The sequence below is a fragment of the Vigna unguiculata genome, chromosome 3 (genome assembly GCF_004118075.2).
Source record: "Vigna unguiculata cultivar IT97K-499-35 chromosome 3, ASM411807v1, whole genome shotgun sequence".
Classification (NCBI taxonomy): Eukaryota; Viridiplantae; Streptophyta; class Magnoliopsida; order Fabales; family Fabaceae; genus Vigna; species Vigna unguiculata.
The window spans coordinates 54,904,063-55,048,241 of record NC_040281.1 but is presented as its reverse complement, the minus strand read 5'-3'; the positions used below and the strand labels follow the sequence as shown (position 1 = coordinate 55,048,241).

The following is a 144,179-nucleotide window of genomic DNA, read 5'->3' as shown; positions in this document are numbered from 1 at the left end:
TCCATGGCATTGCACCCATTTTTACGATGCAAATGGCACAAAGCGCCATATGCTCTATTTTGTCTATTTGCATGTTTATTATTTTTAAATTATTTGTAGTTGGTTACTAAGCATATTTATTGGCTTTGTTATGATTTGAGCTGAAAATGTTTTGGTGGATATATTAAATGATCAATTGGTATGGAATGATGTGTGATAATGTGAAGTTATGATGTTTAAAGAATTTTAAGGAAAATTCTTTGTGATGATATTGTTAGTATATGTCTTAATATAAGAGATGTCTGGAAGGAGGTATCTTAAACTCTAAGAATCATTCACACTCAAATAGAGTATAATGAGTTATATGTTGAGAGTAGTAGAAAATCATAACCTTTGGACTTGTTTTTTTGGTCGTATGCATGAAGGGTATTAACCTTGTGTGGTTGGGTGATAACCCTTGTGCCTTTGAACTATGCAGAGTATAGAGACCATTACAAGTACACACCTCCATTGAATCATATATCAATAACATGTATCCAGATAATTGATTTTAGTGTCAACTGTTATGTGTGTATACGTATTGTATTTGTATTGATGCTAAAGTGATGTGACTTATTTTCTTTTGTATAAATTTCTTTGTATGCTAGTTTATCCTGTGATTTTGTTGTTGTTTGATTTTCTTTTGCAATAATCACTTAATTGTGTGAATAGAGGAGAACACATGTGATGATGCTCCTCATTCAGTGAAGCTGTCTAATAAAGTTATTTGTCTCGATGATGTTTATAAATAGTTTTCTTTTTTGAAACAACTCTTAGAAGATTATGGTATAGTTATATATATATATATATATATATATATATATATATATATATATAAATTTTTATAGTTATTTTGTTTGAATAACTGTATTAATATTTTATATAGTCTTAATTATTTGTTGTGCTTTTTACACTATTAAATGAGATATGTTATGTAAATTTAATTATTTTATAGATTATAATAAGTATTTTATATTTTATTTTTTGATAGTTGTTTTATTTAAATTTAAATAATTATTTATAACTAAAAATTATACAAATTATTTATTTTTATAATTATTTTTAATAGGAATTATTTTATAGCTTAATAAATTTTTATTAGAATTGAAAAAAGATAGATGCCTGTTTGGGATTAAAATATAGATAAAAATAATCATCAAACTAAAATATTTAGAGAAAAGCGAAAGGAAACCCAGGTATCTTTCATCTTTTTTAAAACAAAATATCTGCATATTTTGTTTTATTTTTAATACCTGTTACCGGATTTATAGTCCTTATTTACTATTTTTAAAGTGATAAATAATTGTATTTGTAATTAAATTAATTTATTAGTTCTATATATATTGATTAATAATTAAAATTATCATTAGCATGTATATATCAATTCAAAAGAAATTTATGAATACGATGTATGATTTCCTTACATAAACACTATGTGTTAACATCTTAAAGGTCTCCTTTCAAATAAAAAATGTTAACGTCTCTAGTTCTATAAACGTACTCTTTTTGTTTCTCATCTTAATGATACGATACAATTTTCCGCTTTGACTTCACTATAAAATATGTCTTCTTAATTATTTTTTCTTCTCATTTAATTTAACGTGACAACATAATTTTCCTTTTTAATTTTTCAGAAATATAGAAACTAGTTATTCTTCAATAATTAGTAGTTATCATTATGGTGAAAAAATGTAACAAGAAAGATGATCCATTAGCAGATTTTGAAAACTAAGAAATAGGACTATATAATAAAAAAAATTATGTTAGTCTAAATATTTTTTTCTTATAAACTCGAGAGACTTTTAGTGACATATAAAACTGTTAATATAATTTAATTAAAAGTATTTAGATGGTCTTATGAATATATTATTATCACCAGATTATTTTGCAATATATAAATATATAATATATATAATACACAACTTGAGACTTGGAAAGATTTAATTTTTAAATTCGACGACTTGCTTAATTTCCAGTTTTAATATTAATAAAAAAAATTATAAATTTGTGTAATTTTAGTTGTATTTCTAATATTTGTTATCGAATATTTAATTTTTTTTTATCTTGTCTGTCATTTTTTTTTCTTTAGTTGAGTGATATATTGTTACACTGTGATTTTTTATTGATATTGTAATTAATATAACATGCAGCTTTTATTATTTTTATTAAAATTGTGTTGAATAATAAAATAGTCTTATCAATGGTGTTGACAGTTAGTTCCTTAATCATTATATGTAAATCATAGATAATATCGTGAAAGGCTTTACCAAGTATTAAACATGCTTTCCACAAGAATAATAAAAATTACTCGTTTTCGCATTAGTCATGATATATCTTTATATTAACCGTATAACTTGACATATCTTAAAATGTAAAAACAACTAAATAAAATAACAAATTAATATTAACAATCACTTTCAAATCTTAAAAAGAAAAATAGAAAAAATATACATTTATTTATATACTTGATAAAAAAACATTAATACTAACTCAATTAAAAATATATCAATGAATAACTTAAATCTTAATCAAGTCTAAAAAATATTTTAACAATTTAACATTTATTTTGGTTGACCTCAACCACTATCTTCCTGTAAATATCTCTTCTACAATGTTTTTCCCACCAAAACATGCTCAAACTGTTTTTGGGCACCACTAGACACTAGTTTTACTAGTTTTCTTCATTATTCGTGTTTATATAGGTTCATAAAAGGAATATATTTAATTAAAATAAAAAATTCTAAAATAATATGTATATATTAAAAGTATAGTTTTAAGAAGTTATAAAAAATGAAAATATAATCAATTCCACTCATTGATAAAGAAAAAAAAAATGGGAAGATGGGAATAAAATGAAAGAAAAGAGGGAGAGCTGATATTTTGGTAGAAAAGACACATTTTCAATATTTGTTGAACCAGATAATTAAAATTGAATTATAGATTCTAATATTAAATTAGTCATTATCTTAGAACCAATTGATATTAAGTGACTAATTTATCTTAAATTAATCATTATCAAGTTTCAATTAATATATAAGTCCCACTTCAAGATTTGAGACTTTTCAACAACCACCAATATAAATTAATAAATGGTAACAAAAAATAAAAATTATAGTATTTATTTAATTTTGACTAAATTAACTAAACGAGAAGTTGACAACAAAATACACTGTGTGTGAAGATAAGTCTGAGTAAAAAGGATGAGTTATTGGTGTGATAATGGATATGATGTTACATCCATCGTTGATGATGATGATGACGAGTACAATGAGTTAGTAAATTCTACAGTTAACAAATTGGTACATTGAGAGATAGATATTTAAAAATCTTTCTAACATAAGGTATTGGTAACTTATGTAAAAAACTATAATTTTACGTGAATCATCCTTTGAAGGATGTAAAATGTTAATTTCTAGATCTAGATTAATTGTTAAACACTTAAAGTAAAAATCTGATTAAACATTATAAATTCGTGACACCACCACTAACACGTTGGTTATGTAAAACTTTAGTTCAAATGGAACAAGGTATTTTGATATCGATGTCATTTAGTACCCACAACATTAATTAGGTTTATGCATGCATGATACCGTTAAATGACAAAAAATCAAATTTAAATATCCGTTAAGAATGTTTATCGTCTTACTGTATAGAAGCATGGTTTTGGAAGAAAAACATATATTAGGCAATATTCCTGTTTAAGATTTTCGTTGCTTACGTTTGTTTCCGTCAGAGTGCAAATAATTGAGAATCTAGGACTATAGATTGACGTAGATATGGTTTTAATATAAAAAAAAAGAAAATTACCCACTTTACTCACATATGACGGATATATGTCAAAATCATACACGTTTGCTTACACGTGCTTAAGAAAGAGATACAATTGACTCAATTACACAAACAATTTTAACACCCAAACTATTATAGTCAAAGTAAAACCAAAACCAAAACCAGAGAAATTGCTACATTGCAAAACCTATTTTAAAATATATACTAGATATTACTTCATTGACCAATCCAAAAAAAGAACCAAAACTTATAAACATGTCTCATAAGTCTCACTCCAAAATTAATCTTAACATTAGTTATCCGAAAAATGTTATGATTGATGGCATCATATTTAGTGTGTACCTAATAACAAATCTGCTTAGTTTATAAATTAATTTTTGTAAGTGGTTGGAATAACCTAACACGCGATTTATAATGTTTATTATGTAGTACCAACATTAAAAGCTTGAAAGGTTAGAGCTCAATTATTTTTAATTATCTCACTGTAATTTAATTTAGAATTTACAAATATTGAAAAGAATCTAACTTAATGCTCATCCTTTTCGCTTTTTCTATGATTTTGTTTTTTTGAATTCTTTGATTGATTTTCATAAAACTAGTAGCTGGTAAATTTTATTTTATATTTTAAATTTAAAATTATAAAACCAAGCAGATATAGTTTTTTTTTTCACAATAGTTATATTTTCGTGGTGGCTAATGATTTGAGTGGAGTGTGAAATGGAATAAACCTTACCTAATTTTTCCTTTGTATATAATATTTAGTTTGGTTTGCTTGGGTGGATATCTTACCCTAATTTGTACATCTAAATATTATTAGCTGTCACACGCAGACAATAAAATAGAATAAAAGGGACATAATAAATGAATAATAAAGCAATATAAAAATAGGTTTGTTCTTGAAAGTTGTACATAACTTGACAAATCAACTTTTCTTCCCCATTACTAAACTAGACAAAACTTTGATGGTGGTGAGAGGCACGCACGTTGTAGAAGCATAGCCCATGAATTTGTGGACAAAATTGAAGACACCTCCACCATTAATGAAATACAGTTGAGAGAATGAGAAAAACCATGGCCACGTAACAAAAGAGAGAGAGAGAGACACTAAATGAAATTAAATTACCATAATAATAATATCCAAGAAAATTGAGTCAAAAACATTAATTATCCTTTTATTCAAAGACATTGATTTTGGTTTGTTTCTTATGGGGCTCCATATAGGGTAGGTTAGTTTGTTGAACCGTATGTAGAGGAAATTATGGAGCCCTTTACGTAGAGTATGTGATGAAAACTACTGTTTCACATATTTTTCGTTTGATTTGACTTTACTTTTATGTGGGTATTCTTGAGGACCATTATCGTGCATGCATGGTATTTTTATGGGATATTGTTAGTGAGAATAATTTAAGTGTGAGTCAAAAGTCATTATATGAGAAAATAACTCATCAGTGGTATGAGAGTCGATGATTCGGAGTGACTGACCGCATAACCATAACAAAAAAGGATTACCGAAAGTGACTGACCATATAACCACAATCAAAAAAGGAGTCATCATATACCTAAAGAGAAATATACTATATGAAAAAACACTCTTGAGGGGAGATTGTTGGGAATAATCTAGATGTAAGTCAAAAGTCTCACATTTAATAGAATAGACAAAGTTAAACACTATATAAAATTAAATACCCATAACGCCATTGTCTTAAGATTCTAGGGTAAAAGTGGTGTCAAATGTCTTGTAGTATGTATAAGATCAATGTCATATACATAAAATCAAAATCTTTCAATGACTATAACCAAAATATATATATATATATATATATATATATATATATATATAACACTGGTATAATACGATAAATGAAATTTACGTACACAGCTATAAACCGATTAACCCCCAACTAACTGCTGCTCTAAATCAATTGTTGAGAGCTAACCGTTTTTGTTTCTTTTGATTTCGACCCTTTTTGGAGCTACGTGCATGTTCAGCGTATGAACCTATAAATCTCATGTATGCTTTTTTTAATTTTAATAAATATTAAAATTAATTGGATCTATATGTTCTAGTATATATATATGGCTCTTAGGAAAATGCTAACATGTGTATGGGGACACAAGTTGAATATTGAATTTTTTATTAATTAAATTACTTAAAAATACGTTTGTCTTTTTGTTAGGAATTCAAGTATGAGTCTAAGTCCTACATTGACCAGAAATGAGAAAGTAGAGCACTATATAAGAATAAAGACTCATAAACTCATTGCCTTAAGGTTGTGGGTTGAGAGTGGTGTTAATGTCTTATGTAGTTAGACTCAGATTTTATTCTTATGATTTTTAATTAATACGTATTTATTCGAACGATTTTTTTAATGGAAATATATGTTTTAAATCTCTCCAACCTAATCGACTTGTCGTATACTGCATGCATTTCATCTAGAAAAAAGTGGTCTCATTAATTTGCGAAAGTGATATATATAATATAAGATATTCACTTTTCTCTATTTTTTTTTTTGTCGTTACCGGCAATTGATTCAGGACATTTACACATATATACAGATGACGATTCTTAAATGCGCTTCTAAAGAAAATAGTAAGTTTTTCGTACAATTCTTTTTATGTAAAATAATGTACTCTTCAATAAAAGTTCACACCTACAAATATTTAACCATTTTTTTGTTTGTACAGCATAATATACGTTGACTGTGATTTATTTCAGTTTAAAAAATACTTTTTTTTAAATAAATGTAGGATTAAATAACAATGCAAGTATTTCGATAGATGTTCAATGTGACAAAATTGTTTTGAATCATTGAGATACAAGTGATGATTTATGTAATCTTGAATATAAGTAATTCATAAGTAATTTTTTTAATATTGTTTAGAATGAAAATATGCATGTGATTTATATGATATGGGATGGTTTGTTAATTGTTTTTAATTATTAACTCACTCCTATATACATAATAAAATTATTATAATAATACTTTATATACGGGAGTTATGCTAAAAAAATTAATATTTGTGAATGTTAAAATTATATAATAATTAAAAATTCTCAAAGAAAAAAATTGATAATTAGAATAATGGTTAAAAGTGTACATAGTTTAAGCTCCATTTCTTTTCAGCTCTTACGAGTTTGGGTCTGGCCTTTTCGCAGGCCCAAGGCCAGTCCATGGAAAGGACCCCAACCCCTGCCTAGCTCTCACACTCTCACTTTTCACCTTTTCAGAAAAATCAGTTCCTCTTCCATCTCTCTCTGCTGAGACTTGAGAACTCTGCTAGGGCACACTGGACTTTCTCCTTGAGCTAGCTGGAATCCTTTCGTTTTCAAGTAAGTAATTCTTAGGGTCTCCTAGCATTTCCCTCTTATTCCTCACTGTTTGGATACATGGGTTGGCGTAGGGTTTAACTTTATGCCATGTGTTGTCCCAGTTTTTGTGCTGCAACTCGCTACTGTAGTTCCTGAAGCTGTAGTCCTCCTTAGTTGTGGGCTTGTTTCTTTTAGCGTCCAAAAAGGTAAGGGAAGCTAAGGTTTTGTTTCTTTTTAGTATTTTTGCTTATTTCTGGACTGTATTGTGCCGGTAAGGCTTGAATGTTGTTGTTGAGTGTATGGAAATGATTTGTGCGTGTTTATGTTTGGTTGAGCGAGATGTGCATGTGCCAACAGGTGAGAAACCTATTAATCTCGCCCAAGCGAATGACTCTCGCCTAAGCGAGAGTAGCAGGGTCTCGCCCTGGATTTCATTTCGAGTTGCCGCTTAGACGACCTGTGTTATTTTTGAGCGAGACGCTGTCGCCTGAGCGAGAACTCGCATGAAATCCTACAGTGGCCATTGTTGAACTCTCGCCTAGGCGAGAAGGGGTCGCCTGAGCGAGAGTAACCCTTACGCCTGGGCGAGGACCTTCAGTTTGGGCAAGAATTCGTGACAGGGGCTGTTGTGTTGGCTGATGTGACTCCATACTGTGTTAATTATTTTCTTTGCTCATAGTATGTGGCCATGCTTAGTATGTATGCTTGAATGGGACTGGAATGAAAGTGTTGTTGTGTAATAAGCTATGATTTCATTTGATCGAACATTGGGATGCATGTGATAAGTATGTAATGTGAAACATGATATGCTTGCTGGTGAAATTTCATGAGAATTGGGTGATGGATAGGCATGTGAAATGTATTGGTGAGGGAGTTTCATGGGAAACCCCTAGTGATATGTATGCCTTGATATAGGACCATCAAATGCAGTTACTATGACTCGATATCCGGATCATACACTTGATATAGAATTCTAAAGGAAGTATGCGCCTGTGCTGGTTTCTAAACTCTGCAGAGTCTAGACGCAGGGGTTATCACCCAACCACACACAAGGTTAATCCTCTATTGTATACCTTGATATAGGAGATGTCTAGATAAAGGAGGGTATCCTGAACTCTAATAAGCATTCACGCTCACGTAGAGCAGAATGGGTTATGTGGTGAGAGTGGCAGGAGGTCCTTGTCTTGGGACAGTTTGGGCCCGAGACAATAGAGGATTAATCCTGTGTGTGGTTGGGTGATAACCCCCTGCATCTAGACTTTGCAGAGTTTAGAAACCAGCACAGGCGCATACTTCCTTTAGAATTCTATATCAAGTGTATGATCCGGATATCGGGTTATAGTAACTGCATTTGATGTCCTCACATGATTCAGAGTGTTTCCTAGTTACATGTTAATAGTTTGCTTTGCTTTGCCTTGTATATGCTCTATAAATTGTTAAAGAATATTTTCACTCTAGCTTACCCTTTTATTTTGTTTATGTTCTTGTTTCTTTTTCTCTTTGCGATGATCACCCTGTTAGTGGGAGCAGATGGGAAGCACGTTGAAGGTGGACCTGATGGTAACAGTGGTGCAGCGTAGAGGGTCCTGTCACCTCTGGCTCTTGGGGAGCATTTTTATGGCATCAGTGCCTATTGTTTTTCCTAGCTCTAGAGGTTTTGTTTTGTGTACTGCTGAACCCCTGTGGTGCATGTTTTGTTAGAGGCATGTGTGATAGATATGCCTCATTTTCTTTAAGTACTTCTTGGATGACTGTAATGGTAAATCCTTATGTATACTGTTTCATCTGATAACTCTTCTATTCCATAAATTATGCGATGATGTTTTATTTAGTAGATTATTCTATTTAAATGGGATGTCACACATAGGAAAGAAAAAAACCTAACCGCTAATATTGTTGTTGAAAAAGAAAAACAAAATAATTAACGATCGAAAACTAATAGAAAATTTACTCTTATTTTTTTTATTTTATGATATTTTATAATATTTTAATAATTAAAAGTTATTAGAAAAATATATTATATTTTATTATTATTTAACAGTTATTGAAGATTTAAAACTGTTAAAAGGTGTTTAACTTTTTAAAAATAAAATAAAATTCCAAAAAGTGTTTATTTATTATTTTTTATTTTATAACCAATACTTTAATTATTAGTTTTATTTCAATTTATTTTCAAAGATAATAACAATAATATTAGTAATTTTATCATATTTAAAAAATTAATATTCTATCTGTATTATACATTAATTTTAAAAAATTAATACTATAATTGTATTATATAAGAAATAATTATCTTAAACATGTTTTTGCTTGTCTCATCTAATAATGTGAACCATAAAGCCTTGACACGATTTCACTCATTCAAACTTAAATTAAGCTTATATTTCTTGCACTGACCATGAATCTTGTTGCTAGAAAAACCCACCTCAAATTTAATTCTCCCTTCTGTTATAAACAAATCATGTCTCTTCACAACCACACATACTATATTATTCAAGGAGAATCCTAACCACTCAAGGATAATTAATTTACGTCCATTTCTTACTTTTATATTAAAAAAATAATTAAATATATTAATTAAGATAGCATAAATATATATAACAAAATTTATAAAGATAAAAATATTTTTTTTAAATTTTAGACAACATATTAATATAAAAAAATGACTTTAAAATTTTTAAAATCTTTATTAAAATATTTTACATAGTTGTTTTTTTCTTATAATTTTTTATATATTAACAACATTAAAATATAATTATTTTATTATTTAATTATTTTTTAACTTTTATATTTGAACATTAAATAAAATATAAAATACACATACATAATAATTATGAATATTTAAATAAAATAAAATTATATTAATAATGATTAAGTCAGATTTAATTTAATATCATGTTTATTTATGTATCTTTTATAAGATTTACTACAAATTAATTATCTTAATCAGTGTCTTTAGAGTACTGATTAACAAAATATATATATATATATATATATATATATATATATATATATATATAATCAAAATACCCTATTCATAAATGTCACAAATATATGTAAAATTAATCTATTGAAATATGTTAAACATATGTCACTTACACATTAGTTCAAAACAATAGCTCTTTAATTATGTGTTTAATTGGTGGGTTTTATGGTTACATTAATGTCCCCACAACCCTAGGGTACCTAGTAAGAAGGAGCTCCACGTAAGTCCCCACACATTAAAGTTATTACATCAAGGACATTTCAGCTTTTCTTTTCTTCTAATCTGTGTGGCTTAAAACACTTATAGAATAAAATATTTTTTTTAAAAGAATAGTAGAAATTACGCCATAAATTTTATTATTTTTCTATTTAATTGAGTTTTAAAACTGTGATAAATTTAAGTAAGTTAAATTGAATAGGTAATAAATTTTTGTGATATATTAAATATTAAAAATTTCATTCTTTTTAGATAATTTTATTGTTTATTTTTTTTAATATAATTATCATCTTGTATGTTAACTTACCTAATTTTTAATAAATATTATTTTATAATTTTATAATTTTATTATAATTTATATGACAAATTTCTATTATCAATTTTAACTACTATATTCTTTTCTTATCAATACGATAAATTATTGATCTCTTTACTAAAAAAATCTCAACCTCCACTCCATTGATAGAAAATTAATAAGGAATTTTACACAAAAAGAATGTCTAAACTTTGAAAGTATATTGTTAAAAAATATTATTTGGAGAAGTCTAGAAAATATAAAAAAGCATAAATTATTAGAGATTTTTCTAGTATAGAGATCGCACAAGAGGTTAAAGATTTTTCATAACGAAATTAAAAAATAAAAATTATAATAATTGAAATCGATGATAAAATTATAAAATAAATTATTAAAATTTAATATATATATATATATATATATATATATATATATATATATATATATATATAAAAGAACAAAGATGATAGTCACCTTACCAATTAAAAAAAGAGTTAAACTGTAGAGAACTCGTTAAAAAATATAAAATTATTGAATTCTTAATATATACTGCCAAAATTTAATAGAAGATAGTATAATTTTATTTGAATAGAAAGATGATGAAAAAATGTAAAAAAGTAAATAAATGAGAACAAATATTTTTATTATCATATTATTTTATAAAATGGCATAAACTATGACTCGTCATAATGGATGATGTGACATTTCTAATCAAACATGATATATGGTAAAAAAAGAAAAATTTAATGATTATGTCGGGAACCCAATTAATTATGTTTTACCATATTTTTTTCTTGGAAAAGAACAGATTGCTTTTCTTTTTTTCCCTTCTTTGCATCTCCATTCTTTTAATGCAAACAAGAATATAAACAATAATATTTTAAAAATTAGATTTTCACAACTTCTTTTTCATAATCTGAGATAAAAAAATTTATGGTGTATTAAAATTAAAAAAATATTCAAAAGATATCATTTCAAATTATAAAAAATTATCAAAATTTCATTGTTAAAAAATTATTTTTTTTAAATTAAAAATAATACTTATTTAATTTTTTAAAAATTACATTACCACTCTCCATGTGTAATTCTCTATAATAACCAGAATAAGGCTAGTTTTTATTTAATACAACATACATTTGCTTGGAGACCTTTAGGTTCCAATGAAAGCTAAGATAGAAATTCATCTTAATTTATATTCTACCTAATTTGTATTCTACTTGATTTAGATGATAACTAAAGAAATATAAAATATAAAATAAAAGTAAAAGAGAAAAAAAAGTAATAATAACAGGTAGTTTAACTGCATGAAATGGATAGTAAGGAGAAATGGTGGTTTGTTTGGATGGATAAAAAGCAACAATAAATAAATAAATACTGATTAAAAACAATTTCTACTTGACATAAAATTATTCATTATATACATATATTTATCTTTTAATGAAAGAAATAACGAATAAAACAAATGTGCACTAATTTCATGAAAGCTTAGGAGAAAAAATTGTATGCATGAAACTCCAAGGTTTCAACTTTTTTTTATTTTTTTCAACCCTAAAAATTTAATACTTTCATCTTATCTCAAGAAAAGCATGATTCCTGATGCATTTTATTTGACAATAATGTCGCGTTGACTAGGTTATTGACCGTTTATTGAGAATTTAATATGAACATGGTTGTCATTATATCGAAACTCTAATATTAGGTATTATGTAAACAATTTAATATGTATGTGATGTACTGAGAGTATCAAAATGTCAACACTATCTTACAATACATTTTTTAATTATGAATTCAAATTCAGCAATCACTCCTAAAAAAAAAACAAATTTATACTAATGCTTTATATCCAATTATAATTATATGGATCAATTGTATGATATGTAAAGAGAAAAATAGATTAGTGTGCACATAAATTTAAAGGTTCTTGAAAGATATAAGTTGTATACAACAAAGAATATTCGATTTTTGAAAGCATGTTTATTAAAAATAAATAAATCATATTTTAAAATTATTTAAAGAACATAAATATTAAATGTCTCTCTTTGATATTGTGCAGGTTAGATTACAAAGTTGGTTGGAATTGTCACTAGGGATGGCAACGGGGCGGGGCGGGTACAGGTATCATGATCCCATAATAAAAATTCATCCCCATCCCCATCCCCATCCCCAAACCCAACGGGTATACAACTTTTGACCCATCCCCATTCCCACCGGGTAATGGGTATTTTCTTATACCCATACCCATTTTTTTATTGTTCCATATATCAATTAAATATTTTTTATAAAAAAATTTAAAAATCACACCAACGGAATCATGATACTATCAAAATATTCAATATTAAAATAACATACTCTTTTTGATTTTCATGATGTCAAATATTAAGAAAAATATTATAATAGTATAAATCTCAAATTAAAGTATCAAATAACAACTAAATAAAATTCAAATAATTATATAAAAGCTAAAAAATTACACATTACTAAAATTTTATAATAACCAAAATATTTATTAATTTTACAAATGATCAGTGGTTTCATTTGCATTCGATCCACCTACACATAGAAAAAAAATGAAAAATTAGATATGATATAATAATTGAAATTGAAAATTTTAATTACTAGAATATAATGTACCTTCTTCATCAGATTCATTTTTACTCATGAGAACATCTTTTCCTTTTAATTTTTTAACACCTACAAACACCAAATGTAGAATATTAGATGAGAATTCACAAAAAATACTAACAAAAAATATTAATAAATTTGAGTAACTTACCTAGATGGTTTGAGTTCCATATCCAACTTCTTGTACACATCAAAGCCTCTATAGTAATATGATGAAGTCGACTACGGTGAGAAGTTAATATCTGACCACCAGTATTAAAAGCAGATTCAGAAGCTACAGTTGTTATTGGAATAGCTAAAACATCCCTTGCAATTGCTTGAAGGGTTGGAAACTTTAACCCATTTGTTTTCCACCATGATAGGATATCAAATTCTTGTGTAACCGGCAAATTATCTTCTTCCAAGTAATAATCCAACTCTGTTTTCATAACTGTAGTTCTAGATTTTTTCTTTTTTGCCATAAACTCTAAAAATTCATTCGCATCATTATCAACATCCTTTCCCAACTCTAATGATGTAGCTCTATAAGAAGAAGTTTCATTCTTTTTGATTGATATTCCAAAACCAAATCATAGCACATTTGACGAATCCTACTAAGTTTCAGATCAAAATCATTACCATACAATTTATAAAAATAATATTCTAACATGTCCATCTTGTACCTTGGATCTAAAACTGAAGCAATTGCCAATATATCATGAATAACACTCCAGTAACTTTCAAATTTCTTTAACATTTGTATTGCCATATTTTGAATGGTTATCTCAGGAGATTTAACCCAATCATTTATTGCAATCTTGATCTCACAAATCTTTGGGAAAAAGATGTTGGCAGTTGGGTATTTGGAGCCAGAAATGATTTCTGTGATGTCATTAAATAATTTTAACCTTCGACAAACATCCTTTGCAAATTCCCACTGCATATCAGTTGGCAAAGAAGTGTATTGAGCTTCACGTTGCTTTAACCTAAAAAACACATCCTTATAACATATGGCAATATCAAGCATCTTGTAAGTAGAATTCCATCTAGTTGGGCAATCCAAACTTAACTTTTTAGTGAAAGAAATTCGCAATTGTCTAGCTATTTCCTCAAATTTTTCCATTCTTTTAGGAGTTGCTGTCAAATATGCTACACTTTCTCGAATTTTTTCCACCCCTTCTTTTAGGACGGCTAACCCTTCTATCAAATTAAGGATATGTGCTGAACAACGCATATGAAGCAAAGACCCTTTCTTAATGAGTGTGTCCAACTTCAACTTATCCTTAATTTTTTCAATCATGCTATCATTTGTGCTGCAGTTGTCTAAAGTGATAGTAGACAATTTTGTATCAATATTCCAATCGAATAAACAATCAACTAATACATTGCAAAGTCGATCAACTGTGTGAGGTGCGAGAACATAAATGAACCTATAAATTAAGCAATATTTTGTAAGACATATAATCTTTCTAGAGGTGCATAAAAAAAATTACTGGAAAATTTATAAATTAAAAAAGGTGTACCTCAAAATTATATTTTGCAATGTCCAATTGTCATCAATATAGTGAGCTGTGATAGACATATACCCTTTCTTTTGATTGCTTGCAGTCCACATATCCGATGTAATTGCTATTCTTCCTTTATTTGTATCTATCAACTTCATAACAACTTGTTTTTCATGTTCATAGATGCCGAGTATCTCTTTCTTTATCGTATTTCGTGAAGGAAGTTGAAATAATGGTTGAATTGTTGTCACGAATCTAATAAAACCAATATGGTCCACTATTGACAATGGATATTCATGCAATATAATCATTGTTGCAAGTTCCCTCTTGGCATTTTCTTCATTATAAGCTCCACAAGTCAATTCCTTTTTGCCACTTGAAATCTTAGAAAAAAGTGTTTTTTGTCCCCCTTTTCCTTTTGCTAAAGCCTTCTTTTGAATACATATGTTTGTATGATGGTGCAAGTGCTTTGTTCCATTCTTTGTTTCTCCACCAAGCAGTTTCTTGCAATAGTTACATTTAGCTTTGTATTTTCCATCAACTTTTATCTTTTCAAAGTGTTCCCACACAACACTTTTCAATTTCCCTTTCTCAGGCTCTACTTGTGTTGTTGAATGTATTTCATCATGAACTTCTGAAGGTGTTTGCGTAGATGGATTCAATGGAGATTGACTGTCATTATTGGAACTTTGAAAGGGAGTTGGTTGTTGTGAACACTGTGGTGGACTTGGTACCTGCAAATCTTGATCTCCTGTGCTCATTTTCTCTAGAAACTAACATACGTAACAAAAAAAAATCAAACAAAGTAAAAATGTTAATTTCTTTTTTAACAAAATATAAAAGGAAAACCAATAATCAAGTTTAAAAATATTTCAAATATTTTTTATACTATTAAAAATTTATATTATACCACTTAAACGAAATAGCACAAATATTAAATTAATAATAATTCAAATTTAAACATAGATTCTTCATCTTTTGATCTTGAATTAAATTAAGGATTTATGCAATTAAGCACTTAAAATTGAGAATTAAACATTATCATGAAACAAAAAATAAATAATAAATAAAATTATCATAAAGGAGTAAAGATAATTAAATGTGTGACCCAAATTTGAGAATATCCATTTGAACATAACATAACGGAAAAAAAAATGTATAATTAAAATTATGATAAAAGGAAAAGTACCTTGAAGATCTGCTTAAACCTTAAAGAACAAGCCAAACAATTAAAAGAGAGTAAAAAAGTGTATAACCAAAGTAACAAAAAGAAGAGCTACAAAATAAGAGTCAAACATTTTCATGAAAATAAATAAATAAATAAAGATAATCAAATGTGTAACCTAAAAATTATTTCATAGAATGAGATTGAGGAACACCTATTTGAACATAACCATGTACAGAGAGTAAAAATTATGTAATAAGAAGAAGAAAAATTACCTTCAAAATTAAATCTTGAAAAACAAACCAGACAATTGAGAGAGTAAACAAAGTGTATAACAAAAAACAAAGAGAATGAGAAATATGTTATATATATATATATATATATATATATATATATTATATTATATTATATTATATTATATATTATATTACTATGTATATATATATTATATGTGTGGATATCTTATGTTTATATATATATATATATATATATATATATATATATAATTATTTATATATATTATATTATATTATTATTACTATGTATATATATTATATATGTGGATATCTTATGTTTATATATATATATATATATATATATATATTTTATATAGATATATATTTATTTTAAGTATATATTATATTATATTATATAATAATATAAATATAATAATATATATTATATTATTATGTATATATATTATATGTATATGCGTAGATATTTTATGCTTTTATATATATATATATATATATATATATATATATATATATATATTTCTTTTAAATTTTTATAAATTTGTAATGTTATAAATTTGTTTATAAAAGATCTCACTAGTTAAATGATTAATTTGTTTTATACGTATATATTATATATATTATATTATATTATTATGTATATATATTATATATATTATTATATTATATTATATTATATTACATGTATATGTGTAAATATATATATATATATATATATATATATATATATATATATATATATATAAAAGTATATTTTATTTATATGTATATATACTATATTATATTATATTATATTATATTATATTATATTATATTATATTTTATGTGTAAATATATTATTTATTTATATATATTTTTAGATTATTTAATAAATTATAATAGTTTAGTAATTTAAACGGGGACGGGTATTTGGGCGGGTATATATATATCCCCATCCCCATCCCCATCCCCAGTTGAAAATTTCGGGTATTACCCATACCCATACCCATACCCAGTCAAAGCGGGGATTCCCCGTCAAAACGGGGACGGGTTCGGGTGATACCCACGGGCACGGGTTTATTTGCCATCTCTAATTGTCATTCTGAATTTCGCAGTTATCTTCAAACATTTCTACTATTCTTTACTCTGTCTTATATTTTTTACATATTTTATTTAACTAATAATACATAAACACTTAATTTAATATCTAAACCCTAAATCCTAAAACTATTAAATTATTATTAAGTTTTTGAAAGGTGTAGAAAAATTAAAAGATATATAAATAAACTTTTCCTTTTATTTAGAAGTGTGAAAAGAGGCTGTAAATAATGTGTGATTTATAGATTTGGTTTAATTTTGAAATATTTAACTTTAAAGTTATATTAATATTTTTTATTATTAGTATTAGTATTTAAAAACTATATAAATAAGAAGGAAAATGCCTCAATCCATCATAGCTAAATGGAGGCTAAAAACTCACATTTCACTTTTATAATTTGTAACGTAATTACTTAATTATATTCCAGAATATAAGCAATTAAGCAGCATTTTAAAATTTATGTTCTCGTTCATCTCGTGTTTTCTTGAAACAAATATTTGTGATCTCACTTACCTTTTTACTTACGTATAAGAAAAATGATATAATTTTACATTAACTAAAAATATTAATTAAATTTATTTATCGAAAACTACATTCTCTAAATTATTCTCTGTTATATATAAGAAGCAGTGTTTTAATTTAACCATAAAAACACTTTTAAAAAATAAATTTGAGAAAATTATAATATATATATATATATATATATATATATATATATATATATATATATATATATATATATTAACATTACTGCTTTTTTCTTAATATAAGTAATCTGTTTTAACTTCATCATATTTTAACAATCATGATTAAAGTTAAAAAAAGACAATGTTATTATTTCTTTAATCGACAATTTGTTGGAGGGAGATGGATAAATTTGAATAGATTAAATGATGAAATTTGTATTGTTATTTTCAAGAGATTTGAGAGTGAAAGTAAAAAGATTTAAATGTATAATTTTTGTTTATAAATGTTTCTGAGTGATTTAGTTCATGTGATAGATTAAGTTTAATTAAAAGAAAAACAAAATTATCAAATTGTCATTATATTTGGATGAATTAGATTTATTTTATAAAAAATACTTAAATGAATAATTAAAAAATATTTTAATAAAAAATAATAAAAATACAATATATTGACATATTTTTTTATAAAAATTTTAAAATTTTTGGATATCAATTATTGTTATAAGCGTAATTTAAAAATAAATGATGAAAAAAATACAAAATGCACTTATAAATAAGAAATAGAAATGAGTTGACGGTATAATGATATTTTACCATTAATCATCACCAAATTAATCTATGTGAAGAGAAATAGAAAAATAAAAGAATCTCTCATAATATACTTGTTACCCTCAAATCATACTTTCCTAATTTCTTTTAACAATAAATTTTCATGAATGTAAGAAATTTAACTAAAATGAGTAAATTTAAAGATAAAATATGTGGATAATTTTGTCCACATTATTAAATTAATATTATATATATATATATATATATATATTATTTAATCAATAAGGGAAATAAAGCATATTAAAACAAAACAATAATTTATTATATTTTTGAAGAATTTGGAAGTAAAAATAAACGAATTTGAAAGGTATTTGTAAAAGTTCCCGAGTGATTTTCCGAGTGATTTTCCTGTTACAATAAATAAAATTAAAAAAATAAAATTTACTATTTTACTCACATAATTAAAAATAATTATATTCACGCAAATGCACTCCTTCAAATCCTTTTAGTTTCTAGCAATATGGAATCTATATTTGTTTTTCTTACAAAATACACTTCCTATAAAACAAAATCCTAGAATTTGCCCGGTTAAAAAGATGTTAAACTATGTGAAGACAAAAATTATCATCTCACACGCACCTTTTTCTTTTACTTCCATTATAACTCTTCTAATAATAAAATATTATTTAACTAATAAAAGAAATTATAAAGAAAATTAGAAAAAAAAATATGATTGTTAGATAGAAGTATAAGAAAACAGTAGTGTCAAATTATGATGAAGTTATATTCGGAATGGTAACGGTGGCAACTCCATTTCTTGCTCCTCATTTTGAGATTGAAGTGAAATATTCTGCAACACTATGATCGGATTTCATCATAATATCAGCGCTTCATATTCCAGTCACGTGAGGGAATTTATATAATCAAGTTTATAATATCTAGGTGGATAAGCTTCATCATACCAAACTTATTTTCTAAGTTTAGTTAAGTTTAAATTTTATTTTCTAAAAATAATTTGAAATAAATTTAAAAAGAAAAATTATATATTATTATTGCAATCGAAATCACGATGAAACACAAAAATATTTAGAACAAAATAAAGAAATTGCCTGAATAATTTATAATGAAAAATTATGAAAAAATTTTAAATTTTGAAATTCAATTTGGATCGGAAATCAATTACGGAAAGATATTAACATCCTACCAGGTTGATCTTAAATAAGATGTATATTTGGATAATTTTTTTATAAAAATATATAGAAAAGAAAAAAATTAAAAATTAAAATAATTATATACAAGTTAAAAGTAAAATATTTAAAGATATTATGTAAGAGAATCTCTGCAACTTATTTTATATATAAATTAATTTTAATTTATGGAGAAATTTATTTTCTTTTTCATATTTTTTTAATTCTAAAAATCCCAATCAAGAAATTTCTTGAACATACACCTTATTAGATACTATCTTGAAAGAGAACTTGTTTTATTAATTTTCAACTAGGTCCAAATTCTTGAAAGAAGCACTTAACTATTTAGGAATAAGAAGGTGAAGTGGTTTTCTGTTTACAGCCTAACATGTTATGGAATGTTAACTTAGATTTATTCAAGACTTCCTCTAAAGTTAGAAAAAGAAATAGAGCACAATTAAAATTATTTATAAACTAATATGGATCACTGTGCTTTAAGTATTAGATATGCGTTATTTAGTATAATAGTTGGATCATAAAAAATAAAGCGTTTAGTATAATAGTTCATTAAAAGAAAGAAAGAACTTTTTGTTTGTTTTGTTACTTCACTATTCTTTGTTCTGTTCCCTCACATCACAGCATCCCATCCTGCTCTCTCATGGCAACAGATGTTGAAACCGATACACCGATAACCGAATGATTTGCTGTCGTTTAAGATTATTCGGCCAACTTTATCATTTTGTACCTCTTTCATTTCAGGTCTGATCCAATCAGAGATGTTTGCGCCACTTACTTGACGTATTCTCTAACGTTCCAGCTGGTTCCAACCAAGTTTTATATATAAGGGCAAACATAATTGTTCTGACATGCCCTAATTCATAAGCTACACAAATATTACAATAAATCAATAATTAGCGCACATTATTAATCTACTTCAACATAAATTCAGTTATTTTAATAAAAAAATCATTGATTCAAACTTAGCATTCTTAACGCTTAGTAAAAGGAGTTCAGCTTTGCTCTGGCATCTTCAGATTTACCAACCACAATAAAAGTTTCACGAAATGCGAAAAATCACCTCACTATTTTGCAGTAAAATAGTAAATACATAATCCAATTTACAAGGATATAAGGGAGGCCTCAAAACAAACGAATACTCTAGAGAAAATTGCACATGCTTCCTAGTTACTAACCCAGGAGCAAGTATATAAAAAAACTGTACAGTGTACTATACAGGTGAGTTACAAGTATAGGCTCCGTCAAGTAAAAATGTCTTACTGTTCTACTATAGAAACTGATCCTGCTTTCCGTTGAAGTCAGCAGAGGATAACGGAGGAGTTCTGGAAGTAGTGGATGGTGGTGGTGCGGTAAGGGCATAGGTGAGTCTCGACGATGATGAATTTTCAATGAGACCAGCAATGCCAGCAGCTGCAGATTGAGCATTTGAAGGGAGGAATAGGTCATGCTTCTGGTCTTTGTAAGCACTCCAAACCTGGAAAGCAGGAGGGAAAATGATTATACAAGGTAAAAACTAATGCATGGATGGTAGCATACTTGCAACAGGAATCACCAAAATGCAGAAACAATGTTATATTGCTACTAAAAAATGTGGAGACTTACATCGGAATTATTCAATAGTTCTCGCACTTTAGTGCAATGAGCCCCTTCAGTAGCAAAGGCATGCAAGACCTGATTAAGGAGATAAGTAACTTATCAAAAACAATTGTTGAACCATCAACTGAATATTGGGACAAATTAATAACACAATATTTTCTCTAGAAACAACCACAACTTGAAGAAACAGTGTATATGATCCAACCTCATGGATTTGAGGCCTCAGACAAATCTCTGGTCTGCAGACATAATAAAGCATTTATGGCCTAAAACAAGCACCTAAACAGTGGTTTGACCAATTCACCACAAATCTTTTGGAGCTTGGTTTCCGTTCCAGTAAATGTGATCCTTCACTATTTACCTATCAGCATGACTCTCATATGTTCACCTATTGGTACATGTTGATGACATCATTCTCGCTGGCACCTCTGTATCTATTATTCAGCAGCTCACTAGAAATTGCACTCCAGTTTTTCTCTCAAGCAGCTGGATCATCTTGACTACTTTCTAGGTATTGCAATCAACTATCTTCCAACAAGACTATTGTGATAACTCAAGCAAATATATTAGAGACCCTTTGCATAAAACAAAGATGACAAAAGCTCAACCTATATCATCTGCTATGCACTCATTCTGCAAATTAGTCGTTTTTAATCCTACTCTGTACAGATTAGTAGTTGGAATTTTGCCAAATGCTACTCTTACAAGACATGATATCAATTATGTTGCAATTCTCAAATTCTCTGGACACTCATTGGACAGCTGTTAAAAGAATCCCAAGACAACTTAAAGGCACTCTTTCTCATGGTTTTCACATACAACCAGCCTATGTAAGTCAACCTTTTTCAAGCACAGCCTTGTGTGATGCTTACTGGGCATCTTATATTGATGATAGAAAGTCTGGTTCTGGATCTGCAATATTTTTGGGACCTAATCTTGTTTCTTGGTGGTCCCGTAAGCGTGTCATTGCTCGATCGAGCACTGAAGTTGAATCTCACAGCTTAGCTCAATCTTTAGAAGAAATTATTTGGATTCAAGCTCTCCAGAAGAACTATATATTTCTTCTTCCACCTGTCATTCTGTGTGACAATAAAAGTGTAGTTGCTATAGCACAAAACCCTATTTTTCACTCTTGAGCAAAGCACATTTCTATGTTTATGAACAAGTGTTATCCAAACAACTTGAAGTTTATTATTTTCCTATGGATATTTTTTCCAAGCCTTTTTCTTCTAACTGTTTTGAACTTCCTAGGGAGCAAACTCAATGTGCAGGACTTTGTCCATAAAAACCCTTCCCCACGAGTTTGATGGGGCTATTGAAATGTAAATAATGTAAACATTCAGTTATTCAACTGGATGTTAGTTAGTTATCTGTTTTTCGTCTATTATTAGTTTGTTACTGTTGTAACCTCTTGTTGAGCCTATATATGCTCAAGCTTGTATCTTCTTTCTCATTCAGTGCAACAATAATCCATTCTCTTTCTATAATATTTTCCCTGTTTTCTCTCATACCTAAAACTCTGATACTGGGGTAAGTAGACTGGAGCATAAAGGAAGACATTTTTTTTCAAGTTAAAGAAAGTACTTGTAAAGAAAAAAAAAATGCGAGAGAGCCTCAAACAAAAGAGGAAGAATAAAATTGATTCAGATTCCAACCTCAATTGCAAGCACCCTGCCAATAGATGCTTCAGATTCATTCCACTTCATCTGAGAACAAAAGCCATTCCTTCCACCAGCCCTCCAATCAAGAAGACCAAGAAGAACTTCAACAAGACCAACTCTGCATTGTTTGCAAAATTTATTTTAGCATTGAGTATGTGAATCCACTCCCATAAATATATAAGATAGTATTCAAGCATGCAGTTGTTTCAAAGCAAACTATTGTGTGGCTCCAAAGCCATTCATGACCTTCCTAATATGTAGTAGGCAAATTCATTTTTCTACATTTCTCCAGTTACAGACCATCCAAACATCCTTCAACAGTCTCATTACACGGAAAATTGTAAAAATTCAAAATCACAGACGATTAGGCGTAGTGAGATACAACACCAAAACAAGACTGAATGATAATGACAGAAGTGCATTGCACAATTCTTTCATCTCTGTTTCTCTCTTCTTTCCTTTTATCCTCTCTATTCTGTTTTCTTCTTTCTTCCCCTCTTTATTTCTCTTTCCCTTCTAAATTCTATCATATTTCCACTAATGGATGCAAGGGTAATTGAATAAAATGCATTTATGTTCCTATAAAATGATGTCATACCACAGGTTTTTAAATTCAAATATTCAAGATCAATGTTATAAAATAGAGTAAATACATGGTATAAAAATGCGCTGGTTAAAATTAAAAAAAAAATAGAAAGATATTTTGAGTTATTTATGATCGGCAACCAATTTCAAAAGGCAAGTTGCACATATGGGTATATGCTAATTCTATGGCAGTAAATGTTGAGCTTTAAAGGAATAACAAGAGAAAAAGGTGAGAGAAATAAAAGTGAAGATGAATGTGTATCAACAAAAGAAAGAAAAAGATACAAATTATTGTATTCAAAGTGACGGTTGTACAAACAATTGAAGAAAAAATGCAAAAAGAAGTTTTGACACATTGATAGGAACTTGAATATTAAGCAGTCCCCAAGTCGCACATCGACGTAGTCTGGAATGCTAGATGAAGTACTTAAGTGTTTGGTCTTTCCCCCTTAATAGCTAACTTTTGAGGGTGACTTCCCTAAGTGTTTGGGTACTTTTCAAAGTGTATTGAAAAACGCTACCTAGACTTCGGTTGGCGGTTCTATGATAGCAACTCTGGAATTATATAGTGTCATAGTCCCACATTGAGTACTATGCCATGCTCGAGAAAGTATTAAGTGTTTGGTTCTCTCCACTTAATAGCTAGCTAACTTTTGAAGGTGGGTTCCCCAAGTGCTTGGGTACTATCACACATACAAAAAACCTTTAGCATTACAATTAATACAATTAGATTGCTTGGTGTTGGAGATTTCACATCGATTATAAATATATCCAACCAAATTATAATATACAAGTGAGGTGTAGATCTCACATACCAAGCCATTTTTTGTAAGATTGAGTAAGTCTTAAAGTTCACTTTCTAAGATGGTATCAAAACCTGTCCTTATAAGGTTTGTTAGGTCTATCGTGTCATTCCCTATCAGACTTCCGTCTATTCTCACACTTGAGATATCCCATCTCAACATAAAGAGATATGTTGAGTAGGATGCAAACCTCACCTTACCGAACTAATTTTGTGAGATTAAGTTAGTCTTAAAATCTACCCTTTAAGGCATGGTTTTTAGTCTTGCCAAAAGGAAGAGGGAGACAAGCAAGAATTCATGATAAATAAAATATCTAACTAATTTGTCTTTAACCTAGAGAGATTGCGGGATTCATGTAGCCAACCTCACTAGTGAGATTATTTGCAATTATATTTCTGTGAAACTAAGGGGGTATTTAGTAACTTTTAATTTCTGATTCAATTTTCAAACTCGTCATCACGCATCACTACCACAACTGAACTTCAATTCTACCAGAAACAAGGAAGTCAACGGACACAACCTATGCTTTGTTAAAAGGAAAGAACAAGGCCTTATAATCGAAATTGATGTGATGAGTTTTCCCTTTCACTAGCATCTTGTTGAAGTTGTCTGCAACTAATGTAATGCTCTATAATGAATTTGGATCTCCATGTCATAAAATATTGAATCAGTTAAAAGTAAATTAATTTTCAATTATACAAGGTACTCACTTAAGGCCTTGTGCAACAAGAGCATCCCTGGCTCGGTTACCAGCAACCACAACACGTTTTAGAGTCTCAAGAGCTAAAATACTTCCACCTTGCCATCCAATAGCTTTCATTAGCAGTGGAACAACCTGGAAGAAGAAATTTAAATTATTTATTTCTTTGGTCAAAGACATTTAAAAAGTAGGGACAGTGCAAATTATATTCACAAATATCGGAAACATCAGCAATAAAAGCATTCAATCATTATCAAGAAGAAACTAGAACCCTCTTTAAAACATGAGACTGAATATGTAAACTTTACAAATACTTTTTTCCATACTCACGAGCTAAGTCATTTAATATGAACTTCAGTTGATTGGTATGTCCTCCCATAGCCAATATTTAACCCATACTCCCAACAGAAACGTTATCTAAACCACAAACCACAACCTAGAAAATAAAATAATAAATAAAGTACAGTTGTCATCAAAACCTGAATTTCTCTATAATAGCATGATTTTCCCCACAATTGCAAGACTGCATCATCAAGTTACTAGGGAAGTTCAAAACTAGGATTAGAAACTAATAAACTGTTGAAAAAGGTTAATAGTTGCTTCTTTTGTAAACCAGGATAACAATTCACACACTAAATGGAATTTGAAGATGGGCTTTAAAGAATCCAGAGGGATTTTTGGGATACAGGTATTACAGAGGGATGATCCTTGAGATGAATAAAGAAAATTCCATGACAGACAAGAAAGTTTCTTGATAATCACATTATCTTCAGCAGAACATTGCATACGAAGCATAAAAGAACATAAAATTGTATATTAACATATTCATTAACCTGAGGTGTTCCGGCACTCGTTGCAGCCATGGCTTCAGCGCATGTGGTACTAGCTGCAAGTTGATGCAATACACGCAAACAACTAAGGCGCACACGTTCTTGAGGTGTTTGTGTGTTCTCTGCTGAGTCAATATCCGGGTCAAATGTTTGTTCTGCATGTCTCCCACTGTTTACCTCACCAGATGACATTGTTTCTCTCCTTCCTTCAAATGCAACAGCAGCAACTAGTTTTGGTACGTATCCAAGATACCCAACATGATCTGCTAGTGCAGGATGCACACGTAATAAGGAAACTAGGGCGGCAGACAGGAGCAAAGGAAGCTCTGGATCAACAACCTGTGCTTCATAATGTGTGGCAGCAATGGATGACAAATACTGATCTAGTAGACCTTCCAAGAACCTTTTAGGGTTTCTAAGAGGGAATTTGGGATCTTTCAAAAACAGTCGAACATAGATGCCACCAACCTGCATCCACACAAAATTTTAGTTCATTTATGAGAATATAAATTATTCATCATACCATGTATAAAACAACAAATTTAAATATCACATATTACACAATACCTGTGGCTCATCTCTCATTTCCTGCTGTCCAGATGCCTGCTCAGGTACATCCCAATCAACAACACGCCCTTTCATCTGCTCACGGTATAGCTCTGATGACAGAGTGGAAATTTGTGCAGATAAGGAAGCTGCCATTGCTGGTGTCCATACAAGTTCTGGTGTCTCCGTAGTCTGCTCAAGGGCAACTACAACGGCTTCGCCAGGTCCATCCTTAATTACTGATACAAGACCATCAGGGAGAAACCTTGCAAGTGTTATAGCAACTCTTGGTCCATGCATTGGTTGGCCAACAAGCTTTCCCAACAAGGAAGCTGCCATAGCTCTTTGCTGGAGTGGAATTTCTTCTGCATGGAATTGTGAATATTGTCAACACAAAAATTCAGCAAAAAAATCTAGAGGTGAGAACAATAAAAAAGACCAACTAAGGTGAACATATCTCCTACCCTTCAAAGGCAAAAGCAATTCAAGAATGTAGACAACACCACCATGCTTGGCAGCAGCCCAGGCAAGTTCAGGTGTGCTTGCCAATGCATAGAGAACATGGAGGGAACCTTCTCGACAACTTGGGGCTGAGTGAAGCATTTGTAACAAAAGCAGAAGACTAGACCCATCCGCAACCATGGCTTGCAAACAAGGAGCGTGTGCAGTTAAGAGTGACAACACTGCTAAGCAAAGTTGAGGGATAGTATAGACTGATGCTTCAGGCACAGAAAAGCATTCAAAAAGTGGCAGTAACTTGTCTTTGTTTGAAAATATGGATGCCAAATTGGGATTATTCGTCAGAAGGTTCTGCACATAATAAACAAAAATACTCAGATATGTCAAATAAAAAGCATTTCACTACAAAATAAAGCAGTAAGGAATTAACCTGAAGGGAAGTCAATGCAGAATGCAGACTTTTAATCAGCTCAAGCTCTTCCTTTCCCACAGAGTGTTCTTCAGACATTGTGCCAGAATTATCTACAACACGCTGCTCATTCACAGATTCACCAACAGCCTCACTCGTATCCTCAGAAGCCTTGGAGGTATCTTCAACATTATCATTGGCATCTTCAACATTATGATTGGCATTTTCAACATTATGATTGGCATCTTCAACCTTATGACTGGCAACTTCACATAGATTGTGCACAAGATAAGATATAAAATCAATCAGTGCAAGGCAAAAAGTTTCTGGTTCACTAATTTCAAAGTCCGGCTGATCATTGTAGACTCTCAAGTAAACATTTCCAATGAATAATTCTTTGGATAGTGCTTTATAAACAAAATCGTGTGAATCCTTAATATCATATGAGCCATCGGGACCTTGAGCTAAACGTTGCTGATCCACAAATTTCAGCAACTCTGCTCGCGTTGAAGAGTTCCAGATAATCTGCAGAGAATTCAAAGATAGTATCAAAGCAAATACAACAAAGAGACAGCTTAATTTCATTTTCGTAAATTTGAAACATTAATATGCTAAACCAACAAAATGGTCAATAATTTGTGACAAATTCATGGATTATTTCATTGAACATCACAGGCAGTCAGTAGTTAGAATCTATTAAATTTCCAGGAAAACTAGTGACTAAAAGAAACAACAAATGACCATACAAACTAATTTGCAAGACTGTATATACCATACAACAGCCAGGTATACATTTTCCTTTAGTGCCTTTTCTTCTTTTGCGGGAAAGGGGTGCCATTCACAAACCATTTAAGTCTGTAACAATGTGGTACAGGTATTTTAGCAACTTTAGGTTACATAATTACTATTGTGAACTAGCAAAGTAGCAAGATCAAAAATGAGTTGAAGGCTCTAAAAATTTGCTGAATCAGTTTTAAACAAAACTTCATTTATAATGTCCAGGGCTTTGCCAGAAGGCTCAGGTCCTTTTCCCTGTGCCATAGAGCCATTGTTTTCTCTCCAAAAAAATTTCTGCTATCATTTAATCTGAAGATCTTTCTACAAAAATGTCAAGGTTTTTCCTTTTTCCTTTTAGTCTCAGCTAGGTTGCTTGTGGTGGCGACACCTGCAGTTGACCACAGCGGCTATGATTGCTGAACCTGAAAGTTGTGTTGGGTTGCAGCTGGTAGTTTAGGATTTTTACATTTGGGTTGAGTTGTATGATCCTACCCTTTGAAAAAAAAAAAAAAAACTATTGGGCTTGGATTTGGTCAGTACCCAGAACTGTTTTCAACATAACGAACTAGGGTTGCAAGGGACTCAGGTCAGGTTGAACTGACCCATGACTAACCTGCAGCATGATTTCCACGATACCATTCTGTGATGTCAAAACCAGTCCCGATGCATTGCCACAAAAACCCGATTCAACACAGCCATGCTGTGGTGACCAGTGACAAATTTGCCACCACTTTCTGCCATTGCACCTTCATGGCCTTTTTGAATAACACTGAATAATAATCTTTTGACATTTAGAAAATTAATACAGACCTAGCCACTAGTCCTACTAATGACTCAATATATAACTTCTTGTCAAACAGATTAGTCACTCAGACTACGTTCCAATAATCTGTGCAATGGAATCAGACATTAATCGGGACCTTTACAGAGCAAAACAAGAAATCAAGTGCCATCATGAAACATTTCTTGCTTGCACGATTAAGGATGATGAGAAAAAAATACCTCTGGTGATTCCAGGTTTGCATTTAATTTGGACAGTAAATCTTTGGGCATTTGATCTTTTAACATGCTAGAGAGCTTAGGAGTTAGCAAAACTCTAAGGGCATCAGCAGCGGCCTGATTGTAAGGTGTTGCACTCTCATCACTACACAGACCACTGAGTCTTGACAAGGCCAGAGATGCTCTTATGGCATGCATGTTTTTGGCAATTTGAACACTAGCACCAACACCGTGTGATTCTGTTGCATCAGATTCTTCTGCAGTTGAGTCATACTGAAGCAGTAGTGGCAAAAGGTACCTATCATGGACCATATCAAACAGATGAGTCCAAAATATATTTTCAAGTATAACCAAGTGGGATAAAATTATATTTTTTTGGTTCCATAAATAACTATTGTCAATATATAAAATTTGAGCTCATTAGCAAACAAACAACTAAAGAAGTCAATACTTCAAGGTTTAACTGAGTTTAAATTATAATACTAGGTTAGATTCAGATGGTATTACTATTAGGTAAATTCTGTTTCTGATGCCTACTAAATCAAGAGGTAGAGCTCTCACTAGATGGTGTCAACTTTCACTTAATTCTCAGTGCAGCCCAGTTTTAATGCGGTATTGAATCAACAAAAACCAAAGTCAGACTCCAAATAGATTATCACAGATGGAAATAACTCCCCAATTGAAGGGAGCCTAGTCTTTGAGGAGAAAACTCTATATGCCACGCCTTATTTTCTGACGCAAGTTTCCTGCATTCAGGAGAAGAGTGCTGCTCCCGTGCCTAATCTGGTAAACCTGTTACTGGCAACAATTCTGACTAAGACCAATAACTATGGTTTGGCTAATCATTTAGAGGGAGTATTCATCTTAGTCATTCCTTTCTTTCCCTTGTCAGTAGTTCCCACATCATTGTCCCACCTCATTTGCCTAGTTCAGCATCAAAGTTCAATCTTGTTTGTTCTATTACACGGGAACAACATGAAATATAAGGTATGTCTTTAGAGATGTCACTGTTAAAAAATATAAAAATCAGATACAAACGGGCTACAGTTAGAGAAATTAAGAAATTACTAGTTTCTATAAGGATCTATAAACGGAGAAACTAGTACAAAAATTACTGTTTGAGAAATTTCGGAAAACCAGAGTTGAAAAGCACATACAACAGCCAGCACATGAAACAAACACTACTTAAATATGCACATATTGAAGCTACTTACATTTACTCTCTAGACTAATCCTCCTACAAACTTGAAATTGATGTAAAATAATTTACTCAATAAAACAATAATTGAAGAGGCATACCATAAGACACCAGCCTTCAATAGAGCATCTTGCAATTCAGAGGAGATAGAAACATTGGCAATAGTCTGTATGGCAGCATCAACTGCAGCAGGTACAAGTTCAAATTCAGTGCAGTGCACAATGTCCTCAACTAATCCAGAAAATTCAAGTATCTCAGCTCTGGCAGCCTCAAATTCACTAAGAACTGAAAATGTTCGCATGATGTTCGTAACAATGATCGCAGATGGTTCGTTTCCAGGAGTGGTTGGCTGAACGACACCCATGCAACGGGAAAGAAGAGTTGCAAGAAGATGCACCCCTCCATCTCTTACCAGCTCTTCACCATTCAATTTAGAAGATGCACATCTAACCATATGAAATTCAATGAAAGAGCAAAGGTTACCAGAGTGCTTTTAGATCTAATAGCATTATGGTTCTTACAAAGTGGTACAGGCCTAACTCAACCCCCACTTCGTAAGATGGTGAACCCTAACAAAAAAAAACATGGAACTCTTACGTCAGCCAGACCAGCTCTGATGCAGCCACAAGGAGAGGTGCTCTATCTGAAGAAAGAAAATTGTTATCATCCTTGTCCACAGTAACAGCACTCAGCAACATGGGATAGCCAGCATATTTGAATGGCTCCAAAACGTCTCCATGTCTTCTGTATAAAATACATTGCCCCTTCAACAAAAGTAGCAATCTCCACGGCTGTGGACCTTGCAACCCTTGCATGGTAGCCTATGTTCACAAAATGTATAATTTAACAAATTATAAAAGGCATAAATATAGACCTATTCATTGTGTAATGGAGGGTATTATCATGCACAAAGAAATCAGAGTGAAAATGAATGAGCATTATGATTTGGATGGACAATTTTTGTGCTGTATTTACAGTAAGCTTGATGAATGCATTTTGTAGTGGTGGCTCAATAAAAAAGTAAAATATAAAAGCTAAATAAATATTCACAAGTACATTTTTTCCCTATCAGGATTTTAAGTAAATAACATACCCAAGATAAATCACAATTCCATTGACATCTCTAGATAAAAGGCAAATATACAGATTCCATATTTTATTGAACAAGATACTTGATTTCAGAATTTATCGCTTAAGAGACAGCACTGCTCTCCATAATGCATATGCTGAGATACTTATAGAAGTATGAAAAAAACCTTTACATAGAAAACTAGAAAGAACCATGCTGCTTTAGTGAAACTTGTTGAAACAAGATTCCAAAGAAGCCTGACTATGACATGGAAACATGTAACTACCTGGAGACGTTCATAGGCCTTTTGTATGGCAAGAAACTTGTCCCTCCCTTCTGGATTTTTGTCAGGATGATATTTCATAGCAAGTTTCCGATATTGTCGCTTTAATTTTTCTTCATCAATGTTCTCAATCTGCTTCGATAAGCCAGATGCTTCATCTGCAATATCCAAAGAATTTCTTTTATTTACATTGTCACTAGATATATCCTCAAAGGATATTTCAAGGATCTTGCAAGCTTCTTCTTCAGATAGATCCATAGGCTTTCTAGTCAACTCTTCACGCCACATTACAAGTAATGATTGAAGAAATTCTACATGTTCAACAATTGGCCAATTTGGAAAACGAATGTCATCACATAGATTCCTGAGGTAATAACGGTGACACCACATTTCATCTCTTAGCTCTGGGTATGTCACTGGAGGCATGGGGGCATAGTCATACAAAACATGGCAATGCTGTGACAATTTCTGCGGAAAATCACCTAGATGCTGCAAAACCTGATGAAGAGCAAAGGAGAGTCAAATCAATCACACTATGGAATCTGTATATCTACAAGAGTATATTTACAAGTGAATAAACTCTTATAAATTTTAAGGAAAAAAAAATCACCAAACTGGCTACTACAAAGTTTAGATTACCTGACGAATTAGATTTTCTGCCCTCATTTTGTGAGTCCATATTATCTCTGGGGTGTCAGAATCTGAAACCATTGCAGCAGCAAATGCTGCTGGACCACTACGCTCCAGTACATACAACAAAGATTCAGGGAGAAGCCCACCAAGAACACTACGTTTTGCCAAAGGCAATGAGCTTGAAACTGCAGCTTCTTCCCCACCATGAAATGCTTGATGGACATGGGTGACAGAAAAGAGTTGCCCAATTGAAAGTAGATTAGAACCAGGATATGCCAGTGCAAAGTAAAATGCACCAGTGCTGTACAGACGGATCATAGCTTTGGGATTCCGGGTAACAATGGCCTTAAGCAATGCAGCAGCTGCCTCAACAATACTTGGTTCCCCTGAAAGAATGGCCTATACCCACCCCACCAAATGAAATGAAGAAAATGAAATCATAATATAATACTTAAATTTGCTTAGAAGTGAGAAGTGTAAAACAACAAAGGAAGACAACACAGGCTAGCTTAGCCCGTTTGGGCCCAACATACTGAAAATGAGCAGGGCCAAGTCACCAATTGAAAATGGGCTGATACCCTTGACTGCCCTGCCTAGGTACCGCCAAAAAGGGAAAAAAACTAAAGAAAGACAAAAATAATAATTTTTAAGTATTTATTTTGTAAAATTAATTTAAATAAACTAATTTATTTTAAATTAGCTTGTATATTAATTATTTTAGTAATAGAAAATTAAATTTATAAAACAAACAAACAATAATAAATAAGTCTTTTGAATTTTTAAAACAATAAAAAGTTATTGAAATAAATGGTAAGATTTTTCAACTTGAATTTTTGATATAATTTTCATTTGTTTTAGAAAAAAGTTGAGAAGCTAAGCAGGTTGGGCCACAATAGGTTAAACCACCGAGCCAGCCCATCTTTTTTGACAGGTCTGCCTATCGAGAGCCCAACCCAGCTTGGAACCACTAAGAATAACCTACAATTATCATATCACACAAATATCAAAAAACTAGAATTCAAAATGATAAATGTAAGACAATTAACAACCACAGAATCTACCAAAATTTTGGAAAACTGTTAGGACTTTTAAAAGAAAAATTTATGAAGAAAAGGGTGAAATTGACTTCTCCACAAATTAAATTTAGATTATGCATAAACTAATTTGTAGAAGCTCCCTAATATAGTTTCTCTAAATTTTAATTTTTAACTTGCGCATAAATTAATTTTAACTGTTGGAGAAGGCCCCTTAAAATGATGCAAGTCACAACAAATATCAATATTCTCCAACATGGCTGGTTAACAAAGGTACAGTTCCTAAAATTACCTGTGCAATATGTGGAAGGCAGCGCGGACTTGACAGGATTCGTTTTACTCTAGGAGTTGGAGTAACAATCTCTCCAGCATCATCTAAATCTGAATGTGCCGACACCATGCTATGCAATATGGACAAAGCTGTCTCCCCAACCTGAAAACAATATTCATATTCTATCCATTAAAAGGATACAAGCAAAATAAAAATTAAAGATGTCAAAATCTATTTTTGAAAAGACAACTAATTAGCCATTTAGATAACTATATTATTTTACCTTAGGTTGATTTCCAAATTATCTAAGCTTACAGTTCTTAAAAATTCAACATAACAGAACCTTAAAATTAGTGCCCAATCTCAACAGTTCCCAAAAAAATCAAGCAATTCAAATAAAACAAATAAGCACATGTCTACACTAAAAAAAGAAGGCTGAGAAAAAAATTAGAGACCACTCGGCAAAAAAATGTGAAGAAAAAAAATCTAGCAACAGAAAACATTACAACAGCAATTATTACTGATATTATCTTCCAGCTTAGACAAGATTCTACCTGAGGCGGAGTAAGGACTGGAACTCTAAGTGCAAGTGCCCAACGAAGTTCACGGATATCTCGCAGCTTCTTCCAATCTAGCATCCCAGAAGCCCAAAACCTTGTCGTCCAATCAATAGCCTTCTTCGACCACAACCTTCTAATAGCATCCTTTTCCATAGGTCCAACTTGAGCACCATCTTTGTCAATATACATCCATTCTTTAAGGGGTTCCATAAAAGCAGTAGCAGCAATTAAATTTGATTGCAAGGGAATAGATGTCCTCTCTGAAGTTTCATGGACCACGGTAAGCAGATCAACAGCTAATACGCAGCCTCCAACTAGGACACAAGCCTCCACATTTGATAAAACCTTCACCAATGCCTGAAATTCAATAAATGACAGTTAATTTAAGTTCTTAATCCATATTAATTGAGAAACTGCAATGTTTACGCAAGTTAATTTAAACAAAATTCCATTTAGAATAATCATTAGGCCAATGACCACTGCTCCTGTTACAAATTGCAACCAGCAGCGATGAAGATCAAAATTCAAAATTTGTTTCTTTTTAGATCAACTACTGGCCTAAATTTTGGTACTCTGAAGCAAAAATATTAGGATGAACATCAATAGAACTATGACACAATAGAAAAGCAAATTAACCCTTCCTCCCACTCATAGATAAGACAGAGCTAGGAAAAAGTAATTTAAATTTACAAACCTTCAGAAGTAAAAGAAGTCGGTGCCTCAAAGCTCTGTCATCTGTCCTGTCCAATAGAACAGTGATGTGAGCTGTACCTTCAAAAGGGCCTATGGTCATGTAATGCTGCTCATATACAATTGTCATCGCCCTTGCACAAAGCTCTCTCACCGATGATCCACCACCTCCACCAAAACCATCTAATCTACCCATGTCACACCAATCATCAGACGCACCTAATTCATCAGGAACAGCTCCATCTACAGTAAGTCCGGTGTCTGCATCACATAAGAAACGATGGTAAAGTGCCCTGAAGAAAGCAACAGGATCACGCAATGGGAAGTCTTGTGCCCTGCCAGCACTGCCACTCTCAAGCAGTAATCGCAGATAATATTGACCCACACAAACTTCTTTTGACAAGCTAGGGTAACGAACAGAAAATTCAGGGTAGTTCCAAGATATTTGTGGCACACTCTCAACACCTGATACCATTTCCAAGGCAGTGCCCCCCGGAACAATATCTTCAGTACGCTCTTTCTCAACATCTAGTTTATGAACTTCAGCTTTCAGAGATTCTCTCAACTCTTGCCTGGTACGCTCATTCCAAATCAAGTCTGCACGATTGTGATCAAGATCAAAAGCTCTCCAAAATTCAGGCCAATTACATAGAAGCCGACCAGATCCTACAGGGGTGTTCTCTACAACAACTTGAGCAGGAGCAGGAATGCCTTCATTCTGCAAACCAACTGCATTGCTGTCAGGATCAACTGAATTTTGAAATTCAGATTCTGGTGCTTCATTTGAGTTTGCTGACACCGCATTAGCCGAAGCCAAAAAAGCTGAATGACCATTGTGCACATCTACTGTAGAAGATCCATTGTTCAAATGTTCACTGGTGTGAACTACTGAAGATTGAATATTTGAAGTTTGTCCAGAACTTGGGTCCATACCAGTTTTATGGAAGTTGTCTAAGCCTCTGACAACAGTACCCCCTGTTTGCCTAGCTGAATCAGAAACATCAAAGTTATTAGCTGAAGGGAAAGGTTGTTCTTGAGAAATAAGTCCTCTCCCGATGCGACCTTTCCTATGCTGAAGTAAACGTCTTTTTCTTTTCCCAATTGATGACTCTTCATGATTCGTGTTTTCAGCTAGAACTTCATCAGCACGTGTGTGCAAGTAAGCAACAAGACCAGGAGGCAGAATTCGGGACAATAGCTCCAAAGCTGGTTGATAGGAATCTGCCCAAAGGGCAACAAGCTGTCGACTAACTTCACGCCGCTCACCAGCTGGATGGAAAAATGCATGCAGTAAATGCCTCAACAAAGCACCATCACGCAGAGAAGCATCTCGCATGGACTCTGCAGCTATAGCATCTTCTTCGGCAATTGATCGCATTATCATTGCTACTGTTTCTCTAACACTTTCAGCAGGGTGACCAAACAGTGCAAACAAGCGACGCTTCAACCCTGCAACTTGGCGTAACAATTCAACAAAAACAGAGTATTGGGTGGTCTCACCATGTGGATCACAAATCATAGCCTCAAGCACTTCAACAACAGTCATTGTCAGTAAAGGTGATACTGAGGTTGGCTTTAATCTGTTGACAAGAATGATGATATAATTCTGATTAGCAAACAAAACTGACTTTGTATGCATAATTGTGGCATGCCACTCCCCTTTAGAATCTGTTACATTTGCATCACCAGGCCCACCACCAATGAGTACAGCTACAAGCCCAGCAGCCTCAGAAGCAACACCTTCTGAACCATTTCTGAGTAAACCCATTATCCTTCCAACCGCTGCCGGAAAAGACATCACATGTGATGCTGCACTTCTTGAGGCAAGTAGTCTGCGTAAACATCCAATAAAACCCATCACAGTTGCTGCAGCTTTTGGTGAAGGGGGAGGCAAAGGAGGAGATTCTGGAGGAAGATTTGGGGCAGCAGGAAGCATAGTGATCAAGGCCATCAAAGTAACCTCTGGTACTTCAATGTTTTGAGGTACACCACTATACGGTATAGTGGCATTGAACTCCCTTATTCTACGCCACAGTTTAGCCCTTGATCCAGGAATAGATCCACCTTCAGCAACAGCATCTTTGGCTGCAGCTGCCAAATGCTTCAAATGCATTGATGCACTTTCTACATCAGTAACAGGCTTTTGTTGACCAGATAGCAAAAAAACTCTCCCGCAGGGAGGATCAATCCGATGACCAGGCATTGTCAGTCTTGGCAATACAGGTATGGCACATTGACCCTGTAAATAAACATCAGGTGAAATCAAACATGCACTAGGACACTCCGTTTCACAACATTTCCTTTTTATAATAAGATTAACTTGAATTAGAGAACAGGTCAACATTGATATTATGATATATATAACACAATATTATAGGTCATCAATCATCATATATCAAACATGTCATTATATAACAATTGCCAACCCAGATGAAATACATCTACCTACTTCAGTTTGCAAAGCATCACGAAATGCTGCAAGTAAGCTATCACGAGACGTGCTTGCATAAACCTACAATTCACACAAATATGCATGAGAAAAATAGTAGCATAATAAATCACAAACTAGAATAGCACAACAAAAGCTTACATGGATGGGGCATCCATCACTAAATTCAATTGCAAACATCTGCGGCTCTTCAGCAAACCGAACAAGAGCACTTACTGAAGATAATGGACGAACAGTAACTGCCTGCACACATCTAGTAAAAATTCTCAACATTTGACATACCCAGCATAGAACTATAGATAAAGGGACACATACACATTATATTGAAGATGCATGCATCATTCAAGCTTAATATTTCCTTTTTAATATCTGTTTTACCTCCAACAAAGATGCTACTTGCTTGATTGTTGCTACCATAACATGTTGAGACTGCATTTACCAAAGCCTTCTCTTTGTACGATATATTTTTCTAACTAAAACGAATGTTTCAAACACACACTCACAAAACTATAGGATAATTTTCCGGAAAAAAGAAATAAATCCAAACACTTTTCTCCAAAGAAAATAGTTATACAATAAAAGCACGTTATTTCAAAGTTTATCCAAATGTAACCTGAATATGTAGGTTTATAGAAAACAGAAGACCTTCCACTGTAACCATGTCATTCAAGATTTATTTGAAACAATATCTCAGGAAACAATCGTTTATCAGTGCCTAATGTCACGTGCAAGAAATATATCAATGCCTGTAATATAATAATAGATATGCATCTATAAATGCTACATCCTATTCAAAAGTTGACTTATTACGTCACTTACTTCATAATTCTCAGGGCGCCTTTCAACAAGTGAAACCTTTGTAAGAATGAGCTGACGGGATACAGAATCACCATGCTCACCTAGACCTCCTTTAGGGCCAACTCCTAAGCTCAACCCCGGAACATTTAGAGTTCCATGGGCAGCAGAACGCAACCTTGTTACAGACCAACCCCCCAATGGGGTATCTTCTGCTCCAACTGCCTCCTTTTCTGCATTACATTTATTTGTTCAAGATTAATAAAGAAATTCACAGCAGATAAACAACAAACTTGAAAGTCAAAGTAACATATACAAGGTTGTGATCAGTTACCCCTTTGTTTTATATATTCAGAAATAGAGAGACTTTGAGAACTCTCCACAGACAAGGACACCCCAACCGTGGATTTGGCAGCTTTTGTCTGCAATAAAATTTATGCACTGTTATTATAGTTGATATTAAAAAAGGAAGTACAATAATCCTGTGTTATCCAGAAAGCTTAACCAAAGCAATTTTACAAATGCTGCTTTGATTAAGTTCCACAAGGCATGCTAATTTAAAGTACCAATATCAAGCAGAATAATTACTTAAGCTTAGACAAAGCCACCCATACCAAATTTGAAATAATAGCTGATGTTGTGCATCCAGAAGCAGCTTGAAAAGCTTTAGACTTTCTTCCATATAAGGGGCAAAGAACAAATCCGCTACCATGATCAATGTTTTTCTTCCCAAAAGAATTAGAGAGAAGAATAATTGCAGGGGAATCCATGTCTCTAAAATCCAAGCACCAGCGAAGATCACCCGAATTTGTATCAATAAGCTCAACACCAACATAGGTTACTTTCAATTTCTGTGAAAGCCACCAGTCATAGAAGATAATTAGTTTAACTACTCACCTCCCTCTTTTTTGTATAATTTGTTTTGTTACACAAAGATTTAAATAATAAATAATAATAATCTCCACAATATAAAATGTATTAAGGTAGTGTTTGAATTAAGGATTTCATTGCTATAATGAATTTGGCATTCATGGAAATTGAATTGCTTCAACTAAACTAGGAATGTACAAAATTAAATGATTAATTATACTAATTTTTTTTTCATATGTAAACAATAACTACAAAATCAAATATCTTGGAATTCAAGTTTGAGGTCTAATTGAACCCCAGGAAACCAACTTATGAAGTGCCCAAGCCTTATAAGCACTAGTTTGACATCTCTAGTCTCAATTGCCCAAGAGCCGCATCATGGTGACAACACTCTACATCTGTAGGTAGCCCCGTCCATTCTTGAGGTGATCACAATTGTGACTTTCTAACTAAATATTAAGTACTGGATATTATAATTTCAACATAATCTATGACAATCAAAATACAGTTTAAAAAGGGGAAAAGAGGAAATGTTGATAAGTTTTACTATTGACACAGCAGTTGCAAACTTGTATTTTATGTTGCTATTGGGTAGGGAAAGTAGGTGTAGGAGAGAAAGAGAGGTGCAAAAGAGAGAGAGAAAGAGAGGTGCAAAAGAGAGAGAGAAAGAGACACAAAGCTTTATGGGTGAGAATCTGAGGTAAAACCATAGAAGAGAAAAAGAAATTACTTAAATAATGTGTTTTAAGTATTATTTGAAATCCCTTCATTTCACTTGAAAAAAAAAAGATCCCTTATATAGAATTCTCATCATTCCAAAATTCGTGGGTTTTGAAATCCAATAAAGACAATTTTTAGTGTTGAACAATTTACTTCATCCATATAGTTGTCGTCACTTAAGTTTTAGTCCCTGTGCAAGAAAACTACAAGTTTTAATCTCAGCAATGGTTTTGTGGTGGTTCATCACTGCAAGAAAGTTCTTTAGTGGATTTAGATCAGCAGGAAATTTTCTCCGATGCAAGCAATAAGGACCAAACCTCAACTTTTATGCACATGCCGGGACTAAAACTTACAATTTTCTTGTATATGGACTAAAAACTTAAAAGTGGGGGCTATTACAAGTTTAACCTTTTTTATGGGATCCATCAATTATAAACCGAGGTAAAATATGGAATATCAAATGTCCGTGAAATGCCAACCATCTATAACTATATTACATACACGTATATAACAAATCGTAAATGTGTAAGAATACATTACTATATCCTTCCACGCTTTCAGAAGAGCCAAATACATTTATATGAATGGCATTTTAAAATCAATTATATGTTAAATCCCTCTTTCAAAACTCCCTATCGAAACAAACTTCACACACGTATTTTCTCTTGATCAGCATGAGAGACAAAAGAAAGACACAAATGCGCATACTCACAATCTGTTAGATATAGTTTGATATTATTAAGATATTGTTAGATATTGATAACCACAATATCAAACAATATCTTCTATTTAATCTTTTTATTTTCAGTTACTCTTTTTACTTGTACCTCTCTCTATTATAAATAGATTACCCTATGTGTGGTTTATACACAAGGGAGATTAATCTCAATCCCTATCTTCTTTATTCTCAACATGGTATCAGAGCCGATGGTTAAAAACCGGCTCAGACGAGTGCAGGTCCCTGTATCGAAAGTCTTCCTGACAAGAGTCCCAGTTAAGGGTTCCAGGTAAGCGTGTCCCGTTAAGATGAACGGCGGTACGAGAAGGGGTACTCGTGGTTGGGAATGCTTCCGCTGGAGGGGGAGTGTACCAATGTGGTTGAAGGGACTCACCCTTGAGGGGACCAGAAATGATTATATTTGTAACAAGCTTGGCACATATTGATATTCCAGAAATGTTTGCTATCAAAGTTGGACCTGATGGTACTATTGATCGCCTCAAAGCTCGTCTTGTAGCCAAAGGTTATACTCAAATTTTTGGGTTGGATTATGGAGATACTTTTTCCCCCGTGGCAAAGATGGCTTCTGTTCGTTTATTTATCGCCATGGCCGCTCTTAAACAATGGCCTCTTTATCAACTGGATGTTAAGAATGCTTTCCTCAATGGTGATTTGCAAGAGGAAATTTATATGGAGCAACCTCCTGGGTTTGTTGCTCAGGGGGAGTCTTCTGGGATGGTATGTCGTCTTCGCAAATCACTATATGGCCTAAAACAATCTCCTAGGGCCTGGTTTGGAAAGTTTAGCAATGTTGTTCAACAATTTGGTATGACTCGGTGTGAAACAGATCATTCTGTTTTTTATCAACACTCGAGTGCTGGATGTGTTTACTTGATAGTATATGTTGATGACATCGTTCTTACAGGGAGTAACAACCATGGCATCTCTCAGTTGAAACAACATATCTGTCACCATTTTCAGACCAAAGATCTTGGCAAACTCAGATATTTCTTGGGTATTGAGGTGGCACAGTCCAATGATGGTATTGTTATATCTCAAAGAAAGTATGCCATGGATATTCTGGAGGAAACTGGATTGATGAGTTCAAAGTCTGTTGATACACCCATGGATCCCAATACTAAACTTCTACCAAATCAGGGGGAGCCTATATCTGATCCTGAGCAGTATAGACGATTGGTTGGGAAATTGAATTATCTTACCGTTACTCGTCCTGACATTTCCTTTGCAGTCAGTGTGGTAAGCCAATTTCTTAATTCTCCATGTGAAGATCATTGGAATGCAGTCATTCGCATCTTGAAGTATATTAAAAAATCTCCTGGAAAAGGATTGTTATATGGTTCTAATAACCATACAAGAGTTGTTTGCTATTCAGATGCTGATTGGGCAGGATCTCCTTCTGATAGAAGATCTACATCTGGGTATTGTGTCTCCATTGGTGGTAACTTGATCTCGTGGAAAAGTAAGAAACAGAGTGTTGTAGCAAGATCTAGTGCAGAAGCAGAATATAGAGCTACGGCCTCAGCTGCCTGTGAACTTGTTTGGCTCAAGCAATTGCTTCAAGAGTTACAATTTGGAGATATTACTCAAATGACACTTGTATGTGACAATCAGGCTGCCCTTCATATTAGCTCTAATCCTGTCTTTCATGAGAGGACTAAACACATTGAGATTGATTGTCATTTCGTTCGGGAAAAGGTTATGTCTGGAGACATCAAGACTGAGTTTGTTAACTCAAGTGATCAGTTAGCAGATATTTTTACGAAATCTTTACGGGGGCCTAGAATTGATTATATTTGTAACAAGCTTGGCACATACGATTTGTATGCTCCAGCTTGAGGGGGAGTGTTAGATATAGTTTGATATTATTAAGATATTGTTAGATATTGATAACCACAATATCAAACAATATCTTCTATTTAATCATTTTATTTTCAGTTACTCTTTTTACTTGTACCTCTCTCTATTATAAATAGATTACCCTATGTGTGGTTTATACACAAGGGAGATTAATCTCAATCCCTATCTTCTTTATTCTCAACACAATCCATCACACAACAAATTATGAACAACTAAAAAAAAAAACAGTGACAAACACACTTAGCCATCGCAATGCAAGCATGAATCCCACAATCAAAATGCATATATGTCCACTCCGCCGTCTTTACTTACATGTCAGATGAAGTTCACAGAAAAGCAATCATCGAAACCATAAAATCAATCACACTAAAAAAGCAATGGTGGAGCGGCCTGACATACCAAAGGAACCCACTGAGACGCCCGTCGCCGAAGATGAAGCACCGGGAACTCAGCCACTGGCGCCAACCGATTCCAGCGTATCCGATGCAACTCCGTCAAAATACTCGCCCTGTACCGCGACGAGAACTTCATGGATTTGAATTTTCCGCGTCCATCGGTCCTCACGCTGAGGTTAAACTCATTCGAATTCTCGTCGCGACCAAGAATAGGCACGGCGCCCTCGAAATCCGTCGCTACATCGTAGGAGTTGGTAACAGATAACGTGGAGGGATCGAGAGTTAGAACGGAAACGCTGGAAATGCAGAGTATCCGCTTGTAGCGGCCGCGCCAGGAGTGCTTGACGACCATGTAGCGCGCCAAGTACTCAGGCTCTTCAAGCGGCGGAGCAGCGGAACTAAGAGCGGCTGAGGCAGCTGCGGCGTTTTCCATGACTGGCGGCGGTCGGAGCTGGACAGGGCGATTGAGATCGGATGCGTAACGGCTCACAGATTCGACCTGGGGAAGATGAGCAAGGGTGTGGACACGCGGCGCATTGTGGAAGCGGAGGAAGAACCAGAGTCCCTGCTGCGACGATGAAGGTGCCGCCGCCGCCGCCGGGCTTCCGAGAGGCCGAGAGTTATTCGCCCCCAGCTCTGAGACTTAAGAGAGGTGTTGATTACATTCAATTTCGGTTGGATCGAATGGAACCCTAACTACCGCGATTTATTCATCCAATGTGATGTTTTGATTGCAGTTTAGATGAAGAAGGGAAGGGTTACGTATGCGGAAATCAGAAACTGGAAAATGGAATCGTGGCAACGCAAGAGATCGATGAAGAGTAGCAGAAATGACGAGAGAAAGAGGGTAGGAAGAAGTGGGACGAAGAATAGGCCAGGACACAACGCACCGTCTCACACTGATCAAGATGACGTGTCCATTTCTTACTCGCGATCACTCCTCCACCTCCTTAATAAAATTAAAACCCTTTCGCTTTTGTAAGTAACTAATAAATACAATTAATGTGCATGACATTGTTTTTTCTCTTAATTTTACCCCGTCTATCGCAACAAAATATAATTTTGTACCCGATCCATTAAATAGATTAATTTTAAAATATTTGAATGCGAAGTTTCTCATCATGTTTTAGAATTATGGAAAATCATATTTGAGTTAACGAATAAATATTAAACGACATTTTAAAAAATGACTTTTTTTTTTTATTTTAGTTAGTCTTCTTCACTTTATAACAGATATCAAAGAAGATAAAAATGTTTAACAATAAATGCATTCTGGTTTTAAATTTGTGAAAGGGATCGCTTCAGATAATTCATCAAATTAAAAAATTACTCGGATAATAGTATGTCAAATTTTGATCAACCATGGCAGTTCCAAATCAAAATACTTCAACACCGAACCATCTTCTTAATTTGGAAAACCCCTCACAATTTCAATAACATTCAATTTATAGTATACAAGAATCACACTCGTGGACAATATTAACTATTCTTATACTTAAAGGAATTTTTTTTCACATTTATTTTCTAATTTTATCTTTTAAATAATTTTTTAATTAAGATAATAATTTTATCAATTTACTGTGTCCTTTCGATTTAACCATTTTTTTAAATTTAACTGTTTTGTAACTATAAAACTGCCTACAAAATAACTAAAAACTATTTACAATGAAATTTTAAAAACTATTTATATTTAATTTTATAATAATAGCAATGTATAATAATTATACTTATACTTTTACACCTATACATAAAAGGATATCTCATTTTAATATGTATATTTTTATTTTTAAATTTACCTTTTAATAAATAACCTTTCATTCATTTAATTTTCTTTTAAATTAATATTTTAAAACTAAATTAAGTATCTTTAATACAAAAATTATCTATAAAATAAATAAATAAATACATATTTATAACAAAAATATAAAAAATTATTCATACTTATTTTTAGAGTTAAAATAAGTGAATACACAAGCATGAGTTTTCACCTGTACATATAAAGGGAATTTCTCCGTCTTTTTTCTAATTTTACCATTTAAATGTATTTTTTAAATTAAAAAAAATATATTTAATTCATTTTACTCTTTAAGTGAATAAAATGTTTACTTTCTTTTTTTTTTCTTTAACAATTTATAATTTATAGTAAATCCATTTCGAACCTATATGAAATTATAACCATTTGTTAGATACAAATGAACAAGTAACTTAGTATTAATGGAATATAATCATTGATAAGTAACAAATTGATATGGTATATTAAAATGATAACATATGTATACTGAAAGGTAGTGTTTCATTAAATTTAACTAAGTTTTATAATTTAACCATTTTTTAAACATAATATTTTTTAATCATAGAACCATCTTCAAACTAGATAAAAACTATTTATAATAGAATTACAAAATTTATTTTATTTAATTGTATAATTATAACAATATACAATAACTATAAAAGGAAAATTTTCCTTTTTTGTGTTCATATTTATTTTTTAATTTTACTATTTAAATAAAATTTTAATTAAAATATTTATTTTATAAATTTTATTATTTAACTAATTGTTTCGTTAAATTTAATTGATTTGTCTAAATTGAATGGTTTTAAAACTTAATCATTCTTTAACTATAAAACAACATAAAATAAATAAAATGTATTTACAATAAAGTAATAAAAACTATTTATATTTAATTTATAATTATAACAATATATAATCATCTATACCTATGAATACAGGATTTAATTTATTTTTTTTCACGTTTCTTTTACAATTTAAAATTTTAAATAAAATTCTTTGAAATTAGAATAACTATTTCACTAATTTTATTTTTTAACTATCTGTTTACTTTCATATAACTATTTTTTTTTCAATTTTTGACGGTTTATTTAACCCTAACTACTTTCTAACTATAAAAATACCTATAACTTAAATAAAAATTATTTACAACTAGTGTACACACATCTTTTAAATATACGTGATATTATATTAGTAGGTGATGATAATGTAATGTTATTAAGTTAATATATAAAATAAAATTCTATTTATTAAAAATAAAGTGAAATATATTAGGAAAGATGAGAAAATAACGGTTGATAAATAGAAAAAAAAAGACCAGAAATAGACGATTTTAGAAAAAAAGTTTATAAAAGTAACGGTCAATTTTAAAAAATTTAATAAATAATTATATTTTAAAAGGTAAAGTTAGTATTTTAAAATGTGGATACAAAAGAGGAAATCCTCTTTATATATTATTATAGATAAAACTCAACTAAAAAATTATACATTATTTTTCAATCTTTTATAATAATAATAATTATTATTATTATTATTGTATGATTTTCTATTATCATAAAAGAAAATGAATAACGCACATGTATTTACTATTGAATAATGATGAATGTAAGGTTATGTTAGACATCACTATTAACTTTGATATCTTATCTATGTTGACATCCAAAAACTAATTAATTATTTGTCATTACAGATAAATTATTAAAAAAACAAAAATAAAATAATACAAAAAGTACAAAAGGGATCACTCGAAAACAAAGTCAAACTATACATATTATGAAAGAAATATAAACAAATACATGGAAAGAACATTAAACCACCATTTATATTGTTCTTTATGAGTCAAAGCTAAATTAGTCAACTTATCAGTATAATGATTTCCTTCACGAAAAAACATGAATAATTTTGAATTGCATGTGCTTACAAGAATGCATTGATGTCATCCCCTTTTAAGACTCAGAGAAACCACTTGCTGATCTAAAATACCATGACCGACTAAGGAAAAAACCACTTTCCAATCAAAGCTTTTGAAAGCTCTCCCTCCAAACATATTACAAATCATGAATGATCTCCCTCCAAACATATTACAAATCATGAATGACGTTTGTAAACTCACCATAAATAGAAGTTTGTACCCCTAAAAAAGTGGAAAAACTACCTATATATTCACTCCGACTTTATCTATAAAGGCTAGCACATAAAGTTAAAGCAAGACAACTCTTAACTGCACCATCAATATTCACCTCAAGCCAATTGACAGATGAAACTTGTTATATGATATCAAAAAATGAAACCATTCTACCTTTCATAATTTGAATGTTGACAAATTTTAGCACCACAAAATCATATATAGTATTACTTGTACACTTATTAAATTTATTCCTAACCATACACACTAACTATGTATCTCAAATTTCATCAATGGGTCAGTTTATAATCAAGTATGTATATATTTATTTAAAATAACTGCGAGTATTTATTTGATTAATCGTATTTTATATATTATACATTTTATGCATCTATTTGAACACATTTATCTATAAATAACAAGTCTCAACTTCAATTAAATCAATAATATATTATATTATATTTTATATTTTTAAATTCTTAAAAATGGTATAAAATTAATTTTATATCTTATTTGAGACATTGTTTGGTTTGAAATTCATTATACCTGTAACACTTTAGTCTATCAAGTCTATTTATTTGAAATATTGTTGTTCGCAAAGTTTTTTTCTTAATATACATTTCGATAAATCATAGGAATATGAAAATTATCTTTAATTTTAATTTCTAAACTGCCTGAAATTTTGAACATAACATCACAAGTTACTTCATCAAAATTTAGGGACATATTATACTAATATATTGATATTAAGTCCTTTAAAATAACATCTTTACAATTAATTATTACATATAAGATATTTTTCTATTTTTATAATTTTTTTCTTCAAAATATTAGAAATATCCTATATGAAAAACTATTATTGTTGTAATGAATGTCAACATGTCTTACTCGTGTATAGACACAACAAATCCCAAAATACATAAAGATGAACTATAATTACTGAAAAATAAAAACACAAAAATTTAAAGAAGTCCTGTTAATCCTCTCTATGCATAACAAATTTTTCTTCTACTTTTCTCACACCAAGTGTTCAATAAACATACAAGAACCAATAACAAGAAAAAAAAGTTTAAAAACGCATACATCATATATACAAAACTATATTAATCCAGAATTATATACCTTTTTTTTTATATATTGTTAATACAGAATTATTAACCTACAGAATCAAAGTAGTATACTAAGATTCTAGAAAAGGTTTATAATAATATTTTAAATTATTTTCTAAATATATGCTAACAAGCACTAATTATTTTAGAAGTCATAAATTATTTACTGTGTTAAGTGGTTATAAAAATTCTTGACCGATTTGTTCCTTAAGTTAAAGAATTTGTCATTTTATATTATTTCTTCAAATAAAAATGAGAAATATTATTTAAGATTTGTTACAGCTATTATTTTAAAATTTGTTACTTTTAAAATTTGTTACGCTTACTAATTTATTTTTTTTATTTAATGTATATTTAAAAATAACCTTAATTTTTAGATTTTTTTTCATGATATATTGTTACTTTCAACGTCATCCATTAAAATAATTTATAATCACAAATCACTTAATAAATCTTATAAATATTAAACAACAAAATATAACGATAAATTCAAAACCAAACATAATTTAAATAAAATAAATGAATAATTTTAAGCATTAAATTAACATAAATTATAGATCTGAAGAGAGAATACATAAATGACAATTTAAACAAAAGAATATCAAGACAAGATAGCAATATAAATAGAAAGGTATAAAACAGAAAAAGAATTAAAAAAATAGTAATGAATCCTTTTTAATATAAAAATTATATAAAAAAAATAGAGTCACCCCATTCTCGTGCTTATTTGGGAATAAGGGTAAAATATCTTGATGCTAAACTAGTAGAATGAGGGTAAAATATCTTGATGCTAAAGTAGTAGAATGAGTAATATAATAATTTTTAGAGGAAAAAAAAACAATAAAAGGAGAAAAAAGTTTCATAAAAGAAGAAAAGTGTGCAATAACATAGTTGGTGAATAGTAGTACTTACAAAAAGAAAAAAAAAAAACTTATTAATTTTCTTCATAAAATACATTAAAGAAATAAATTATGAACTTTTGATTGATAACTTTCGTCTGAGGAAGTCCGTTGACCATGGTCAACAATATTTATTTTATTTGTATAACTATCAAATGGTAGCAAATTAAAAAATTATTAATTATATAAAAAGATTAACTATTAAGTAGTTTTAAATAAAAATAAACTCCATGTATAGGAGCATAAACCCAGATTAAATAGTCAAAATATAAAATGTAAAAATATTTTATTATAAATAAATATAACTATGGAAATCGAATTCCCTGGTGTTCATATTAAGTTTTCAGAGAAAACATAAATAAATTAAACTACACTGGCATTTAAAAATAAAGGAGTAACTCCACAAATTGGAAAGTAACTCCAGAACCACCCGCTCTTGCCAACTCCACTCGATGTCAAAGCTTGACCGAGTTCCAAGAGTGTCTGTCTGTAGACCGTTTGATCTCAAATTTTAACAAATATTTGATCATACGGTTGACCATACACCAACTTTCGTGTGGGTTATGGTCATTTTAACCTATACAGTCACCGGAGGGGATGAAATCTTAAGCCAAGAAAGACAGTAGATAAAACAATAAGATCAAGAAAGAACAAAAACAAAAGTTACACTGATAAAATACTTCTGCTTCCCACCAAAGATAAAATTAGACAAAACTTACTCAAAGTCAAATTAACTAAAGCCGCTCCAATGTTTATTTTGCATTTGCAAATGAACAAAGAGCATGTGCTCATATCTATGATATAGAAAGATAGCAAAATGGAAAGGACCAAAGCAAAATTAAACACCAAAAGAGAAGATACAATAACTTTCACGATCTGTTGTTTACCGCACTGGCTGCTGATTGTAGTGAGCTTTCTCTTTTTTCTTGGCTGCAGCCAGCTTTGCACTCCTTGCAGCAGCCTCATTGGCTGCAGCACGTGCGGCAGCATCCATCTCCTTGCTTGATTTTTTCTTCTTCATTGAAGCAACTTTCTTAAGCCTCTCTTTCACATCAATGGCAGAACTATCCTCAGTCTTCTCTGTTTCAGCAGCAGTTTCAGAAGTTGTATTTCCAGCCTCCACAACATCAGGTTGCTCTTGTGATTCTTTCTGCTCCTTCAAAGATTTGTCCTTCTTCTTCTTCTTTTTAGCATTTTTACTCTCCCCGGCAGCATTCTCCTTCTTTTCCACAGAACCATTAATATCCTCTTCTTTCTTCTCAGCACCTAAATTTTTGAAGGCCAGAAAAAAATCCAAATATGCAGGACTCAGATAGCTACATGGTTTCAGTTGAGATAACTAATATATTTTAAAGATATTTTACTTTCTATACGTGAATACAATTCAAAACACATTAACTTTACCATGGGAATCATCCTGACTAGAGGGTTCCTTTGAAGGGTATCCTAGCTCAGCCAAAACAGCTTCAAGTTCTTCAAGCCCCTTTTTCTTCAACTCCTTCTTTGAAAGTTGCCTTTCAGCTTCCTTTGTAACCACTGGAGGTTCAGCAGGCTTCTGAGGAACAGGCTCGACTTCTTCTGGCACGTCCAAGTCATTTTCATGTTCCTCCTCAGCATCATCATCAGCATCATCGATACCTTCTGACTCACTCTCACTTTCCTGATTCAAGTATTCATCAACTATACAAGTTAGTGGTTGTGTAACCAATGAAACCATCAGAAGAGATAGTGCACACACATGTTAATTGAGAGAATTACAGCGAAGACCAATTTATTAATTGATTTTAAAAAATGCTAACAATCAGGCTTTTTCAAGAAAAACTGTAAGATCATGTACATGTTAGATAATAGTTCCTTATTTCCAGACATAGCTAATGAATGATTGTCTGTTAAGACAGCAAAAGAGTGTGAAGTAACAACCTTGCCTAAGATCCATATTTAAGTTCGACCATGGTTGGAATAAAATTTACATCCTTATACATTGTCCCTTATATCATTTAAATGCGAGAAGACTGTTCCTATAGTTTTGGGGTGCTTGTTTAACACTAATATCACCCTAATATTTCTTTAAAAGTGAAAGCAGAAATAAAAAAGATGACAAAGTATAAAACAATTTTGTTGCTGTAACAGTGTAATAACATTCTAGTCTTGGTTGATCTGCTGATTGAATTAGAGTTGTGCAACCGTTCTTAATAAATCTATATAAATATAACAAAACCTGATTATCCACAACCTAAAACTGGAATGGATAATCAATATCAACACAAACAATACAATATGAAAACAATACCAGAACCTTAATATAAAAAGCCATTCAGTCTGATAAAACACAAACAACATGCAAGAAACTAAAGGATTCACAAAGCATAGAAATTGGGATAAATATAATGTAAAATCCACTAAAAAATAAAAATTGAAACAGTAATTGCAACAAATGTATAAGTAGTCCTTGCAACTCATCCACTCCACAGTCAGTTAAAAACAAACTATATCAATCCAAACAACAACATTGGGATTATACACTTGGGATTATACACTGAAATAATTAACAAACAATAAAAAACAAAAATAGATAAAAAAACTAAAGGCAACACAGGGAAAAACAGGGCAGGAATTAAAACCTCAACAACAACTGCGTCGATATCAGGGACGGTCTCGGAGACAGGGGGAGCAGCCCAACCGGATTCAGGAGGAGCGGTGGTAGCGTAATAATCCTCATCATCTTCGTCATCAACATCAGCCCAGGACTTAGAAGTAAGTGGCGCCGGGGCCCAGAAAACATCCTTCTTCTGAGGGTCTTGGGCCTTGGACGGGCCCTGCTCCTTGTCGGGTTTCTTCTTCTTTTTCTTCAGGCTGCCCAGCGCAGCAAAGACGTTGTTGCTGCTTATGACTGGCACCTCATCTCTCCTGCTTCCCATTCCCAATTCAAGTCAGAATAAATGCCGGGGCAAGATCGGAAACACAGAAAAAAAAATGAAGAGCCGAAAATTCTAGGGTTTTGCGGCGGTGTGATCTGAGATTAATGGAAAGAAAAGGAAGGGTTTTGGAGTGGGGAAGAAAGAGGATAACGCAGAAGGTGAAACAGTGAGTTTAGGAGGTGGGATCAACAACAAACTATGGATGATGATTTATCTAGAACTGAGACTGTTTGCATAGGATTACCATTACCACTCCCATGCATACATCCACATACACATCTTTGGGATTTTATAGCCCCATTCTGTGTGTGCGTGTTTTTTCGGGTGCGGTAGGGTCTGTGTGGATGTGGTACACTGCTTCTATTGGTACACACGTGTTGTCAACCTTTGACAATGAATCATCACATGATCAACACACGTTTCTTAGATATCTTTTCTAATTAATTTAAAATCTTTCAAAATAAAGTATTATGGTTATCTGATTTTTCAGAAAAAACATAAAAAAATGGCTTTTATGTCAAACTATTGATTTTTTTCTTTTATCTTCTTCTAATTTGTTGGATTGGAAACTCATCCCAAGAGTTGTTTTTATAAATATTAGGGAAAACTGGTTCAACTGATAAGAAGATATTTGACATTGAATTTTGATAAGATTATTGAATTAATTTTTTATTTTCATATTTTTATGAATGATATAATGTCATCATGTGTTCACTTTATGTAATTTTATATCTAATAATTTTTAATTGAGTAGCAATATATTTTGTGTTATTAATTTATCAAATTTATGTTATGAATAATTAAAAGTCTTCATGTTATTACTTAGAGAGTTGTGGAAATGGTAAAACTCAATTTATACAACACTGGTGGAAAGGAAACATATGGATTATATTCAAATTTATTATAATAAATCAGTATAATTATAAAAGAATATATAATTTCATAAAAATATTTGCAAAAATGTGTAATAAATATTTTTAAATAAAAAAGTTATTTACTCATTCTTGAAGAAAGATTTCATAATGGTTTTCCATTAACAACTAAGATTACCTCATTTATCCTATAAAGCAAAGTTTTAAAAAATCAGATTTTGAGTGCTATTTTGTTCAGACAGCCAAAATTTTTTGGATTCTATGATTGCACCATTCCTTAATTTCCTACAATATCAAAGATGGTGATGAATTGGAATCACAACTGCAATTTTTTTTTTTTTCTGAAGTGACAGGATCCAAGAATAGCTAATCGAAGGAGCTACCGATAATAATTAAAATTGACTTCAATTTCAGATGAAAAACATTAATTCTGAGAAATGGGTCATCGAATATCAGCTATTTATTTTTGTATTTATCTTATTGTTTTAATATTTTTATTATACTATATCAACATCTGTGTTTAAGTTCAATTTCCCTTTACATTTTCCCAATATTTATGCTATGCTGCATTTTTATTATTTAATGCATTGTATCAATATTTAAATTGAATTTAAAAAATACAGATTTCTTTTTTTTTGTAGATAGAGGATAAAAGTAGCTAAAAATATAAAAAATAAAAAATATACAAATGTAACAAAAAAATCATTAACTGATTATTTTCATAAAATTTAAAACATATGTTAAATGATAATTTAGTAAGAAATAATAGGTCATGATTCTAAGTGATGATTCTCAATTATATCAAGACACAGAAAAGACATATAATATATCTAATTAATAGCTTTATTTTTTCTGTTTATGACTTGGGGGAGGTGGTCCCAAATAAAAGGTTACTGGAAGAGAAGTTTTCGCATAAATGTCAACTAATTCTAGTTTTATGATATTAGTTTTGTAATATAACTAAGAATAAAATTTATTATCACTATAGTGATTTGTAAATAAATTGAATTAGAAATAGAAAAAAATAAAACTTTATAATAATAACAATATTATTAATTAATTATAATATTTTCTTAAAATTGTTTAAAAAAAATACAGTAAAAAGAAGTTAAAATAAAAAATAAAATTATTAAATTCATTAGAAGTTTTAGAGAGATACTAAAGACAGCTCTATTTGATAGTTTTCCACAGATATAACTAAAATTACATCATAAAATAAGAGTATTTATTTATACTTATATATAAAAGGATTTTTTATTTTGGTGTCTATATTTCTATTTTCAATTTTAACTTTCAATAATAATTATTTATTTAAATTAAAATAATTTTTTTATCATTTTGGTATTCACAACTGTTTTCATCTCACATTTATTTTTTTTTAAATTAATCAATTTCAGACTAAAATAAGTATTTTTAATAAAAAATTATTTATAAAATAAAATATATTTATAATAAAATTTAAAATTATTTATATTTTTTAAATTAAAAAAAGTGAACACACATATAAATAAAAATGTGTTTTTTTCTAATATTATATGATGATGACAAATAAATTTATCTTAAAATGTTCTCAAGTTACAATTTTAATGACTATTAATATTTTTTTATTTTAAAGGTAGTTTGCTGCGTAAATATATTTATAATTTTTTATAAATTCAAGAAAATTAAATATAAATTATATAAATTCGTTTATAATTATTATATGAGATAACATGAGTTAGGTTTAGAAAGAATGTTTATTTGCAATTTGATGTGTAACCGACTAAGTAATTCATTTGTTATTCATTCGTTTATCCGTCTAATATTGATAAATATTTACAAATATTTTTAAATAAATATATTATAATTTTTTAAATATAAAATCAATTAAATATCAATTAAAAATAAAATTAATATAATAAAATATAATTTTAATTTTAATTAAATTTAACTTAATAAAACATGAAAAAAATAATAATATTTTGTAAGTGACATATATCTGAGGATACGAATAATGTGATACTCGCATTCAATTCATTTTATAAATAGATATTAAAATATATGTGTATCCGCTATATGTGGATAATAAATACCTGTAGATAACAACTATCCATTAAGAAATTTATCAAAAAATACTCGAGATGACAAGTCTTTTTATGGATGGTATAATAAACTAACATGTCATCTATCATCAATTTATTAAAATGAGTATTGTTTTTAATCAATTGGTTTGTCATATGTAATAACTCCAAAATATAATAATTATTTTTATAGCATATACAATATAGGAAGTTTTTTTGGGAAAATTATTAAACTTGCGCCTTAGAGGTAGAACTAGCGCCCAAAGTCCAAAGACTCTTTGGAATTTAAATTTTAAATTGGCGGTCAACCACTTAAACAACATTCAATGGTAGAAACATTAGGAGTCCTTGTCAAATGAACCCTAAATAACATGAACATTATGCCTAACGCTCTGGTGCCCAATGCTCTGCATCACTGTCTAGCCGTCTCTGAGTGATGTCCAGTGCTAAGGCCACTGAAACTAACTGACTTGGATTTCCAAATAGGGTCTGCAGTACCCTTTCAGTGCCAACGTCATAATAGACAATTATGCATGTGCAATTGGCTTGTAATACATTTTTCTCTCTTTGCTAACTTGAAATTGGTACCAAATCAATAGAAAATACCTCCTTATAAGTCAATTGTTCAAACTCAATTGTCAATTTTCGTCCACTCAAATTCAAGTATAAAGGCAATACAAAAAGTAGGAAACAAATCACAAAAACCCCGAATACACACGGTCCAGAGGGAAGTCGAGATGTACTCGGCCCAGTTGCATGTAGGAATAGCCAAGGGAGCAAAAATGGATGAAAGGGCTGACACAGGGAGGGGTCGAGAGTATCTCGTCCAGGGAGGCCGCCGAGTACTTCCCAACCCATGAGGTCGAATACAACGCGGCCTAATTAGGGCAGACCAAGTCTTGGTCATGTGGGGTAACAAACAAGGGAGTCTCATTTAGGATGCGAATGTATAACGGTGCACTCATATTTTGAACAGTTACAATAGGACACATTCATGATAGGATATTCATTGGTGTTTATTATTATTTGTGAAAGAAGAAAAGTGTTCGTGAGAGTAACGAAGTCAGGATCGAGACCAAGTAATATAAACTAAGGTCTATTATTCGAAGGTAAGTACGACTAACTCAACTGAATTTGAATATATACGCTCTATTGAAGTATTACTAGCTTAAGCGTAAAAGTGACTGCAAGTACCTGACTTCCAGATGTGCAATTCAAAAGTTATTCAGAGACAAGTTCCAAGAGATAGAGGCAGCAAAGAACAAAAGGCTTTTGAGATAGTTTGATTCCGATCAAGAACATTCACAATTATAATTAGATCATAATTAAGCGCAAAATACAATTTCACCCAATTTATTAAAATTCCATATTGATTATAAGTATAGAGCTTGGTAATCAATATAAAAGATGATAAATAACATTAACTTCTTTACGTTGATTAAATAACCTTTAATCTCATAATTACTTTTAAAAACTCTACTTCTCCCTGTATGACTAAACTATACACATATAACCCTAGTTAGAAATCTATGCATATCATCATAATTTAGACTAATACAAACTCACTTTTGATTACATTTGAGTGACATGGTCACAACATTATATTACAACCCACGTACAATTGTTGAAAGAGTTCAACAACCTTAAAAATGAATAAAAAGTAAATTTATTTTATTCTCTACTTTGATGGAATAAATGTGTAGAGTTTCTCTACTTAAATTACTTTTATGATTATTGATCTTAAAAAAGACGAAGATTGTGGTCAAAAGAAAAAGTTTAAGAGTTTAAAAAGAAAATATAGAGACAATGATTTTTATAAAATAATTTTTAATTAATACAAAGTCTATTTTTAATTTTAACTTTTTATTACTAAAATATTATATTGCTATTTTTTTTAATTCTTAGACCATTATCACACCATGTAAGTAGATATTAAAATCAATTTATTGAAATAATAATGAAAAACTATAATTAAAAGAATTTATATATTTATTTTATGTAATTTGAGAAATATATAATTACCAATAGTTATCAATTAGCTTCTAATTATCTATTATGATTAAGTAATATGATAACGTAAGTGAGAGAAAATGCACAAAAGGAAATTTTATAACGCAAATTATTTAGATGCAAACGGTTACAAATAACATGTTTTTTTTTTTGCCTTACTTTTCTTTCAGTTGAGAGGAAATATTATTTTCTTTTGGGCCAGGAGCTATAGAACACCGAGATTAAATAAAACATTTGAAATTTTAACATTTGTTAGGAAGATGAATATAATAAAAGAGAAAAACAAATTTCCCAATAATTGGAAAGAAATGAAAGAAAAAATTGTTTTTTATTAAATTATAAATTTGTAGTCTATGATGCACGAATACGATACGTATCGACGTACGTGATAGATACGAGATATATGAATATTGAAAAAATGTACAATAATTCTTAAAAAATAATAAATATATGATTGTTATTGTGTGAATCCAAATTAAAACTATATTTACTAAAGTTGTCAACATAAACAAATAAAAATTATTGTCATTGTAAAATACCACTATAAGAAAACTTTCAAATAATGACAAATTTTAGTAACAAAAAATATATAATAAACCAATTATGTTAATAGTCAAAATCTTGGTAGCTAATATTAGAGACCGATTTAGAAATCAATTCATAATAAAAACTAATTTAATTATCAATTTAGACACCAATTATAATTTTTTTGAACTATTTTAGTTACAAATAATTTTTAATTTTTAAATTGGTACTTAAAATTGCCACTATATAATGATTAATTTTTTTTGTTACTAAAATTTATTATTATTCAAATATTTTCTTATACCACTATATAATAATTAATTTTTTTTGTCACTAAAATTTGTTGTTATTCAAATATTTTCTTATATTGTACTGTCATAGTTTATAGTCATTGAAATTTGTGGTAAATATATTTTGTCACGCAAATAAATATGAATTACGTTATTTTTACATCATCAAATAAAAAAATCCACTTTACAACCAAAAAAATTAAATTTTTTTAATTAAATTTATTTAGTTTTTTAATATCAAATTTTAACATATATTATTGAAGTAGATTTTAAGAAAAGTGTATTTTTTTTAAGAATGCTAAAGTATTATTTTTGTATATAATATGAAAAATTTTACTATACAAAAACAGATATCTATTTAGGAATTGTTCCTATAATCAGAAACTCATTAAAAACAATATTTACGACTCATAGATAAACTGTTTGCAAAAAATACAACTTCAATCAAATTCATTAAAGTATGTCATAATTTAAAAGGATATTACTAAATATATTTATTATACAAATAACATTTACTATATTATTAATTATAATTTAGATTTTCTTAAAATGATTAAATTTTCATTTAATTTATTGGTACTTATATTCTTTAAGACTATATATTTTTAAAAGTCTTCCGGTGTCCTATGTGATTTAGCATTTCTATAACAATTGGTTTTCTATCATATTACTTTAAAAAATACCTAATTTTAGCATTTGAAAAATATATATAACAAACAATAATCAAGCTATATGACCTGTTCAATCCTTTTGTAAATACATTCAGTCCATTATCTCAGCCACACTGAAATAGAATTAAATAATAATAATAATAATAATAATTATTATTATTATTCCCTGAGCATTTGAGAACATTCTTATCCGATGAGGGAAGAAGCACTTCCCGTTCATCGATTTGAATGAATTTTTGAAGTAAAATGGGAAATAAAACTCAGAAATTCATGATGAAGCAGAACTATCAAAAGTCGTTCCCACATGCTGAATGACAAATCCGTAGATCTTTCTCTTCAACTTCTCAATCTTCTCTGTAAGTGAGTCATCCCCTTTGGAAACCACACGGTCCAGCCATGCATTCACACGCTTCAAGTGCGACAAAACAACAGCAATGGAGCCACCGTCCAGGGGCAATGTTTTTTTCCCATCAGCTGCACACTCTCCAAACACTTTAAATCCTGCATCAAGGGACTCCTCAACAAACCGTAGAAACCACATCTGCATTTCAGATAGCAAATTTGCTCCAAGCTCTACTGTCTCTTTCGTTCCACTACCTCTTGTCCACACACTACCACTCTGACGGGATGGTGGTGATGAAGGAACCTTCACATGGCTCTTAGCTGCACCGAGAGAGTGTCTTTTTGATAAACTTTTCTGCAATGTTGATGGTGGATCAGCGGCGGTGCCAGTAAGAAGGGATACTATCTGGAGATCAGTGGCCAAGGCAGCTTCAACCCAGAGAGTGAGGGACTTTGACTGTTCTGTCGGAATGCTGTTGTCTTCAGGTGTCTCTGAATAATATCTGTTGGCAACGGCTTCAGCCATCGCAGTTGATTTCAAAACATCATCGTAGATAGTGAAAAATCTGTCTATGGTTGGCAAAGGATTTGTAGCTTGGCACACTGAGCACAGGTCTGAAAACATGCTGATATGTCGAAGGAACAAAAACAAATACATTCATGTTAGCCACTACGGAGGAAGCCAAAATATGTGAAAAGAAAGATATGAATTGAAACCCTTGAAAATAAAATGGAATTTTCGTTGTAGGTTTAAATAGTGAAACTTCTGATACAATTCAAAAGTGTAGAATATTTAGGCTCTTTCCAGTACCAAATTAAGGTAAAAGTCGAATTGTTACCTTAAACTTCTTATAATACATTCAGTAGCATTGGCCTCCTCTAATGCTTCCGCAGCAGCAGCAGAGGCAAGAACCTTTCTTTGCATTGCTTCCTGCATTGGGTTGATAAAAAGGGACTTGGACTTGTTAAATCAAATCAACCGAGTCTCTTCATCAAAAAAATAAAAATGAAAATTTACTGACTCTGTTCTAGCCCCTTCGTTTCATCAGAATGATATAGACCTATCTATTATTTGGCTTGTTTTTGTTGGATTAAAATCTCCTATTGTTGTGGACTAAAAATTATGTTAAGAAACCTGTAGTCAGGATGCTAACACTTGTGGAACAAATCATAGTATGAGAAAAGCATAACTCCCTATATTAGCATGCATTGTGAAAAGGCCCTTGTTTTTTTCTCGTACATTCACTGTCACCACACTGCATTTTACTTTAGAAGGGTGCAAAATCTATTACTTCTTGAGACAAGATTTAGTTGCATTTACCTAGACATCTTCAAGACTGTTATCCAATTGGTAATTAAGGGTAATCAGTTCAATAGAGTGTTAACCGATTACCAATGGAAGCTCAGAACTGCGGCAAAAAGCATAAGAGTTTTCTCCTTATTATGTTTAATTCTAGCTTATATCATACGATAACGACAAAGGAGTAGTAAATTGTCAAAACACATACCTTTCCAAGTCTTGCAAGGTTCCCAGACACAGCATCGAATGGAACACTTCCATCGGTCCATTTCTTTTCATGAATGGTGATACCCATAGCTGCAAAATTGGATTTCTCTTCAAGGACACAACTCTGAGGAGATAAAGCTTTAGTTTTCTCATTGCTGGAAGAATAATTGCTCCCCGGTTTTTGACCACTCACGTCACTCAAACGTCTTGACATCGCAGCCTGCAAAATTGTATCAGCATAAGGGACAAACCAAACATATACCAAGTAAGGTGCATTGCATTGTTTCTAAAACAAGAACAACAATTGCAACTCGTCACTTCATGCTCGATCACACACTTTCTACTTTTGGTTCATCTCAATTTCATTTACCTGAGTACGCAAAATTGCCTGCGCGTCAATCTTGTTCTTAGAACCACCCTTTTCTTTGTGTTCACTTTCAACAGGCGTGGCCGGCGGTTGCTCATCCCAATTCTTCCTCGCACTCTTGGACCCAACCAGCGCATCGGAGACCTTCGAGATCCCGGCGACAATGGTGGCCATCTTCTTCTTCGCGGCGGAGTCCACGACCACCGGCGATACCTTAAGCCCGCCGGACAACCTCCTCCCGGGAGAAAGCGACGCCCGCCGAGGACTAGGTGACGGCTGCTTCCTCCCGTTCGGAGAAGCCTGCCGGTACCTCGACGGCACAATAATCGCGGGCTCCCTGGACACCTTCCGAGTATCCTCACGCGCCGAAACGAGGCTGGGAACCACGCACTTGGACGGCACGGGAGACGCGGACCTCTTCCCCTTTCCGGCGGGAGAGGGATCCCGCTCCGCCGCAACAACGATCTTGTTCCTGGACGCAGAATGCGACCTCTTGGCAGTGGCCGGGGAGGAGAATCTCTGCGGAGGCAAGTTGTCGCGAGGCGCGAGAGGCTCTCGGGAGACGCGTTCTTTGTCTTTAGGTTTCTGTTCTTTGGGTTTAAGTTCTTCGGGGCTGGGGCTGGGGTTAGGATTTCGAGGTTGGGTGGGATCAGAGTTGGAAAGGTAGAGGGAGAGTGGGTCGAGGTCGGAGTCGGGGAGGGGTTGGATGAGAAAGTGACGCGTGGAGGGGGAGATGCGAGCGACGAGGGGCTCGGGGGTGCCTAGGAAGGGGTGGCGGCCGGCGAGGGGGCGGATGGCGGAGACAGAAGGGAGGGGAGAATCGAATTGGAAACGGTCGACGTGAACGAACTGGCCCAGCTGGAGGCGGTTGGAGAGGATGAGGTCAGTGTCGGGGTGGGAGAGAAGGACGTAGGTGGAGTTGAGGGAGTCGGAGAGGTTGAGGTAGAAGCCCTGGTTGGACCAGAGATCGGAGCCTGCGAGAGCGGGGACGATTCCGATGACCTGGAGGAGCGGCGAACGGTGGTCGCCGGTGACGCGGGTGTTGGTGTTCATGGCCTGCAGCATTTTGAGGAGAATGCCTGGGGTGAGGGAAGCCATTGCTATTGCTTGCTCTCTTGCTCTGAGACTGATTGAGATGAAGCCGTTACAATGTGGTGGTTTTGTATGCGCTGTGTGGTGTGTGTCTTTGAATTCAAATATTTGTCCCGTTACTCTTGTGATTCTCTTCTCTCTTCTACTTACTATTATCACGCCATTTATTTATTTATTTTAATTAGGCTGCACTACCCCACACCCTACTCACGTTTCAACGTTTCTTTCACTTTTCAAAATTATTTTCTCTAACTTTTTTATGTATATCGCGCCATTATTATATTTTATATTTTGCTTGTATAAATTATAATCAAAATAAACTAGCAGTGTAAATCTAAAACTCTTTCGGTTAATGTGGTTGGTTGGATGGACTAGAAAGAGGAGATTGTCCATATGTGAAATGCTTCTTCAAGCAGGCCCAACAACTGATTATTGGATATACTATCAACACTACACATAATAACTCGTAACATAAATGAGAAATTCAGCATAATTATAAATTAAACTCAAAATTTTAATATAATCATTAAAAAAATATCTAAAATGACTTGTAATTTCTATAAATAAACATAAAATAAAATATTAAACATATGAGTAGGGATGTCAAAAAAATCTATACCCGTGGGTATCCGCGGATAAAACTCGCAACGGGTAGGAAACGAATATTAAGAATGGATACCCACTATCCGCAGGTACGAGTGTTTTTGATATCCACATGTTAACGGGACGAGTATGAGTATTATAGTATCCATACCCGTGGATATCCATACCGACTAAACTTTAATTTACAAAGATACCCTCATATATATATATATATATATATATATTAGTAAAAAACATTCTCACCTCGTTTCTTTTAAGCTGCACATCTTGTTTTGTCTTCTGTCTTCATTCTTTCAGTTTTGGTATGTTGTCTTCTTCTAAGTACACCCCCTTGACATTCTTCTCTTTTCCTTCTTTGAAATTGGGCATATACATCAAACTCTATATAGACAGTGACATTTATGGTATGCTTGTTGTCAAATGATGGAATCAAAAATTAAGAATAGGCACGTGACAGTTTAAGTTTATTTTTTGTTAATTTTTTTAATTTTGCAGGGATCGATCGGAGAAAGTGGACTTGTTGATCAAAACACTAATTAAAGAACTTCCATTACGTTGAACATCATTTTATATTTATTTGGACTTGTATGAACTTGAGTTTATTTGAACTTTATTTAAAATTTATGATAGTGATGTATTTTATTTGAAATTATGATTAAATATTTGTTTTTTAAATAATTTTGTAAATACCTGTGAATATGAAAAAATAGGCGGGTACCCGCATAATGGATACTCGACAGATATGAGTATGGGTATGAGACGAATATTTATGCAGCGGGTAGAGTATAGGGGAGCTACTACCCGTACCCTACCCGCCCCATTGACATCCCTGCATATGAGTAGGGATGTCAACGGGGCAGGTAGGTACGGGTAGTAGCTCCCCCATACCCTACCCGCTGGATAAATATTCGTCCCGTAAACCGTATCCATATCCGTCGGGTATCCGCATAACGGATATCCGTATAACGGATATCCGTCTATTTTTTTCATATCCGCGGGTACCCACGAGTACCCGCGGGTATCCACGAGTATTTACAAAAATATTTAAAAAAATAAATGTTTAACCATAATTAGTGCTTGGATCAACAAGTCCCCTTTCTTTGTGAAAAATAAACAAATAAAAAATCACTACCAATTTATATTGCAGTTTATTTTTGAATAAAATATTAAAAAAATTACTAACTTCATCAATGTCCACCTGTTGCAACATTGTATAAAGTTTCATGTTGTCTAATTTTAATTTAGAAGAGCCTGAAAACATAAGAAGTTCATTAAAAATTTCTAATAATCACTTAATTAAAATATCTAAGTAAAAGTGTTAATTTCATTACCTTTCATGTTGATCTATATCCAGTCTTAGAGACACATCAATGCCTCCACACAGTATCCGGAAGTAATTTATTCCGTTGTTAGGTAAGAATCTGACCACATCATTGAATGTGTCAATTTGGCCCCTAGCCCATGAGCCAGCCCTGACCCACTCTTCATAAAGCCCCCTTTTAGGGGGCCCCCAAATGAGGGGGCCAAAAAAAATCCCCAGCCCCCAAAGCCCCCTCTCTAGTGGGTTAGGGCTAGGACTAAGGTGGGTTAGCCCCCCCCAAATAATACTACATTAAGCCAAAGTCAAAGATCAAGTCGAGCGACCTAGAGGAGTCCAAAGACCCAAACAGGCCCGACGACCAAGACGGGCCCTAAGGTCCGAAGACCCAAATCGGCCCAACAAACTGGACGGGTTTGAAGACCTAGACGTTCCTGATGACACCGAGAGGCCTGAGGACCCAGACAGGCTTGAAAATCTGGACAAGCACGATGACCTCGACGGGCGCAACGATCCAAAAGACCTAGACGATCCGGACAGGACCAACGAAACAAATGAGCTCGAAAACCAAAACGGACCCGACGACCCAAATGGGCCAGATGATTTGGAGCGACACGACGACTTGAACGGGTCATTGGGCCCGTCCAGGTCATCAGGCTCGTTTGGGTTGTCGGGCCCGTCCATGGTGTCGTGCTCGTCCGGGTCGTCGGGATGGTCTGGATCATCGAGTCCGTCTGAGTCGTCAGGCCCCTCCGCATCGTTTGGCCCGTTTGGGTTGTTGGGCCCGTTCATGTTGTTGGGCTCATCCGGGTCGTCAGGTTTGTCCGGGTTGTCGGGTCCGTTCAGGTCGTTGGGGTCGTCAAGCCCGTCTGGGTCATTGGACAAATCTGGGTCGTCAGGCCCGCCTAAATCGTCGGGCCCATTTAGATTGTCGCGCTTGTCCGGGTCGTTGAGCTCGTTCAGATCGTCGGAATTATCGAGTCTTCAGGCCCATTCGAGTCGTCAGACCCGTTTGGTTCGTTGGACCCGTTTTGTCATCGAGGCTGTCTAGGTCGTTGTGATTGTTCGGGTCGTCGTTCTTGTCCGGGTCGTTGGGCCTGTCCCACAGATAATAATGTATTTGAAAAAATAATATGTTTTTCATGTTGAAGTTAAAAGTCCATGGGTTGGCCCTGACCCACATGGCTTTTGTAGGGTTTTTGGCCTTGTGGACTTCTTTGATGTGGGTTTTTTTTTAATGTGAGCTGTTTTTAACCTAGCCGACATGGACCAGGGCCAAGCCCTGTGGGCTGGGCGAAATTGACACCTCTAGGAATACTATATTCTTCTAAATACATTTCTTGACTTTAATAGTTATGATGGATGCTATCAGCTTAATTTCGATCCATTTCGTAAAATATTCGACTGCTACGATGAGGAACTTCATCTGCCAAGCAGCCAGGGGAAATGGGTCGGATATGTCTATCCCCCATGTATGGAACGACCAAGGGATATTAATGGAATGTAAGATCTCGGGAGGAGCCTGGTGCCAATCTCCCTGCCTTTGACACTGGTCATACTTTTTTACATGATGTAGACAATCTTTTTTCATAATGGGCCAAAAGTACCCTACTCTAATTACTCTCAACATGAGTGTTTGCTCTCTTACGTGACTGTCGCAAATTTCTTCATGAAGCTCAAACATGGCCTTCTTCGATTATTCATGGTCTATACATGTTAGTATCAGGCGTGAATAGCCGAAACAGAATAAGTGGCCATCTAGCAGCGTATAATGAGAAGAACTCCTCTTCACACGTTGAGCCTCGCTTTGATTTACTGGTAATATCCCATCTGCTAGGTACGATTTTATGGGCATCATCCAGGAATTCTTATCTAGCTCTTTTCCCCGGGGTTGTCACTCCCAATACCCAGACGCTTCTACTCGTGGAGCAGTTAATGTTTCTTTGATGACTGACCTTTGTTGGTCGGGCTTTGTGCAACTGGCCAATTTCGATAGGAGGTCTGCCCTGTTATTCTTTTGTTGGGGTACATGAGTTAGCTTAAAACTCTGAAAAAGTCCAGCTAGCTTCTTCACGTATTCGAGATATCGAGCGAATTGGGATCTTTGACCACGTACTCGCTGTTGACTTGCCCGGTTATCAATGATGAGTCACTCCTAGCTGTTAGGTGAGCAATTTCCATCTATTTAGCTAGTAACATTCTTGCAATTAGGGCTTCGTACTCGGCTTAATTATTGCTTGCTTTGAATGCAAATTTTATTGATTGCTCGATGAGGATGCCTCCAGGACCTTCTAGAACTATTCCCGCGCCACTTTCGTGTTGGTTGGAGGCTTCATCGACGGAGAGTACCCATTCAACGACTTCCTGACTTAGTGAGGCAGACTTGTTGATGGGTTCAGAGGGTGTCAGCTCCGCTATAAAGTCAGCCAATATTTGGGCTTTGATCGGACCTTGAGGTTTGTACCTAATGTCATCTTTTTTAAGACTTGTTTTACTAGAAGGTCAATTTTTTCTTCAATGGTAAAACTTTTAAAATATGACCGAAGTTTCCTGGCTGAGATGACAATCACTAAAGCGACCTTTTCCAATGTGGGGTATCTCTGTTCAGCGCCATGTTATAGCTGACTTACAAAATAAACGGGTCATTGAACTCCTTCTTTTTCTTGTACGAGGGTTGAGCTGATGGCGTGTTTTGTAACTATCAGATATAGTTGTAATGGATATCCTGGTTTTGGTCGGTTGAGCACAGGTGGCCTACTTAAGTATTCCTTTAGTTGGATGAATGCCTGCTCACACTTAGATAACCATTGGAACTTCTCATTTTTTCATAAGCATTGAAAGCATGGGCGACCTTTGTCACCACTTTTCACCACTTTTGCCACAATTCTTCCTGTAAGTTGTTGAACTTCCTTCATTGATGTTGAACTTCCTTCATTGAGCTCAGACTTCTCATGTTAATGATGGCGGCACACTTCTCTGGATTCGCTTCTATTCCTCTTTCGATTAACATGAAACATACGAATTTGCCTGTTTTTACCCTGAATGCGCACTTCTCCGGATTTAGCTTTAGTTGATACTTGTTAATAGTGTCGAATAATTCTTGCAAATCTTTGGCGTGTCCTTCATTGCTGGTCAAGGTGACGACCATGTCATCTACATAGGCTTCTACGTTCCGTTTAAGCATAGATTGGAGAATTTTGTCCATCATTTTCTGATATGTTGCTCCCGCATTTTTTAAACCAAAGGGCATCACTTTGTAGCATAAATTTGATTTTATTCCCATGAAGGTTGTCTTCTCTTTGTCCTCGGGGTGCATCCTTCTTTTGTTATAGACTTAGTATGCATCCATGAAACTTAGTAAGCTGCATCCAGAAACACGATCTACCATGGTGTCTATATTTGGTAACATATATGAGTCTTTGGGGCACACTGTATTCAAATCGGTAAAGTCGACACACATTCTCCATTTTACATTAGCTTTCCTGACCATTACCACATCGGCTAGCCACTCAGGATATTAGATTTCTCTGATGTGACCCGCCTTATTTAGCTTTTGTATCTCCTTTGTAGCTGCCTTTGCTTTTTCGTCATTCAACCTCCGGCGCCTTTGGATTTTAGCCTTTATTTGCGAGTTGACGTTTAGACGATGACAAATTATGTCTAGATCGATTCCCGACATATCCTTAGCAGTCCATGCGAATGATGCAAGATTAGCTCGCAATACTTGGTGTAGCTCGGACTCTGTTCGGCAATCTAGGTCAACTCTGATCTGAACAGTTTTCCCACGACCGATCTCTACTATTCGGAGCTCCCCTACAGGTTTTGGGCCACAAAGGTCCTCGAGCATCCTTGGATCTAGCTCCGTTGGTTCTTCCTCACTTATTGGTGTAGGTACTTGTGCTATACTGTAGGTACTCCTTCGCGTTCGCATGCTGTTTTCATAGCATTTGCGAGCGACCTCTTGATCCACTTTCATGGTTACGACCTTGCCTTCTGTCAGAAATTTAGGTTTGAGATGCGTAGTAGAGACTACTGCTCCTAATTTGTAAGACCAAGGGGCGTTCAACATCATGTATCTAATCACAATTGTTTTAGTCGCATGCTCGTTTGTGAACGTAGTCCGTAGGTCGACGTATCCCCTGACTTCGACTTGGTCACCTGAAAATCCCACCAGAATCTCGTCAAATGGTTGAATTTGATCTCTGGAAATTTGTAAACCCACAAACGCATCCCAAAATATGACGTCGGCTGAGCTTCCTTGGTCAACCAAGACTTGTTATACCTTCCTACCGACCATGATTACAGAAAGAACCACTGGGTCATCCTCGTGTGGTGCCACGTATTGAAAATCTTTTTCGGTGAAGGTTAAGCTCGGAGTGGGCGAGGTACCCATTGAGACAGAGGTCATCATGACACTGCGAGCGTAGCGCTTCCTAGCGGATTTGCTTGCTCCTCCTCCCGAGAAACCTTCTGTGATTGTATTAAACTCTCCCAAGATGGGAGTTTCATGGGGGTCGTCTGATGTGTCAGAATGTGTGGATTGATGCGTCTTTTTTACCTCATGTTGCTCGACCTTTACATATTTCTTGAGTATGCCTCTGCAGGCTAGATTGGTCAACTAATCGATCAAAGAGAAACAACTTTCAGTGTCGTGACCGTGAGTTCTATGGAATTCACACCATGCTGATGCCCATTTGGCGAGGTGCCTGTTACTTTCCTCGGGGAATTTTAAGTGTCGTGCTACCTCCTCGTCTTTCATTATCTAAGCCTTTGTTTCATTGAATTGAGGGCAGGCGAGTCTTCCGATCTTTCTTTCTCATGTTCGCTGAGTAGAGTACGGGGAAAACTTATGCTCGGCTCGTTTTCGTGGAGAGAATACTTCCATTACCTATCGTCTCTGTTCTCGACCCTTCTGCTCGGCCTGTGGTCGCCTTTCCTATGCCATCTTCCATTGCATTGCTTCTTCGGTGTCTATATGGACATCGGCTCATCCTCTGATTTCTACTAGAGAGGTCGCATGTAATCTTATCAATGATTCGCTAAAAGGGTTTGCACATAGGCCTTTTACAAATGTCACTACCAGCATTTCTTCATTGGGGTTTACCAGACCCAGGCTCACGTCGCAAAATCTGTTCAAAAAATGTTTCAAGGTTTCATCTAGGCCTTGTCTTACGTCGAACATGTCAACGAGTTGTAACTGTTTTGGTCGGTTTACCGCGAATCGTTCGAGGAACACTTGAGAAAATTCAATTAATGATGAAATAGTGACGTTTGGGATCTTGCTGAACCATTTTAAGGCTATTCCAGTGAATGTTCTGACGAACATTTTACAGTATATGGCGTCGCTTCCTCCCGAAATTAGCATTTGTGCTCGGAAATCTTTGAGGTGATTTTTCGGATCGCCATCTTCTCTGAAAATGTCACTTTGGGAATCAAAAAATGGGGTGGGATTTGTTCCCCCATAATCTGCCTAGTCAAAGGATGCCCCTTGTCCAGGTTCAGGTTTCGTCTTGAAACCCCTCGATCTCGGTAGGTGTCATGCTCCCTCATCCATCCCCGGAGTTCAGCATTTGACCTCTGCAACTGTTCTTGTTTGCGCAATGCTTCTTTGAGTTGTCGTCGAGATTCTATCGATTCTCTTCGTAATCTTTCTTGTTCGACATTCGTCTCGAGTCAGCGTCTTTCCTCGTCTTGCTGCCACCGAGCGCGTTCCTCGTCGACTCTCTTTCGAATAGCTTCGTTCTCTCATCTTAAGTCTTCGATATGCTGCATGATTTGCTCAACAGTGGGTGGATCACTGTCATTATTTCTTGTGCCAGTCGTCATGGTTTTACTCCATTATAAGTGGACTGCTAGTTAGTTTTACCGGACCCCACAGTGAGCGCTAATGTCCTGATCTCGAATCTCAAAGATAGGAAACAAGAACAAATTACTCTCTACCTCAAAAAATCTTATCTCAAAAAAATCTCTCGTTTCTATGTCACCGTTTCCTCTTTATATAGACTTTAAGTCAGTTAGTGGATGTGGGAACGTGACCATTTCGTGATTTTTTTTGCTGATATTTAGTCCTTCATTTTAGGGTTATATTAACCCCCCATTTTTGCCTAATTGTAACTGCACCTAACGGATATATTTGTAACTGCATTTCAGTGGGGTTTTCCAGAGTATTTTGTTATAGGTTTGATAGCTAACTCGGATGGGTCAGACCCAATACTAGAGGTCAGAATCCGACTGTCATCTTGACTTGCTAAAGCAAATCGGACACCGAGCATAGTGCCAGGGATAGTACATATGTTTTTTTCTTTTCTAAGAATTATGAAAAGATGTCAAAAAAAAAAAACACAGATCAAACAAGTTGACCACCATTTCATATGCTAGCCAAATTTGCAGAAATAACATGTAACCGAAAAAAAAATGATATATGGTCATGTTACAAAAATAAAGGCACAATTTTTATAAACTAAGTCTCATCGCTATTGATTGTACCCTATGTTCGGAAATCCAACAAAAACGTTTGACGCTACATATGTTTGCTGAAAGATATAAAAAAAGAAAAAACAATATCAACTCCATTTAATTCAAAATGTAAAAAACTATGCCAACATGATATATAAACATGGTAGTAAAACTTGACTCTCTTTTTTCAACTCAAAATTCACTTTCACTTTTTACTGCCCAAGTAGAAATCGCTTCAAATGTTCTCTGAAGTTAACATTTTTTTATCATCCAACATAAATTTGTTCAAGCTGAAAGAGAGAGAGAGAGATTAGGGTCTGCAACTTTTATTAAAAGTTACTTTAACGAGCCTTTTTAAAAGCAATTTTTCTTATTTATTTTTTATCAAATTGAAGTTCTTTAATTCCTTTAAAGTTTTTTTTTTTTTCGGGTAACCCCATTTCTCTTTTTGAGAAGAAAAATAAGAAGAATTGATCCAACACTAACTGCATACACTTGATAAAAAAATCGTGTGTTTCTTTCTGATATAACCATATCAGAGGTGGTTAACAGTGGCCAAAGTTATCTTACAACCAGATAAACAAATGTAACTCTTTCAAGAATATATATAGTAAAAACAAAAACTGTAGGAACACATTCTTCAAGTGCTCCTTGGCTTCTTCAGTGAGAAAACCATAGCAAAATTACAAATAAATATATGCTCAAAGCTTTCATGAGAATGTTTGTGAGGTTTCCATGTAAAGAAGAGGCACAAGAGATCATTATAGGGAACTGACAACCCTTATCTGATGGATCCTCATCTGTTACTGTGGCCAAACCAGTGAAATCACAGTCCCAATCCTTTTGGCTATTTACTTGATAATACATATTAAAGGCATAAGAAGCATTCCCTAGGAGAGTTAGAGTGTTACAAGAAGAACCATAACCCAAAGCAGTGCAATCTGATTGGCTACAAGCATAGTCAATGCTTGCAGCCAATAAGTGCAGATCCTTAACTTTTGGATCAAAAACACACCAACGTTTTTCCATGTATTTTACACCCTCCACAGGGACCAAACCCTTGTTCTGTCCAAGTCCTGCCAAGTCCAATTCATACTTTGGTTTACCATCAAACTCAAAAATCCCCCAATGCCTCTCAAAGTTACCAGGAAGAATACTTTTGGCATTCTCATCAATAAGGCTGAATAGATAAATGTCAATAATACCTTTCCTTTTAGGAGTACCATTTCCACTCAGTGCATGCTTAAGCAAACCCATATTGAACCTTTTTGCATTCTGAACATTGGCATTCTTATCACCATCTGTTGGCCACCCCACTTCTCCAACTATGATTTCCATGTCTGGAAACCCTGCCTTCTCTAAGGCCCAGACAAGAGTGTCCAAATTTGCATCAAACACATTGGTGTAAACCGAATTACCATCTATAAGAGGCCTGTTATTTCCGTCAAAAAATGCAAAATCAAAAGGGAAATGATCATTTCCATAAAGACTCAGAAAAGGGTAGATATTGACAGTGAAAGGTGCATTGTTTGCATATAAGAATTGGACTATTTCAATGGTCTGGTCTCGTACTTCTGGCCTGAAGTCACCAGCTGATGGCACTTGGTTTGAGTCTGGGGAATAGTAAGCATCAGCATTGAAGGGCACAGTGACTTTGATCTGTGAACCAAAACCCCAACTATTGAGTGCTGTTTGTATGTTCTTAAGAGCAGGCAGAGTTGTCTGTAGATAGGAGCCATTATATTCCTTAAGGAAAGGTTCATTACCCACTGCAATATACCTGCATCACAACCATATCCAGAGTAGTGTTAAATTTTGACTCAAATATACCCTCAAGCATCTTGAACGAAAGAACAAAACTTTGATAAACAGAACAAAAAGAAATGAAAGATTCCATGGAAGAATGCAAGAAACACAAAAGAACGTGATCATGAATGGTGTATATACTCATGGGAGTACTTAACTTGATGTTTAGTCCACCAGGGTACATGTAAGTAGTGACATTTTCATAAACCCAAGAATCTGCAACCTGAGGATTCTCACTCATAATCTCCAACATGTTGTTGGGAATTGCCAGCATTACTTCAATATCAGTTCCCATCAGAGCTGCCATAATCCACTCTTCAGCATCAAACAGCTTCAGTTTATCAACACCGTTTTCTTGAAGCATCTTGACCACCATACTCGGTGGAAGCTTGTGAGTAGCCATGGTTCCCCAGTTGACTCCAACCCCTGAGCCACACGACACCATGGTTAAGAACACAACAAGAACAAATGCCACCAAGTACCAAACACATGGTGGTTTTTCTTGTGTCATTTTATGGCTTTTTTTTTTCTTTTTTTTTTTTTTTTGCTTTTCTATATTCTGGTCTTGAAACTGGCAAAGATTCAAGAAAAGTGACAGAACAGAACCCAAACAAATGGGAGAAAAAGAAAGGGGAAGGTATAAGTCTTGGCTCGGGAATTTATAGACTAAAAGATGTTTCTTTGTGAGTGCGTGTGGTTCAGTGCCTTCAGAGAGAAGGTAAAAGAATGAGTAGATTATGGAGTTTTTTACAATATCATAAAATGGAACAAAGATTCGTTCCTTAATTCAGTAATAATGCCAGCATGTGTTGCATTAGTGTTAAGCTCTTACCTCATCGTCGTAATCATAATCATATAATAGTAAAAGACTAAAAGGAGTTTTGTTAAGCCCAATCAAGTGGCTCTCATACCACCATGCATACGAAATCACACACATCACAGGGCATTTCGGCCATTACATAATTAATCATCAATTAAATGCTGTTTAGAGGGACAATAATAATATTCTATTAGCTTTACTCTTTCTTTCTACGAAGAAAACCCAATCATTGATTACAAAAATCAATCAAATCCTACAAGGTGCATGTGATTTTCCACGTGCACCGGACCGGTATTTTGACATTACTTTTTTTTATTATTATTATTTGAAACTACCCCTTATTACTTTTTTTTTTTTTTAAATATAAAAATTAATTTTTGTTAATGTTATTTTACCTTTATACAAGTTATCAAATGGTATTAAACAATATTTTTCCTTTTCAGATAGATACTATTATTTTGACATCACTCTTTTTCTTTATTACCATTTGAAACTATCCCTCATTACTATTTATTTTCTCTTTTAGTTAATACTATTTTACCCTTATACAAGTTGTCAAATGGTGTCAAACATCATTTTTCCTTTTTAGATAGCTATTATAAAAAATAATAAACACTCATCGTATATCTTTATGTATAACTTCTTTTCTCATTGATATTTTATGAATATGAATATATACAATAAATTATGTGAATATTAAAATTAATCATTTTTTCATTTAGTATAAAATTAGGTTGACTTAATCAAGGAATTGGACACGGGTGATCAATGTATTGAAACTTAATTCAAGTCATACAAACATAGTTTGGGTTTGATTCTTCAGAGAACTTATATGATTCTCAAGTGAAATCTCAAGACACTAATGATCACATATTCTCAAATAGTAATTTTTTTATCCTCTTATAAGCATTAAAGATACATAAACATCAAGGTTGTGTTCTTTTGGGTGGATGTATTATTCATAAGGAATGGAAAAGAAGATTAGGAGGTGAGTAGTCTCTTCTTTTGAAGGTGAAACAAGGTGATGGGAGGAGATGATTAGAAGGATTGACTGAAAATTCAATCTCACCATCTATAGTGAAATTAGAGGGTGACACAGATGGGTTTACCAAATTATCCTTCATTATTTAATTTTTGTTACATATAATTTAGCGGTTAAAATCAATGCATGTGGTTTTAGTTCACTTTCTTAATTCTATGTTAACAATAATAATAATTTATTATGGTTATAACAAAAAATTATTACTTCTAAAATTACTATTAAAAAAAGTTTTCATTAAATTAATTATTTTCCACCTTATATATTAAAGATATTTTTATACAAAATTATTGTATCATTCATTTTTTATAAATATTTTTTGTATATTTTCAATCATTCAATAAAATTTATAAAATAATTTTAAATTATTTATATATAATTTTATATTACCTATAACAATAGCGATATTTTGGTAATCTAACTTTTTTTTCTATTAAAGTTTTTTTTTAATATATCACATAAGTTAATTCAGTCACAAACTTTAACAAATTTCACTATCTAATCCACTCTATAATCACCTCTGAATCACTTAAAAGAAACAATATCAACTTTACCCTCTAATCATTTCGATCTCTTCCTCTTCCTGTGATTCTTCCTCTCAAAAAAGCATAGACTAAAAATACACCGATGTTGTTAGTATATTAAAATTCCTTTTTTAACATATTTTAAAACATTAAAATCAATGTTCATCGTTATATATCAACAAGGAACAAAAAAAAAAACTCAAAGAATTCAAATTCCAATTTCTCCCTTTGCTTTCCTAAAAGAATGAATCATACTATATGCAAGTATGGTCTCTACCCAACCAAATTACCAATGCATATAAAATATAAAGCTAATGAACACATGTGTTGGAAATTTTAGCTTTAAGAGAAGTGCATACATTCAAATCTCCATATTCTCAAACTATAAGAAATATAAAGAATCATTTAAACGGCCAAGTTCTGATGCTCTAAAGAAAAGGCAATCGTGTAGTATTCTCTTTGCCATAAAGTTATATACAGAATACTCACCACACACCTATTTTCTTATAATTTAGGAACTGATTGTGTGCAGAATATTCACAGAGCTACTTTCCTACATAGTTTGTAAATATTCTAAGAGGTTCTCAATATTCTCTCTCGTTCATGCTCAAGAAACTAATCATAACACATGTGGGTTTGTACAGTTCAATATTCATTGATATAAAATGAATTTCATAAAAATAATAAGGAACAAAAAGATGCTTTTCTCTATTTTTTTAAACAGTTTTCTATTCACACAGTTGGAACACAAAACCTTGTGGAATTTAGGAAGTGGGAGAGTAGAGTGAGTGAGAAATTTGGTGGTGTCATTACTTGATTCAAGTTTGTGGTAGCGTAAGGGTACGAGAATGATGGATAAGGATAATGATATTTTGACTCATTTTTAACTCATCACTCAATTATTATTATTTTTAGATCATTATATCACACTACTAAAAAAATAAAAATAGATAATAAGGGTTTTTAGAATGGTGGGTTAAAAACGAATCAAAATATCATTATCTAGATGATAAAGTTAGAAATGACGGTAGGAGAAATTATGGGTTCAACTTCTCCGTTAACAATTTAAAAATGGATAATGATATTTTAATCTATTTTTCTACCCACTTTTAATCCACTACTTCAATCATCATTAAATCATCTATTTTGATTCTTTTTAATGATGTAATATGATGATCTAATGGTGGGTTAAAAATGGGTAAAAAAAATGATTTAAAGTATCATTTCAAAATATAAGATTTTTTGTTTTGGATTTAGAAAATATGGTGGAAGAGATCATGAGTTCAATTATCTGTATAAACAAAAAACTAATAACTAACATCGTCGATAAAAAAGATTCTGGTAGCGTACTGAAGACACTTTTGGTTGCTGCTCATGCAAAATGGGCACAGAAGAAAACACTTTGGTTGTGGACAACGCATTGACTCGTAATTGACTAGAATAGAAGAGAGACAGGGTCGTCAATTCTGTAACTTTCCACCTTCAATTTACGTGTACTCTTAATCCTATTATCCTTTCTGTGTATCTTTTTGGTAAAGCATTCATATCCTTTTGCTTTAACAAAAGGAGAGTACGTCTAAGGACTCCATTTTGTATTACAAAGAGCAACACCACTTCCCAAATCTAGAAAATTAAATACTCTAAAGTTAACTTCCCATGACTCATTCTAGTTTCCCAGTTATTGTTTTATGATTAAGACCTTCAAAATGATGGACAAAGACTCTTCTTTCTTCTTCTTTTTTTTTTTTTATGATAAAGACCTTCTTTCAAAATGAGTTATGTGATCAAACAGAGTTTAATTCAAAATCTACCACTCCTTCATTAACCGAAGTGCATATGCATCTCTTGTTCTGTCATCAGATAATGACATGAATATGAATCTTAATCATTGCGCATTAATGGTTTTCACATCACTTAATAGTGTTGTAATGTTACTATTTTCAGATTATCTTGATGCAACAATAACTGGTTTCGTAATATTAAAATAATTTGACTTTCAATATAATACTAAGGAAATTGATAATGTACAGTTACGAGTGAATACTAATATATATCAGACTTCATTAGGAAAACAAAAACAAATTGTTAATGTTTTCAAACTCTTTATGATGTGACATTGAACAACTTCAAAATTATACCATTTTGATAATTTTGAAAACAAAATTGCTGCATTTAAGTGTTTTTGCCTGTTTATTCTTGTTGGCTAAATGGAAAGCTAATAAGCAAAAGCATGGATTTGACGGAAATGTAGGGAAGACAATGGTACATACTATTTGACAAAAAGTTTTCATACCATTAAGGATTTTACTCTTAATATATTTGTTAATGCTAGGCTAAGATGTTACTTCTTGTCAATGTGACGCAGTATTTGTCAGTTCCAACTTTCAACGAATGAACGATTGTTTGCAGAGGAAGCACCAAATTTGTATTGGTGCTTCATATTAAACAAAATAAGCAGATAAACCGGTCACAAACTTGTCCACTTGTCCATTGTAATAATCCACTAACTTCTGTCACCTTTTTTTCTTTCCTTTCTTTTTATCACTTTACTTACCAACCAATCAAAAACCACCATTTTCAGGAAACTCTTGACCTTGTTCAAAATCTAATCCTTTGAAGAGATTACGATTGAACGATTGATTGCATAGGTTTTTTTTTGGAGTTTACTAAAGGATTTCCCTAATCAGTAACAGATAAGGAAATATGGGTATTACAAAGTAAATTGCCTCTCCAAAATATTTTCTATACAGATAATTAGTAATCAAAGTGACTGTACCTGAGGGACCCAGATATATATACCATCGTCGTATTTAATAATATATATTCCTTTCTGCCGAAAGAAGGGGACATGATATCATTCAAGATTGCACACCCTGTTACTCATCCCCCTTTTTCCGGTTTTCTGATAAAAAGTAATATTAAACTTAAATTATCAAATATTTCTTATGTGATGAAGACACCCCAAGATCTAGATGGATTGAAACAGTGGCGTTATTAGATGAATACAATTTAGCAAACTGTTATATTTGCATAGATTTGTATAGTAGTTATTGGTAGATTAATCCACACAGTGCAAGGTACAATAGTATTACTGTTCATTGTGTATAATTCCAAAGAAAGTATACCAAACGCAGCTTTAAAATCATTCTATAGTTTCAATAAATATGGCCTATTCCTTCCTGTTAAATTTGTCATATTTCACTATCCTTGCTTTTGAGTCAGATAGAAGGTCGCACTGAATCCATCAATGCAACTTATGTAAAGCTATCCTTTCTTCAGCATCACCAAGGACTATGTTATTGAACATCTTCTTTAACGCATCCTTCTGGCAACCTGAAGCTTAAACAAAACATTGCCTGCAAAGTAAATAAAAAGAAAAAGTCATGAGTACGTAACAATACAAGTTCTAGTAACAAGAAGAACGAGTTTGAGTTACCGAACAATCAAGAACGTGAAATAGAAGTATTCATACCTTGTTTGGAGCCACATCCCTAACCCTATGAAATTTTGAATCATGTATAGGAGCGTTTAAAGCAGATTCTGCCACCTGAAAGATATAGTTCAATTAGCTATCAGAGAAAATAAAATACATGCACTCTATCATTATTGTCCATATCCGAGTAGCTAATGATACGTAAACCATCAGGATGTGGAGGATCTTAAATACAACAAAACAGTAAAGTCGTTTATATTCTAACTTTAACATAGAAAAAAGAGGAAAACATGAAATGCTTTTAGCACAATGAACTCACAGCTATGATAGTCTCTGGAGTCTCAGTCGCTCTAATGAAGCAATAGCAGTGAATCCATGGTAAACATCCTTTCCAATATTTCTTCTGGATTAATCCCCTGAATGAATCTGGAAGGCCATTATCTTAAGTCAGATATCTGTCTATAATTCTTAAAATGGTAATAAATTATATATATATATATATATATATATATATATATATATATATATAAGTCTTGCAAGAGAATCTGCATACATTCAATCTTGGTTAATAAAAAAAAATCTGCATACATTCAATCTTGGATAATAAAAAAAAAACTGCATGCATTCAATCACATAGTAGAGCACAAACAAAAGGCTAATAAAGTCACTAATGAATCTTGGTTTAGATTATGATAGCTCATCAAAAGAAATAAGTTAAGCGTCAACCAGATATAGTCAATGGATCTCCCACACAAAAAAAAAATGAAGATAAGAAAAACTCACTAAAATTGATTGTAAACATATGCATGTCAAAATATATATCAATCTACATCCACCCAAAACAGTAGAGCTGCTCACCAGCAAAGGGGGTAGAAGACAAATTGCCTGCAATTTCAATGTACTAAGCAAAGGAACATGTTTGAATACTCCTAATTCTATTACATGGAGAAAAATAAGTCTCACCTAAGGGAGTAAGGCAAAATGATTTGTACAAAAGAAAAGACCATATTATATGAAATGATGCTATACCTAGAAACTGAACAGCAGATGCAGGCAGATTCATTATTATGTGATCAATATGTTCCCAAGTTTTTGTGACGGACATTTCAGAGCTTCTCATTCTCTTGTTTGTGCTTCCTTTTCTCTTAACACCTTCAAGGATGCCAGTTTCATGAGCCTCCACATCCCCTGTCAAACGAAAACAACTGTAATTTTATTTAAAAACCTACACGGATTATTGTTATCAATATTGTAATTGTTTCCTTAGAGGATGGGGACTATTAACAAAACAGGTTGTCTTTTAAATCTTTTACAAGCTAGAAGACAATCAAGTAACAGCTACTACATCTAGTGACAGCCTGATTTGATATTGCAGTTCGTGGAATACCTTCATGATAACTAGAGGATCTTTTACCAGCAATTACAGATGTAGCACTGTGCCTGGTTGAACCCTTGACATCCCCTAAACCACTATTATTGTCTTTTGTATGAACTACAATGGGAATATTAGTATTAACTACTACGCAACATGTTTCCATATCATAATTAAGATACTTTCAGTAATTTACCATAAAGATATTACCAGTTAGCAACTCATTTTCAGAATTTGATTCAGCATTGTCTTGTATCCTGCATGTGTGACAAGTATCCAAAATGGGAACTTCGGATGAGAGTTGAGATGTAGCCTCAGTATTTGGCACTTCCATCAACTGGGACACAAATTTTCTAGCATCCATGTTGTATGCATAAATACGATCATCAACCTTATTGATTTTGGCATTAATCCTCAGATAGTGAATGCTATCTGGATTTAAATCATTTGCATAGACTGTGCATCCTTTTTGCGCTGCAGGAATGGCAAAAGGACCTATCCCTGCAAACATGTCACAAATGGTCTCCCCAGCTTGGAACATTGACACTAACCTTTTGTGTTCATGTTCCAATCTCGAATTCCAATAAACCAAACTGTAATCCAGCCTAAAAGTGGCACCATATTGCTTCACTTCTGTTATCATACTATGCTCTCCTGCTAAAATTTCAAACTCTGGAACGCGAAACTCATTTGTAATGGTTCCAACTTTGTTGACAATAGTTTTGATTCTAGGATAATTTTTCTGCACAAACAGCGAAAACGTGAAAATAATAGGAAGAACAAGTATAATACAACATGCTTGACAGTTTAAAGATAGAATTCGTGAATGGATATTTAAATGGACATATTTGTAAAAATTGCAAAGGGCATGCTATTGAAACACATACAGACATCAATGCAATATGTTAGTCTGTAGAATAACATCGTTCATTTTTGCTTCAAACATACATGAACCAACACAGAAATATGCATATAGTACTAAAATGAGGAAGCAGCATCAAATAGATCCAACAGGAACTCATACTTAGAGCACAAAATTGGGAGACCAAACTCCTTAAAGTAGAGCTAGTCCCCTTTGTTAAGACTGAAAGGGGGACAATAAAAAAATAGCAAGGGAATTCTAGAGATGCATAGAATAACCTAACCCACCCAAAGCCTCTCCATTCACTTCAATCTAGCCTACCTCTCCTAGATCCTTCCCTCCCCAGTTCTCTTTACGCTAACCAGTCACCACCTTTTGCCATAATACACCTTGCCAAGTAGGCAAGGTTGTTATATCACTTTACAGTCCAAATTCCTCTCTGCTCCTTCTGACATTACCCTACAAGTAGCAGTGATATGAAGCCACATATGCTGCAGCAATAGCTATGTTATATACCAAAACAGGGAATGGTCAAATGTTGACTATTCTGACCCAAAATCAATTAAAAGAACAGAGTTCAGTGAAGACAATCATCGCATGTTCATATCTGACAAATAAACAAGACTATTTAAATATACATATATTGAAACCAAGACTTGGAAGTCTTAAACCTTAGTGTAGTCACACATACATCATAAATAACCTTTGCAATAACATCTTTGTAGGGAAGTAATTCATCGTGTAGGTTTAAATGAGCAATTTGACCTGTATAGGTAGAACAGGTGTTAGTTTACCTGATATCAGTGGCTGACCCAAATAAATTCAATTGTAAAATAAAATGAACACCGCTCCCCTCAGAAACATGATTAAAGAATTAACAAAGAATGTGAGCTGAGCTGAGCTGATAAAAAATTTAAATAAATTATATTTGTAGCAGTTAAAAAGGTCAAAAAACTAAATACTTAACTATTGTTTCAAAGGATGAAGGCACCTCCACTCCAGTAGGCAATATCTGCTTCAGCACATGATCTACAAACACAAAATTTGTTGTACGATTGTAAATGATTTAGGATGGATGGGGAAAGCATACTGTAGGAAACAATAGAATCATTGAAAAAATGTTTCTAACTAATGTAATACCAACATAGCATAGCAACATCACTTCATTAAATAACAAGATACTTATATGTTTCCACTTATTGTAATTCTATAAGAATAAAATGTAAATTTTTCATCAGTTATTATGATACTCCTGAGTAAAGAGGTACTTTGAAGCAACTACTCCATCAATATGAAAAATTCAACATGAAAGGCAGCCTCTACAGTATGGTTTAACAGCACATTGCACTCACTCACCTGCACTCCAATAAGAATACCCTAGTGTCAATGAATAGGGCACAACTTCAATCTTACACAAGCCATTGAGCTCATCAACCTTTTGTTTTGGAATATCAGATAAATCTGCCCCACAACATTCAAAACAAATTATAGATAAGAATTTCTGTGCAAGAATATTGAAGAAAAAGTTCACACACACCTTGATTCTGAACTTTGTCAGAGAGTATAAGGTAACGGGTTTTGTCACATGTAGGGTCTTCAATGATGGGTTTGACTCGAGGCTTGTCGAACATGTAACTACACATTCAATAAAGCAGAAATTAAAAGCAAATGATAATGTATCGAAAGAATAGATAGAGCAAGGTACCGACCCATTGAGGATTCGAGTGGCAACCTTGCAATGTTGACAAGGGATTTGTAGAGCCCATAATTTGAATTGCACATCAAACTTGCTCTCATCAAGATGTGGTTTTGGTAGCTTTTCACGGTCAGCAACTGCATCATTGTCAACACAAAGCAAGTTGTCGAGTGCATGAGCTTGAGAAGCTAACTTGTTAGGACTGTTCTCAGATTCCCCATTCTTTACACAATTCATTTCAAGAGCTTCACTTTCCATTACTCTATTTGCAAAACCTAGATATAACATTCATCAGAATAAGACATCACCACAAAAATTACACTCTTTTGTGGGTATCACTTATTATTTAATGAGCCACATTCGGGATTTTGTAGTTTCCAATAAATTTAACCAATAGTAGATGGTGTTAGCATTATAGAAATATGCATCAACATCAAAAGGAAAAAATGAAGGGACAATATATTCATTTGAGAAATGATGAGAGATTAACACATCTAAAAATTGATCTAGTTGCAACTTTCACACATTCAATGTGCTCCAAAGAATGAATTCAATTCCAAAATGGTAAAGGATTGATGAGGTAAATACTGATAGTCAAGAAAAATGAATGATTGCAGCAAATATTTACAAATAGATAAATATCAGCTCTAGAAGACTAGCAGCAATGGCTCAAAGACAATCTGACCTCTCAGGAAATATATTATGATATAAAAAAAGGTATGCAATTCCCAGTAAAAAGCCACATTGCAATCAACCTATCGCATGTATAAGGGTCACCAAAGTCACCAAAGTGTAGCAAAAAAACAATGCCACTGTTAAAACTGTTGTGGGGGTATTGTAGAGAATCAATTGAGTAATAAAGCTTTTTCCAACTTAAAATAGAGGCAAAAAATACAGGGACAAAGTGGATAAAGGAAGTTCCAAGGAATAGATTTCGAGAAGGCTCGGGTCAACAGCAGGTCAAATGATGGAAAAAAGAAAAATGACAGCCTTCAACACTGCCTACCTAAAAGTTAAGCTGCACCTATCTGCATACTGATCATTTAAACTCAACAAGACTACCTCGTGAAAATGAAATTGAAAGATTTGCAGCACACTCCAAGTGGTTTATACATGCCGATTAACTTAAACACTAACAGATTCATCCCACTTCCTGTATTCTTGTTTAACCAAACTGAATGTCACCCCAAAGTAATTGCCAAACAAACGAATGCTATGCCAAGGATCTTTTTCAGTTTCAACGCAAGTCGACTTGGTTAAACAATAATCCTATAAAAAATTATTCATTGGTTTAAAAATGATTGTACACACACACTACTAGCGCCAACAAATGTGAAGACATCGTTCACTTCTTGTTCTTGAAATGGATAACAAACCACTTTATTTAATTTAACATTAAACTCAAAATATACTTTGGTGGATGGTAAGACAGTTTTCATTCAATAAGACATATTGGTAAATATTAAATCAACCCATTTATTGCATCTCCTCTCTATCAATCTGAGTCACTGATTCATTCTTTGGCCAGTACCCATAAACAGTACCCTGCAGGTTTTCCTCCATAAAGCAGCAACTAAGCAAAAAAACAGTGCCAGACCTTACTCAGGGCCATTACCAATGCAGTCTTGAAATGGACGGTAAATCCCAACAAAATTTTCGAAAACATAACAGCTAACACAATTCCTTTGGTGAGACAGCGACACCACCAAATTTACACAACAACAAAGACAATGGTTCTAACTTAATAGACACATTATAGAAAAAATAAATAAAAATACATGTACTTGTGTTGTTGTTGGAATAGGTGGAGTGAAGAAGGGAGAAGTACCTTGGCAAAGGAAGCAGTTGAGAACAGGAATTGAAAGACCAAAAACTGAACAAAAAGGTAGGGTTTTTTATAATAAGATCTCAAAGGGGTAAAAATGTAAATAAAAAATATTTTAAGAATCTGGATCCACTTCAGCAGTGTTTTCCTCCCAACACAAATTTTCCCCTTTCTTCTATTTGCTTAAATTAAATGTTATTATATTAATTTAATAAAATAGTGTTTATGTCTCATACTTAATATTTGTCTCCTTTATAATAGTTTTACTCATTGTTTACATGAAAAATGTTTGAATCTCAATTTTTGCGTTGGTTATTCTGAGCTAACATAAAATATATCTTCTTTAATGTTTTATATCTTTAATTTTTAATTCATTTGAATAACTATTATTTTACTAAATATTTGTCATTATCTTTCACCATTTGTCTAGTCCATAATTTTTTCCTTAAAATTTATCAATGTATAGAAAAACATTTCACTTTAAATTAGAGAAAATAAATAAAAAGACATCTGAAATGTTTTCAAATTATATTGTATAAGTCCAAGGCATTACTCGATCTTACAGAGTACACGGTAAGTATGAAAACATGTCAGTCCTCTAAAACGACATGTATCCAACTTACATTAGCTAGTGGAGACAAAATCATTATCATTCATTAGGATAAACACAAGGTTAATCACAATAATTCAAAACTATCATTTAATTAGTGTCTTAAATCAAAGTCCACATAGGTAAGGTCCATGAACAATAGTACAAGTAACACAAGTAACACGTTTTACAAAATACATTAATGACGTATTTATGTTAATATTTATTATCCTTTGACACGTTTTACAACGTACATTACTAACGTATTTACGTTAACATTTATTATATTCTGACACATCAGATTCAGATCGACTTTAGCACCAAGGTGTATCCTGCAAGCACATTTCTCTTGTGAAATTCAAATACTTAGAGTTTGAGGATGGATATTATTTGAAGATGTGATATTTGAAGTACTCTAAAATATTTTACAAGATATACCTCATTTTTATAAGAATACAAACTTCAATATTTTTTCTTTTATTTATTTTTTAAAACTTTATCACATTCTTTCATTGACATTGGTGTAAATTAATAAAGTGTCATATAATTTTATTTGTGTAAAATTGTACAGTTCATGTACTTATTTCACTTTTGTCTTATTGTTTTATTATACTTTGATTATAAATTTATATAATAACACATTTTTTAATTGACATTAAAGAAAAAAACACATTATTTTTTTACATGTCATAAACAAATCAGACATAACATTTACTCATAAAAAAATATAAAAAAGTTGTATTAAGAAAATTATATTTAATTATTTTTAAATGAATACACATTTGAAATTGAAACGAATCTCAATTTTAGTTAAAATTTAAATATTAAAAATATATTTAACTATTTTGAATTTTAACTTATATTATTTTAATTTAACCAACATATTAAACTAACTTAATCAAAATATTGTGTTGTTGAAAGAATACAGGATATCCTTTGTTTTCATAATAATCAAATGATGATGAATTTTCCATGTTATAAAATTGATGATAGTTATGAATATTTAAAAATATATTTAAAAATTATGTGTCTGAATATCTTCCGATCAACATATGGAGTTATATATAAAATTAATTACTAATTATACTAATGTTTAATTATTCTTTAGGTATCTATTTTCCTCAAAATATGTGAAGTTGGTTAATCATGCTTATTAATGGTTAATATGCTTTAATGGTATAGGACAACTATTTTGTACACTAATTTACCCTTTTGTGTTTTTTGTGTAGTTATTTATTTATTTGTTTGTGATAATCACCTATTGGATGAAAGCACATTAGAAGATAATGAACTATCAGTCAAAGTAGTGAAATGTTAAAGAATTTTAGTTTTGGTCAATTTTTTTATAGAGTTTGTTGGTTTAGTTCGAGTGTATATATGATATACTTTTATAGTCCTATATTTTTTTTCTTTTATAAGACTATATTAATATATTAATATATTTTATACACGTTGAATTACCTGTTTTGAATATCATGATGAAGTGTCCTGTTTTATTTGTTGTAATATGCTAAGATGAGATGTTACGATTTGAATATAAGTTAAAAGTTTTAATATAAAGGTGAAAAAATGTGTGAATTACGATCGAATTGCCAAATTAAATATAGAAAAGAGATGCTAACAATATTTAAAGATAATGAAAAACTAATTAAAATATTAAAAAAATATTGGAAGTATAAAATTACGAAGACATAAAAATGAAATATGAAAAAAAAGCTAAAAATGTTTAAAATAGTGAATACTCAATGAAGTTATTATGAAAAGAAAAGTTCAGAGTTACAAAATTATGAACACATGCCATTACATGTAAATTGTACTTGGATATCTTTTGTAAATAGTTTTGTACCTATTTAAATATGAGTTAATGTCGTGGATTGTACAATTGTCCGATGACAAATGTTAGTGGGTCAAGTCACAATTCAAGTGAGATTCCTAGTAGGACAATGATTGAGGAGGAGATTGTTGCATGTGACATCAATTGTCCTGTGAATCCAAGTGGACTGAGTCTAATTGAATCATGGCGTTTGAGGAATGTTACAGTCTTAAGTAAAAAAAGTTGCACATTGACTAATGAGCTAAGTAAAAGGAGTTGCGCCCTGACTAATGGGTATAATTTTTGGCCTAGTGGTAAGCGCTCGATCCTAACCGTTAAAAGTTTTAATTTAGTAGAAGTGATTAACTTATAAAGGTGAAAAAATGTGTGAGTTAGAGTAGTATTATGAAATACAAGTTAAATAATTTAAGTGACAACTTTTAATTTGAATTTTAAAGTATAATAAACTCTAATGCTTTTCTCTTCTTTTTTTTTTAATTGTCTTTTAAGTTTTGACTATTCATCTTATGTGATTCCTTCCTAGTGAGATGAGATGTGTTGAGAACATATGCTAAAAATGTTTAACAAGAATGAATAATTAATGAAATTATCAAGGGAACTTTTCAAATTTTGGGAGCTACACAAAATTATGAATCCATAAAATTAGATATAAGCATTCATTTTTTCTTTATGTAAACCAATCAAACATGATGAAGATTCCAATATTCATAGTAGTGGGAAATGTCTCGAAAATTTTAAAAAAGAAAAGAAAATCGGAAGTAGCAGTAATAAGTACCTTAATGTTACAAATACCAAAAAATTAGAGAAAAACAAATGAAACTTGTGGCAATTTTATTAAAAAGTTTTCAAAATAACGTTACTCTTAAAAGGTTACTTAACAATGATTATAGGATAAATCGTTTCATTAGTCCTCATTTTTTTAACGGAAATTTCAAGTTGATTTCCTTCGTCTTTTTGTCTCAATTAGATTTTTATTTTGAAAAATTAGTTGCAATTAGGTCATTTATGTTAATAGTACACTAACATAGTTATCTAAATGTCACGTGTTAGTACGTGATTGTTTTTTTTTTTTTTTTTTAATTTATATATATTTTTGTAATTGAAAAAATTTGTCACGTGCCAAATTGACATTGTACAACGTGACAATGACAGTGTGATGTGACAATATCAGTGCCACATGTAATTATTGGATGTGAAAAATATTAATGTAGTATTTGTATTTGTTATTTTATCTCAATTTTGTTACAATTTTTTAAAACTAAATCAATTTCATCCCTATGCCAAAATTAATTTTTATATACATTTTACAATGATATTTTTATTTAATTGATATTTTTAACAAAATTAAGTTTATTTAAATGTATATTTTGCATTGAACTTTGTTTACATTTTATTTTAAATATTTATATATATATAGTTTATAGATAAATGTTTTTAAAAATAACAACTTTACAAATTCAAATATAAAATTTCAAAACAATTTAAAATAAATATTTATTTAAAATTTTACAATTCAATTTATAAAGTTTTTATTTTTACAGCAACTCTAACATTTGTCTATTAATTGTTGATATATAAATATTTGAAGCAATATTTAAATAAAATTCAATGTAAACTAAAAACTTAATCTTGTTAAAAATATCACAGTGACATTTATATAAAGGTTAAATTTTGTCTCAATCTGAGTAGAGATGAAATTACTTTAGTTTTTAAAAAAATGGTACGAAATTGAGACAAAATAACAAAATACATATATTAAATTGAGAATTGTCACATTTAATAGTGACATGTGGCACTGCGACTGCCACATCATACTGTCTCTGTCACGTGATACAATGACAGTTTAACACGTGAAATTCTTTTAAATTGTAAACAAAGAAAATAAAAAAAAGTTAAAAATATTAAAAAAACTACCTGGTGAAGATATAATTACAATACAAAATTTTCGAAATAGAGACCTAATTGTGACAAAAAAGAAGAAGATGATCTCTTTAAAATTTCCTTACGGTGTAACCATTATATTAAGAAAATAAACTCATAATATGAATTGTGTAAACAAGGAGAGAAATATCCGTTATACGTAAGATTATATGAATAATTATTGAAATTATTAGGGACAACGATTCAAATTTCAGGAGCCATACAAAATTATTAACAAATAAATTTAAATACAAGCACTATTTTTTGATTGATATAAACCAATCAAATTCTCATAAATCACCAAACATAATAAAATCTCAATACTTAAAGTAATGAATAATATTTAGATGAATTGAGAAAAGAAGAAAGAGTTCCGCAGTAGTTTTAAGAAATACATCAATGTTACAAATATAACAAGAAAAACAAAATGAAACTTGTGGTAGATTTATTAAGAAAATTTCAAAATAATGGATATATTTAACAAAATAAGTTAACAATTATATTATAAAGAGTAAATCCGAATTTGTATAAAAATATATTTCTATTTATATATAAGTATAGATAAAAAATATCACATATTTATATAATTAATTAAGTTAAAAAATATTTACAAAAGCTTAAAAAACAAAATAATAAAATATAATATATTGATAAAAGATTAAATTGGTAAAGAATGATGTAAACATAATAGTGAATTAAAAAAATATTGACAAAAACTTAAAAAGAAAAATAAATATATTAATAAAAAAGTAAAACTATTTAAAAATTATGCACATCGAAACAGCTGTCACACAAATAAATTCTTTTATATACGGTTATAAATAAAAATATGTACATATAAATATTAAACTTGAAAGTAGTATAGACAATAAAATGTTAAATAATAATAATTATTATAACAATTAAATTTCAACTCAATAAAATAATAAAAATTCAAACTAGCAGAAGCTAATGTGACATGTTTTGTAGTATAAATAAACAGAGACAACAAATATATTTATAACAGTGTTGTTACATTCTTGCCCTGTCCAAATCGTCAAAGAAAGAGTGAATCTTGGACAGACGCAGGTTCTTCTCCAAAGTCCAAACCCATTACTGGTAACACTTACCGCCCTCTATTTCTATGTGCTCTTCTTCCCTCGGTTTCATCTTTTTTTCTTTTTCTCTTCTTATTCTTTTTTTTTCTTTTTATCTTTTTACCCATTTGGATCTCGTTGTCAATCCTACCCTTTTCACAAACCCCTATTTTTGTGTTCTCCCACTTTCAATCCATAGTCACTTCCATAGCAAAGGTACTTCTCTCTCTCTCTTATCTTTTTATTTTCTTTTTGTGTTTTTATTTTCTTGTTAAATTTTCCCACTATTTATAGCCCCATTTTAGTAAGAAATGAAAAAAAAAGTATTTTTTTACTAATTTGTCTGTCAAGTTATAGGACCATTGTCTTTGTTGTTGTGTAATTTTTGGTGGTGACTCTGTCTTACTGTAAGGAAATGTGGTAGCTGCTAGGTTTTCGAATAAATTGTAATGGGTGGCGGAGGTCTTGAAACGAATCGTTTAACAAATGGGGAAGCTGAGAACGGTCTTCACAAACAGGTTTCTCCAGCTTCTGCTGCACTCGCCAACTCGCTTTCTGATGCCAATGATGCAGTTGCTGACCCTCATGTTGTATGTGTCTGTTGTATTTGTGAAGTTTTTGTTGTTGCTTCTTAGGACAGTGTATTTTACACTGAACATGTTGTGTTTTATCTGTGACTGACTGTCGTCTGTTTAGCCTGCCAAGAGGGCCAGGCTGCAGAAGGACTTGACGTTTCAGGATATGTATCAAAATGAGGGCGTGTTTGATGAGGATGACGAGGAGGACAGTGATTGGGAGCCGTTTCAGTTACACAAGTGTGTTGATTTTGAAATCAAAAAGTGGTGCTGCAGAAATTGTACTATGATTAACTTGGATTGCAATGACTGTTGCTATGTATGTTTACAATTTACCTTTCTGTTGTATTTTATGCCATTCCCTTTGTTATGAGTTTCTTTCTGATGTATAGGAATGTGTTTGGTTTGGTGATAAACTATAAACTAGTCAACCTATCAATGTTACGGATCACTCTGTTTTTGGTGAATAATTTAGTGCTATCTTCTTCCTGTAGATATGTGGGGAGCACAGGGAGTCTAAAATCCTCAGCCATGGGTTTTTTGCATCTCCTTTAGCTCAAGACGAGGATCTGATTGAAGTCCAGGGAGATGTAAAAGGACTGAAAGGTGTATATGCATGCTTGGTTAATAATTCTGTGATGATTATACTTGAATCCAAATGTTGTTTGTTCTATATGCTGTTTTGGTACTATATATAATGTTGGTTTGGCAAGGAATCTTTCAATTTCGATTAATGGTTTTCTGTATGGCTGGTCATTTTAAGCTGTCATAGCCAAGGTTGTATTGTTATTACTTTCAAAACTGCATCTGCTGTATTACTTATAATTATTTAGCTGTTGCATGTGGAATGGAAAGGGGCGATGTAGGATTGGAACCTTGGGTGATATCAACAAGACTCACAAAAAATATATCTAATTTAGAAAATACTGACTTAATTCAATATTTTAAAAAAAACCTTTATATAAGATGAAACTATGGATAAAAACATATTTTCGCCCTTAGCTATACTCGGCCCTACCTGTTTATGGTAATGTGAAGAAAAGGATGCTGAAAGGCATAAAAATAAAATTAACATAAGTCACTGACTGAATTCAAAGTCATATAGCCTTTTCTTAGTATTATTGTCGCCCTTAGCTATACTTGGCCCTACCTGTTTAAGTTAATGTGAAGAAAAGTATGCTGAAAGGCATAAAGTAAAATTAACACCAGGCACTAATTGAATTTAAAGTCATATAGCCTTTTTTTAGTATTATTGAATAACAAAATTGTAATTTATCAAAATCTGCAAATCAGTTTTCTAGTTTAATTCTTTATCTTTTTTGTAGGTTTTAAAAATATAGATGTGTGTAGGAAACCCAAAATCCTAGGGAGCTTGGTGTACGAATGGAGTGTCTATGGCAAAAAGAAATTTATCCAGGGCTGGGTATCAGTATTATAAACTCAAAATAAGGGTGATATTTCAAACTAGAAGAGTTGTTTCTGTAGATTTACCTAATGGCAGGTAGGGGTAGTCTGCCATGCTAATTTATAAGTCCATATTTTGGTTCTTGTGATTTGATTATTTTTATATGGTTGCACGTATTTTCCCTGTCTAATGTGATATTAAGCTCCAAACTTATTTAAGTTTGATCTATATCTTTGTAGATGTTGGCTCACAGAAATCAGTGGCAAACAGTTCTACAGCGATTGGCTTTGATGAGAGAATGTTGTTGCATGCAGAAGTATGGTTCCGCTTATATTTTGTTTCCTTTTTTACCTCATTTCAAAATGGATGCTATGCTTTATTTGTAACCTACTATCTCATAAGACAGTATCAATTTGGTTTATTGTCCAATAAAAAAAGGTATACAAATTCTTTTATTTTCGACAAACACCAGTGCTGTGTCTTGTGTTCTCTGAATATCAAACTGGAATAGAGGATTTTCAGTGCTCATCCTACTCTAGGAGTGTTATAGACAAGTGTATTTGTGACAATGCAAACTTATGATGATAAATGTTGAAGTAAGGCCTTTTCTTTCCAAGGATCTACTTTAATATTTTGAAAAGTACTTAGTTCCAGTTAATATGTATTTTTAATTATGTGTGTAGTATTATTTGTGTCCTTTTTAATGCTGTCTACTGTTTTCCAATTTAGTTAAAAACTTCCAGTATACTCAAATGTGCTTCTCATATTACAATCTTTTAAATTTACATATGATCTGTTTCTAGTAAGCTTTTACATGTTTCAAGATTGCACTTCCATTTCAGTTTTAATCATTTTGAATTGCTTTGAAAATGGCTCTATTTCCATTTCTGTTGAAGTGGTATATTATACTCATATTGATACCTTTTGGGTTTGTCTGGACGAGGTTCTCCCTTAGTCCTTCTAGGAGAGAAAAATAAGAAAAAAAATTGAAATTAACTTCTCTATAAGCTAAAATTAGTTTGTGCACAAGTTAAAAAAATAAATAAAAGTTTAGATAAACTAAATGAGAGAGTTTCTACAAATTAGCTTATGTATAAGCTAATTTAGCTTATGATTATGAAAATGTTAATTTCAATTTTTTCCTCTTATTTTTCACTCTTAAAAAAAGCTAATGGAGAAGTTCGTCCAAACAAGTTCATAGAAAACATTGATTCCAGTGGATAAGGGTAGGGGAAGCTAGAGGAAAAAAAAATGTGGGTAAATATACTCCTATCAGACAAGATTTTTTGTTGCTCAGTGTTGATTATATACCCTTGAATGAAGGTTTCATACATCTGATATTTAAACAATTATCTGAAATCTTTATCATGGTAATTGTCATACTAAAATCTATGGTCTACAGAGTACAGTACAGCTTGCAATGGTTTCAGCACAGTAGGATTAGATTTTGGCAACACTATTGTGTGTCTTGTAAATGCAATGATTGCAGCTTTTTTTTTTTTTTTTTTACTTAGTGATGCATGTCTGTTTGTATGATGATACTTTGTTTGGTGGTTTTTGGGTTATCATAGGTTGATAAGAAATCATCTCCACATCCTGAGAGGCCAGATCGTCTTCAAGCCATTGCTGCTAGTCTTGCTAGAGCTGGTATTTATCTATTCTAAATATTTACTCCTGCTGATGCCCTTTCTATTTATATTCATATTTGATAGTGTTGTTGATCATACAGGCATATTTCCCGGAAAATGCTATGCAATTCCTGCTAGGGAAATCACACCAGAAGAACTTATTGCGGTAATTGATTTCTATGTAACTTTAATGAGTATGTGCATGGGCACATACATGAGTCTATTTCCTATGACATTCCTTTTTCAACAAAGAATATGTAAGATACACTAGGGCTACAAACAAATGTTGTTCAATTTCTAGACCTAACTTAATGGTATATGCTTAATATTGTTTGATAGGGTGTATTAATGGATAAATTTTGTATTCAAATATAATACATGATATATGTCATCCGTGACACGTGTATAATAGTTTTCAGTAAGTTCAAATTCAAAAATAAATATAGAATAACTTGTTGTAATAGTTGCCTTTTTATATTCTCTGATTATACTAATAGGATAACTTGTTTTTAATTTCTTGCTTTCCCCCTCCCCCCTTTCCTTTATCAGTTTGTCTAAGAAGTAACTCTTGCATCCTTAACCAATCTTATCATTTTCGATATTGGAATTGAAGGTTCATTCTTTGGAGCATATTGAGTCTGTGGAAGTTACAACTGAATCACTGTCTAGGTGCATTAATCTCTCTGTTTATCTCTAATGCATATTTTGTTTCTTTATTTTATGTTTTGATGTCGGTGTCATTTTAGAGTGCTAATACTCCCTATACTCTTGGTTAAAATTTATTGTCAACTATAAAATCGTGAGTGAGACTCATTAAATAAGTAGGACCCACATCATTGTGGTCTCTAGAAAATTTCAGTGAATAATTGTATGTTAAAAGACTTTGTTATCATTTCTCTCTTTTAATACAACCTGTACTCCTCTTTGGTGATTTTATCCCTGGGCAGAAGTCTCCACTATCGTGTAGCAATCCTTGGACCCTGATCTTCTAATTGGATAATAAATAATTTATGATTCAGTCAATTCTTCAGTGTAAATATGCTTAATGCTTTTTGAACTATGTTGACAGGATTCATTTTGATTAATGTCTCTATGTGATTACAGTTATTTCACTCCAGACACATATGCCAATCAGCATTCAGCACTTGCTGCTAGGTTGGCTGCTGGGTTATGTGCTGATCTGGCATCTGCAATTGTTTCCGGACGTGCAAAAAATGGATTCGCTTTGGTGGGAATCATTGAGTTGCCCCTGATAACTATCGTCATTAGTTGCAATTGAAGGTTGGTATACGTTAATTATTAAGTGTAACTTTGTTCTTCTACAAATCAGGTTAGGCCTCCTGGTCATCATGCTGGTGTAAGACAGGCAATGGGGTTCTGCCTTCACAATAATGCTGCTGTGGCAGCATTGGCTGCTCAAGCTGCAGGGGCTAGGAAAGTGCTAATTTTAGATTGGGTAATGTTGCCACTCATGCCTTTGTGAAATTATTTGTTTTTGTCCAAAAGTGTTTTGAATGGGGTCTAATTGTTGTTAAATTAAGAGTTGATTGAGCTTCATGATTATTAATTTATTACAGGATGTTCATCATGGAAACGGGACCCAAGAAATATTTGAACAGAACAAATCAGTGAGCTGTTTGATATTAAATGCTGTTTTCTTTTTCCACCTCTTGTGTGGATGAAATTTAGCTATGTGCTACTCCTGCTCTTTTTTTGGATCTTTTAAAGGAACTAAGCCAATAACTTTTTTCATGATTTTACTGGTGCTAACTAGTTTTTTCTTACCTGTAGGTCTTGTATATATCATTGCATAGACACGAGGGTGGACAATTTTATCCTGGTACTGGAGCTGCTGAAGAGGTACTTGACTGCAGACAAATTTTCAAATTAAACTGATGCTGCTGGCCAACTTAGCCAGGTGCTTTTTGGTCTGGTAGTGGGAGTATTATTATTTATTTGGTAAAATTTTTTTAATAGTAAACCAAAAGGGATGAAGACAAGTATTGCATTGAGTGATATAACTTGGGTAATCTCAATGACAATTAGAATCTAGACTGTGTATTTTGACTTTGTCCTGCTCCTGCAGATTGTGTGTGTGTGTGTGTATATATATATATATATATATATATATATATATATGAATTGGTTTTATTGAGTTCAATGTGTTTTCCGTTGTAAAATTCTGGAAGATCATCTGGTGAATGTGCTTTTTCTTTAGAAGCTCAATGTTGAAATTATATGGATGTTATTGCTGTGTGCTTTGATCAAGTGATTTTTAGTGTGGTGCTGGTTGCTGCATATTTCCATTTGGGTGTAAAATGCCTATACATCTTTAAAATACTTATTTTAAATGCATTTGAATTTTGAGAAGTGATTTTAAGTCCTTTTTCATCTTTTCAGGTTGGTAGTATGGGCGCTGAAGGGTACTGTGTGAATATTCCATGGAGTCGAGGAGGAGTTGGTGACAATGACTACAATTTTGCATTTCAGCATGTTGTCCTTCCTATAGGTTAGCGTATATTGTGGACTACTGGAATTTATTTAATTTGATTTTTGGGAGATTGATTGATCAATAATTTCAGAACAGTGTCTTTTAGAATATCTTGTGAAATGGTGGATGAAATCAAGTATTAGTTGACGCCTTTTTATGATCTCAGTAATGGTAATATAATCATAATAATAATTAATGCACTGGAACCTATTTGGTAATCGTGATATCAATGTTTGAACTTTTTGTCAATTGGTTAATGTGATCAATAATATGCTTTTGGTAATTGATCTAATTTGCCTGGCGTGCTGCTTTGGAAGATTGATTGTTGTTGGTAGCTGGCAAGGATTTTAAAATTACCAAGGAATGAGAATAATATTAGATTGTGGCATGCATGCATCTTAAGAAGTGGCATTGTAGAATATGATATTTTATTCTTCCCATCCTCTGGGTTGTATCTCTTAAAATGTACAATAATCTCTAAAACATTAATAATGAACTGCATTCCTTTTCAGCTTCTGAGTTTAATCCAGATTTTATCATAGTATCCGCTGGATTTGATGCTGCAAGAGGCGATCCCCTAGGATGTTGCGATGTAAGAGTTTTACCAACACACTCTTTATGTTCTTCCTTTTTTAAAATTTAATGAATTGATTAATTGGATTAAGTCACTTGCTGGACTGTGCAATAAATTACATAAAATTGCTGTATAAAAAACTTTAACCTGTTTTACAGTTTATTCAAGTGTTAAAAACATTCAATATACTTTAACTAAAGTTTCCAATTTTGACTATAATAAATCAGTATATTACGAGTTATATAATGAAATTTTCATCAATGATGCAGATAACTCCCTCTGGCTATGCACACATGACGCGTATGTTGAATACCCTCTCTGGTGGAAAATTGCTTGTTATTCTTGAGGGGGGGTATGCCACTCACCTTTCATACTTATTGTGTTAGACGCTATTTGATTTCTATTTGATTTACATTCACTTCACTGCAGCTATAATCTTCGATCTATATCATCTTCCGCAACTGCAGTAATCAAGGTGAATTCTCTTGCCCTTTTCATTATATGTAGTGATATCCCTGTTTGGGTTGTGTCTCGTCTTTCATTTATTTTATTGCCCCTTTCAGGATGAAGGATTTATTTGGTTGGTCATTTTTAATTTCTAATGTGTGTATTCAATCTTTTGCATGGTGAGATCGATATATCAGAGTTTCTTGCTCCTTGATATATTTTTGATTTGTTACTTGGGTTCTACTGGAACAGGTATTACTGGGTGAGAGTCCTGGATGTGAACTGGAAAATAGTTTCCCTTCCAAAGCTGGCCTTCTAACCGTTCTGGAAGTCCTCAAAATTCAGATGAAATTTTGGCTTTCCTTGGGTTCGATTTTTGTGAATTTGGAGTCTCAGTGGAGGATGTACTGTTTCGAAAAAAAAAGTAAGGAACTGCCTTTGGTTTATTTATTGAATTTTACAACCTTATTTCTTTTGGATATTGTTTTATTTTTTACATCTTTGGACTAATTGTGAGATATATTTGTGGGGAAGGGGGAGTATCTATCTCATTCTCTGCTCTACTAACATACTGTGTGCTCTGCTAGAGTTTAGAATTTAGTATTTTTAGAGAAGCATCAATTCTAAATTGGTGATTATTATTATTATTATTATTATTATTATTATTATTGTTATTAATGTTTTGTAGGAAAACAGATTAAGAAACGACGCCGAATTCTGATTCCAATGTGGTGGAGGTGGGGACGAAGAAGTTCATTGTTCTATTTTATGAACGGCCATCTTCATAAAAAATCAAAGTGATTGCGTTGAGCTGATGAATTTTGTAAGCACAGGAAATACGTAGTAGTTATCAGCATGTTTTGTATATTCTATCTTCAATGACATGATTTTTCTTTGATCGTGCAAAGTGCCGAAGGGTGAGATGAATCGGAGAAAAAAGAGGGGGAGGACAAGTGTAGAGGATGAAATTTCCCAGCTCCTTATTTGAACATTGAATTTTGATAGTTACCAAATGGGAAAAATGAGAAATTAACACTTTTTGCTCCAACTAAAAAACGATAAAAACTGAAATATGTGTGGTCTTATCCTTTATTTTCCTGTTCTGTTTTAAATCTTCAAACTTTTGTATTTGCTATTTGCCATGATTTCGTCCTATGTTTTGGCGGCATTAATAGAAGCAGAGTTGAAAACATGATTTCTTTTAACTTGGCTTAAGGCTTCAGTCTTGAGGCCTTATTTTTTTGGTTATTAATATAGCCATATCAGTAAACAGATCTTATATAGTCATGAGAAGCATAACCTTCACTTTGAACGTTTCATTATTGAACGTTTCAACTGGGTTTTGGCTTGAAAATGGTCTGATTGAAATTTTGGGTTTGGTTCAATTCATCTCTTGCAACACTAGGTTCCGGTAGTTGTGGCCTAATCTTAGGTGGTATATTGCATTGGATCGTTGTGGAGTTGATACTGTTTCTGAACAGATGACAATGGAAGCAAACAAATTGCTGTCTATATTGTTTGACAGGCATTAGATGAAGTGAACTTTATTAAGCTGTATATGTGGATCTTGTCCGAAATAATTTAGGGTTCCAGTTCAGGCTTCTTTGTCTAATTTGCATTGAGCAAGAAGATGGAGATGGAATGGAAGTGATACCAAACATAGACGTAGACATTGCAGTAAACATAAAGCCATTAATTCCTCCCTCTCACCTATAAAATTAGGATACCTTATGCTTCAGTTATTATGAATTTAAATGCTTTTGAAGAAGATCAACTCACTTATTATTTACTTTTATTCAGTTTTATCCTGTCAAAGATGTTTTTTTCTTCAAATTTGCTAATTCTGTTTGTTTGTGATATTAGAACTGTTGTCAAAGATTTTTCTTATATTTAGTTATTATACACAAGGAATTCACTTGGAATAAGTGATAGATTGCATGGTTTTATTAGAAGTGGAAGAGTTGTTTAAAGACAAGAAAAAGCAAATCAAATCAATTTGAACATACATGAAAATCTCAAATCAATTTTCTGATAAAGTCAGAACTATCGTAATCCTCATCCTAAAAAAAATCATAACAAACAAGAGCTTTTTAAGTCTTATCTACGAAGAAAACTTTCACTAAATTAGTTAGTCTAACCATATTTGAAATGTCTCTAGTTTTAATAAGATTGTCTTTTATACCATGATCAATAATAAATAACAACTATCACAGTTCTTATAATGTTTGCAGTTAAATAAGAAAAAAAAGAAGATATGATAAATAAAGATTTCATTAAACGAATTGATGAGGAGAAGATGATATGAAATGATGTATTTAATCGTTGTTCAAAAATTTAATTTTTGGTTTCTATATATCTTTAAATAAATATCACTAATTATATTTTATTTTTCTATAAAAATAGTCTTCAAATTAGGGTAGTTTTAAAATTTTTAACACTTTTACTATTTTTTGTAAATAAAAATAGATAGTATGAATGGTTTACGTTGTAATTTCGATGAATTTTGTGCAAAGAAACGATGCTTGATGAGAGCGAAAAAAAAATGTATAAGGGGTCCATAATAGAATGAATTTTAATAAAATGGTGGTGAGTTTGTAAAAAAATATAAACTTAATAACTTAAAAGCTCAAATGCAATCTAAGTAACCATTTCATAAAAAAATGTTATAAGTTAATAGAACAAATTACTTTATCAAATAATTATATTGGTATAGCAAACTTTTAACTTAAACAGGTTAAAAATTAGCTTATTTTACAAAAAATTTACGGCGCTTCAAATATAATCTATTTAAGGAAAATATTTTTAATATATTGCAAAGATACAAAATAAATTATTAGTAACACTAAAAATAAAAACCCAAACTAAAATAAATCTAGTTTATTAACACTTAATTAAATAACGAATTTAGTTAGATTGAATATGTCATTTCTATGTTGTGAGGGGTAAATTTATGAATTTTGTTAGTAGTTAGTTTAAAAGTGAAAGTGAGATGATATATAGTTAAGTCATACAATTTTTTTTAATTACTTTCGGACTGTGTTAGTAAACTGCATATTCCTATCACAACAATCACACTTTGCTCTTTTCTGATTTTTGTTTTCAGAGGAAAGGTTTATCCGAAGAAATTATATATATTCACACCACTTAATCTAAAATCTAAAAAAGTTCGAGTATTTTATCATAATATGATGAGTTTATGAGTATTTTTTTTTTTATATATATGTTTAATTTTGTTATTTTTACCTCAATATTTCTAACATTTTCCAAAACAAAATTCCCTGTTACTGTTCCATTCTCATTTATTTTCCTGCGTCTCTACCTTCTCCTGTTCCCTTTCTTTCAAGTAAAAGTCACCCAAAAACTTGAATGATATGAAAAATGGCCAGAAACAAGTATTTCAAGGTCACAGAAATCTGTATAAAAGCATTTGCAGCTCAGTGAACAATGGTGAAGCAAAGACAAACTAAATAATAACAAAGAGAAGTTGATTTACTTCAAGTCTTTGCCTTGGTATTATATATAAATCCACTTCTATCACCATATACACCACAAGGCAAAATTCTGAGCATTACATCCACCACCTCACAGTTTCAGTGGCAAGAACAACAGCTAACTCTATACTGAGATATAAACTAAGTAGCAGTAAGTAACAGCATTGGATTGATTGAACCATTTTTCCTTTTGCTTAAACTGGAGCAGAATTTGACACACCATATTTATGACTTTCCACATACAGATACTAAAAAGAGAAAAAGAAACTAACTACAAGTAAGAAAAGAAAAAGGGTTGTCATTGAATCATTGATGCATTGTAGGAGGTGCCATAGGGTAAGCAAGAGGAAGAACATAAGGTGGATGAGGATGAGGATGAGGATGAGGATGAGCATGAGCATGAGCATGAGGGTGGGGTCCAGGTGGAAGCATGACAGGAGTGCCAACTGCAGAGGCCATGTGCCCTGGAGGAGCAGCAACAGGGTGTCCAACTGGTGTTCCATACATGCCTAAACCAGGTGGTATATGACCCTGCACTCTGTGTTTCAGTGATTGTCCTACACCCATTGTACTTGAAGAAACTGTGCTACTATGTTGCCCTGTAATTGGTGCTTGATTGCTAGCCACATCTCCATTGTTCACACTAGTTATGTCATGGATACTAGATCTTCTTCTGTCCCTATTCATGGAATTCAACCTTATGAAGTACTTCTGTGCATGGCTTGCCACTTGTGTGGGAGTCCTAGATATCACAAAGTTTCTTGAAATGCTTCTCCAATCTCCTTTTCCAAACTTGTCTAGACCAAGCAAAAATAACCTGAAAAACAACACCTCTTAACTTTGTGGAGTTAATTATGCTTGAATTGAATCAGATAGAATTGATATGAGTGAGTATGTATGAAGCATATTATATCAAGCAAAATAAATGTATTTGGAAAGTACCTGTGTTCCTCCTCAGTCCATGGAATTCCTTTTCTCCTTTCTTGTTCTGATGACCTTGACAAGGCTCCTTTACCACTACTGTGAGTGGTGGAGTCATGGCCTAAACCAGAAAAACCAGTTCCAAAGTTACAATTTGATCTTTTATCTGAATTTGTGGCCTTGGAAGAGGCATGGAAGTCCTTATTTGAAGAGGTGGTTTCCTCAGAAGCATAGTTGGGGAAGGGTATGTGACCTGCTTCTATTGCACTTACATCTTCCACTAGAACCTGGTAATGCTGCTTCACTTCTTCCATGCTTTTGGTGGGAACTGCTGAAGCAATTTTCTCCCATTGCTCTTTTGAGGCTTCTTCAATCCAATGCATAGCTATGGCATTCTCAAATGCCTTTTCTTCCTCATAGCTCCAAAGGGTTCCACTTGATGACATGGTGGCTCTTGGTTGGATTTGCAATTATGGTTCAGCTTTGGAGGATGAGAATGGTGGAAGTGGTAGTAGATGGGTGTGTAAGTCATTTTTTTGGTGTGTGGATTTTGTCTCTATTGAACAAAGTAGCAGAAGGGGTGCGTAGGATAAGGAGAAGAATCATAATGTGTGTAGGATAACAAGTAAAGTGGTATCAAACAATCCATTTCAAGAGGACCACACTCTGTAATTGAAGGGATGTGTTATTTGTCATCTTCATTCACACATATATATTTTTTTTCCTGTTTGCATATTACTGCAGAAAAACTCTCCCTCACAGTTACACTCACCACAAAACGTTAATCAGTATGAGTAAATATTACAATTATTTTTTATATGTTTTTGTTTAGGGGTGCATAGACAGAAAAAAGAAAAAAGAAAAACCTCTGCTAAAAAGAATGTTGAATGATTTTTAATTTTCTATGAACAAAATAGCAAAAAAATGGTGTAAATTTTTGGATGTGTAAGTACATATTTTTCTGAATGAGTATATAGTAGGTCCAATAGAATTTTTCGCAATACAACCATAATAAAATGGAATCTCGACCATGCCAATGAATAGACATCTGGGCATAAAGACAAGTTCATTAAGGTATGGCTTCTTCTTTTTCCCTTGTTATTCAATCATTTAAGTATAGCTTGTGATTTTTCAACACGTCTAAAATTTTCTTGCACTTCTTCCTATTTAATTACCGTTTTGAATTAAATTAAAAGTGATTTTGTTTGGTTTATCTGATACCACTGAACATAGTAAAACAATTATAGGAGACAGAAGCATACGTTTCAACCTAAAATTCTCCATCAAAAAGGTTTTTTTTTTTTTTTTATGAAATTGAAATCAAATGTGATAGATATCATGGTGCCCTAATGGAAGGTTCACAAATACATGACACATGCTAGTACACGCAGCAGAATTATAGTATTTGTCTTATTGAAAGAGAGAAAAGAAGAGACGTGGCGAATTTTCAACGTCTGCTCTGGGATAATATGAACCACATTTGTTTAGTTTCCCTTTTCTCAAAGAGGAACCTATTCATTCACTCATTCATTCAAATTATGAAAACTAGAACAATACTATCCACATCCACGCACTCATTTTATAAAAGTGATCACTTTTCACATCAAAATATATTATGTAGAGTTTCAAGTTGCAGCTGGGAATAGTACTGTACAACGTCAAGTTGCACCATATCAACCCAAACTTCTACAACACTATTCTCCCCTTACCCCCACTTTTCCATAACGGGGATTTTTAATTTTTAAATTTTAAAAGATCCACCTTCATCTTCTATGTGTTTGATTCAAGTTGCCGTTCTATCAATTGATTATCTTGCAATTTTATACATCAAATTTGAGGAATTTATGCCCATAGGAAAAAAAATAAAAATCAGAGATTTTAGTTTGTAATTTCCCTTTAGCGTATGTAAGTCAGAAGTGACATCCTTCAGATACGTCTAAAAGGACTACAATTTTATGGCAAGCAGCAACAAAACATTTGCTTATGATTAAGACATGCTGATGTTACCATATAACTACTTCACTTCTCATTTACTAATGATATAAGTATCTCACTTCTCTTGTAAAATAAAACTGCTACCACACATTGTTTCCTGAGGCAGAACTCACTTATCTATGATACTGTCCCAAAAGATTGGTCTTGCGTATATTTATTAGGTCCCATGTTCAAACTTCTACTTCTTTTCTTCAAATAAGATAGATGTAGGTATATCTATATGAAATTGATTCTGGGTATTATCCATAGAGAAAATTCTTACTGGATATGTGCTGTGTATGAAAACTTGTACTAATTACAGTCATGATATCACAGATGAAATTGACTTTTAACAATATGAACCGTAGGACAAACAAAATTAGTCGAGTCAAATAGTATGTATCTGTTTGAAATTTAGATTTTTACTCACTTTTTGTTTGGACTGAGGTAAACATATTATTTTTTTACTTCTATTGGAAGCACCATTCCCTCTCTAAAAATGGTAGGTTCCACTGAGTTGCGTTGTAGGATGGTTTTGATTTTGGTTGGAGCCAGTGACCCTGAAATGGTAAGCATAAACTAAATGCGGTGCAACCAACCTTGACTGATGGACAAAGTGTCCACATCCTAAAACTTTCATGTACCACTGAGCTTCATCTTTCTTTTCATCAACATATGAATCAGAGTCCTAATCCTTAGTCACGCCATAAAATTACAATAGGATGTAGCAAATCGAGCATTGAAATGACAAGTAGATGCAATGGTTGACACATGTCAGAACAATCATTGTGATAATTATGATTATAATAATGATCATAATAATCCATTCTCATCATAATCACTCTATACTGGACTAAAAACTCTGATTGGTTCACATTATTTTTTGGACAATCTTTTGATGTATAAAATAAAAACAAAGTCAAGTATTTGTAATCATTAAAAACAGAAAAAGTGCTCTCAGATTAAACAGGTCATCAACTTCCAAGTCTAGCTTCAACTCAGTTTTTTTATGCTACACAGTCCTTGTTCTAATTTTATCTAATATTACTTGATAATCTGAACCGTTTATACTTGATAATCTGTCTAAGTATGACCCAATGGTTAAAATTTTCAAAGGGGGAGAGTTAGACAGATTCCACCTTCATAAGCTTTTGAAAGTTCCAAAGCCTCTCAGAAGTGATTAATCAAACATAAATTCTGCACATTATACTTGCCCCCGTATTATTAATATCATTGTATCAATATTTTTGTTGCTAAGAAAATGGATGTTGCAGAGGGACTTGCAAATAGCAATTTGAAACTGCCAGTGTAAGATACAATCCCTGTAAATGAATCTTTCCTTGAGAGACAATCTACTGCATAGATTTGAGAGTTTTAGAATTGAAGAGAGCTTGTGGAATAGAGATCATAACCAAAGGCTAAAACGAACATACAACCTGGCAAGTTTCAAATAAATCAATTTCCACAGTTTGTTGAGAGCCAATTTCATATGTCTGCTTCTTGAAGGGGATTTGATCAATCAAATTGCGGTTACCGCACAACTGTTTATTGAAGAAAAATAATAATCAGCAAACATGTTCTATTGAAACGAATTGCATGCAAAAAAAAAATCTTACCCCTTGATGTGTCAGGTTACAGAAGTTCCCTCAGACAGAGGAAATGACTTCAAGGATGTCTTTGAGGACCATAAGAAGACCACTTGTTTCATGCTTTTTCCATTAACTTGGGCGATGCAGAAGACATGTCCCCAGTTTGTTCACTGGGATGCACTGTCAATTCACAATACGTTGCAGAAGGGATGCCCTTTCTGGATTTGAAAGCATGATTTGTTGCAGATCTTTTGTAAGCGCATTGAAAACTGCTTGAAGATCTCTCATTAGTTTCTCACAAGTTGCAGTATAATTGATACCTCCGTTTCCAGGTTGCTGCAGCTGATAATTGCATTTGATTGAGAAATAAAAGCACTGTGTAAGCTTAAACAATCCTATGTTTTACACATACAATAATATCCTGCATCACAATATGCAATAAATAATAATCTGCTAGAGGCTTGTGCTTAGCAATGGCGTGCCTAACCTATGAAGAAACAAATGATAAGTTTTATTGGGTTCTTCGAAGGAAAACTCAGGAGAGATCTTTGTCAATAAGTCAACTACAGAACTGAATTTGGCAACATACTCAATCCAAAACTTTAAAGACAATAAGTATTTGACGCATAATATTTTGTTCAACTTGCCTGTTTCTATACAAATGTTAGACTCCAAACTCACACTTAAACTCTAACAGTCTCTCCCTCAAATATGAGTTTTTTTACATTACGTGGAACTCCAAACTCATACTTTAAAGACAACAGTATTTGACGCATAATATTTTCTCGAGGATGATTGTTTCCCAACAATCTCCAAGATAAAATAAGACATATTTAGTTTTCATAACTTCTGTGTCGAGAACCGGTCCTGGTATATTCAATTTGAACATTTACCTCGTTGGATCCAAACTACAAATAAGTTGCTAGTAGAAAAATGGTTCAAGTTCTAATAATACACTACCAAAACTTGTATTGTGACATCATACATTAGATTAGATACTTACTTCTTAGCAAATGAAAATAATCACTAATTAAAATAAATGTAGACATCTATTCATGTGGAGAAAGTACCAAAAGACATAAAATAAAAACTTGAGGACCATAAGAGGGTAGGTTACCACCTGCAATTCTCTATGTAGAAGTTTCTCTATAACGTTGAAGGAATCCACAATTTCTAACTCAGACATTTTAGATACAAGCTGTTGCATATCAGTTTTCATTCTTGCATGCCTCCACAATCTATCTTGTTCCCGTTCAGCTACAGCACGCCTCCTCTGAAACCAAGGCATGAAGTTGGGTCCATTCAGGAACCGCCTGATAAGAACATTCATGCGAACCATTGACCAAAATTCTAATAAGTGAAGTCTGAGGAACTAAAATTCTAGAGGAAGATCGCTCTGTAAAATACAATACTGAGAGGTAGGTAGCAAAAGTTAATATAAAAAACTATAGCAAATAAAATTCATTACCTGTAGAAGTTGAGCCAGTTAGACTTCATTCTCTTCAAAATGAACTTCCCTGGGCCTCTGGTTGATAAACTTGAAAGAAATTCATCAGCACTAAATGGAGGCAAAGAAGGAGGATCAACATAAGGAGAAGATCCTTCCAATGGAGCTATAATCCTAAAATATGGACCAAAAGGGGCCAGAAAATTAGTTGTGAGCTCCAAGAAATGTCGCCGTAATATCTCATTGTTAACAACTGACATTGATTCCTCAACTCTTGGTGACATGCCAGCATCTACAAGCCTATTTAAAATAGAGGTGTCGGGCTTAGTTATGGCAGAATATGTAGACCAAATGGCTTCCTTATGTTCTGTCATGAGACAAAGAGGACCATCTCTCCGCAGCTTAATTGCATTCAATAAACTTGAAGGAGAAAACTTCTGTAGGTTCTGTAGGGAAAGTTGCTGAAGCCCACCATCAGGTCTACCAGAAACTTTGCCAGCAGAAGACCTAGTTGAAAGGGCAACCCTATTTGAACTGGTATGGAGACTTCCAACAGAAACAATGTGGGGGATTTTCCGAAGAGCCTTAAGGAAGAAAAGATTTGTCACCCCTAAAACCATTGGAGGGAAGGTTTCCCCTTCCCGGATTGAGTTCAAGTGTGAAAACTCAGGATCATGAATGGTAAAATAAGGCCGGAAGTCAACACTACATAGTAATGGTGCAATCAAACTCACAAGACTGGCAACGGCCTCACAACACTGGGAAGGGGTTGGTGCAATGATCAGAATTGGTTCACCAATGACTAACAACTCCCATAACAACCAAAGCTGCAATAAAATGCCACGGAAAGCACCAAAAATGTCTGCATCATGAAAAAGACCCTGTGGAATAGACTGATTACTAGGAAGTAAAGGTGCCACAGGAGAAGCAGACTCATCAAAAGATAATCCATTTTCCATGGGCAAGCAGTGAACAGGTGGCAAGTTCACTTTAAGGGTTTCATTCCCAATAGGAAGATCCATTAGCTTTCCAGGAACAGGAGCAGGCCATGCTGAAACATAAGCTGCAATATGCTCCAGTGCTACCTTACCAATGTCAAAATATAAGGGACCTATAATCTGTAATAAAGGTCTAAACACACTTGAATAAGGACTGTGGGACAAAACGACCACAGACTTCTGCTCCCCTCCTCGCTTTAGCCTCTCATCATGTATCTGTCTATTAAAGACAAAACCATACATGTATTTAGAAACATCAGCACTGCTTGTACTGGATAATTCTTCACCAACATTACTTTTATCTATGGAGTTTGGAGAAAAGTCCTTGTCAAGTTCAGTGGATTGAGATTTGAGGTGCCTACGAAATCGGAAAAAGAAGATAGAATCATGAATGCTTGAGCGGTTTTGCTGCTGGGAAATGGAATCCGGAAACGAACTATATGCAATCTCCAGTTCCTCATCATTCGTAAGACAGCCAGGAGGATAACATAGTTCTACAAGCTGGCCTTGTTCAAGATCAAACCTTATAGCACAAAAACCAACTATCCATCTCTGTAAAGACTCAGGATCAAGACTGGGAAGAAGTTCTTCTCTGACTTTAAAGGAAGGAGACCTACTCATATCCGATAAAAACACTAATAATGCATACTTTCATTGATCAATATGCTAGAAAACCAGCAGCATCTTCATTGGTCAAAGAAGTTCAACTCAACTTTACAGATAACTCATAAGCCTGTGAAACAAATACAAAGACACGTATTAAATTTGCTCATATATATGATTCTGTTAGGGGAATCACTAACAACAAAGAAGAAGGATAAAGTGTACCTCATCGCATAGAAGAAACAGAGAAAGAAAGATAGCAAATAGCAACTATTACACTTGAAAGCTCTCCTCTGGAACACTGCAAAATCAGTAAGTCTAGTTCAAACAACCATGCTCAACTACTTGTGCTACTTTGACTAAGAACCAAACAAGTTTTCAGAACAAAAGCTTATGCAAGATCTAGAATTATACATAGTTCCCTTCATTTCCGCGGCAATCAAAGCTAGTAACCAAAATCATCGTATGAATGTCGCAACTTCAATTTCAACAAGATCCATCAAATGGGTACCTGAATATAGGAGTCAGGAACCAAGACACAGTTCCTAGCAGGAAACCATCTGGATCAGCAACAAAAGAAAACCAAATTGATCGAAAATCTCCCAGAAAATCAAACAAAGTTGGGAGCTTTAAGCCTCGTACTTGGTCCCAGTAACTGTGGTTCCAAATTCAACAACTTTTTGTGCTCACGGCAATGGGTATCCAAATCAATAATGAGTTCCTGAAGAGAAAAGACATATCTGTAACAAATTTTTCATTCGTAGTTAAATAAATGGAAATAGTTTGCAAGTTGTGTACATATTTGAAATTGAAATTACTGCCCCTTCATCCAAATAAATGGTTTTAATATTAAATTAAGTTGGGCTGTGAGGAGAGGTTTCCCTGTTTATGCGGAACCAACATGATCATTTGAAAAGTTTTTACTATGTCTTTTTATAATTTATAAGTTACAACAGTATCTCTGAAATAATGAGTTAAATTATTCAATTAATCTTATAATCATTCCATTTTTCTAATAGTTCTCTTGTCTAGTATTTTCTTTTAATCGAGTTCTTGGATATGCAATTTTGTTAAGAGTTTTTGAAATCCTTAAAATTGTCACATTATATTTTAATGATTTCAAACTGCTACAAATTAATCACTCACGTTTATGTCTAAAAATCTAACTTGAAAAATGATTTAAAAATAATTTACTAATTTAAATTTGTTCCGGTTAAAAAGTCTCGTCTAAGATTTAAGAAAACCTAATAATAAGAACATTCATGCGAAAAATTAAATATCACATTCATCTTAACATAGGTATTTGAACCAACAATTTCTTTATGCACCCCACAATTTCTTTGTACACACCTCAAATTTTTGAAATGACTATTTTACCTTTTTGAAAAGTACTTTCAGATTATATAAATTTTGTAAGTTTTGCGGAACAACTTTCTAGAATTCTAAAACAATATTTTCAGAACAAAATTTCAAAATGTGATCTGAAATAAAATTTCTGGAACGTATAAAATGTGTCTTGGAATAAATTTTTCGGAATGAAATTTCGAAAAAAATCTTTCTGAAACTCAAAATGCTTTTTGGAATGAGTTTTCTAAAATATTCATATGTGAAATATGTTCGAGAAAAAATTTCTCAAAGCAAAACTTTTTGAAATATTTTTTTTTCTGCATTTTTTCTTTTCTTCTTCTTGTGGTGGTGGTGGAAATAGTAACAGTGCTGGTGTGATGTGGTATAATAATGAAGAATTTTTTGAATCTTTTCCTAATATTATAAGGGTGCAGTTAGTAAGTTAGTAATTGTAGAGTGCAGGAAGCAATAACCGTATTTGTATGTCTATTTAGATGATAAAAAGAGGCTTTCTTCCTGCACCTCCAAGTATTTTTACAATTGGTGGAGGAATGAGTATTGGACTCAACATGTTCATGGCTGATTCAAGATGGTAATGGTATAGCACTTGTAAACACTTGTAGAAAAGTTAAACTAATATAAGCTAAATCAACTGGTTCTAATAAAAGTAAATAAAAATCAACTGGTTCTAATGCCTTCTAATATGCACACTATAGTTTTTCTTTTTTACAGAAAATAAAAAATTGGAATTGGTTAATAACGAAGACCATGGGTAGCTAGAAGTTGAAATTGTTCAAATAACATATCAAGAAGAGCCTCTGAAAATAAATGGTGTCACTGCATGGGATCCTGTGGGTTAAATTTTTAAACACTGACAAATTTAAAACAAATACCCTTAAGTACCTCTAAAAGTGAAAATAAAAATAAAAATAAACTTATATAGCATTAAAAATCAAATTTTGAATGAACTGAAAGAATAACTATCGCAAATTCGTGTATATCTAAATTAATTTTAATTTATGAAACAATTAACTTTGTTTTCTTTTGTTTTAAAAGCGTTTATGGGGAAATTTCTCCAAACTAAACTTTAATGATTTTAAATAATTATTGGCAAAAACAATTATGATAATGAAACATGGTTGCTGGTAAAAAAAAATACTAACAATACTCCTTTTAGACTTTTTTATAAAACCTAAATAACGAGGTTAGAGAAATTAATTTAATAAGAAACATTACTTTTCTTCAAAATTTATACTTAAAAAGTATATTTAACATTATGGTTATATTCCTTTTCAAATATTTTATTAGCTTTAATTTTTTAGTTTGTCTCATTGTGAATATATTTATTCTTTAATTACTATTATGCGAATAGTCAATATAAGATTCTCAATGTTTTTTATTGAAGACAAATCCAAACTACACTTACTTTGGTTCTGATAAACAGAACCGGAAGATTCTCAATGTTTTTTCTGATTGAAACAACTAGAAAAGAAGATTGGTGATCAAAATATAAAACTTTTTCTACATCATTACAATTCAACATCATGTTTCACAATCATTTCGAGATATCAACACATTGTTTCATAATAGGTATTAAATTACCTCTATTTTCAAGCGTTTTCAGGCACGCATTTAACCTTAGAAAATGATTGAAAAGGAAAGAATAGGTGCTCAGCTACTATAATTCAACACTCATCACACTCATTTGTAAAGCCTGTAAAAAGCTAGAGAGTATATATATACAAATTACAGAAGGGAGTGAACGCAAAACAAATCAAATTCAAAAGTGGGATGCTCTATTCTTCTTCCTATCATTTTGATGTTGTATTAGACAGTGAACAAGTTGGCGTCGAATATTATCATCGCCAAAACTCTGTTAAAACATCTTCTCTAGCCCCTTTCGCTATGGTCTCTTAACAACGAAAAAAAAAAAACTGGACCAAGTTAACATCTAAACATCATATACAGGCAAACGCTCAGCAATAGAGTCACGGCAAATCGGGCACTTCTTACACTTCTCTGAGCAAGTGCTGCAATACATGCAAATCAAGCATAAGGCCATAACTATTTTGACCAAGAAAATAGTACAAAAATAAAATATGATGCATTAAGTGGCCTTATTGATCATCACATATTTGATCTCACCTGCAAAGGACGCGATGCCTACATGGGAGCAATACAACATTAATCTCTCCCTCAAAACAAATCCTGCACAACACTTTCTCCTGTTGCACACAACATAAAATTGGTCAAATGAAATTTCAATTGATCTAACCATGCCAGTGATGACAGCAATCGGAAACTTCCTTTTAACCAGTTGAATGGGCTAGGACTCATTGATAATTTTTGTCACCAAATCAAAACAATATGCGACTAACACAACCACGTAATTGCTGCTTCACTTTTATGACATAGCAGTGACAGTATATTGGATTATTACATGCACAGGCTATTTATAGTTCCACTGCAGATGTTGTTAATCAATGTCTGTTAGTCTATTGAATACAGGGGAGCTATGAATAGCCTGTAAACATAATAATCCAATAGACTAACAGACATTGATTAACACATCAGAAGTCAGAACAGAACAGGGTCCATGCATAAATGCATCATATAAGGAACTTTGGAAAATACACAGGATAGACACATCACTAACTATATTACTCATTTAAGGTTAGCCGATTTACATTTTGAAGTCTTTCATACTCCTGTTGGCTGAATTTTGTAATTTCAGTCTGTTCTCCAAGAGCTGCCTGGAGTCTCCAAACCTGTCATTCGAAAACTATAAGCATCCTATTGAAGGAAATCAGAGTTACAGACTTATTGAGAATTTGTATGCCTAATATTGAGCAACGAACATAACATAAGGAAGTAAGACCTAAGCAGATTATTTTAATCATACTACACAAGGTCATATTCATCTATACACGTGGTGTAGACCTGAACATACTTCACTATAAATTTATATCTATATTATAAGAATTGTCATCACCTCCTCAGCGAGTTCCTTTTTCGGCATTTTCTTAACAATCTCAGGAGGATAACCACAGAACGTATTATACCTGTTTCAGTACGAAGCCAAATGTACAAAGATCATTAGAAACAACTACGAGATTAACGTATAGCAAAAAAATGGAAATAGCTTAACGTATCTTAATTCACGAGAGAAGAGGTAAAAAGGATGTCTTCATATAGTACTTGTGTTGTAAACAAGCTCAAATGTCAAACAGAAAAAGAATAAGAAAAAACAGGAACCTACTATTTTGGTACTTAAAGATAAAACATCAGCTCAATTTGATTATCTTATGTTAAGAGAATCACTTGAGAACTTAATTGATTCATTTCTTAAAATTTGGTTTTTACATTAGAATTCCATGCACCCTGAAAATGAAGGACAGAACTCAAAAAATAGAATAACAACTCTGTCCATTAAAAGAATACTTCAATGGAAATTGAGAAAATGGGTAAGTGCGTCTCTTTGAAGGACCAAAATCGCACCTTTCTGAAATTAAACATTCACAAGCAAGGCACATGAATTATCAAGAGACATTGCAGTGATTATGTATGAGACAACACATAACATTCTTTGATGGTATGGTACACACCAAGGTTTGTAATAAAATGAATGATGCTTACCCAGATGCTCCCTCATGGTATATTCGTGCTTGTTCTTCCCGACTCCCTTCATCAATTGACCACCAACCCAACAATCTGATTGCATCAATTTTCAGAATTTAGATGCAGTGCCATTACAATACACGCAAATGGTAATTCAACAAGATCACAACTTCCCTTTTAAAAAACTAACCCCAAATTAGATGTATTACCTCCGATAAAAATAGAGGTAAAAATAATGATAAGTATTCAGATTACTCCCTTGAGGTTTGTGCACTGAATTAACCAGAGCATCTTTATGAAATATTTGACCCCAATTTATATTAGATTTGCATCTAATTGTGGTAAAAATAATAATAGATGAAAGGCATACATTCAACTGTGACCAACCGATAAGAACATCTAGTTTACCAAATTCCACATAAAATGTCCCAAATTAAGAAGTCTAGAACAATCTGTTGCTTCTATTGGTTCAGTGCATGCCATATTTTATCTACTAATTAGAGTATTTTTACTCTATCTTATGTATTTTTTACTGTTTCTACCACGTCCAGCGGCAGTGTAGCTTTATCCTTTTATTGTTATAACAGATGGTTTAAAGTGGTTCTTATCTGGTGACAGTCGTACTTAACAACTAATTTTATGGTATCACTTTGCACACCCCTAGACTCAAGGTGCTTAAAGAATCACTCTATCTTTGAATTTCGTATTCTTAACATGTAACTAAGCTTTTTTTATCCAAATTTAACTGAAAATAGCTCATAAATAGAACGTGGTAATCAAGGATTTATTTGATTTGAGAAAACGCAGGGGAAAGGGATTTTATATCACATGTCCCACTCATACGTTGATTGTTAAGATTAGTTATAAATCGGAAAGAGCCAGAATTAAAGCTCAGGGGAACAGAATGACAAAAATGAAGTCAGACCAAACAACAGATTTTAATCTAAAGTTTCCCTAACAAGCAATAAAAGAAAATCAATTACCTGGAACCATGATGCAAGAACCCCAAGCAATCATGAACTCTTGAAGAAAATCTAAAATAAATTCCTGCAGCAGCTCCACTTCGTAGGAGAAGCACAAGTTTCTCCGCTAATTTAGATGCAGATAAAAGTACTCCAGCTCCTTGAAGTACAAAAAGCGGAGAGAAAATAACTGGAAGTGGTATATTTACAGCAGAAGCAGGTGTTCCCTGAAATGAAAAACATCTCAGATCTCCAAAAACAATATTCCTAAGGCTGACCAAGCACACAATTCTGTGTCATATACCTCTAGATGCATACAGAGAAGAACCTGGAATACAATAATTGGTACTTTCATGAAATGCCCCCCTATGTCTTGTAGGCTACAGATTCTCCCCTGTGGTCGATTTTCATCTGTAGAAACTACTAAACCACTGTTCCAGTCAAGATATCTAATAGTAGTTGAAGATGAACTACTGGCTTCTCTTGAATTTCTATGAATTACAGGATTGGACCACTTTGTACATACAAGGAAAGAAAAGCATTCGGCGATACTGCAAAATAATAGATCATAAAACCTTAAAAACTTTCACAGCAGCATTCCAACAAACACAAGCTTAATTATCAAAATGCATGTTAGCACTAAAGACAAAAGAAACTTACGCAAAGTTAATAAAAAGGTCCCACCAGCCGAGAGCACCTACATCACCTGTATTAGACAAGAAAAATGAAGCCATATTATTTATTTGTATAACTAAAGTCCATATTGCAAGGGAAAGTATTGAAGAAGAATATAACAAAACATACTGTACACTATACGGCAGAATAAGACAAATTCCAAAAGAATAATGACAGAATTTATAAAGAATAAATGAAAGGGGGCTGGTACATACTAACATTTAGGGGGGAAATAGTTACCGCTCAGTTTTAGGAGTGTGAAGACTGTAGCAGCAATGAAGAACACCATAGAAATTGCAACCCAGAAGTGCTGCCAAAACAATAACAAAAGCGTAACAAGGCTTTAGCAATTTCAAGTTATAAAATACTTTAATGATAAAAGAGATAGTTAAAGATCATACTTGAAGAGACATAACAAACATTACAAGATTTCAACTTGACTGGAGCATAAATTGCAATCACAAGATTTCCTAATTTTAGTATTCTTTAACTATTTGGTGCATGTTCCAATTAGAGTAATCCAATGAATTTTTGTGGCATGACAAAGATATCCACACATGTAAACTAATGCAAAACATAACCCTTTCTGTTAAACAATTTAGAGTGCTAAAAAGTAGGATACCTGCAACAATTTATAACACTCAACTACAATTAAGAAGTTTTTTCAAAAAGGCAATAGCAGTTTCTCCACAGCACAATAAAATCAAATATTAATAGGGAAGAGCGTGGATACAGGGTTAATTGGTGATGGAATTGATGCTAAATTCACCACAATTTAACTCTTCAAAAGATAATTTGGAAACCCGCAACTTTCACACATTGTTTCCTGAATCCTTTCCTTATGCATTTTTACTGTGGCATGTATACTTAAATAAATCAGAAATACTTTTTCACTTTCCCCCACATAATTTATGACATAGACAGTTACAAAACTGTTGTTGAAGACTTGAGCAGCATTAAGTAGGAACCTCAAAGGCCTGAGCACCATTAAGTAGGAGAGTTTGTGTTTCCTATTTTTTGAAAAAAAAATCTGTTTTTTTATTAAAAAAATTGCTTAGCAAGAGTAGTTGTTGAAAATTCTTTTTACAAAAAATATAACTCCTTTCAGTTATCTATTTCTCGTATTCTTCTTCCCCCGCTCAAACACAACTTAAAGTTCCTTTGATTTGTATATTTTAATTAGTTAGTTATATTAGAGAACCCAACAAAGCACATGAAAAATATACTGATATTTTGGTCATTCAGAAGAAGAAAACACTGCAGCTTATGCCTATTTTTTCAACAAAAAAATTGATATAAATCCTTACAGGAAGAGTTTCCCATATTGCCTCGTCACTCAAGTTTTCTTCATCCCCTGGCATCAGAGCCTTACACATCCTGCACATAAAATACAGCATAGTTGGTTACAAATGACAGATAAATAATTGATGAATATGAGATCCTAAAATGAACGAATCATGCTGAAGGGGTGCACATTAATCTCTCCAGAACAAAGCATACCACATCATAGCAAACACAAATGTGCACATTAATGATTAAGATTTAAAAATTCCAAAGAAGTAAAATATGATAAAGAAATTCACTTAAGTAACTGGTCTACCAGATGTAAAAAATTCAGAAAAGTATTCATGTGACCATTGATTACTCTAACATTAGAGAACAACCCAAAAATAAACTATGGTCTATTGGAGCTATTCAAAAGAAGTTACCTGAAATTGTCAATGAGAATAATGATTTCAAATGTTAGTAAGGGAAGAAACACTATCTTTAGATCAACTGCTGCATAGCCGAGATCTGTGTAAGAACAAATACGTTAGTATAATTGGAGATTTTGCATCAAGGTCACCACAGAAATTTAAGTCCTCTATTGCAACAAAATTCTTTCATTTACAGATGGCAAAATGCCCACGTTCTTATGGTTAGAACTTGTGAAATCCAAGCTAACCATATGAACAAATTGTAATTGAAATAAATATTTATTGAATATATGAAAATTATTGGAAATTCTAGGTATGCAACAATGAAAGCATACCATATATGCTCTCAAGATATATACAAAGGAGCAATTCAAACGCAATAAGCAACGGCGTAGCAACGACGGCATGACATGGTGCCCACTGTCACAATATAAAAATTCAGTATCGTATTTAGTCATGTCAACATTGTCATGGAAAAAAAAAAAAGTATAATAGTTAGTTAGACAAGAAAAGGAAAACAAGGAGCACCTTAGTTTGAGTTTATATCCTTGATAGCAAAAGAATAATACTCATATTCATGGTTTCGAAGTCAAATGGCTCAAAACTGAAAATAGAAACTGGCTTAAATTTCAGTTAAGAATGACGATGGCATACATTTCGATTACGTGGAGCAGATGGTGCAGGTAATGAAAACCTTCCTCGAGCCACAACACCATGGAACATCCAAAGAGGTAAAAATACTACCCTGTATGTATATTAAAGGTGAATCAGTCATCAACAGTGACCATCTTCTCAGAACCTTATATACACCACATCTTTCCACACATCATTACGATCATAAAATTTCCATATTGATAAACTTGCCAGCACACCATGGCATACATTTCAGGACACCTTAACCATTTTTTTTATTTATTTATAATTTTGACAAAATATTATGAGTTTTAATGGATTTGCACCAAATCAACAACATAATATGTCCTTACACTGCATTTAATAATTTTAGTATTACAAAACAATCATTTTAATTGAATACCATAATAACTTCTAGATACTATTAATTTTTTGAAGCACAACATAACCTGATTATATGAAGCCACTTTACAGTTCACCACCTATGGAGTCTTTCTAACCTCTCAACCTAAAGGTGGGCACCACTTTCATATGTTAGGCACTCATTTTCGTAGCTTACTAACTAACACGCAGGCATCATCCCAACTCCAATTGAACCAGAAGCTTGCACACTCCCTGATTATCTTGGTCTACCAATTGTTATTTCACAATACTGAAGAGTACTTATTTTCATTCTAGGTCATTACTTTAGTTCACAATCATCTTCACCCCAATCTCCAATTTCCATTCTACCGGCTCAAACACATCCTACACCAAAATAGAGATAGAGAAAGGGAACAAACTAACACTGCCAATAACCCCCAAGCACCACCTCTCAGGTAGCAATTATACCATTACAAAAATGGGTTCTACAGCGTCTTATCCTAAGCATAACTCTTGCAAACAAATTCAATAGTTAAAAGATCTGGAAAAAAAAAAAAAAAAAACTTAAAATTGCAGAACTTCCTCCCATGTGAAAAATCACCAACATTATCACTCTGTACTCTGCACGTGTTTCCAGGAATAGAAACACGTCTTTTTCAAAAATCAGTTAATAGTAATAGTACTACCACCCTATATTCTTAACAAAAAATTCAACCACGCAAAATTTAGGTCAATCATCAGAAGGCAGAACCACAATCCAGTAATAATTATCAGAAAACAAAGCAGACAAGGCATTTCATGAGGTCCCAAACCCAAATCTCCAAAGGAATAATAATAATCATCATAACAGTAATCATAACAACAACAACAATGATAATACCAGTAATCATAATAATAGTAATAATACCAATAATAAGAATAATATAATAATAAAAAAAAGTAGGCAAATCAAAATTGAAGCAAGGATTGAGAGGGTAGAAGAGAATTAAGGAGTGAGGGGAGAAAAACTAACCACCAAGAACAAGAGAGATCGTGATCAAGCTTGAGAACGAGGAAGAGAGTGAAGCACAACAGGAAGGTGTGCGCGGCCAGGGCCTGTGCTGAGTTCAACACCCTGCGCCAGCTCATCTTCCCAATCTCCTTCCCTTTCTTGATCGATTGATAACTTAGAACAAACACCTCACAGAAACCAAATCTCAATCCCAAAACCACAAAAAAACAAATAACCCTCACAGAATTTATGCAAGCACTTGGTGACACAACAACCCAACAAGAAACGAAAAAGCCCTAGCTTTGTTCGTCGATGAAAGGAATTTTGTGAGTGAGGCACAGTCAGTAGTGGGCTGAATTTCTAAGTTGGAAGATGAAAAAGAAAAACCAAACCTTTCTTTGGGTCAGGATTACAAGGGTGTCATCTCAAAGAGGAAAGCAAACCTTCATCTTCATTTCAACATAATTAATTCATTATAACAATTTTTCTTATGTCTGCACAAATTATATACTTTATATAATATATATTTTTTTATGCTAACTTTAATTTCATTTTTTGTTTTCACATATCAACTACATAGAAAAAAAATGTTGTTTTTAGTTTTAGAGCATTTAACAGTAATGTTAGGATAACATTTACCTAATTTAAATAAATTTCAAAATAAAAACGTTCATTAATATTATATGATGACTAAATAGAATTAATGGATATAAAGCCAAATCCACTCTTTGTCACTATGTTCTTTTCATTTCGCCGCTTCCTTTCCTCCGTTCATGTTTCCTGATATTTTTAGACTCTTCACCAGATTTTTTTACATTATAACCTTTCCTGTATTTTTTTTCAATTATGTTAGATAAAATATAAGAGATATTTTCTATAATGAAAGTTAAAATATGATGGGAATGTGAAGTAATAGATGATCTGAATCCGCAAGCACGTGCTAAGCAAAGTATATTATTATAATAAATGCTTAGGTTTAGGGTTTGTTGACCTTATATTTTTAATAATTACCAAATAAAAGACATAAAAGACATAAGCGCTCCTACAGTATCCATCAGAAGCATGATCACATATGATATCTGACAGAGTGGTTGGAGATGCAAAATAAGAGACCAAATGAGACAAAAAATCCATGATATCAACAATGTCACAATTTCATGACCTACACAACCTTCCCTTCTGATGTTCATCTTTCTTGTCTTTTTTTCTTAATTAATCCATTAAAAATCATTATTGAGATACTTCTAAGATCACTGTCATAAAAAACAATAGAAATAGGGAATTTTTCCATGATTGATGAGGAATGAATAGAAATTTGTTCACCCTGTTTCAAATGGTTTCAGTTTTTAATTTTGTATGTTGTGTGTTATTTTTATTTTAAAAAATATATTTTTCAACTCTTTTTGTAGAAAGGTATTTTATTTTATTATTCTTTTGGGGCTTCTAAGTTTTGTTGTAGTTACTTTACACATAACATATTATTATTATTTTATATTGTGGGAATGGCGAATAAAGATGCCCTCTAACTAACATGAATGGAAATAGGAATTTCCTTTTGGTGAGGGAGTGACCCTTCATTTGTTGTAAGGGATTTGAGTGAATTTGTAATGATAGATTCAAGGGAAGGAGGATCTTTAAATATGAAAATGATCATTCTTTGTTATTTTTTTATAATAATTAATTAATTCTATTAATTTTTGTATTTTAAAAAATATTGTCCAGATTTTAATTTAAATTAATTTAAATTAATTAAATTTTATTTTCTATTAATTTTATCATATGATGTAATCTTACATCTATTAAAATATTTTTTTATTTATCATATATATTAAATAATTCCCAAATTTTAATAATTTTTTTTCAAATTTCTTTCATTTTTACATTTTCATCCTCAAACATACAATCCAACAATTCCCTCAAATCATCTGAGCAAATCCATTTAAAGTAATATGTAAATCGGTTGTCATAAATACTTAAGAATGTACTCATCCTAAGGCTTAAAATAGGGAAAAGAATGTGAAATAACATTAGATATAATCATTTATTCTCATAAATATCTTGTAATTTTCTTTTATTATAGTAATTTATATTTCAAAATTTGGTTTAAAATATGTTTTAGAAAATATTTATTTTTGTATTACTTTTTTTTTTTAATCATAAGATGTTTTTTTCTTACAAAAATTGATGAAATAGGCAACACAAGAATACTTTTATAATGGTAAAGGGAAAAAAAAGTAAGGAAGTGCAAGACAAAAGTATAGGCATTAATAATTGTTAAATTGGGAATGAACTTTTGATTGAAGGTGTAATATTAACTAAAAAAATATTAGTTGAATTATTTAAGAAAGCTTTGTTCAGATAGAGTCATTAAAATTCTATTATTAGTAAGTGAGCGCGCACACACACACGTGTATATATATATATATATATATATATATATATATATATATATATATATATATATATATATATATATATATATATATATATATATATATATATATATATATATATATATATTAAATTTAATACTATCTTCTACAAAAAGTAAACCATCATTAATTTTAAATATCCAACGATTGATATATTATAAAACAATTATTAAAGTATAACATATTTTTGACCATTTTTTTTGTTAAAAGTAACAGATTCTATATAGATAAAAGAAAAAGGAGAAAGAACAACAGTAAAGAGAGGAGACAGAAAAAATAGTGAAAGAAAAATGAAAAAGACATTTAGAGAAAAAAAAAGGAGAGAACAGGAAATTGTCAGAGAAAACGAAAAAGGAAAAAACGAGAGTAAAAAGTAAATAAGAGAAGACATCTAATAAAATAATTAAAGTCTTACTATTTTTAAGAAAGAGTTTGAAATTACATAATGTCAAATAATTAAAATATATAAATTGAAAAGTATTTTAAAGTTTAAAAGTTTTATATGCAAACAATGCCACAGTTTTAATTTTCTAAAAATATAAATTAATTCATCAAATGGTAGTCAAACCTAGACACTTACTACTTTTATATTCGTAATACATAATACGCGGACTCCCTATTACCTAATAAAAATTAACATTCATCTATTTTAATAAATGACATGCATCTTTTTAATAAAATGATATTTATTTAACTTCTATAAAAATTAATTTTTATTCTACTTATAAGAAAAGCTCTTTACTTTTTATATTTTAAAACCTAACTTTTAATTTTTATAATTTTTATTTAACTTTTTGTAGTAAAATTTAAAGAACACAGAGTGCGGATATTATTATTAAAATCGAGAGTGATTATAATTTATTAAAAATATGTTTATTTTGAAATCAAACAAGACGCCAGTACGATGCAATAAAATAACAATCGGGGAGGATTTAGTCCCTCAAGGGGAAACTAGACTGATTCTATATTAACAACTATATTTGACAGTTGATGAGTGGCGAAAACTTATTGGTTTAGAACAATAAACAACAACCTAAATGATTGTTGCGCTTAATCATGTAATGAGGGAGATCAAGATTTATTATTGTTGATGAAAATTAAGAAATCGCAATCACTACCCTGTCCCTTTGCACAACCAAGAATAGTGACAAGTGACTAATGATTTGAGTCTGGATATGGATAAGAAGCACTTCAATGGAATATGACAAATAAGTATCCACCACGTCTTACCCCAATGGCATATTAAGTACGAAAACATATTATTATGCCACAATGAAGAGACATACCTGCTCAAAAGCTTTTATCTCCAGCCACATTTTCTTTCGCTATTTTTTCTTCCAAAATGAATATCTTCACAACAAAAAGCAGATATTTATATTAATATCTTGTTCAGCTGTTATACCCTTTCATTGTTTGCTTTCAAAATCAGTATAATATCTCGACAACAAGTGGCAGATTTTTTTGGGCCGGAGAAGAGATATTCTTGTTTCAAATTGGAACTGTAAGAGCTGCCCTCACCTTATTTCTGACAATTTTTTGCGTTAATTATCCAGTCTTACAATGACCTGTTTCTTTTCTCAAACGGTGAAATTTGTGACATCAGTAAACATATTTTAATAAGATCAAAATAGCTTTTAAATATATTATCCATAGGCTCTCGGGAAGCAAGTCCAAATGGTCTTCTAAAATTTTGAAAAATAACATTAAAGCAAACTAAGATTAGAATACACATTTCTCCTTAACCTCCCCATAGCTCGTATATAAATTTACAAAACACCCTGGCACTACTCTGTTTTTTACCTAACCCATTGAACACATCATGTACACAGCAAGAAGCTCTTCAAAATTCACAACATGCATGGGTACTAACCACTTTTTTCGATTTACAAGAATTGCTTCAGCCAATTACAGTTTTCGGCGTCCTTCTCCAAATTTTCTGTTAACTTCCTTACTTCTTGCAATGCTTGCATTTTGTCCATGGTCACCAGTGGCAAATCAACAAATGTTTCGAGAAATTGCCGTGCCCTTGCAGTCCCTTGAGACACGTCATCGGATTCAAAAACTCTCTTACGTTTAGAACCCACCTGCAAATTATAATCGCAAATTTTTAATAATTCATTTCAATGCCGTAGATTCGCTGTTGCCAATACCGTGGCTATTATTTCTGATTTTTTTTTTTCAAATTCAGACAAGTGAAGAAAACGTTTCCAACATGTCAAATAAAATACAACAGTAAGAAATTAAAAGTGGCTCTCAGCAAACAGGCACGCACGAGACAGTGAAATCCTCTGAAGCTCGAAGAGGAGAGGGTTAAAGTTAAGTGCATGTGCATGTGATATTTTCCCTCCATGGAATATTCACATGAAACCAGTTTTACATAGAAGATTCTCTCCTTGATGAATAAACTAGAGTATTACAAGAATAGTCATATATTAACCAAACATCATTTCACTTACTGATGTTTTCAAATTAGACCTGGGTACTTCAATCGCCAGAATTAAGGAAACACATAGGTTCCTCATAACATAAGCCAAAATTTTTTTAAGAGAAATCCTTATTTTCCAATTTGTTTATTCTGAGAAATGATGTTTTTTAATATCACATATCAATGAGAGAAACAAAAAATTGCAATTAGCTATACCTCCTGTGTAGTATCAGTTAGGGATGCTGCAGGGGGAGAAAAGTCTTCTAATTCTGCCGCCTTTTCTCTAGCTAGGGTAACAACACTTTCAGGGAAGTTAGCAAACTCCGCAACATGAATACCAAAACTCTGATCACATGCTCCGGGTTCAACCTAAAATGTAGAAAAGTGTGAAAAAAGAGTTGATGTAAATGCAGATTCCTATTTGACTACATTACTATAGTTTTCGAACATGATGGCCAGACTTGTTGAGAAGGACTGTTGTAAGCTCATTGCCAAAAAATGTAATCCAAAAATTGGTTAATAATCAACAATAACAAGAATCCTGGAAGATTTATGAGTGGATGATGCATTTACGACAGACTTCTGTAATCAACAGTAACAAGGCATTTGCTGGTAACAGGACACATAAGTATATGGCGAGTCATTCAATCTCTTCACACTACTTTTGAGAAAACTGGGTAGGTCTTTTTTTTCCTTTCCGGAAGTGCTAGGCTAACAAAAACATGACTCTGACCGGTTGTTGATTGATTGTTCTGATTTCAGAATAATGGTCAATTGTTTGTGCGAAGAAATGTATCACCGGAAAGGGATAAGAGGATTTTTTTTTTTTTCGATATAAACCTAAGTCTAATATTATAGTTTAATGTTCAAGCCAAATATAACTACCTTATTTCATTGTCTGCCCCCTTTAAAGCTTCTCATATCCTTAAATTTCTTAGCAATATCACCTTCTAGTAAACCAAGGTATAAATGAAACATCATGAAAGGATTGACGAAATCTAGAAAATCAAAACTTATTGAAGGGTACGGGTGACAATCTGCCAAAAATTTTGCTGGCATGTGATGCGGAGGTACAAAGTAAAAATTGTAGAATTCTTGAATTAACTTTCAATAGAGTAAAAACAGGTTAAGTTCATCACTTCTGGGGAGAAAAAAGTTCCAAATAGGCTTTCATAAAAGTGCTTTCCCCTAATGAGGAACATTAGTCATAAATGTTTGGAATGTATTTACCTTATATAGCATAGTTAGCTTTCGAGTTGATGAGTCAATATGCGCACTAACATGATAGTTTGCCACGCCAACAATTTGCTTCTGTGGATCGTTGCTTACATTTTCAAGGGCTAAAGCAGTCAGCTCGTGAAAGTGGGTGGCAAACAAAGTAGGTGCTTTGATAACTTCAACAATATGCTCACAAATGGCCCAAGCTAGACCTGCATATAATAAAAACATGTTTTAAGTTTAAATGTACTGAAACGTGTAAGGGCTTTCGATTACCAACCTGGGTTAAACCAACTGTTTATTACACCAATGCACACCACTGAATAATCTTTTTGCAGAATGAAATTCTTATCAATCCAACCATTACGGTACAAGTAATCACAAATTTACCTTGCATGCTAAATTTAAGAAAATAGGATATCAATAAATTTTTACTGACAACTATTTTTGCTCGTTATATTTAACAAGCAATATTATCAATGTACGAATTGGTTTCAAATCCACATGAAATGTTGAGGAGAGGATACTTCATTTGATAGAAGCTTTAAATGCAACACTGTATTCTATGAAGACATTTTATAAAAAAAAAAAAATTACAAATTGGCATTTGTACAGTGCTTTTCCAGTAAAATAAAAAGAATGACCGAATCTAAAAAAACTGATTTTGATACCCCAAATTTAAAAAAGTCTATTTTTAGTTCAAATTTTAAAAATATAGTTTTATTCCGTAAACACTAAATTTGATAGACTAAAATGACTAATTAGAAATTTTTTTAAGTCCTTTAAATTTAGAATTTAGGACTAAAATCATATTTTCAAAAATTAAGGAATTAAGATGTTGTCCATAATTAATATCTTAGATCATCGCATTCATAAAGGGTGTAGTCCCTTAATATAGACGCAACTCTGAGAATCCTAGAGAAAACAAAGTTGCAATCTTGCTTATCAAGTATACTTTTTGGCCTAGTGAAGGTTGAGCTAACAAGTTGTATCAGAGTATCCTTGCCATCAGCTATAGCTATTAACTTAGTAGTAAACACTAGACAAGCACGTGAAATACAAAGACTCTGGCAGCAGAGAATTCCAAGGCCATAAAATTTCCAAAAATGGTTCAATTATATAAATTAATAAGTGACTGAAGACAGGAAAAAGCAATAGAACAAAATTTTAAGACATACGTTTTCACGTTCAGAATTAAGATAGAAGATGAGATTTACTACTTTTTTAATTTTATGTTTTATCTCAGGTAGAAGAAGCCATTGTACCGGTCAGTAAGAGAGCACAACATGAGTAAGTTATTTGTTCAACATATATTTGAAAACAATTATTCAGATTTAAGATATTGCAACATGACACAAATAAGGAAGAGTAAGACAAACCAAATCCATCATAGGTTGATGTCCCACGCCCCAACTCATCAATGATTATCAAAGACTTTTCAGTTGCTCCTTTTAATATTGATGCAGTTTCAAGCATTTCTTGCATGAAGGTAGAAACACCACGTAGCTGGGGAGATTAAAAAAAAGAAATCAGAATTTGAATTAGGGAGACCACAATTACTGAGCATCAAACAGTAACTTAAAAATTGCAGTTTTAAATATAAGCCTAAAAAATAACAGAATGCCATTCTAGATGGGCACTGAAAAAATGGACTTTTTGCAGTTGGTAATACCCTTACAGACATACAATTTTACCATATTTAAGCAACTAAAAATCCCATTAATGATGTCATTTATTCTAACAGAAATAAAATTAAAGTAACATAAGAGCGAAAGAAGTTTAATTTCATGCATCCAAATAGTCTAAAAGCAACAAAAAAAACAATTATACAAGTAGTTTTTTTCTTATTATAAGCCTCAAACAGTTTCAGAGATAAGGGTGGGGATTTGCAACTAACAAGGGCAAATAATGCGCAATAGACTCACTTGGCAGTCACCAGCACCCACACGGGCAAAAATACAATCACGAACAGATATGCTGGCTTTGTCACAAGGAACAAATGAACCAACTTGTGCCATCAAAATATTCACACCCACCTATATAGAGAACAAACTCTGTTAACCGTGGGTAGCAAGAATGCTCATATCTGAATTACGAGGTATAAAATGTCTACAAAAACACCAGTGCAAAAGTAGAAGGTGGAGGTCAGCTCCGACAATAAAATTCACAAGCCAATTAAATAGTGATTAATTTTTCCACTAAAATGGTATAGAAGATACACACCTGCCGAATGAATGTTGATTTACCACCCATGTTAGGCCCCGTTATTATTTGAAACCAAGTTTTTTCTCTGACCTGGTTTGTTACAAAAAGAAAAATAAAAAGAATCAACTTATAAGTTCCTAATTTAAATCAACATTTGGTATAAAATTCCATGGATCTCGTTAACACTTACAAGCTTACAATCATTTGGTATAAAATTCACCCAATCTTGGGCTTCCACGCAAGGGTGTCTGCAGCCTTCTAAGATAATATCTCCTTCATCCTATTAAAATAAAAATGAAAACATTAAACATCATTCTGAAAAAGACAACTCCAACCAAAACAAGGGATAAATAGAAAAGGGAGATAAATGCAAGATGAAAAGAATCTGGTTATTTTGAAAACAGCAAACTATGTACCGATGGAGTGATATCAGGCCTTGTGTAGGGCGTCGGGCAACTAGAAGCTAAATCAGCAAAGCTCAGTAATACATCCAATTCAGAGATTATTTCAGCTAAAGATTCAAACACCTGCAAAACAAAAATTTCTTCAATTTAGAGCAGAAGAAAAAGTAATCTTAAGACATAACAAGTGTGTTTGGATTAGCTTAAATTGTACTTAATACAGCTTGACTGAAAGCATGTTGAAGCAGTATCAGAAACATAAAACAAAACAATTTTTTTCTATGCATTAATTGAATCTAAACTTGCTTTACATATATACTCACCTCAGAAAAAGTTGTCGCTGTTTGAACTACCTTATCAACTAACTTCTTTTGACAATTTTTGTACTCCTCAAGAATTTGTTGATACTGATCCCCTAGTTTTTTGAGCTTCGTGTTGGTAAATTTCACTCCATCTTTACGGGTTTCCAGTACAATAAACTGGGTATTGAGCTTCTTCCTTATCTTTGGCTCTTCCTTCTTTGTGATTCTGAAAACGTGTCCAAATTGTGTGCCTTTGTCTAACTTTAATGCCTTATCTATAGGCAGATCAAGATCATCAGCAGTTTGTCTATGCAAGTTATGTATTTGGCTCTCTAGTAATTCTCGCTGTTCCTTTAGGTTAGCAAGTGTAGAGTCATAGCTTGGAGAAATCATGTATTCCCTGTTCTCCAGTTGGTCAAGGTCAACAGAAGCTTCTACAAGCCCAATGAATTTGTTCAGGTGCTCATCATCAGTCCATAAATGAAGAGGTTCCAAATACCTACTTCTCATCACTGAGGAAAATTGCCCATCATATATTTCCAAAGCACTTTTAATGAAAGGTAGTCGAATACTAGACTGCAACCAAAAGATGGTAGTGGAGTTAACAGCATGCTGTATCATTGGCCATGTAAACAGTTACATATAATCAGCAATATGGTTCTTTTATCAGCGATCAACAATATGGTTAGGTGGATGCAATTTCTATGTAGTTAAATGACAACAAAATTGATAAAAATAATAATAAACTTAACAAAAACTAAGAACCAAAAATATTGAGTCACAAAATAAGTACAAGTCCAATTGTAAGATAGCCATACCGTAGGTAAAATTCCATACCTTATCAAAACCTAAATGTAAGTACAGACAAGACTCTACCTGGTAAAGTTTAACAATATGTTGCAGACCAGCTCGTCGCTTCTGCAGATTGTGCACCAGTCGCTCAATGTCTGATATTCTTTTCAGATGCTGCCTCAGATCTTGGCGAAGCACAGTGTCCTCTACAAATGCTTGTACTATGTCCAATCTAGAATTAATTTCTGCCACATCTACTAATGGCTGTTTAAGCCAGATGTGCAATAACCGTTTTCCCATTCCAGCAGTACAAGTCCTATTCATGAGACCAAACAAACTGAAATTTTTGTTTGCATCAGTTTTGCTTTCCAGGACATTAAGTGCTCTCATGGCTGCAGAATCTAACCTCATGTAGCTGTCAAGATTGTACCTACGAAGGGTATAGTTTTCATAATTGCTTTCATCTGCCAGTAACTCTGCATAAGATAGTAATGCCCCCAGAGCACCAGGTGCATATTCAAATCCAGACACAAAATCTCGAACTGGTTCGATAGGACCTTTAACAAGCCTACCAAGATCCTGCACCAGATCTCTGGCTTTAAATTCATATTTCTTTTTCTCAGTTAACATCACACCACATTTAGTCAACACATCACACAACATTCTGTATTCAGTAGATTTGACAGACTCTATGGGCAGAAGACACTCTTTGCAGCCGAGTGCAACCAATGCTGATTCCACATTTGTGAAGTGATTGTCAAGGAATTCAGCCATCCCAAGCACTCTCTTAGTTAGATCAACAAATCCTAACCCAATGGTGCAACCATTTTCACGGAAGTTAAGTGACAAAGCAACAATAACAGGAGAATCTTGCATTTCACTGTTAGCAAACAGAACATCTTCAAAACTACCAATATTACCAGGCGTTCCAGTTTTGACCAGTCTCCAATTAGAACCACTACCTTCGTAGAGCTCAAGAGAATGATCTGTTCTATCCAAAAGGAGATCACGAGCAATTGTTTCAAACATGTTTCTGCTGACAGTAACACTGGAAAGAGCGTTTGATCCATTGCCCAGTTGTCGCATGGCAGTCGTAGTGTGGTAGTAGGTCTTTGCAATGAAAGTTGCATTGTCGCCATGGGCAGTATAATAGTCCTGAATAATTTTAAAAGGGCATTTAATCCAGTTATGATCATCATAATGCATAAAAAGGAGGAAATAAAGCTAAAGAAACTTGTTGATATAATATAAGAAAATTCAATTTAACAATAATACATTGTGAAAATTTATAATAAAAATTTCGAAGAAACTCTTCAAAAGATGAAAATAAGTTGCAGCAAGATGGTTTGTAAACCAGAACAATTGGATAATATTTTTTCTAGAAGTACTTTCAGTTTACTGAGCTTTAAGCATTTTATTTTACACAATCCACAAATAATACCTAACCAAGATATTTTTATGTTCTAGCACATATTAAAGAACAATTAACTGGACTATGTCAGTCTTAAATTTTGGGCCCTATTTCTATACAAAGTACTTCAGGATTACATTCTAATAAATATTGCTGAGATGAACAAAGTCATTTTATATAAAATTATTCCTCTTTAAGAAACCTATATAATATAAGACAAAATGTGAAAAGTAAAGAGATTGTCACATTTCAGAGATCATAAGCTACTTCTCAAGATATCTACGGGGCATGCCTGTACGGAATTTGAACCACTTGACATCCATTGAACAGAGTAATTCAAAACTAAACATCGAAAAAGACCAATTTCATCTATAAACTTACCCTACGATCAAAAAGTCGTATAGCCCTTGGATCCTGTTACAGAAAAGAAAATAGTGAATAAAAGTAAAAAAGGAAAAGTAACCACACCAATTTACAAAGTGTCATAACCATTAAACCAGCATCAATTAAAGAGGCAAAAAATGGATTGCATGGATATGAACCCATATAACCTGTTTTAATAAAGAGGAAACCAACAAAGTAACCAAAAAAACATGTCAAGAAAATAGTGGTTTAAATCAACAAATGTTAAATTTTCACTACTAAGCAATATGTAAGGAAAGCATTGACACCAGTATACAATTTCATGTATAGATGACTTGGTGTAGAGAATTTCATTTATAGATGGGTCTAAACATGTTACCACCAAATACTGCTCACTAAATTTAGAAAGTGTAAACAACAATAAGTATACAACTAAGTACTTGATCTTTAGCCTCTTTCTGAAGTCTATAAATCATGCGCTAAATTTGTAGTATCTTTAATGTCGAAAACAAAAAAACAACAATTAATGACGCAAGTAATGCTAACAACAATCTCGCAACAGAACCAAGTCCGTTCCAATACGAAACAAGAAAGGATAAATATTATAAGACTTACATCAGGTAGGGTTTTGAAAAATGATAGAAACCCTTGTGCTTGCTTAGAATCTAATAACAGCCATAAAAGAAAACAAGGAAAACCGTTAGCAAACTTCAAATAACCAACAATAACAAAACAAAGTACTAACACATAAATAATGTCAACATATTATCAATTTTCTCTTCTTTAAAATATGATAATTACCTAATTTGAGCTCAGGGAGCTTATTGGTTAGATCGACATTTTCAGCCATTGCTGAAAGTAGGGTTTAGTTTCAGAGCAAAACTGTATGTGCCTGAGATTTATGAAATGGTGGTACGAACTGTGAGAAGGCTTGCATTTGTTCATACATATGAGTGATATGGTGGAAGTGGGAGGTTTTCCACTTTCTGTGGTGTTGGTGGCGGGAAATACTCGCGGGCTTTTCAGAGGCCCGTCGCGGAAACGAAGTCCGTGACTTCAAACCTGGGTAACTGTAACTAAACCCGGTCCAAAATATCTCTATATTTGAGGTTTTTCACATTTTTCAATTTGTCATTTTTTTTAGAAAATTTAGTATTTTTATTTAAAATAATTTTTTATTTTGATGAGTCTATTTCTTAATTGTCTATTTAAACAAATTCCAATGTTTTTCACCTCACTTCTGTTTTGAAATTAAGAAGTCAGGTATTATATAGAGTAAAGATGATAAAATGGTCAATTAATTCATCTTATTTGTTCTGCCTTCTCTCTGATCCACCTATACTCAAGACAGTCAGAGATGAATTTTTCTTTTAATTTTAAAAATATATATTATAAAAATACATTATGTAAATATTTTTGTCAATTTTTTAATTAATTAATTAATATTTTCAATAAATTACTAGCTTATATTTGAAATTAATTTATAAATGATCATAATTTAAATAACAATAATAAATTTTTTATATTTTTAAATAATACAATATAAAGATTGTATTTTTTTCATTATAATAAGTTTTAAAAAAATATTAACTTATCATCCATTATAACCCACCATATTAGCAAATTAAAAATATCAATTCATTTTGATATGGAGTATAAATCACATCAAATTTATTATAAAGAAAGGAGGATTTGGCATTTTTTATTCTTCATTCAAATATTAAAATTTATTTGCACATACAGACTTTAGTTTATTTTCTTTTAAAAGTATAAGAGATTTAATAATAAGTGACAATATTAAGGATTCTGGTTGAACTAAAATAATTATAATTTGCAATACTTATGTATCTTTTTAAAATATTTTGATTTCAATCATTTTGAAAATAATTATCTTTTCTATAATAAAAAGTTGTACAAAGAGTACGTTTAACACAGGATAAATGTCTTTCCGTTTCCCATGTCTCCTTATTATTATTTTTTGTTTAATGTAGGTTTATTGATTTATAATTAGGATGACAGATAATTATTATTGTTTAAATTTGCACAAATATAAATTTATGCAATTAGATATGAGATCTTAATTTTAATTTTTATGTAATTATAATTTACTTCTTGTTAGTTCACATCAAATTGAATTATTTGATATAAATTTTTTAACAATATTAGGATATTTTATTGTAATTTTTTTATAAATAATAAAACAATACAAGAAAATATTTAAAAACAAAATATGATTAATTATTATGTTGATGAATTTGTAAATTAAAAGTTATTGATAATCTACATTCATAAAATACATAAGATAGTAATAGTAATACATATGAATGTAAAAACGTGAAATTTCCATGTCACAAAGTGACTTTAAACTGCTTAGTATTTAAAAACAACGTTCTTTTAATGGATTTACTCTTTTAATAATTGTTTTCTTCTTTTCTTGATTCTTGCATTCACATTTCCTCAAACACATATTGAGATAAACTTCTCCCATTATAGTCATTTTAATAAATCATTCACTTTGAAAGGTTTATGTGAATTATCTACCATAATATCTATTTGGTACGTACATTTTTTCCCAAATTTTATTTACTTTTCATGTGTTTTTATATTTTATAATTGTTCATATTTTTAGTCAATTCATTCATCCTAATAATATGTTATTTTATGAAAATGAAAATAAAACACAAATTTTTCATTAGTTAAATATTAAATAAAACAATAATCATAAATATTTTTACATAAAAAATATAAATATGATCAAACATACATTTATAGCTACCATTAGTAGTAATAAAAATTTATTGGTAAATTGTGTCTATGGATGAATTACTCACTAACAAAAATATATCAAGTTAAACTTTATTGATGGATACAAATTTTATCTTGTTTTTCCTTTATTATTTATAGTCTTTTATCTCCTTGTTGTCAACCAGCTACCATGCTACCATCTCCACTATAGGTCATTTTTAACCTTTGGGTCTCGTCCTCTTCCTATTTGTCATTCTCTCTTATTTTTCTCTTCTTCTTCTTCTTCCACCTTCACTTTCTCTACATCCGACCGCTGTCATCATTGTCAATGTATGTGCTCCATCTACGTATCATTAACAATCATCAATGTCACCGACACGCGTTACTTATACGTGTGTCACTCCTCTCCTCTTCCTCTCAATTTATTTTTCTCGACCATCGCCCAATATATAAAAAGATAAACTTCATCAAATTGGACAAAATGTTGTTGTTGAAAGTGTCAAGGATTTACCAACAAAATAAGATTGTTGGTAACTATGATTATCAATAAAAATATTTGTCAATAAATGAAAATTGTGATTTATTGACTAATAAATTTGATGGCTTTGAAAAATTGTTGCCCAAAGTCTCTATTCATTCTTGTTACCAGTTATGTATTAATAGTTTCTTTTTTGGACAATTTTTATATATAAGTTGACAATGACGGATCTTGGTTCTAAAATTTGGAGGGACTAAAATAATATATTTAAAATTCATATATCTCCTAAATAGTTTATACGAAACTCCTCTTTTACAACTATAATTCTTTGAATTTTAGAAAAGATTTTCTCTAATTCAAAATTAAAATTCATATATCTCTCAAAGGGTTAATATGAAACTCTTATTTTATAACTATAATTATTTGAATTATAGAGAAGGTTTTCCCTAATTCAAAATTGAATTCTTAGTATTATCTTTTAAAGAATGTGAAGAATTAAAATCATGTGAAGTAAAATTCATCTTGTTTTTTTCTCTACGAGTATATTCTCTTATCATTCCTAAACAATAATCTATTATTTTATTGTTCATCTATATACATATTTAAAATAAATAAAAAATAATTTATCAAAATTTAATACAAAATTGAGATATGTAATTGTTAAAAGAAAAATCTATGATAATCATATAAAAAAATTATGAGATAAAAAAATACTATTTATTAAACTAATATTTCCGTATCAATAGACAAAAGAGAGTTACATTTTGTATTATAACATATGAGAAATCATAATACAAAAGATGAGTTTGTATTTGTCTAAATTTTTTTTTTCATAATCAAAAAAACATACGAGAGTAGGAGATAAATACAATATATGATGAGATCATAATAAGAGAGAACATACAAAATATTTTAATAAATATGTTTATTCTTTATTGCTTAATTTTATATTTTATTATTTATTAACATTAAATATTATAATTTATAAAAGAAATAAAAATATATAATTTAATTTTCATAAATAAAATATATTGCATATAATTTAAAAAAAATAATTTTTTTGGGGGACATGGTCTGGATCAACTAAGATCTGCCTTAGTGAGTTCAGATATAAATAAAGTACAAATGAAAAAAATTAAACATCATATAGGAATGAATAAAGACCATAAACTTATTGTCTTAAAATTTTTGTTGAGAATAATATAAATTCCAAACGTTGAACTTATTTTTAATCGGTTTTTTGAAATATTCAATACATGTTTACTTGCTTAAAAAAGAAGACAGGGTTTGATTTTATCCTTTCCTTTCAATGATGCCTTGTACGAATTTGTTTTAGTTATGAAGAAATATTAAACATAAATATTATTTTAGTAAATTGTTAATTATATATGTTGGTGGTGAATCTTTATTTAAATTGTAACTAAGAATTAAGTAAATTGTGATATTTTTTTTTGAAAGCATGACATTTAAGTGGAAAGTTCATGCATGTGACACAATTTGGAGAGAATTGAGAGTGGTACTTACGATATGGCATTTGAAGGTGAAAGATGATGTATATGTGGCAGTAAATAGTCCACGATGTTATATGTGTGATGCAGATGGAGGACAAAGTTTTGATAATTTGGGGTGATGATGACAATGATGGGTATAACTACACAGGACTCACGAATCATAAGGCGACAGTGTTTAAGATCTGCTTACATTAATTTGAATCCATGCATGTCTGAAAAAGGAATTGAGGTGTCTTCTTTTTAGCAGCTTTGGAGGCTAAAAAAAGTATCATTGCTTAAACATACACATACATATTCCACCAGATATATAGCCTTGTACTAACCTTTGTCTCAGTTAGCTCAGCACACACACAGCTACTATCCATAGCTCATTCATTCACATCATATATATATATATAACTAAAGCAATGTCAAAGGTCAAAAAGAACAACAGTACATCCATTAAGAACCCTACTAGTTAGGGACACAAACATACCCTCAAGCATTACAGTGTGCATGATAGGAAGAAAAGGTTAGAATGGGAGAAGATTTCAAATAGAAATTACTGTATCATTTTTATATATTTTTTATTTATCTATGTATATATATATATATTTTATTTCTCTTGGATCAATTACTTTTTACTGTCACTTTTTTTTTTCATACATTTTCTACTTCTTATTTTTATTTCTATTTCTTTTATATACCTACCAAGACCTACTTGTTAGACAAAAGGAAATGTCTGTACGCAATTGGGTAGGAAAAAAAGACGCTGCCGTTGTAAAAATTGAAAAACTATATGCCTAGTTTTGCTTTTTAATCAGTAATAAATATTGAATAAATAAAAAGTGTTTGAAGTAATTTAATTTTTTTGCATATATATATAATATATAATTACATATTTATTACTTTAAATTTGATATTACCCATATTTCTTTTACAAAAAATATTATTATCTAATTTGATAAATATTTTCTATATATATGAATTATAAAATAGAATAATATATATGTCCAATTTTGTTATTATGGAAAACGAATCTTTTATACGTTTTCAGCTATGAGTTGCTTCAAGGAAAAATTAAACAATCCATATCCACGATTGGCGTGAAAAGTATGCAATTATGTGTAAAAAGGTGTTTAATAATTATAAATTTGTGCCAAAGTGAGAAGAAAGGATTAAGCTAAAGAACCCTATTATTTTCATAGGCATTGTATGCTTATTAGCTCTCTAATTCACTTTTTGATATGATCAGATTAACATTGTAAACATTTAGATTTTTAAAGTTATCTATGCTTTTTCGACTGTGTTATTAACTTCCACCATATATTTTCTGTTTTCTTTTACTAAGCATATATATACAAACATTTTTTGTCCTTTTGCTAAATTGTACATCATAGCTTTTAAGTTATTTACACATAAGATATAACAAGGAAAAAATTTAAATATCCACCTCAGATGCAAGAAAAAACTTGTAAAATAAATAAAAGTAAAGGTAAAAATGATAAAATGACCAATAATGATAAAAGTTATTAAAAGAAAGGCATAAATGGAAAAAATGTATGCTTATAGTTACTAATGTTCCTAATTTTTTGTCTTTAGTAAGTGGAGAGATATGAATGATGTGTAGTAATTATTATTAATATCAATACGAAGCACTGTTACTGATCTCAATTGAAGTGAGTGTTGAAAGGGACTTCTCTATGAGATAAAGCCATAACAGCCCACGAAAATCTTTCAGTTTTAGCAGCAGAGTACAAATAGGTCGTCATAAGAGGAATAAACAAATATATTAATTAAAAAAAACTATTGGATACCACAAGAAGCTTTGTTTTTTTAGTTAGATTCTCTTAATCTATGTCAATCGACAACACAGATTCTTTGTTTCACTGTTGTGGTTTTGGCATACTTTTGAATATCTTCATTTCTTAGAAGCAATTCAGCTACTTCTGCATAACACATAATAAAAACATACATTTAAAATATTACGAGAGATCCATATATAACAGAAACAAAGATTGTTATGTTTTACTTCAGATGGCGCAGCAGAAACAACAAAAGAAGTGTAGGTGAAACAAAAACAATATGAATTATGGTTTGAAACATGAGACAGTGAAAACAGATATGGGAAATTGGTAATGTTAAAGTGTAGATGCTACGAGTAGACCTGTGACTATATATAGCTAGCACACTTTCCCTCAATTAGCAAGTTTCTGAAGCTGTTCAGCTTAACTTACGCTTAAACGAAAAAGGGTAACAAAAGATATATATGAAGGTGATTGATTAGCCAGCTACCCTATTGTTACAGACCTATAAACACAAAACCCTTATACACACCACACAAATCAAGGTAATTTCATACCACTATAAGATGGAGTAGGACTCTCCATTCTAGTAAATGTGATTCTCAACACTGCACATAACACACTGTTGCAAACTCTGTTAGTTGCAGTTGTGTGTACACACTAGAGACTAGAGAGCTCACTGTTCCTTTACGTGCCAACCATGGTTTAGATTCTAATACTACTTATAAACCCTATTGTTTATTACATAATAGTGATTAGATAACAACGTAACAAAATCGAACAAGTATCACCTTTCATCATCATGCCTATAAATGAAATCTTTCTTCTGACAGATTTGTTCCATTCTTTTTTGAATTTGCTCCCTTCCTTCACTATCTCAATCTGTAGCCATTATCAATGCTTTCAAATACTTGTTTGTATACATATATATCTTCAACTGATATGATCGACCATTTTATCTTTGCTGCTGGTCTGAGATAAAATTTTCCATGGCTCCCTCGACTCAGGTTAGTTATCTTTCAAAATCTATTTATTCGCCAATGAAGGAAAAGATTTATGTTTGTTGAAGGATGATTTTATTGCAATATGAATTTTTTTTCCAGACTGCAAAACTATTTACATTCTTGAGAACAGAAAGACCTTCATTTTTCGAGGTGAGTTGCAACTGCACTTTCCTCAGCAGTTTTATATTGTTCTTGTGTTTACATTTTTTCTTTTTCTGCTCTTGTGGTTTTATTATAGTTTGAACTTTAATGTTTTGTATTCATTCTCTCTACTTGGTAGAAACTTTAGTTTTTTCCCTTTACTGGTGTTTCGGGTGTTAGAACTTTGTCATCTTTTTGTAATAAAAAAAATATATAGCAGCAGTCTTCATATGTTTTTGATGATAAATCCTAATTTTACAGTGAAAATATCATTTTTATCTTAATAATCTCATATATATATATATATATATATATATATTTATGACTAGTGACTGACATAGACATAAAGAATGGAATCATATTTTTAGAACTTCTAGAGTTCTCTGGTTGTTTTGTTGACAAAAATACCTTTAACATAAAAACAATATACCTGATACGTAAAATCAATGTATATAGATTATAATTTATGAAGGACTAACAGATTAATAAATGTCTGTAAATACTTTATTCTGGAAATAAGTCCTATCTCCTTTTTTTATCTTTAGCAAAGGGAATAATAAAGGTACTTCCCAATGTCCAAATTAATAATAGGGTTTAGGTAAATGAGCAGAAAAGATAGCATGTGAATAGTGTGCATTTATTAGTGTGGTTTATGAATTTATAGGGGCTAGTCAGAAAAAAAAAAAGTAGTCAAAAATGGCGATAAGATAAGCCCTTTTTACTTGTCTGGTGTGAATAAGTCTGAATCTGAAACAATGCAATCTGTGTCAAGAGTTCTCAGTTACTTAATCTGGTAATGATATGGTTTGGTATTCTTACAATATGTTTGGTCGGGGTGCAATTCTGTTGGAAAGATGAAATTTACAATTTTAAAAAAATTATTTCAGAATTTAAATAGTGCTTTTATATATATATATATATATATATATATATATATATGATTTATACTTGGTTATATTTGTCAAAAAAATTTAAAGAATGTCATTCGTATTTCTTATACCCCCAGACTAACTAGGTTACTTTTATGTAATGTAATGTAATTTAATCCATTTTGCAATATAAATTTATTTGATATGTATGTGATAACTATGTGTGGTTGATTTTTACGAATAATAAGATACAAGAATTCCACAAAAACTGCAGTGTGATGGTAGCTATTTTCTAAAAAACAACATTTATAAATGTATATTTCTGATTCAGAATCATGTAATGATATTAGAGAAAAAAAAACCGTAAGAAAATTGACGGAAAGCAGTTGTACGGTTTTGACCAACAGCCATAAGAAACAAATAAAAATTTGAGAATTTATTTTTTTTATTATGTAATATAGAGGAGCACGATTATATGATCCACTTTCGTACAAATAATGACTATTCGATGATGTTGAAAAAAATAAATAAATCGTACAAACCCATCAATTGGAAAAATTAAACTTCATTGATCGCTTTTGTTAAAAAAACACATACTTTGGCACTAGATTTGTTTAATCGTAGGGAAGGGTTTTGCAGAGTTTTTTTGTTTTTTTTTTGTTTTTGGTTTTTAAATTGTATATGAATTGAAGCACTCATGTGATTTTTATATCTTAATTATTATTGCAGATATAAAAAAAGAGCAAAACTATTTTTATATTTTCCTGTTCTTATAGTTAAAAATTTTACACGTTAAAATAAGTAGATATATAAATTAAAATTAATTTTATAAATTAATTTATACATAAATCTTTTTTTTTCTTCTGTAGAAATAGATATAGAGATGAACAAATCCCTAATATCTAAACTTTTATTTTACAACTAAGCGTATCTTTGTATATATCTATTTACAAATATAAATTCTAAAATAATTCTAAAATAGTTTTATGATCGTGTTTTTTTTGGGGTCACTCAGCATATCGTGCTGAAACTTATCTCATAAGATATTTTTAATTATTTTGTTTTTATCTTGTTTTATTCACGTATTGTAAATATAATTTTTATTGGCTGAATCCAGAATATATTTTGGGTCCGGAACTAAAAAGTGGTTCACGTCCATAAATTTCTTAAATAAATATTTTGTATCATAAAAAAACATAACTTTTTTTGTTTATCAGCAAGGCATTTCATATAAAATGGTATGAAAGGTACCAAAATTATATACAACTATACTAAAAAAAAAAGAGAAGAAGAAATGATGCATTAATAATGATTATGTTATATATAGGAATAAGTTCCACGTTACCAACACTAAACTAGACAAAAACAGGTCAAAATATTATACTTTACTGTTAAAAGAATAAATTTTAATGTAACTTAAACCTAAGTTATTTTATTATTATCTCCTGAATCTCCTGAATGCACTGGTGCATCATTTGAATATGCATCATGTGCATTTTGTATTTGGTTTTCAAGACTGAGAAGGCATATATCAATAATAATGGAAAAATATTTTTAGATTAATAAATTTTGACAACTTTCTGTGTTATATTTTAAGTGATTTTTCATTTTTCTATTTTTTCATTCTCAATATTCTAAAATCATTTAGAAGATGACATCCTCATATTGTAAAAGAAAGTTATCAAAATTTAGTAGTCAAAATATCATTGTCATAATGATATAACAGATCCAGAACATTTTTCTTATACCTATTGTTACACTAATGATTTGATTTTTAAACCTTTCCAAATGTAGTTCTCAAACTAACTAATACTGAACTGATAAACCTTTATATGAGCGTCAATTATAATGCAACATACAATAAGTATACACAAACGAAAAACAACAAAATTCAATTGAATGTTTTATTACAAAAATCAAGCATATTCTGAAAAATCATGTATTATTAAATACGTATTGTCATACCAACATGTTTATTCTAAAAAGTGTCTTATGTGCTGAATTGAAAATATAATCAAATGTTGAAGTGTTTTAAGATTGTTTAATTTCACTTTAAATTAAATGAGTAAGTTGCTAAAAAGCATACACGAGGGGAAAATAAAATAAGAACATCCTAAACCTTTAAAATATTTCAAAGGCCCTATGAAGCATAAAATATTAAACAGTGTCAGCGGTCGAATTTTAAACATGTTACTGTGCTAATTATTCTTGATATTGATCATGTAGAGCAACAATTAACTTTATGAATAATTTCTTCCATAAATTTCTACCCGATTATTTAATTAAATATTTTATTTCAATCTCATGTTTTCTACAAAAAAACTTGAACTCTAGGTGTTTTGATGGCATTTGAATATATTATTTTCCTAGAGTGCCCCGATATTTAACAGTCAAAGTCTAATACGTTTTAAATAAATTTTTTTCCATATTTTGAGGTGTTTTATATAGATAGATCTTTAACGGAGTAAAATGAAAATTTTCAACTTTTTCATATGTATATATTATGAAGGTAAAAAAACGTGTGTGTATATATATATATATATATATATATATATATATATATATATATATATATATATATATATATATATATATAATTCAATAATTGAAAGGCTATGCGGTTGAAAAAAGAAGTGGCAGAAAATGTTGTTACGTGTGTGTGCTTAAAATATAGTGAGACGACAGGTTTCACATGGGTGGTAAAAGAAATTGTTCCATGAGTGAAAATAAGAAATGAATGGAAGAAAGGAATGAGTAGGGTTTGAATCACTTTTTGTGAAAAAATGAAGGGATCTCTCTCTCAATGGAATGTCTATTCAGTGGTTCCTGGTGCAGCAATGGAATCACAGTGCATTACTTTGCATTTCTTTCACTTTAATTATGACTACAAAGAGGGAAATTTATTAGAAAATGAGAGTAGTGAGAGTGTGAGTTTCTTCAGTCCCCTTTAGGGTGCTTCTTCCCTTGATTTGAAGGTATAGGTATCTTAAGAAGGGCACAAACCAAAAGATGACAGAAAGAGAGTGAGAGTTAGATAAGTTGCAGAAAATAAAGGCACACTTGTCTGGGACTTGGTGCAATTATTTTGTTGCCCTAATAATAACCTTTAAGCCTAAAAGAAAATGTCATTTTCTGTCATACAAGGACGCACTCTCCCTGTTGCTATTTGAGCCCTTATTTGGTGTTTTCTCTTTGGGCAATCATTCCATTTTCCATAGCCATTAGGGTTTCTCAGCTCTCTTCAATTTCCCTACCTACCTAGGGTTTCTCATCACACTTCCTACCACAACACTCTCTTCTGCCTAACCATATCTGCAATCTTTAGGGATTTGCTATTGCTATTGCTTTTATACCTCATTTCTGGATCCGGGTATATTCCTTTTTCCTTAATTTAGTTATCTTCTTTCTCTCTTCTTTCTTCCTCCCCTTTAACAAATTTCCTAGAAAGGGTTTCAAGGATGCGTATATGGAGTTGGAAAACATGGTACAAAACAAGACAACAACATTTTCAACGTTTCAGTGATTTCTGTTCTGTGAGATTTTTGCACTATTTTTTCTGCTAAAAAAAGATGGATCTGGCAAGAAAGTTTCTGGTTTACCATTTCTGGAGTTTCTTCATCTGTTATCCCGCTTCTAGGGTTTTCCACAGGCTTCCTTTCTCTTGCTCCTGTGAATCTGTTCTTGCTATTCTTCTTTTTGACGAAAACAAAACAAAAAATGCTCTCATGGTATTCATGGTTATTAAGCTCTTGATCGATTTTCATGGACAGAAAATTTTAAGAAAATTATCAGAGAAAATAGATTAGGTTGGGATTTCTGTCTTCTGATAAGTTTGTCCCTGTCTTCAGATACTGTATCCACTCTCCACCATGTTGAGACCTGATAACAGGAAAAAATGGAAAAATTAAATGTGTAATATTTTGTTTGGCCTAATTTATTTTTCCAAGTGAAAAAAACTTACTTTTTTCTCAATTTTCCATGTGAAAATTTGAATCAAAATCTTATTAAATTAAAATAATTATTTCCTAGATTTTTATGTTAGAGATAAATTTGTTATCCGTTTTATATGTTTCAGAGTTATCAGTATTTCAAGGGCTGAAACTCCAGTAAACTCAGTACATATATGATTTTTTTTTTAATTTTTAATTAATATTGAGAAATAATACTGTTTTGTTTGTTTGCGCGTGCGTAGGTTACATCTTTTATAGAGAAGAAAAAACACTACTCATTTAAAAAGTGTATGTTCTTCTGTTTGTTTGGTCTTTTTGTTGCGATTGCATTGATGTTGGGTGGTTAGGGACAAGATTTAGTCAAAACTTTATACAATTTTTTCTTTATCTTTAATGAAATGTGTCTTATAACTTTTCAAAATTGGAACTCAAAAATACAATATTATAACTTCAGTTAATGGAATGATAGTTTTGAAATGAAATTTGAATAATTTGAACTTGAAGAAGTAAAGGTACATAATTATTTAAACATTATTATATCTCTAATTGTTTTTACACAAAAGCTATTATGTAGTTAAAAAATGCAAAAAAGAAGGGACCAGGGATTTAAATTCAGCAAATTAATTCGAAGACTACACAGAAAAATTTCCGTTAGCAACAGTACTAATAATTGAAACTTTTTAGATTCCTTCTCCTTCTTTTAGAAGGAATCAAAGCTACAGAAAACAATTTTCTGACTTTTATATGTAAGTTTTTAACTGCTATCACTATCTGCCAAAAAAAAAAAATCTTTACTATGAATATTTTAGTGATAAATAATCTATGAATAATCATAAAACCAAATTTAACTTAAAACAAACTTTTCTAAATAAAAAAAATAAAAAATAAAGAAGCAACATGGATAAGTTGAAGTGACACTGTGCTGATATTCTGAACCAAAAAACAGTAACTGTTTGGCTTCTCTTCTCTGTCTTGGAAGATGGGTGTTATATAAAGAAAACCAAATTCTGATACTTCTTTTCTTTTTTTTCCTTTGTTGACTGTTAACTTTTGACCGCAAGAAATGGAATATATCAGATTTACACTTCTGATATAACACTTTCATCTGCAACAAAAATTTTATATTATTTGCAGAAGTAGAAAAAAAATCAAAAACTAAGTGTTCCTAGATATATTCTGTATTTCGTATGTTGTTTCCTTAAAAAGGATTTAGAATAAATGGTGTTTTATCTTGCAACCTCGTAATTAAACAGTGTTACAGACATAAATATAACAGTGGGATATTTGGACCAATACATTCGCGTGCTTAAACTATGAGAACTTTGTGGTAGTGGATATTATCATGTTCTGGTGTAGTGATACATTTGGATTTGACTATTTCTCCATCCATAATGGAAGAACATATCTAAAAGCAAAAACCATTGAAGTTCTGCAGAGATTGTTGTTGTGTTGTTGCATATATTGCGAAATTCATGAAATGACTAAACATCGATATCTGGCATCAAAATTCCAAAAAGTTATATCATCTACTTTATGTAATATATTCTTTAACAATTTTGTATTCTATAAGTTTCTTTCTTTCTTTCTGTCGCTTTTAATTTTTAATTCCCTTTTTCTCTTTCTTCTTTTCTTCTCTATCTTTATCGTTCTATCACGAAAGTTTACAAATACATTTTCTCCGATATTCCAAATGCTTCCAAATCAAGCTAAAGGGAAGCACAGTTTACACGTTTCTTGATTTTACTCTGCCCATATTTTATTATTGGGTCATAGTTTTTTCACAGCTTCTGCTAGAAATTATATTTCTTTCTTTTTATTTTATATATTAAAGTTATATTTGAAAATTCTCTTATGAATTATGTTTATCTACTTATTTTATATCATTTTTAAATTATTCACCTTATAAATTATAAATAATAAATATTTAGGTATTCAAACTGTGATGTGTCTAATATGGTATTTATATTTCTCTTTGCTTGAAAATCAGTATAGATAAAAAATCTGTAGTTAAGTTTATTTATATTTTAAAGTTTTTGTATTAGAAATAAAATAATTATTAGTCAAAATTGTTTATGTACACAATTAGTAAATGTTGATAAACATAAAAATATAAATCCTATCCTTGTACAGAGCAAAACTTTTCAATTCGTAGTTAAATTTTTTAAGTTAAAGGTAAGAAATTTTCTGTGAATTTGTTTATCTTTTCAACGTATTAGTAGTAAAGATACCGGTTATATCATTTAAGGATTGCTTTTTATATTGTTTTATTTAGATAAAGTACTTCTAAACTTACGATGTAAAAAGATATTATTGATGACTAATGGTTATGTATGACATGTACTAAATTGATTTTTATTATAATTATCTTTAAAATTGTGCTAATAATTTGTTTTGTAAAACGTTTGCGTAAAATTTGTGTATTGTATATCACTATTATTTCATTATTTTGTTCTATTACTTTGTTTATATCTCTCTTCTTTTTGTATCCTCTCGTGGATAAATAGTTTTTTTTTACAATCATATTTACAGATTCTAAATCGAGAATATTACTTAGCTAGCTGCACCCCCAGAAGAAAGTCGAAGAGAAAAATAGATTGTTCGAATCACATAAGAAAGTTTCTTTAACATTTTTTGTAAAATTAAGGTATATATATATATATATATATATATATATATATATATATATAAATTTATTTATTTACAATACCAAATATTTTACGCAATAAACCATATTGATAACTTTTTACACTGTCATATATGGTAGTCAACATTTGAATTCCCATGCTTTTTGGCTATTGCACATCAAGTGCCATTAAAGTCAAGTAGTTGCTTTAAATTCATAATATGTGCCATCTTACAATTTACTAATTAAAGACAAGTAAAGTGCATATATAGTTGAAACCCTTAAATAAACACATTGACCACTAATTGTGCATATAAAAAGGCATAATTGAGATAACTACAATTTATTTTAATCGTTTCTGTTTAAGTTGTATTGCTTCATCAAATTGTTATATAAATATAAATGTACACTTCATTCTATCCATTTTTCTTTATAAATTTCTTGTATTATAATTGTTTTCTTCCACCATCAATTGTAATTTTACTATCTATACATGTCAAATGCCAAAGCTTTGATCTTTCAAGATTGTTATCAGATGGGTCAAATAACATTCTTAAAGACATGCTATTTGTTTGGTCTTTGTTTGTGATCCTAAATTATGTGCTATGATCAAGCTTTAATAATCATATTGAAAATTCAAATGGATAAGTTAATCAAAACTTGTTCTGAAAGTGGATATACAGTGGATCATCACCCAAGTGTCAATTCAATCACGTCTATAAAGCTATAAGCTGAATTCACAAATTGGAATACACTTAGGAA

General features: G+C 31.9%; 10 protein-coding genes and 1 long non-coding RNA gene across 27 annotated transcripts; 2 read left to right on the top strand and 9 right to left on the bottom strand.

Annotated features, from left to right (window-relative positions):
* Window positions 1–7,041: 7,041 nt before the first annotated feature.
* Window positions 7,042–8,784, top strand: LOC114176406. The gene is made up of 3 exons (XR_003603000.1): window positions 7,042–7,138; window positions 7,240–7,323; window positions 8,639–8,784. It is a non-coding gene; the product is annotated as an uncharacterized LOC114176406 (long non-coding RNA).
* An 11,916-nt stretch (window positions 8,785–20,700) lies between these two features.
* On the bottom strand, window positions 20,701–43,502 carry LOC114176935 (dnaJ homolog subfamily C GRV2). Of its 2 annotated transcripts, XM_028062140.1 has the most exons (22): window positions 42,590–43,502; window positions 38,619–38,855; window positions 38,339–38,426; window positions 38,029–38,237; window positions 37,351–37,452; window positions 37,210–37,272; window positions 34,765–36,999; window positions 34,065–34,427; window positions 33,532–33,672; window positions 32,212–32,604; window positions 31,576–32,070; window positions 30,818–31,041; window positions 30,322–30,666; window positions 29,026–29,320; window positions 27,268–27,771; window positions 26,843–27,188; window positions 26,400–26,743; window positions 25,836–26,300; window positions 25,013–25,137; window positions 22,909–23,032; window positions 21,260–21,328; window positions 20,701–21,131 (listed from the first exon to the last, which is right to left on the bottom strand). In XM_028062140.1, the coding sequence occupies exons 1-22, from the start codon at window positions 43,016–43,018 to the stop codon at window positions 20,925–20,927; spliced, it is 7,803 nt and encodes a 2,600-aa protein (XP_027917941.1). In that variant the 5' UTR covers window positions 43,019–43,502; the 3' UTR covers window positions 20,701–20,924. The 2 variants fall into 2 exon arrangements, with proteins under 2 accessions (XP_027917941.1, XP_027917942.1); XM_028062141.1 differs by lacking the exons at window positions 38,619–38,855; window positions 42,590–43,502 and having other exon boundaries at window positions 37,351–37,462.
* Window positions 43,503–49,112: 5,610 nt separating this feature from the next.
* LOC114178920 (nucleolar protein dao-5-like) lies at window positions 49,113–51,696 on the bottom strand. Its single transcript, XM_028065068.1, has 3 exons — window positions 51,129–51,696; window positions 49,912–50,167; window positions 49,113–49,773 (listed from the first exon to the last, which is right to left on the bottom strand). The coding sequence occupies exons 1-3, from the start codon at window positions 51,423–51,425 to the stop codon at window positions 49,391–49,393; spliced, it is 936 nt and encodes a 311-aa protein (XP_027920869.1). The 5' UTR covers window positions 51,426–51,696; the 3' UTR covers window positions 49,113–49,390.
* Window positions 51,697–57,869: 6,173 nt separating this feature from the next.
* LOC114176481 lies at window positions 57,870–61,264 on the bottom strand. The gene is made up of 4 exons (XM_028061530.1): window positions 60,073–61,264; window positions 59,704–59,922; window positions 59,035–59,126; window positions 57,870–58,821 (listed from the first exon to the last, which is right to left on the bottom strand). The coding sequence occupies exons 1-4, from the start codon at window positions 61,165–61,167 to the stop codon at window positions 58,122–58,124; spliced, it is 2,106 nt and encodes a 701-aa protein (XP_027917331.1). The 5' UTR covers window positions 61,168–61,264; the 3' UTR covers window positions 57,870–58,121.
* Window positions 61,265–70,045: 8,781 nt separating this feature from the next.
* On the bottom strand, window positions 70,046–72,067 carry LOC114177121 (glucan endo-1,3-beta-glucosidase 8-like). The gene is made up of 2 exons (XM_028062372.1): window positions 71,503–72,067; window positions 70,046–71,318 (listed from the first exon to the last, which is right to left on the bottom strand). The coding sequence occupies exons 1-2, from the start codon at window positions 71,853–71,855 to the stop codon at window positions 70,199–70,201; spliced, it is 1,473 nt and encodes a 490-aa protein (XP_027918173.1). The 5' UTR covers window positions 71,856–72,067; the 3' UTR covers window positions 70,046–70,198.
* A 4,654-nt stretch (window positions 72,068–76,721) lies between these two features.
* Window positions 76,722–83,013, bottom strand: LOC114178658 (tRNA (guanine(37)-N1)-methyltransferase 2). Of its 5 annotated transcripts, none has more exons than XM_028064685.1 (12): window positions 82,919–83,013; window positions 81,104–81,365; window positions 80,932–81,029; window positions 80,751–80,855; window positions 80,361–80,423; window positions 80,086–80,159; window positions 78,743–79,274; window positions 78,548–78,652; window positions 78,190–78,348; window positions 77,480–77,586; window positions 77,200–77,274; window positions 76,722–77,083 (listed from the first exon to the last, which is right to left on the bottom strand). In XM_028064685.1, exons 2-12 carry the CDS (start codon window positions 81,346–81,348, stop codon window positions 77,024–77,026), a joined length of 1,623 nt encoding a protein of 540 aa, XP_027920486.1. In that variant the 5' UTR covers window positions 81,349–81,365; window positions 82,919–83,013; the 3' UTR covers window positions 76,722–77,023. The 5 variants fall into 5 exon arrangements, with proteins under 5 accessions (XP_027920486.1, XP_027920485.1, XP_027920487.1 ...); XM_028064684.1 differs by lacking the exon at window positions 82,919–83,013 and adding an exon at window positions 82,563–82,653; XM_028064686.1 differs by lacking the exons at window positions 78,548–78,652; window positions 82,919–83,013 and adding an exon at window positions 82,563–82,654.
* Window positions 83,014–88,268: 5,255 nt separating this feature from the next.
* On the top strand, window positions 88,269–96,525 carry LOC114178401 (histone deacetylase 15). Of its 6 annotated transcripts, none has more exons than XM_028064269.1 (19): window positions 88,269–88,356; window positions 88,534–88,550; window positions 88,759–88,924; window positions 89,031–89,228; window positions 89,404–89,515; window positions 90,554–90,630; window positions 91,886–91,961; window positions 92,044–92,108; window positions 92,556–92,611; window positions 93,047–93,170; window positions 93,273–93,398; window positions 93,520–93,570; window positions 93,734–93,802; window positions 94,343–94,451; window positions 94,946–95,025; window positions 95,277–95,359; window positions 95,437–95,482; window positions 95,707–95,878; window positions 96,143–96,525. In XM_028064269.1, the coding sequence occupies exons 3-19, from the start codon at window positions 88,784–88,786 to the stop codon at window positions 96,253–96,255; spliced, it is 1,698 nt and encodes a 565-aa protein (XP_027920070.1). In that variant the 5' UTR covers window positions 88,269–88,356; window positions 88,534–88,550; window positions 88,759–88,783; the 3' UTR covers window positions 96,256–96,525. The 6 variants fall into 6 exon arrangements, with proteins under 6 accessions (XP_027920070.1, XP_027920074.1, XP_027920073.1 ...); XM_028064273.1 differs by having other exon boundaries at window positions 88,286–88,356; window positions 88,766–88,924; XM_028064272.1 differs by lacking the exon at window positions 88,534–88,550 and having other exon boundaries at window positions 88,302–88,356.
* A 2,393-nt stretch (window positions 96,526–98,918) lies between these two features.
* On the bottom strand, window positions 98,919–100,509 carry LOC114176836 (transcription factor SRM1-like). Its single transcript, XM_028062017.1, has 2 exons — window positions 99,888–100,509; window positions 98,919–99,762 (listed from the first exon to the last, which is right to left on the bottom strand). Exons 1-2 carry the CDS (start codon window positions 100,310–100,312, stop codon window positions 99,252–99,254), a joined length of 936 nt encoding a protein of 311 aa, XP_027917818.1. The 5' UTR covers window positions 100,313–100,509; the 3' UTR covers window positions 98,919–99,251.
* Window positions 100,510–102,748: 2,239 nt separating this feature from the next.
* LOC114178214 (protein DENND6A-like) lies at window positions 102,749–107,385 on the bottom strand. 5 transcript variants are annotated; one of them, XM_028063994.1, is made up of 7 exons: window positions 107,276–107,385; window positions 106,989–107,198; window positions 106,703–106,778; window positions 104,898–106,607; window positions 104,550–104,742; window positions 103,457–103,771; window positions 102,749–103,381 (listed from the first exon to the last, which is right to left on the bottom strand). In XM_028063994.1, exons 4-6 carry the CDS (start codon window positions 106,493–106,495, stop codon window positions 103,613–103,615), a joined length of 1,950 nt encoding a protein of 649 aa, XP_027919795.1. In that variant the 5' UTR covers window positions 106,496–106,607; window positions 106,703–106,778; window positions 106,989–107,198; window positions 107,276–107,385; the 3' UTR covers window positions 102,749–103,381; window positions 103,457–103,612. The 5 variants fall into 5 exon arrangements, with proteins under 5 accessions (XP_027919795.1, XP_027919797.1, XP_027919796.1 ...); XM_028063996.1 differs by lacking the exon at window positions 107,276–107,385 and having other exon boundaries at window positions 103,457–103,765; window positions 106,989–107,269; XM_028063995.1 differs by lacking the exon at window positions 107,276–107,385 and having other exon boundaries at window positions 106,892–107,268.
* A 2,115-nt stretch (window positions 107,386–109,500) lies between these two features.
* On the bottom strand, window positions 109,501–117,246 carry LOC114177192. Of its 2 annotated transcripts, none has more exons than XM_028062449.1 (14): window positions 116,785–117,246; window positions 115,431–115,521; window positions 115,112–115,196; window positions 114,789–114,873; window positions 114,387–114,456; window positions 113,299–113,389; window positions 113,065–113,110; window positions 112,709–112,955; window positions 112,426–112,631; window positions 111,461–111,535; window positions 110,817–110,886; window positions 110,512–110,592; window positions 109,970–110,049; window positions 109,501–109,854 (listed from the first exon to the last, which is right to left on the bottom strand). In XM_028062449.1, exons 1-14 carry the CDS (start codon window positions 116,898–116,900, stop codon window positions 109,776–109,778), a joined length of 1,422 nt encoding a protein of 473 aa, XP_027918250.1. In that variant the 5' UTR covers window positions 116,901–117,246; the 3' UTR covers window positions 109,501–109,775. The 2 variants fall into 2 exon arrangements, with proteins under 2 accessions (XP_027918250.1, XP_027918251.1); XM_028062450.1 differs by having other exon boundaries at window positions 113,320–113,389; window positions 116,785–117,245.
* Window positions 117,247–120,295: 3,049 nt separating this feature from the next.
* On the bottom strand, window positions 120,296–129,372 carry LOC114177191 (DNA mismatch repair protein MSH2). 2 transcript variants are annotated; one of them, XM_028062448.1, is made up of 14 exons: window positions 129,114–129,372; window positions 128,928–128,977; window positions 128,331–128,363; window positions 126,623–127,693; window positions 125,768–126,322; window positions 125,460–125,570; window positions 125,234–125,323; window positions 125,062–125,133; window positions 124,764–124,874; window positions 124,218–124,344; window positions 122,851–123,050; window positions 121,837–121,989; window positions 121,066–121,279; window positions 120,296–120,545 (listed from the first exon to the last, which is right to left on the bottom strand). In XM_028062448.1, the coding sequence occupies exons 1-13, from the start codon at window positions 129,160–129,162 to the stop codon at window positions 121,079–121,081; spliced, it is 2,823 nt and encodes a 940-aa protein (XP_027918249.1). In that variant the 5' UTR covers window positions 129,163–129,372; the 3' UTR covers window positions 120,296–120,545; window positions 121,066–121,078. The 2 variants fall into 2 exon arrangements, with proteins under 2 accessions (XP_027918249.1, XP_027918248.1); XM_028062447.1 differs by lacking the exon at window positions 120,296–120,545 and having other exon boundaries at window positions 120,871–121,279.
* Window positions 129,373–144,179: the final 14,807 nt, after the last annotated feature.

Excerpts from the sequence above, each read along its gene's own strand:
- LOC114176935 (XM_028062140.1), bottom strand. The coding sequence starts at position 43,018 with ATGGAAAACGCCGCAGCTGCCTCAGCCGCTCTTAGTTCCGCTGCTCCG. Across the intron at positions 37,273-37,350 it reads GTGATGGATGCCCCATCCAT|GTTTATGCAAGCACGTCTCG; the intron begins GTAAGCTTTTGT and ends TGTGAATTGTAG. Across the intron at positions 26,301-26,399 it reads AAATGAGAGATGAGCCACAG|GTTGGTGGCATCTATGTTCG; the intron begins GTATTGTGTAAT and ends GTGTGGATGCAG.
- LOC114178920 (XM_028065068.1), bottom strand. The coding sequence starts at position 51,425 with ATGGGAAGCAGGAGAGATGAGGTGCCAGTCATAAGCAGCAACAACGTC. Across the intron at positions 50,168-51,128 it reads TCGACGCAGTTGTTGTTGAG|GAAAGTGAGAGTGAGTCAGA; the intron begins GTTTTAATTCCT and ends TACTTGAATCAG. Across the intron at positions 49,774-49,911 it reads TAGTCAGGATGATTCCCATG|GTGCTGAGAAGAAAGAAGAG; the intron begins GTAAAGTTAATG and ends TCAAAAATTTAG.
- LOC114176481 (XM_028061530.1), bottom strand. The coding sequence starts at position 61,167 with ATGGCTTCCCTCACCCCAGGCATTCTCCTCAAAATGCTGCAGGCCATG. Across the intron at positions 59,923-60,072 it reads AGGCAATTTTGCGTACTCAG|GCTGCGATGTCAAGACGTTT; the intron begins GTAAATGAAATT and ends ACAATTTTGCAG. Across the intron at positions 58,822-59,034 it reads TGTATTATAAGAAGTTTAAG|CATGTTTTCAGACCTGTGCT; the intron begins GTAACAATTCGA and ends TCGACATATCAG.
- LOC114177121 (XM_028062372.1), bottom strand. The coding sequence starts at position 71,855 with ATGACACAAGAAAAACCACCATGTGTTTGGTACTTGGTGGCATTTGTT. Across the intron at positions 71,319-71,502 it reads CCTGGTGGACTAAACATCAA|GTATATTGCAGTGGGTAATG; the intron begins GTTAAGTACTCC and ends GTTGTGATGCAG.
- LOC114178658 (XM_028064684.1), bottom strand. Across the intron at positions 80,424-80,750 it reads GTATTCTTATTGGAGTGCAG|ATCATGTGCTGAAGCAGATA; the intron begins GTGAGTGAGTGC and ends TTGTGTTTGTAG. Across the intron at positions 77,587-78,189 it reads ATCTGCTGTTCAGTTTCTAG|ATTCATTCAGGGGATTAATC; the intron begins GTATAGCATCAT and ends ATGGCCTTCCAG.
- LOC114178401 (XM_028064269.1), top strand. The coding sequence starts at position 88,784 with ATGGGTGGCGGAGGTCTTGAAACGAATCGTTTAACAAATGGGGAAGCT. Across the intron at positions 93,171-93,272 it reads CAAAAAATGGATTCGCTTTG|GTTAGGCCTCCTGGTCATCA; the intron begins GTGGGAATCATT and ends TCTACAAATCAG. Across the intron at positions 93,803-94,342 it reads GTACTGGAGCTGCTGAAGAG|GTTGGTAGTATGGGCGCTGA; the intron begins GTACTTGACTGC and ends TCATCTTTTCAG.
- LOC114176836 (XM_028062017.1), bottom strand. The coding sequence starts at position 100,312 with ATGTCATCAAGTGGAACCCTTTGGAGCTATGAGGAAGAAAAGGCATTT. Across the intron at positions 99,763-99,887 it reads TGGACTGAGGAGGAACACAG|GTTATTTTTGCTTGGTCTAG; the intron begins GTACTTTCCAAA and ends GTTGTTTTTCAG.
- LOC114178214 (XM_028063994.1), bottom strand. The coding sequence starts at position 106,495 with ATGAGTAGGTCTCCTTCCTTTAAAGTCAGAGAAGAACTTCTTCCCAGT. Across the intron at positions 104,743-104,897 it reads AACTGGCTCAACTTCTACAG|GCGGTTCCTGAATGGACCCA; the intron begins GTAATGAATTTT and ends TGTTCTTATCAG. Across the intron at positions 103,772-104,549 it reads TTCTACATAGAGAATTGCAG|CTGCAGCAACCTGGAAACGG; the intron begins GTGGTAACCTAC and ends TGCAATTATCAG.
- LOC114177192 (XM_028062449.1), bottom strand. The coding sequence starts at position 116,900 with ATGAGCTGGCGCAGGGTGTTGAACTCAGCACAGGCCCTGGCCGCGCAC. Across the intron at positions 113,390-114,386 it reads CAATATGGGAAACTCTTCCT|CACTTCTGGGTTGCAATTTC; the intron begins GTAAGGATTTAT and ends TTGTTTTGGCAG. Across the intron at positions 110,593-110,816 it reads AAAAGGAACTCGCTGAGGAG|GTTTGGAGACTCCAGGCAGC; the intron begins GTGATGACAATT and ends TTCGAATGACAG.
- LOC114177191 (XM_028062448.1), bottom strand. The coding sequence starts at position 129,162 with ATGGCTGAAAATGTCGATCTAACCAATAAGCTCCCTGAGCTCAAATTA. Across the intron at positions 125,134-125,233 it reads TACCAAATGATTGTAAGCTT|GTCAGAGAAAAAACTTGGTT; the intron begins GTAAGTGTTAAC and ends GTAACAAACCAG. Across the intron at positions 121,280-121,836 it reads TAACTGATACTACACAGGAG|GTGGGTTCTAAACGTAAGAG; the intron begins GTATAGCTAATT and ends TATAATTTGCAG.